Source organism: Cyprinodon tularosa, unplaced genomic scaffold (assembly GCF_016077235.1).
Source record: "Cyprinodon tularosa strain WSP-4 unplaced genomic scaffold, ASM1607723v1 ctg78, whole genome shotgun sequence".
NCBI classification, from domain to species: domain Eukaryota; kingdom Metazoa; phylum Chordata; class Actinopteri; order Cyprinodontiformes; family Cyprinodontidae; genus Cyprinodon; species Cyprinodon tularosa.
The window spans coordinates 2224085-2368263 of NW_024039540.1; the positions used below are offsets into that span (position 1 = coordinate 2224085).

Here is a 144179-nt window from a genome sequence, read left to right on the forward strand (position 1 = left end):
TGGTTACATATTAAATTACAAACAATTCTGTACAAAATATCAGTTCCTTCCTCCAAAAGATGAATTTACAAGATTACTTAACGCCTTGCCAAAACAATTTATTAATCAGATTCAAAATAAAATTATACCCCCAAACTACCCGATTTATCTATTAATGGAATATCAATCACTGATCAAAAATTCAATAACCACACAATTAGAAACTGTCTAAATGAAACTTTGTTCCCTGGGAAAATAAATAAAAATAACATTCTTTGCAAATTTGAACAAAAATCAATTGAAATACTAAGAACTTTTTTTTAAACTTCCCATACAACCAAAAGCTAAAGAAACTCACTTTAAAATTTTAAATGCCACCTACCCCTCAAAAGAACTACTAAGAATTCGTTTTAATATTGATGACAATAAATGCTCATTCTGTGAAAGCGATGTAGAAACTATAGACCATGTCTTCTATTAATTGAAGTCTGACTAAAACATTTTGGAATTGCTTAGAAAGATGGATCAAATCAAAAATTGCACTCCCTAACTCTTTGGAATACTATTGAAAGACAAAACAATAGAACTCTGTTGTAACCTAATTTTATGTTTAGCAAAATTCTTTATTCATAAACAGAGAGTCTTGAGATCATCCCCAATCTTTAGTATTTTTTTATCTGAATTTAATTTATATTTGACATCTCTTGAATGTATCGAATCTTACAAATACCTGACTGACATACTAATGGAACTGCCCACTGATGTGCATTAATCCTAACATATGAATCCCCTTGTCTTTATATTAATTATTGTATCATTAGCATTACTCACTCAGTCTTTATTTTTCTCATCAATGTTACTTTGTATTTCCATTCTGAAATCTGCCTCTACTATGCCTTCCATAGTATTTGAATGTTCTTATTGCCTAACTTGTTTGTACTCACTTTGTTTAAATAAAGTTCATATATAGAAAAAAAAAGTTTCTTCCTCCTATTGTACATGAGTTTGTAGCTCTATAGTTCCACCTACTAAATATTACTTTTTTGTGTTATGTATAAATAAAAACAATGCTTTATTAATAACCAAATTATCCTATCTCCACCTGTCCCTAAAATTCTTTTAATACTCCATTATCTCCCCTTTTCCATTATTTCCCTCATCCTCTCTCTTTCATTGCATATTTAATGCAATCCATCAAAACATGATCCCCATTTATTTTTTCTTTCACAACCCTCACATAAATCATTATTTCTCTTCCCTTTTACAAACAAAAACTCATTTAAGTAGGTATGTCCAGTTCTTAATCTAGTATAAATGATCTCTTCCCTTCTGCTTCTTTCTCTGTAATTTTTAACAATTACAGATTTTTGAACCCATATAATCTTCTTCCTTTCTCATCTTCATCCATGTTTTTTGCCATAATTCTGTTTCTTTCTTTTTTATTATTGATTTACCTTCCCCTTTCCCAAATGGAATCTGATCTATATTGTGCTTTCCTAAAGCCTCTTTAGCTATCTTGTCTGCTATTTCATTTCCTCTCATCCCTTCGTTTGCTGGAATCCAACAGAACTGAATGAATTCTTTCCATTGCAGCTTTATAATCTGTGCAAATCACCACCCTGTCTGGTCTAACCTCCTCCACCCTGCGAACTAATAATAATTGACACAATTTCTGCTGTGTATATAGATAAAAGGTCTGTTAATCTTTTAATATTTCTAATAGAATGTCCATCCTACTATCTGACACACGGGTTTCAGATCGATTTATAAGTCTTGTACCAAAGATAAAATTCATGAGGGCTGGTGATTATTATTATGATTATTTTTTTACTATATATATATATATATATATATATATATATATATATATATATATATATATATATATATATATATATATATATATATATATATATATATATATATATATATATATATATATATATATATATATATATATATATATATATATATATATATAAATAAAATATATAAATAAATAAATAAATATATATATATATATATATATTTATTTATTTATTTTTTTTGTGTGGAAAGTTGTATTGCAGGGGTCTTCAATGTTTTTCCAGGTGAAGGACCCCTGATTACAAGGGCGTAGGTTTGATTTGAACTTTGGTAGGGACACTATTGGTCTGGTGTCATTGGTGCTATGCAATATGCCCTTTTTTATGTTCGATGTGAGCATCTCTACTGATAAGAGGAATTCATTGTTAAAAGAGAAAAGCAACATTTGGCTCCATTAATAAAAATGTTATAAGCGCTACACTCATTAGATGCTGTTTATTAATGTTTGAAGTATCACCGGCTCTGATGAATGTGGAATTAGGACTGTTTTCCACTTTAAAAATTGTTTCATTTGAACGACTAAGAGAGGAGGTAAATACAGTATTTTCTTTTGAAGATATAGAATTGTGCAGAGTTAAACCCCACTCTAATATTTGTACCTACTATGCTCTCTCTGTATCAAGCAAAATAATACATTATATTAACTTCACTATAAAAGTTGAACATCTGGGCTGTAGTTACTCTGTGTAGCCCATTTCAGGTATTTTATCTGGGGCTGAAAAAAATGAATCATATTAATTGATTATTTCAATAATCATCAACTAATTTAGTAAGTGATTCATCATTAACTGGAGTATAGAGACTTTGAAACATACAGTAATATAAATGTAAAATGTGCCTTTCCCCGACAGAGCAACCCACTTAGATCAGTTATTATATCAAAATTGTAAAAATAAAAACAAAAAAATGAAAACAGTAATAGCAACTAAATATCGATAAAAAGGAAACCCTCACATTTCCTTTTTCAGTTGGCTGTGGCTAAGAATCAGAAATGTTGATGCTTACAGCCTTTATTTGCCCATTTTTCCAGCAGTCTTCAGAACTCCTGGCTGACTCAGAATATTTCGTTTTATAAAAGAAAAAAAAAAAGGTTTTTGTTTTTTAGTGCACATTATATTAATTTTTTTAATTATTGGGACTAGTTTTGTAGCCTAACATTAATTGTACTAACCGCTGCATTCTAGTGTGAATACATTTTCAATGTTGTGCTCCAAGAACGCACGGACTAGAAAACAGCCAATCAGAAAGAGAGAAGGCGGAACCTAAGGCAGAACAACCAATGAGAGTGGAGTTAAACAGCGCAGCACAGTTCCATGCGCTGCTACGTGAAAGGGACAGGAGAGACAAGGCAGAGGAGCTGCGAGAGGGCAACAACTACTGCTGTAAATTATAAACATGTTGCTCACATCCAATTATTGGTAGGGACAATTAGGTCGGTTGCAAACCTATGCAAACCTACGCCCATGCCTGATTATATATATTGTATGAAATTGTGTTAAATCAAACTGGTCCTATAGTCACTCTATTACAGATGGAGTAGTGTAATAAAAGTAATTTCTCACTGGGAATATTATGACTTTGAATCTCATAATTATGACTTTCTAGCTCATAATTATGACTTTCTAGCTCATATTTATGACTTTGAAAGTCGAAATTATGACGTTGTATGTCATAATTATGTCTTTCTATTAGTCAGTTGTTTTTACTTTCATGTGATGGAAACGGCTTCCATAGAGTATAGATCTCAGCAGGTTTTATACAGTTTTTCGGCGTAAAGAAAACAATCGGCTGAGAGGTTTCTATCAGCTGGAGTTGTGCGCATGCCCAGTGTTCTGATTGTTCCAGTGTTCTGCGTTCTGATTGGCCCAGTGTTCTGATTGTCCCAGTGTCCTGTGTTCTGATTGGCCCAGTGTTCTGTGTTCTGATTGGCCCAGGCGCTGACCGGGATATTTTGAAAGAATCAGGCTGGGCGCTGCTGCCTGACAGTGAAACAGAACCAGTCCGAACAGTTTTTCACACAGACCCCGGTGTTTGCTTGTTGTTTTTAGCGCACCAATGGAGCAGGACGTAGCGTGTGTAATCAGTGACATGTCGGACATGGTGGTGGTGGATTTACAGTCCGCCGTTAAAGCCGAGGAAGCAGAGGAAGAGCTGCTAGGATTGGGGCGAAACCTGCTGAATATAAACCAGGGTATGTGGGAAACTTTATACCTTCTGCTTTAGAGCCACCAAAGTGGCTAAAACCACACAGCTACAAGCACAGGGCCAAACAATCCCAGCTGTCAAAACGGTCCATCACTAAGCTAACTAAAGCTACATGGATTCAGTTATGCTAGCTGCGTTTTTCCAGTGTAGCCAAACCTCTGTCTGTTATTTCTCTTAAAGTTAATAATAATAAAAAAAAGGTAAAAAGTTAATTGAAAAGTTAATAAGTAAAGTTAAAAAGATAATAAGTGCCAGTATTAGCATTAATGCCTGTAAGGTTATGTTGGACCAAAAAATTAGTTTCTTTCTCTGAGTGTTTTTCATGTATTTTTCATAGAAGCACTTTTATATATATATATATATATATATATATATATATATATATATATATATATATATATATATATATATATATATATATATATATATATATATATATATATTCGGGCAAGTTGGTATTTCTTGTTATTACATTGACATTAATTTCTGCCATCAAAATATCCATAATTTTGAATGTGGCTTGAAATTTGGATTTTCAAAGGATTTCACTGAGGGCCCTATAAAGGGTTAATGGAATAATTCATTAATTTAGTTCTATTGAATTATCTGCACTTTCTTTCCCTCTTTTATTTGAAACCTGTTTATGGATAATTTAACTAACTATTTTTGAAGAAAAAAATGCGAGCCAGTAATAAAACTTTGGTAAAATTTCTTAAACAGAAAAAGAGAGTAACTGCTGTTTTTTCAGCTTTAAATTTTTTTTTTGAATTAACGTTCTTAATTTCTTTAATTTTATTTAGTAATTTTTTTTTTCGTAAACTTTATTCTTCCGTTTTTATTATTACAGATTTTATTTGTTCTAATGTTTACTTTTTCACACTGAGTTTTACAAATTAAAATCTTGCCACATCATGTTGTCTTCATTTCCAGACCAATACAGATGCTCATTATTGACCAATAGAAACATTGTTGCTAACGTCCAGCAGACCAATAAGGTATTCGGGACTTGGCTGCAGCCTGTCAACAGTAAAGATGATGAAGGGATTTGCTGTGTTATATATATATAGATAGATGGATGGATAGATGGATAGATAGATAGATAGATAGATAGATAGATAGATAGATAGATAGATATATTTTGGCCTCCTTTTCCATTAAATTAGCTTCTTTCTTTTTTTCCTCAGTCTGACAGAGAGGAAAACATTTCTCAGGTCTTCCATTGAGCTTCTAGGATCTATTTTGGACCAGTCAACATTTCTAGAACAATTATTTATCTTCTTTTCATTAAAAAGCAATGTTGTTTTTTTTTGTACCACTCTAGATGTTCTGTGCATGTTTTTTTCTTTTTGGAAAAAATTATCTTTTTGATTTGAAAGTTGTAGCTAAGAGCTTTAGAAGAACATCCCATGATCATAGTGGCGTGATTAGATCTGGAATGATTCATCTGATTTAATCAATCATTAAAATTAGGGCTGAATCGATTAATCAGATTAATCAATTATTGAAATAATCGACTAGTTTAGTAAATGATTAATCATTAACTGGAGTATAGAGACTGTAAACCATGCCTTTAGCTGACAGAAGAACCCATTTAGAGCAGTAATTATACTAAAATTGTAAAGAAATGTATAGACAGCTTGAATTTAAGATTAAAATAAATTTTGTAAGTCTATATTCTCTATCCAGAACTTCTCAAGAGGAAAAGTTTTAGTTTCCCCTGTTTAATTTGGTAAAAAATGGTCTTTAAGGTACCTTTGGCTATCTGATTATAAACAGATTAATCTAAATAATAATCCCCAGATTAATCAATTTACAAAATAATCCTTAGTTGTAGCTCTAATTAAAATAACTGTCAGCTGATTTTGTAAGGGAATGGATTTGTTACCCATAGTCATGGCTCAGAGACTAAAACATGACATTTGCTGAAATAAATGGTTTCTTTTCTTTATCACAAATTGTTTAGATATGGTAAATTACCAAAAGCATCTCCTTTCAGGTGATTAAAAATTAATTGATAGAATAAATGATTACTAAAAGAATCAATGGTTGCAGATCTAGACTTGATTCAGAGGTGAAGTCTTTACCCCCCTCCCCCCCTGCAGCCCTGTTTGAGAATGAAGACGATGAGAGCGGAGAGGACAGCGATGATGACAGTGGAACGGATCACGGCAGCGGTGAGAGTTCAGGAACTCGGCTTCAGAGATGCCAGCGGCTCGGAGATGAAGGCTGGAATCTACCCGACACCTTCCAGACCAGCAACCTGCTGTTCTACGAGAGGTTCAAGGCGTACCAGGACTACATGCTGGGTAACTCTGCTGAGATTTGGACGTATAGCTGCTGCCTTTCTGGAAAACGCTGACGTGTTTGTTTTCTCAGGAGACTGTAAGCCCTCGGAGGTGAAGGCGTTCACGGCCGACTACCTAGAAAAGGCGCTGGAGCCGTGCGACTGGTCGGCCGTGTGGAGCACCAACATCTTCGACGTCGTGGTGGAGGTAAGAGCAGCTTATGGACGTGGCAGGACTTCTAATGTAAGCGGTGGAACGTAACGAGACTCTCTTGGTCGAGTTCAGGTGGAAGATCTGGACCTGAATGAGCTGAAGGCGTGTGTGAAGCTGGCTCTGCCTCTGCAGAGCCAAACCAGAGGCTGTGAGATCACAGAGGACGCCTTTAACTCCCTGCTGGAGGCGACTCAGCATAAAGTGCCCCTGCTGGAGCTGCAGGTGGTTTATAAGGAGTCGGGGGAATTCGATCAGACCGCTCTCGCTCTGGAGCACCTTAGGTAGGAAGCTGCTGATCAGTAGCTCTGACCGTATGCGGGGAATGTTGCAAACAGAACGTTTTATAAATGGGGTTAAAATTAAATCAAGAAATGAAACTTGGAAATATAGCTTTTATCAAAAAAAGATTTGAGAGAAACTTTTATTGTTCAATGTTATTATAATTTTTTTCCCAAATTTTCTTTTTTCAAGGTTTTCTTTTTCTTTAAAGTCGCAGGGAAGCGCCTGTTCCAAACGTTGCATTTCAAAATTCTCCCGAGTGGTGCACGACTTTATACGAGTGAATAAAGTGAACGTAAATGGTCGTTTATCAAGGGGGCGGGATTGTTGTGGTTCGTAAACAAAATTGGTTGTGGTCGGTTTCTTGGAAGCATCTTGCTAACCGGTTAGCAACTTAGTGCTAGTAGGTTCCCAATGGGAAATTACATTAAGACCAAGTAGCACTAAATTGGTGACTTAGAAACGACACTGTCAAGGAACGCTATGGACAGAGGAAACATGCAAGAGGAGGAGAGTTTAGTGTTGGAGGTCATAATGAGTCTCCTCCGTCATCCATTTTTTTAAAGGAGGAAAGCGGGGACGAAGATGTTGTGGAAGAGGACACCAGGGCGGCAGAAGCTTGGTTTGGTGTAGAAGGCTTACAGCTGTACATGCTTGAGCCCTTGCCTCGCAACGCTGCCAGATCTGTTAGCTCTACGCCTGCTGAAGACACAGACGTCCATCCCCGTGAACACTGCGTATATTAGCTGCCACATATGAATCAAGATGCTATGACCGAAAACATTTGATTGACAGATGATCGTTGATATATGATTGGCCAACGTTAGGTGTTCAGGCTGACGTATAACTAACTGGCCTGCACAAAAAAAACAAAAAAAACAAAAAAAAAACATCTTTTAATAAAGATGGTTTTTTTTTATAGAAATGTTCTAAATTTTGGGATAATATGGTCTGATAAAGAGTACATTTATATGCATGTTTAAGCCAGAATGATTTGACAACTTTAAGCTGAGCGTAGACTGTATACGATTTTTGTTCTGCCCTTTTTCGATTGGGCTGAGTTTCAGCCCCCTCCTCCATCCTGCATTGTGTAGTATACAGGAGGTAACAAGGGGCGATAAGCCTCTCACCGCCAACTCCTGATCAGTAATCGCGAGGTCGGGAGAAAATCAAACATGTGGACAAATCTTGCTGTTGAAGCAGAACTACTAGCCGATTTACCAGAACCTCAAGTGCTGCGCATGTGCAATCTTCCAGATTGACGAGTCCGACCAGCGCCTCCTCTCAGCGCTGAGTCCGTTCTGTTTTTTAGACGTACAGTGAAGGTAGATCGCATCAGAGCGTCGGGCTGCACAGTGAACATCGTGAGCTGTGAATCTTTAAACCCTGCAGTTTCTTCGTACAGTTTGAGCTGTAGCTGCGTGCAACGATTGAAAATATCACACGGGTTTTATGAAAAAGTGAAATTTGTCTTTGCTCCTCAGTTCAGAGGAAATCCGGCCCAGAAGGGAAGAGAGTATGATCTGGAAAACTCAATCTGAAAATGAGACATTTAAAAAAAATACAAAACTATTTTAAGGTTTATGAAATATTTGGCTTTTTCTACGTTTTTTTGGCCGAATTGAAATGAATGTGGAATTCTCAGATTTCAGCAAAATTTTGCTAAAATTTTACCATCTTTCAACTTGAAGTACTTCAGCTAGAAAAACCGTTAAAAATGTTCTTCAAACATTCAGCTATTTCCGTTTAAGTCAGCTTTTTGATATCTTTTACAGTTTAAGTAAATGAAAAGATGAGGATGTATATTTTAAATGTTTTAGGGGGGGAACACAAACTTAGAAAACTCTATTCAGTTTATTTCTATAGCGCCAATTCACAACACATGTCATCTGAAGGCACTTTACAGTTCACCAGATCATACAGTCAGATTGATTCAAAGTTTTCTATCTAAGGAAAACCAGTTGATTCCAAAATGATTTCCAAAATGTGTTTTTTGCTGCAGCAGTAAAGGACCAACATTCACTTCCTCTCCTCCTTTCTGCAGATTTTTCTACAAGCACATCTGGAGGCAGTGGGACGAGGAAGACGAGGACGATGACTTTGATTACTTTGTCCGCTGTGTGGAGCCTCGTCTCAGACTGTGAGCACCATTCCAATCTCTGTAACGCCAAAGCTTTGCTTCCTGCTGCCGGTTCACGTTCCTGAATGCCTCCTTTCAGCTTCTACGACGTCCTGGAGGACAGACTCCCTGCTGGGCTGGTGGCAGAGTACCAGTCTCTGCTGCAGAGCTGCTCCCAGTGCTTCCAGCAGTTCTCCGAGTTGCGTAGCGGCCTCAGCGCTGACTCAGACTCGGAGCTGGACAACGTGTCCATGGTGGAGGGCCTGAAGCTCTACGACCAGCTGGAGATGTTTAAACGTAGATTACACATCATAGAGAACCCCCTGCTTAGGTGCGTCCCTCTGCAGGTAGAAGTCATTCTACGCCACAGAACCCCCTGACCCCCCCATCCCTCCCCTGTCCAGGTATGTGCTCGCCTACAAGGGAAGCTCCAGGCGGCAGTGCGTGGAGAGCCGGGGGCTCAGAGAGTCGGGGATGAAGATGGTTCACGTGGTAACGGGGGTCTGCAGCAGCATCCAGCTCCAGGCTCTGCTCACTGCACGGCTCACTCCACTCAGCGCCTCAGAGAACACAGAGATCCAGGTGGGTCGCTCCCGCGTGCTCACAGCAGAACCGCGGTCAGATTCTGGAGCTAAAACAGGAGTTCAGTCCAGATGGTTTTAATGGAGGCGCTCGGCTCACTCAGGCTGTCTCGCTTTCTCCGTTTTTGTTCTGTTCTGGCTCCCAAACCGCCAGTCTTCATTCCAGGCCTCATGTGACTTTAGCTCCGTACAGGTTAGGGTTAGTGTTTGGCGATTGTTTGTCAAACCAAACATCCAATAAAGTTCCAATCAGCCACTATAGGCACTGGGGTCACGCTTTTTTGACGCAGGCAAAAGAAGTTAAAGTCCAAACTTGTAGATGTTCAGTTGATTTATTTCCTATATTTTTGCAACATTACAGAGTTCAAACATTCCTTGCTCCGTCACCTCTCTTGCACTGGTAAAAACCCATAGGCCCCTAACCTAAATGCCTGCTGGTCCTTACCAGGCTCCTACATTTATAGAAAGTGGACCGCCCACATTTCTTCCTGTTTTACATAATAAAGAAAGAAAAAATGATAAAACATCAAAAAATAAATACACAAAATTCAACAATTAACCTATAAATAAAGTCTGTAAGTAATGCAAAAAAATATATAAGTTTAGGAATTAACACAATTCAAATGGATAAAGAAATAAAGAGTTAATAGCTCCAACAGTTAGGTCCCAGGCTTTAACTGTTGCTGTTAGTGATTTACTATTTTCTTTTTTTTTTGAATCCAGAAAATCATAAAACAAATATGTTGCCCTTCATGTTATGGAAAGATCCTTTTGATACAAGAGAAACCACGATTTCTAAGAAAATGGATGCTAATCGATTAATCCCTGCTCAATCCCCTGTCTGTTAAACAGGAAATGTTCTCCATGACAGGAGAACAGTCGGAAATCCAAAATATATTGCTTTTTTTTTATATTTTCATGGGCGGCACCAAAATGAATCAGTGGAATCCTGCTCCTCTCAACAAAACTCTAGCCTTGTGAAACCATCCTGATCTCGCGAGCTTTCAAGGTTTCACTCGCAGATCAGTCTGGAGACTCTCCGTTAAAGAAAATTTGGAGCCGTTCACCAAACGAACATCCAATCAGCGTTGGCTTTGAGTCGGGTTGAGGTGTGACGAGAAGCGCGACAGTTCAGTCTAAAGAACATGGCGGCTTCAGCCGATGAAACTAGCGTTAGCGGGGCTATCGAGCAAGTTTTATCGGAATTACAGAGTATTTCTTCACTGAAAGAAGAGCAAAACACTGCTCTGGAGGCTTTTCTCAGAGGAAAAGATGTTTTTGCTCTTCTCCCGACTGGTTTCGGCAAGAGTTTGATCAATCAATTGGCTCCTCTTCCCCGTCGCTCTGTTAGTACGTCATATGCTTCGTTGATCTGATTGGTTTATTTGGCACGTCTATCACCAACATAGGCTAATCAGCTAACCAGTATTTTCGCCCCTTCCCAAAATTACTTCAACCGAAGGTTTCCAGATGGATATGCGGAGCAAATCCATCTGGCGGAGTCAGGTTAACAAAACTCTCTACCTTATAAAAGTTGTTCTGGTTCTATTTTGCAAATAATTTTCTTTATGTCAGTAGGTCAACAGACAGAGTGTAGAAACGTTACATTAATTAGATACAAATGGAAAAAAAATAAATAAATAATGCACCCAAATAAATGGAACGAACAAAGATTGGTGAAAATAATTTTAGTGAACCTTTAGTTCTTAGTTCCTGAGAAACAATCAAACCTCTGTGTTTGTCTGCCTGCTCCAACTAACAGTGTTTTCTATCCTAAAGGATAAATACGTACAGTAAAAATTAGGCTAAATGTTCGTTTGTGGTTTCCATGGATACTGCTATAAATTCTGAATTAATAAGTAATTTTTCTGGCTGATAGTTTCTGTTATTAATCGTCTCAGTGGATCTTTAGAAAATCCTGGAAAAGGATTCCCTCAGGTTTATCTTCCCCATCAGATCTCCAGCAGCAGCTGCGTTCCTATTGGCTGATTAGAAGCTGTAGGTCATGGCCAACATCACACCGTGAGATCAACATCTTAAAAATCCGACACTAGAACCCGCCTGACAGCGTGAAGTAGGTCGCGCAGATTTATGCTACGTTCACATCGCTAGCAAAAACGCGTTTGCTGCTTCATTTTTGATGCTTGTACAAGTTTAGTTCTGACGCGCGGCTCAAGCATCTCTGCTTCTCCAGCTGCGCGGTGGGAAAAGGTAGGTCTGATGCGCGTTGGGCAGAGCTACCCTATCCTTTCCTTGCCTGTAACAATGGCAGCTATATTTGCTGTGATCAGTGGGTAAAAAGTTGTTTTAATATGTTCTTAAATGAGAAAGTCCACCTAAAAACCTCATCAGTGCAGTCAGTTCATCTAGATTACCATCCTGCCTTCAAATATTATTTCTCTCTATTTTCTCCGCCGCTCAGAGCCTAACATACCAGTGATGCCCTGCCAGCTCCCAGATCAGCTTCTCTGATTGGTTGATGTCGCGTCTCGAGCAGCAACATTTTTCCAACTCCAGCAGCTGCTGTGTTTGCAGCGTGTTCTGCGCGTCAGAAGCTCATGACGCGCTACTTCTGCTGCTCAAAACACACACGGGACGTTTTGCTGCGCCTTGATGCGCGTCCACCGTTGACTTTGCATGTAAACCAGCTGCCTCTACTTCTTTAGGTGTGAACGTAGCATTAGAGCCATTTATTCCTTCATATTATTCCAACAGCCCTCGTATTTTCTGCCACGGCCGATAATGCCACAGTATATACCTGACATTAAGCAGACTGTCATGTAGCATGTTTTTTTTTTTTCAGGCTACCAACCTGAACCAATTATTAGGAAGTATCTAAAGTTCTCTGTCCTCCATTGTATGAATGAACGATGCGTCTCATTCCCATAGTTCCACAAAGATCCGGTGGCAGCAGTGGGCGCCTGTCATCAGGGTGACGTGGTCATCATCCTTCCAGGGACATACACCGTCAGCAGCTCCATCTTCATACCAGACTCCATCACTATTGAAGGTAACATGCAGAGATTGACTGATGCTTGTTTTTTAATGGAGGAAGGTGATTATTTCATCTTCTGGTCAAACTGATTCCCATATGTCCTGCCAACGTTTTAGGCTCAGTTCTAAAGCCGATATTATTTCTCTTTGTCCATTTTATAATGATGACACAGTAATAACATGTCTCACAAGTATCAATGCAAACAAAACAACAAAAAACTTTTAATCAGCCAAATCAAGCAAATATATATTAGGTTAAAATATTTAGTTCACAAACCTTAAGTTAAGGTTTCCTCCAAAACTTTAGATCTTCTCAACTTTTTCTTTTGTTTGGGTTTGACAAAACATTGACAAAAATATGGACCAAGGAGGTTTAAACATCTCTACAGCTGAAATTTAAGCATGAAGAAAATAAAAATTTGAGAAAAAATTCGTAGCAGCATGTTTTAATTTATCCTCAAGGTCCTTTTTGTCCCCCAGGCTGTTTTCTTTCAATAGTGAGGATTTCAGAATGAATTTCATCTATAAGTAATTAAAAAATTCTGTGTCATTGAGGCTATACTTTTTTTTTTTAAATAACTAAAGAAAATGACCTGGTTTCTGAGTATAAATCCGCCTCAACACATGACGAAAGTTGCTGTGGCTGGCCAGGTGAGGTACGCTGCCCTGACATTAAATGAGGCGCATACAGTGCTGTTCTCTGTTTTACACTGTTAATGCCTGATTTGATTTGTTTATAAATGTTTTTTCTGGTTGAAATGAAACATTCTGAAACATTTTTGTTGAGGCATAAAAAACTATCGGGTAAAGAATTGGATCCCCTATAATTGGCAGTCGTTATCGAGGATCACTTAAAGCTGATGTCAAAACAATCAGAATCAGCCTTAAAGAATCCATCTTTAGTCGGGTGCCTCTGCAGTCATGTCGCCCAGATGAATGGGTCCAAGCAGAGCTCTGTGAGGATTTCAGGATGTTACTGTAGAACAAAATCCTGTCTTTAAGCTTATTCTCAACCTCCTTCCTGATCTCTCTGCTGCTCTCACGTGGTCTTTCAGATGCTAGTTTTTCTCCCAGAGGTCAGAAGTGAACCTTTTTGCTCCCACTTCACGATAATGTTCTACTTTGGGGTTTCTATTTTACTCCCAACCATTCAAAACTGGTTTGTGTTCAAAGGCTCCTGAGATTTACCGCAGTTGGATTGGTGTGAACAGATCCCTCTCTGTTTGTGTTCACCAGGCTTTGGATTTCCTGATGAGGTGGTGATTGAAAACCGTCACAAAGGCGACTCGTTTGTGGAGTCGACGGGGGCCGACGTCCAAGTGTCCAACATCAAGTTCATCCAACACGACGCTGTGGAAGGCATTCTGTGTGAGTTGATCATACTCTCCATATTCCTGTTCGGCGTTTGGTCAATCTGGTTGAACTTAGAAAACAAAGCAGAGTGTGTATTAAGTCGTCCGCGTGCGCCGGCTACCATTCCTTCATCCTGTCCGCTGAACTGTAGCTAGTTTTACTTACTTGCCCAAACTCGATCTATTGTTTCCTAAAGGATAATTTACTAGTTTTATCATGTCTCCTTCTGCAAATTACTTAGCTAGCGTAGCCGCCTGTGGCCCGGGCTGTCTGTCACAACTCTAGTCCGGCGCATGGATGACCTCATACACACTCAGCTTTGTTTTATATAAATATAAATATAAAATATATAACCGCGGATGTCTGGGGGACAGTGATTGGCCTACATTTTATGAATGCTGGCGTACCATAAAGAATAAATTATGAACAGTTCAGTTTGTGCCTTCAAGTCGTTGCCCATAGGAAGATGTTACTTAGATATAACCTAACTGAATATCTTCAGAACGGCTCCAAATCACACAAGACTCATATGGGTGAGTAGACCATGATGTAATAACGTAAAATCGAGGGCCCAATGTAAAAAAAAAAAAACTGCATTCCCCGCTAAGACATTTTCGCTAATTTCTTTTCTTTCAGGTGAGCATAGCTATAGTCAATACGCAAGATGTCCGATTTGCATTTATCACTTCAGTTTTGTATGAAAAATAGACTTTAAACTACCTCAACGGCCGTGTATCCTTTTAATCAAGTACAAAAAAACAATTTAAGGTCAGATCGCCATACACTTCAAAAAAACACCTAAAAGTAAGTAACTAAATAGTTGTTGTTTTTTTTTTTTTTTTTTGTACAAGTGTATTTTTTATTCTAAAATAAAGGGATAAATTAAATTGATAAATGGGTTTTGATTATTGGTATGCTGGTCTGACCGGGTATGCTTATTTGACAGAACACCGGTCTCCCTTGGTGTTCTGGTATCAGTGTGATGTTGCCAGGGGCCTTTAGAGGGCGCCAAACCAGGCAGTTACAGCTAAAAGTTACACAGAGCTGCTTTAAAACTGCGAAGTGTTTGATGTATTTTAGTGTGTAAATCAATCAAGTGTTACAGTTAGTATCTTTATTGCTTTAATGATTATTGTTCTTAAATGTTGTAGCAAAATGATTTTTTTTGCCTTCAAACCTGAGAAATGATCGTTAAAGTATTAAACTATTTTGATGTGTTCAGCACAGGAATCGGTTGGCGCTGTTTATCAGTTTTCCTACCTGATGTTTTCCTGTAGAGAAAACTTTATAAAATGTTTCTGCCATCCATCGTTTCAACCTGCTGCACAGTTGGGAGAGCTGAACCTTTTCTGGTTGGTTGTTTACCAGGCGTTCGTCAGGGGACCCTGAACATGGAGAACTGCGTGCTGCAATGTGAGACCACCGGCGTGGTTGTGCGAACTTCCGCCCGCCTCACCATGAACATGTGCGACCTGTACGGCTCCAAGGTTGGGGACTGCACCGCACCCATCGCACTGGAGACCTCAGAGACTGAGCCTCTTCATGAATGGCTGATCTCTATGCTGTGTTTCTGTGCAGGGAGCGGGTTTGGAGATTTATCCCGGCAGCATTTGCAGTCTGGTCAACAACGAGATCCATCACTGTAAGGATGGAGTCCTGATCAAGGTGAAACGCTGCTTGTGGCTCATTCACACTGAAAGAAAAACGATTTGCTCCATTGGATTAACTCATAACATCCACCTAGGGTCAAACTCGAGGCCCGGGGCCTAATCAGGGCCATCATAGCTATTTTTCTGGCCCTCAATGTTCTAAAAACAGGACATTGTGTCATTTGTTCACTTAATATTAACAAAGTAGCTAAAACTGTTAAAATAAATAGATTTAAAGTTCTAACAGCAGAGCAATGGTCAGCTAGGCTCTAGGAAATCATATTTAAATGTCAAATCATTCTGGCTTAAACATGTATATAAATGTGCTATTTATTAGACCATATTGTCCAAAGAATTGTTCATGAAATAAGAATCATTTCCTTTTCCATTGAGTTCTGTCCCAGTGTTCACGGGGATGGACGTCTGTTTCTTCGGCAGGCGTAGAGCTAACAGAACTGGCAGCGTTGCGAGGCAAGGGCTCAAACATGTACGGCTGTAAGCCTTCTACACCAAACCAAGCTTCTGCCGCCCTGGCATCCTCTTCCACAACATCTTCGTCCCGCTCTCCTCCTCTAAATAAAAATGGATGACGGAGGAGAATCATTCACGACCTCCGATACTAAACTCTCCTCCTCTTGCATGTTTCCTCTGTCCATAGCGTTCCTTGACAGTGTCGTTTCTAAGTCACCAATTTAGCGCTACTTGTTCCCAATGGAATTTCCCATAGGGAACCTACTAGCACTAAGTTGCTAACTGGTTAGCAACGATGCTTCCGAGAAACCGGCCACAACCAAACTTGCTTGTGAACCTTCCGCCACAAAAATCCCGCCCCCTTGATAAACGATCAATCACATTCACTTTATTCACTCGTGTAAAGTCGTGCACCACTGGGAGAATTCAGAAATGCAACGGTTGGAACAGCTGCTTCCCTACAACTTTAACTAGAGGCATCAACACTTCCTGACCTTCCTTTTTTGCTGGTTTGGCTTCCGGATAGACGAGTCCGAGTAGCGCCATCTCACTGCGGAGCTGAGTCCGACGTAGTTTTTAGACATACAGTGTGAGCGGGTAGATCGCATCAGAGCGTTGGGCCGCAGTGTGAGAACTTACATCGTGAGCTGTGAACTTTTAAACCCTGCAAACCTTTCGTTGTACAGTTTGAGCTGTAGCTGCATGCAAAGATTAAATCAATCGTAGTGTTGGCCCGGCTTTAGCCGGCAGTGCGATAAAGGTTTGTCATTGTGCTTGAAGGACTTTGCCAATGAGCTGGATGGGATGCCGTCCATCACCATGGAGAAAAACGTCATCCACAACAACGAGTGTTACGGGGTGATTCTGGTGAAACCAGGAGAGGAGCAGAACGTCCACGAGACGGAAGGTGAGCAGATCCCGATCCCGTGACACAACTCAATGCAGAACCGATACGGTAAATTAATAATCTATAAATATTTTTTACTCTAGCCGACCCAGCTGGACAAACCGAAGACACGCAGCCGGAGGCATCATCATCATCAAAGCCAGAAGCTCATCCCAGCAGCATCTCTGCAGCCTCTCCTGTTGAGGCAGCAGGGACCGGCTGCACAGACGGCGACGTGGCCTCTGCTAGCGGCAGGAAGTGGCAGTTTGGCCGTCAGCTGAGCCGGAACAAGGAGGTGTCCTGCAGCCGACCGGTCCAGGATCTGATGCAGCACCAGATCTTTGTTTCTGTTCAGGGGAACCAGTTCAAACGTAATGGGAAGGGCGACTTTGGCGTCTTTTTCTACTGACCTTCACTCCGACTGATTGAGTCTGACCTTCTTAAAGAACAGTCCTCCAATGTTTGGACTTTGCACACATTGTTTCATCCTGGTTAGTCCTTCTGGGCTCCTGATGCTGCTTTTTACTAATGGGTTTAATATGTTTTAATTTTTAAATTCACTTGTTCACTTTGTTTTTTTGGTGTTTTGACCATTAATAAAAAAAAAAGATTTAGATCTTGGTGAATGGTAGGAAGTTCTTAGTTTTTTCACCTGATGCCTTCAGAAACTAACAAGGTTTTTATGCTTTGATTCTACGAGCCGATGGTTCGTAGTGGGTAGGGCGAGTGGACGATCACGCCATTAAAGGAAAAGTCCGCTCAGCAAGGAATAATCAATGGGTCATTATTTATACCTAAAACTAAAACATTCAAGGTGATTTAATGAATTTATTGTTCATCGGTAAAAACATAAAATAATTTTCGTCATGAGTCTGGGAGCGGCCATTTTTGCCCAAATATAGTAACCCCTCCCTCCTGCCATAAGCCTAGCACCATTCTCCCCGCTTTACAAGCAAATGGGAACTACTAGACACATCTGCAATCAACAACAATTATTGAAGATTTCCAGAGGACTTCACCATTGAAATTCACCAGAGCTATAGTGAAACTGACAATGCCCACGTGCATGGCAGCTGGATGTTGGAATACATTGGATAAAAGTGAAAAAAATAGTTATTTCTCCTTTCTGATTCCTGATCCTCCACTGACGGGTTTGTCATTGGATTGCCAACTTGAAGAGGGAGGATTTGCCATCAAACTTTTGGCCAGAGATTAAAAGCACGTAATATGGAGCCAATATTTTGAAGAATAATGTTTTCAAGATGACTTGGATAATAACTCGTTGTGACAAACACCAGATACAGCACTGGGACTTGATCAACAGCCGATACCGCACTGTGACGTCACAAACCAGTAGGTGGCAGTAGTGTTCTTTGACAAACATGGATTCCTCCAGTAAAGCACATTCAAATAAAAATTACTCTTAATTAAAAACACTTATTTATTGAACAGTATAGAATAATTTTATATTTAAAGTACTTTCAGAAGTTTGAGTTCTCATACTTTTCCTTTAAACAGTGAGGCGGCATCAGTACAGGCTGCTGGAATTTGGCAGCAGGTGTAACCGCGGCCTGGTAGCGGTGGAAACACGTTCCTCCAAATGTATGTTCTGCTTTTATCTCTGCATCTTTGTCACACTGACAGAAAATAAATATTAGTTCATGAGAAAAACTTAATTCCAAAATTGAGGGTCCTCTTTGAAATAGTTTTATTTGACCATATGCATTTGTTGTATGAAAGGGGCAAATGTTTAATATGTTAACATGCGTCACAGAGCCACAGCCCCGCACACTGGGAATGAGAAGGCTTCTTTTCACCAACGTCAAAGGAAAGCAGTCGTTGCTATGACAACCCAGTGATACCCCAAGGTTTCCATCTAAGGAAAACCAGTTGAATGCATTGACTCATTGACTTGAATGCAATCCCTCACACTAAGCATGCTTGTAGCGACAGTGGAGAGGAAAAACTCCCGTTTAACAGGAAGAATCCTCCAGCAGAACCAGGCTCAGTGTGAGCGGCCATCTGCTGAGGCCGACTGGGGTTCAAGGAGACAGAAGCAGACATAGAAAAAGCAAATGTAAAAGACGGCCCAATCCAGGAAACACACAGCCAAGCAGACGAGCTCCGAGCCAGCTCCCATGTCAGAGGATGAAGAGAGCACATCCAGCCAGAGTCAGAGAAACAGGACGGCACTGAAAAACAGGCTGATCTCCAAAATCTATAAACAAAGATGTTGATGGCAGCAACACAGCTGATATTTCTCTCCAGGACGGAGATGTATAACTATATTTAGAAAAATATATTGATGAGTAATATATTGAATGAAAAAATTTAGTAATTTAGTTTCAAAACAGATGAGTGAAAAAAAAAAAAAAATATATATATATATATATGTGTGTAAACATACACGCTATGCATGTACATATTGTACATGCATAGGGGGCAAAATAAGTAATGAACACAGCACCATTTCTTTTAGTAAAAATGTTTTAAAAATGTGCTATTGACATGACGTTTACAACAGATGTCAGTAACAATCCATGCGATCCACACATACAAAGAAATGAAGCTATAGAGTTCCAGAAATTAAATTGTGTACAATAATGGCACAGGGAAAAAGTATTGAACACACTTATCGAAATACTTTGTACAAAAGATTTTGTTGGCAATGACTGCTTTAAGATGCCTCATGTATGGAGAAATACATTGCATGCAATGCTTAGGTGTGATATATTTTGTATCTCTGCTTCTGTCTCCTTGAACCCCAGTCAGCCTCAGCAGATGGCCGCTCACACTGAGCCTGGTACTTCTGGAGGTTTCTTCCTGTTAAAAGGGAGTTTTTCCTCTCCACTGTCGCTACAAGCATGCTTAGTGTGAGGGACAGTCAGAAAAGAAAGTTATAAAAACACTAAATCAGGTTATCCTGTCAGTATTATCAGATTAACTTCAGATTATTTCTATAGCACCAATTCACAGCACAAGTCATCTCAAGGCACTTTACAGTTCCACCAGATCATCCAGTCAGATTCATTCAAAGTTTCCGTCACACTAAGCATGCATGTAGCGATAGTGGAGAGGAAAAACTCCCTTTGTTGTGAATTGGCACTATAGAAATAAACTGAATTGAATTCACTTTAAACCAGAGCCCAAGTAGAAATCACGAGGATATGAAGATAAGGAATGGGAGGGGAGACTTGGCTGAAGAAGCTGGTGTTTGTTTGGCTGCTGCTAGGAGATGCTAACCCAGAGCTCCAGTTTCTAACTCAGGCTGTTAGCGGTTAGCATGAGGATCAAACATTTTCTCAGATAAATCAGAACGATGAGTTAAAACGACTGAGAGATGCTTCACTGTCACTTTAAACAGTCTTTCATTTTCTTCCACTCTGATTTTATGTTAGCTTCCGCTAATGGTGCTAGCACTAGCTAATATAGGAAACAGTAGATCACAAACCAATCACATTTATTGGTTTCAGCTGATTTCTCATGTATAACGACTCATAAAACTTTGAAGAAATGCAATATGATAAAAAACAGCTCTACTAATGTTAGCCTTCCTGTATTTAATCTGTTCTAGTCCTGTCTGACCTAAACAGCTACCCAGCATGCATTGCACAGGGAGAAAAAATGGAGACTTCCATAGGTGAAGAATATAACAAAGGATTTATGATTTTTGAAGATATTTTATGTATCACAAACAGCTAATTTTAAGTAAATAGGCCAACATGTTCAACTAGTCATGGATCCCTTTAAAAGATCTGTATAATATACAAAAATAAAAGTTCACTTTTGTATTGGCAAAAAAAAAAAAAAATACACAATTTTTTTTTTTTTGTTACTTCTGCAAATTAGAAAAAGCCCTTTAGATGTATTTAATGAAATGACAGACCTAGGATAGTTAGCTGCCTGCTAATTTATAAAATACTCTTATTGATCTTTTGTTTTCTTGTTCACCATGAGCAATAAGATCCTTTTAATTTAGAACACATGGCAAACTGATATAAAACGACAGCAAAACATATCTGATTAGGTTACACATTATTTAGATTTAAACAAAATGGATTAAGTATATTCATATCATGTATTTTTTACACTTAAAATGTTCCTTATATGGTTATATTAGCAGATTACAGCAGCGCTGGAAAATAAAGTTCTTCACTGTCACAGAAGATTGATTCCGATCTTCATTTAGATAAAACCAATATTTCTTTATATTCATTAAGGTAGAGTTTAGGTATCAGTTCTCTGTCAAATGTATTATTATTATAGCACCAGTATTTAAAAAGACAAACACTCCCACACAACGTCAGCATTAAAATAAACCTAAAATCTACTAAGACAGTTTAAAAAGGTGGATCAAGTCTTCTTTTGTTGTTTTTGTTTATCTATAGAGAATGGAGTACCACCTCTACCATATTTAAAATTTAAAACAGAAATAAATAAATGCTCAATAAATAAATAAGCATAATTAATTGCCCCCAAAAAAAAAATAAAAAAAATAAATGTAGGTAGAAATTAAATTATGAATTGAGACATAAATGTATATATCTCTTTTAATTAACTTCTTTATTTATTCACCTTTGTAATATAATCTTCAACCTTTTTTTTAATTACCTATGTTTTTAAGTATTCATTTATGTACATATTATAATAATTGTGTCTGTTTTATTCTTCCTTTGTATTTTTTTTTTTACTCTAATTATTTCTTCAATGCTATTTATTTCTGCCTGTCGATTTTACATTTCTGTTTCCATTTCTGCCTCATTATGCAGATGAGGAGGGGGAGTGTCTTAGAGGGTCACCTTCTGCCCATTTATTTATTGAGCATTTATTTATTTCTGTATTCATTTTTACATATGGTAGAACTGGTCCTCCATAACAGAGCAGTTTAAGTGGAAATTGAATCCATGGAACAGAAGAATCGCTTCAAATTCCAGATTTCTGATTAGTTTAACCATAGAAACGTTTTTCACATTGTGGTTTAATGCAGTGGTTCCCAAACTGTTCTTGATGCCCCCCCAATTAAAGAACATTTTTGATAACCCCCCTTTGGACACCTGTCAACGTCAACTGCAGTAATATGTAGTAAAAGCCTTTTCTTCTTTTCTTTTCAAATTTATTTATATTTTATATCCTAATTTTTTTTTTTACTGATTTTTCTCAAATTTTGTATTTTCTGTTTTTATTTTATTTAAAGATTTAATATTTTAATTCTCTTTAAATTTCTTTTTTTCAGTTCAAGTTTCATGAATTCCTCATAAATGCATTTTTCCAGATCTCGTTCTATTCACTTCTGGGGGCGGGCTTTCCCCTGGAGGAGGAAAGACGCATCTGGATTGGTCTGCTGATCGTTAGTAACAGAATTTTTATTGGTCAAGAGGGAACAGTTTTGGGCTCTGTGGTCTGAAAAACTCACTAGGAAAAACAGAAATTAAAATTAAAAAGAGAATCATTCTAATTAGAAAATCTTTTAACCCTTTATAGGGCAAGTTAGCATTTTTGATCTTTTGCCAACCTCTTACAAATGGAGTGCCCCCCCAGCAACTTCTAGAAGCACTAGATCTATATCCAGCCATTCAGTAAAGAACCTACATGGCTGTACATCTTATTTTGGCATTTGACCAATTAAATGAGCCCTTAAACGATATATTACCTACTGTAAATTAAGTAAGAAAAAAAAGTTAAGTCAAGAAAAAAAGGTAAAAAGCTAATTGAAAAGTTCAAAACTTAATAAGCCTACTTAACAATTATATTTAGGTTTACAAACTAAAACATATAAGTGCCAGTATCAACATTAATGCCTCTAAGGTTATATTGCTATTGCACCAAAACATTTTTATTTTTTTTTACTCAGAGTGTTTTTCATGAATTTCTTTTGTTTTTTTTTCTTAATATATTCAGGAAAGTTGGTGTTTTTTGTTATTACATTGACATAAATTGTTGCCATCCTAATATCCATATTTTTTAATGTTCCAAATGTAATAAGGTCTTGTCCTGGATTCCAATACTTTTGACTTGAAATTTAGATTTTCAAAGTATTTCACTGAGTGCTCTATAAAGGGTTAAACATAAAAAAATATAAAATCTATAAAAAAAAATAAAATAAATAAAAAAATTTGAAGAATAAAATATAAAATATCAAGTTGAGATTGATAGATTGATTTTCCTTTTTTCAAATTTCCATCCAGTTTAGGTCTACCTTGACCTCCCCAAACCCCTGTAATTACACTAAGCCCCCCATAGGAGGCGCCTCCTTTTTGGGAACCACTGCTTTAATGTTAAACACTTACTATAAGGAAACCAAAAATTAAAAGCTATGAAGGGGGGAGGGACTGGCCCCCTGTTGGTCCTTTTCACTCCCAAACAGAGAGAAGCTGACTCCATACAAGCAGCTGCTGAGAAACGTTCTTCTCTTCTCCTCAATCAGCTGTGGGGCTGCAGAGCAAAACCAGCTTATCCAATCAGCTTTCCTTCAGGCATCTGTTGGTTTTAGATCAGAAACACCAAAATGAAAAGCAAAGCTAACTGAGCCACAGGAAGCTAACGAGCTCAGAAACATTCAAGCTACAGATCAGAGGAATCTGGATCACATCTACAGTATGGCGTCAGAATTCTGCCAAAAATCCACATGTCTAATAAATACTCTTGTACTCTTCTTCCTATTAGCAAAGCAACTTCAAGCTAACTGCAAAGTCCTCATTAGATATAACATTGGCTGTTTCTCAATTCACAAGAACGTGAGTACGGACTCGTGTTCTCGCCAAGTATGTTCTTGAGAAGCATTTAAAACCTTAAACATGCGCATGAGCAGTTTATGGGCGACTGTATGAAGTAAAGCTGCTTGAAGTATTTAGTATTTATTGCATGTTTTGACTTTTGCCTGAATCCTGACGCCATACAAATCACCTTTATTGAAGCAATATTCCCGGAAACAGGATCGGTAAATCGGCGGCCTCAAAATTAACGGACAGCTGTCTCCATGACGACCGGTGTCCTTGTGCATACACTGCACCACTCGTGATTGCAGACCTTTTCCACATGTAGATGAACACTGAAATAACAGGAGAGAGTTATTCATTATGTCCAACATACGGCTATCTGTAGAAAAGCTGCAGGAAGGAAAAACTCCCTAAAGGTTGGTCAACAAACCAACCTGCAACAAACCACTGCACCACAGATGGAAAAAATACTGAAAAACAGAGTTTCCCTCAGGTGACACATTTTATTTTGTATATTTGCTCTATTTTCATTTAATTTGTTGTGAACATTATAATCATACATTTAACTGGAAAACTCCTCAGAGACTAAGCAAGGATTTAATATTGAATTGAAGGTAAGTATTATCCTGGGGGACATGGAGACAAAGAACAAAAAAGGTCAAGTATTGCTAATAAATGGAAGGATTAAATGTACATAGTCAATTTATACGAATATCCTTTGATCATGATAAAATAAGGTTATATACACTCAGCTGTCCTGCTAGTGTTTAGCTAGAATTCCAGGACCAGGTACAATGAGCAGACATAAACAGAAGTGACGCCATCTGCTGGCACTAAAAGAAGAAGGCCAGATGATGATTATTAAAGCCCAACCGCCCAGCAATGCCTCGTAAAGCTAATTGTTTTCAAACACCAACCAATATTGATTAAATAAATTGATCTACAAAAACTCCAATAAAGAAAAACCTCTTTGCGTACATATTGAGTTACTAGTAAATAAATAAAAAAACTAATTTTCTCAATGAACCGATTCTTGGCAGACTAATACGGGTTCCATCCTAAGCTCAGCTTTAACCGTACAGTAACCAAGGTGTTACATTGATTCATACCTTGGACCAGTCTCCAAATCTCCACTGGTAGCATCCAGACTCGTTCTCACAAGGCTCTTCCTGACTTGGCTCAGAGGAAGGATCACAGCCCCCTTCTGGGTTTTTGCACCGCACTGTCCTTCTGCGAACACCCTGACCGCACTCTGATGAACACTGGAAAATATCAGGGGAGTAATGTTCAGGAATGTAACATTACTGTTATGTAAAATAGATTTTGTTTACAAGAATGTATATTTACATGCCATATTTCTTTCTTGTGGTTAGTGTAGAAGAAAATCCAAATAATGTTAAAGTCGTAGGGAAGCAGCTATTCCAACCGTTGCATTTCCTAATTCTCCCGAGTGGTGCACGACTTTACACGAGTGAATAAAGTGAATGGGATTGGTCATTTATCAAGGGGGTAGTTGTGCCGGAAGGTTTACAAGCAAGTTTGGTTGTGGCCGGTTTGTCGGAAGCATCTTGCTAACCAGTTAGTAACTTAATTCAATTTCAATTCAATTTAGTTTATTTCTATAGCCACAATTCACAACACATGTCATCTCAAGGCACTTTACAGTTCACCAGATCATCCAGTTAAATTGATTCAAAGTTTTCTATCTAAAGAAAAACCAGTTGATTGCATCGACTCATTGACTCAAAAGAAACAAAAAGCAGCTGTAAAAGGCAGCACCATCCAGGAAACAAACAGCCAGGCAGACGAGCACCGAGTCGGCTCCCATGTCAGAGGATAAAGAGAGCACATCCACTTAGTCTCGGTCAGAGAAACAGGACTACACTGGAAAACAGGCCGATCTCCAACATCTATAAGCAAAGGTGTTGATGGAAGCAGCACAGCTGATATTTAACTCCAGGATGGAGTCACAGCCAAACGGGAGCAGATGAGGCAAAGCTACTATGAAAAAAAGCAGAAAGAGCAGAACGTTAGAGATTGAACTAACAGATTCTGCAGAGTGGGAGAATAGAGATAGAATGAAGCAGAATGATGAAAAAGGGGTCCCTATGTCCTCCAGCAGTCTAAGCCTATAGCAGCATAACTATAGAGATAGCTCAGGATAACCTGAGCCACTCTAACTAGAAGCTTTATTAAAAAGGAAAGTTTTAAGCCTAGTCTTAAAAGTAGCCAGGGTGTCTGCCTCACGGACTAAAACTGGTAGTTGGTTCCACAGGAGAGGAGCCTGATAACTAAAAGATCTGCCTCCCATTCTATTTTTAGAAATTCTAGGAACCACTAGTAAACCTGCAGATTCAGAGTAAAGTTGTCTGTTAGGAACATAAGGAACAATCAGATCTCTGATATCAGATGGAGCTTGGCCATTAAAGGCTTCAATAAACTTAGTGCTAGTAGGTCCCAAAGGGAAATTCCATTGGGACCAAGTAGCACTAAATTGGTGACTTAGAAACGACGCTGTCAAGGAACGCTATGGACAGAGGAAACATGCAAGAAGAGGAGAGTTTAGTGTCGGAGGTCGTGGATGAGTCTCCTCCATCATCCATTTTTCATTTAGATGAGGAAAGCTGGGACAAAGATGTTCTGGAGCTTGGTTTGGTGTAGAAGGCTTACAGCCGTACATGTTTGAGCCCTTGCCTCGCAACGCTGCCAGTTCTGTTAGCTCTTTGCCTGCTGAAGACACAGACGTCCATCCCCGCGAACACTGGGACGGAACTCAATGGGAAAGGAAATTATTCTTATTTCAACCGTTGCGTATATTAGCTGTGACACATGAATCAAGATGCAACAACCAAAAACATTTGGTTGACAGATGACCGTTAATATAAGATTGATAAAGATAAAGAGTACATTTGACTTTTAAATATGACTTCCCTACGACTTTAAGAAAATGGTTAAGCCTAACCTCTGACCACTCGGAAGCCTCCCACGTCGAAGGGCAGGGGTCGACCTCACAGCCCCGTTGGACCTTAGGTTTTTCTCCATTGCAGTACGAGTCCTTGGTGTGCATGAGTGAGCCATTTAGTGAGGGGTAAACACAAGACACCTCTCTCTGCTGCAGACCCCGACCACAGGACACAGAGCAGGGTCCCCACTCACCTGTCATCCACCTGTGGAAAATGTCAGGTAAAGCAGTTTTAGTGTGAAATAAAGTTCCTTTAATGGGGACAAAAACATTCAACATTGCCGCTAATAATCCGATGCAAGACCCGTCTGTCACCTATGCTCCTGGGTAAGCTTCCTCAATTAAAACACAAAATCATCGAGTTTTTCCAAGTAAAACTAATAAAATGGAACATGACAATTTAGAAATCAACACCAGAGAATAAAACATAAACGTTTACAAATGTTTATTTTACTCTGAAACTACAAAAGCAGATCTGTGGAATATATGATTTACTAACGCAACACAACCCTGTAAATGACCAGAGCTGTTTGCTGCACAGAGATTATGCAAACGAAAAGAGTTTAAAGGAAACTGGAGGAAATGTTGGTACAGAAGGAGGAGCAGAAGCCAAAGACAGCAAAACCATTAAACACATAACTTTATAGAGAGCATGCAGATAAAGTTACATATTAGTATTGATGAAATGACACAAATATACCGATAACTGATATCCATTTATTCCAATAACCAATATTTACCAATGTTTTATATTAGTAAAGCGGCAGCTTTGGTGCTGATCTGTCAATTTTTTTAGATTAATCAATTAATAATTAGAAAGCAAAAGACGCTTTAAATGAGATGTATGCAGAACTTAAACCATGTGAAGCTAAAACTATGCCACCTAATATTCACAAACCACATTATCTTTTTAGATTAAATAAAGCAGTTGAATATAACTTTATGGTTTAAGGAAAATTACTACTCGGAACAGGTTGCTCGTTCAGCTAATTGCATGTCTGTCTACTCCACTTAACGATTGATCAATTACTGAATTAGGTGATGATTATGTCAATAACTAATTAATCAAATTAATTGTTTCAGCCCCATATATTAATTCTTCTCTAACCATTGGGCACCATAGAAAACCAAACCAAAGTCAATGGAAGTCAATAGACGCGCAATGGAAGTCAATGGTAAGTCTATGAAACAGAGGTCTGAATATGAACGTGTTTCTGAAAGTGGGCGTGTCTCTGGGAGGCTTACCTGTATTGGCAGGGCAGAGTGTTGCAGTGCTGCACCTTGGGCCGGGGCCGGGTCTCGGAGCGACAATAGTCATTACTGACGACTTCCATGCTGCCATTGACTATCTGCATACAGGAAACCACTGTGCTCCTCTCACCTGTGCACACAAACACAAACATTTAAGGCTCCTTTCCTCCTAAAATCTAGAAAACATTCAGTGATTCTATCGACTCCATCTTAGCATTTAGGCTCATTCCTGCTCTTGTTTGTATCAATCAAAATTATCCATTAATTGACAGTAAAACCAGGGACATTAGTATCAGAACAGACTAGAATACATTTAACCTTTATTGCTTTTATTGAGGAAATCTAGGGTGCCAGCAGCTAGGTGAAAAAATGCACTATATATTACCTAAACTACTTGCTAACTCAGGAGTCTTTAGGTCCAGGTCTTGAGGGCTGGTATCCTGGTCATTTGACTCAGATGCGTTAAAGCTGAGAAACATCTAAAAGGTGCAGGAGACTGGACCCTGAGATCTGGAGATAAGGACCCCTGCACTAGCTCATCAATACAGTTAAAATGGAGTTCAATCACTTCCAAGGCCACGGGTTTAAAAAAGTTAAATAAAATAAATACAATAAAATAAACCTCCTAAGAAAAGGTTAGAGTTGATTGTGTCCTGTGAATTGGTGCTTTATAAAGGGTTCAAGAATGGCCTGTTTTTCAATGTAGTCCTGTTTCTCTGACTGTGACTGGCTAGATGTGCTTTCTTCATCCTCTGATATGGGAGCTGGCTCGGAGCTCGTCTGCCTGGCTGTGTGTTTCCTGGACGGGAACGCCTTTTACAGTTGCTTTTTGTATCTCTGCTTCTGTCTCCTTGAACCCCAGTCGGCCTCAGCAGATGGCCGCTCACACTGAGTCTGGTTCCGCTGGAGGTTTGTTTCTGTTGAAAGGGAGTTTTTCCTCTCCACTGTCGCTACAAGCATGCCTAGTGTGAGGGATTGCCTTCCAGTCAGTGAGTCGATGCAATCAACTGGTTTTCCTTAGATAGAAAACTTTGAGTCAATCTGACTGGATGATCTGGTGAACTGTAAAGTTCCTTGAGATGACATGCGTTGTGAATTGGTGCTATAGAAATAAACTGAATTGAATTGACCTCCTCAGGAACTCAGTTAATGCTAGCAGGGAAGTGTGGGAGGATGTTACTTGTGAAACTTGTGGAAGTCGAGCCGTAAATGTTCCTCTCTCCTGACATCATCTGTTAATGGTGTTATAACAAACTGGAGGTTTTAGAAAACTGATGGATAGAAATGCACATTTTGAGCGCTTGCCAGCTTTCTGAAGGAACGATCGCTAACGGCCTGCAAACTTCATGTTTTTTCTGATTAGCTTGAAAGAGCTTTTTGGAATAACTTTCCATGGCAGACCTGTTGCATCCAACCCATACATCACCAAGGGTAATGCAGAGCATCGTATGCAGTGGTATAAAGTAGACCAGTCAATAATTGTCTAATTATGTTTTTGGCCCTTCATTTCCAACCAAAGGAGCCTGAATGCTTGAGCAGACCCAGAGATGTTTATCAGTCCAGGCTTCTGATGATCTCGGTTTGTTTTATGATCAAGTGGGAAATAATTTCACAGGATGTGGTTATTTTTGCGCGGCTGTGTTTAGCATGTGGATCTCTTACCTCCTCCACAATGGACAGTACAGTTCTGCCAGCTGCTGTGAGCCCAGATATAGAGGCTCTGTGGCTCCGTCTGTTTCTCATTGACCCGGTCCTGGCTTGTGTTCAGAGGTATGGTGTACTCATAGTGGATTCCATAGCTCTGGTCATGAAACAGCAGAACCTAAGGGGACAGCAAAGAGAACCACAGTGAGGTCAAAGCTTGTGAAGGCTTGATAAGGCGGATGATGTTCAGTTCAACCTGGAGAGACTCACAGTCAGAACATTATTGAACTGAATGGAAATATTGTTCTGGAGCTCAGACCCCAGCAGAAGACCAAGAGCTCGATCTGCTTATTGTGGCAGATTTAATGAGTATCGAGAGGTCGCCCCCCTGTGGCTGGATGGAGTCATAGAAAGGATGGGCTCTAAAAAGGGCAAAGTGGAGTTACAGCTCGTCCTGAAGGAGGAGGGAACCACGGCGACTTAAAAATGATGCAGTGGAACCACGCAGAGCAGAAGAAGATTTACAGAGGTAGATCTAGGTAATGTGACAGCCGGGACATGCATGTAAGGCTTGAAAGAGTTTTCAGGTTAAAAATGATGCCTTGGCTCCAGTAAGGCTGATTTATACTTCGAAATTAGGCTGTCTGTGTAGGTGTCACGATGAATGCAGAGATGTCCCCGCCCCTTTTGCAGACACTCTGCTGCACATGCTTGTCCACAGTTAGCTATGTTTTTCTGTGCCTGCGCACTTTCAGGTGTATATCTATGGTGAGCTACGGTTTCAGGCAGTCATTGAAGCTCACCTTTCACACCACGGTTCTTTGAAAATGGCCGCGGGTCATGAGCTCTAACCAGTGGTGAGACCATTTCAGCGTTTCCCGAGTGATTCTGATTTCCTGATCCCGTTCCCTCTCACCCTAGCCTGGGTGCCATTCTGAACATAGTCCCGCCCACAACGTTTGAGGTCGGGAAGTTCGGTCTGGCATTGTTCAACAGTAGCGTGAGTATGCTCGCCCAATATCTGGTCGGGCCAATCAAATTGTCAGGGCGGGCTTTATACGATGATGGACAGATGATCAACAGGAACATAATCAACCACATCACCAAAGCGCGCTTGGGTGACAACAACAATGGCTGCCGCTGGAGAGTTGAGGTATATAGATTCTGCTATTAGGTCTGTTCTAGAAGATATCGACAGCAAATTAATTTTAAAAGAGGAACAGAGAAACGCGATCACGGCATTTGTTGAAAAGAAAGATGTTTTTGGCGTCCTTCATACGGGATTCGGCAAAAGTTTAATTTATCAGCTGGCTCCCTTGGTTGCTTAACATACGTCACGCACTCCTTTGCTCTTATTGGTTGTAGGTCTATCCAATTGAGTGCAGAGGCATTTTTTTTCCTGGCTCGTTCGAAACACACCCCATAATCACAGCTCTATGGAGCAGTGTCAGACTCATATTCTGTCTAGAATTGAGTAGGACTATGTCAGGCTACTCTCACCCACTCGCCTGAACCATCCTTGGACACCTACTGGATTCTGCCTGTCTGTGTCTGTGTGTGTCCGTCTTGGTACGCTTCTGGACTCGTATGAATCCGAACCTTCCTTCACGCTCTAAGGATTCCTGGAAGCCTGGATCCCTTTGGATCAAGGCTTTGGATCCCTCTGTTTGGGTTAGAACCTCTGATCGAGCGCAGGTTTCCTGGATTCCTGAACTGTTCCTTTCTGCTCCATCTTCCCTTTGCTGGATCGGCTTCCTGCAAGTCCTCTGGAGCTTCAGCATCAGGGACACTCTGGGCGACGCACGCCGCGTCTGGTTGGCAGCTCATTGGCTGAACTTTCCTACTGACTGTCTCACCTTGAATACTGGGTCCATCTGTCCGTTTCATGACAATAACGGTCTCTGGAGCTGATCTTGCAAATATTATTTATATTTGAGTCATCCTGTTTAGGTTACTGCAGGTAAAAGGAAAAAGTTTCATTTCATGCCTCCAAGTTATTCATTTCTTACTGAATCCAGTAAATTCTCCCATAGCCTGTGAGTATATTCTATGTTTTAACTTATTGTGATTTTTTTTGTTTAGCAGTTACTGAAAGGTGCTTCATGAATAACTTTTTGCTTCCTTAATAACCCTATGTTTCACATTAGCTTCCCACCCCAATGTTTGGATAAATACAGACAGAGGACATCTTTGATTCATGTGGAAGGACCCGCTGGCTGCTTACCATCAGGTGTAAGGGAGTTTTAGTCGGTCCTTTGGCAGAGATTTTCTCCCACAGTCCTCTTCTCACATAACGCACCGTGGTCCCAGCCAGCTCAAAGTCTCCAGGAAGTTCAATCTTCCAATCACTGTTGATGGATCTCTTGCTGGAGTCTTTCAGAGCTATAAGGAAATCAGTGATTGGATTAGGTCAGTCAGATTTATTTATAATTTATTCCCCTTTGGGAAAGTGGTGGCCTAGTGGTTAGGGCATCGCGCTTGGAATCCTGAGGTTCTGAGTTCGAGCCCCACTCCCACGGCCCCCCACAGCTACTCTGGGTCCCTGAGCAAAGAACCTTAACCCTTGCACTGCTCCCCGGGCGCCACACAATAGCATCACACTGCTCCCCAAGGGGATGGGTTAGATGCAGAGACTTAAATTCGTTGCTCTGTACTTGTGAAACTGTGATGACAATAAAAACACTGGAACAATATATATATAATAAAATCAGTATTTGTCATTCATTTCATCTCTAAGACATGAGAAAGGATGTGCATCCCTCTGTTAAAGTTCAGACATTTCAAAGATTAACTGTAGGTCACTTTTGCTTCCTTGTAAATAATCTAAATAAAACACAATTTAGAACAACTTAGAATAAATTGAGTCATTGTGCTCCTGTTCTCCCTAACTCCACACTTTCCTCTGTTCTTCTCAAGAACATAAATGGTGAGGTCTGTACTTGTGTTCTTGTGAATTGAGAAACGGTCAGTTGGGAAACAAAGAATGGGAATAATTTCTGTGCTGCTGCCATCAACAACTTAGATCAGGGGTCTTCAACGTTTTCCAGGCCAAGGACCCCCAAACCGATGGCAAAATGGAGCAGGGACCCCCTAATTATATATATATTATATGAAAGTGTGTTCTATCAAACTGGTCATATAGTCAATCTATTACAGATGGAGTAATGTAATGAAAGTAATTTCTCCCTGGGATTATTAAAGTATTTCTGATTCTGATTTCTGGTTGATGGGACAGGTGCTGTGAATGAAACGGTGCCCAGCTTGAAAGAGCTCCTGTGTGTCTCTGAATGTGTGCATTGATGACTGAAAGACATCTTCTGCCTCCATTTATCTGTTTACTACAGTGTGTTGAATTCATGTTACTGTTTATTTAAAGACATTTCAATAAAATGCCAGGGGGGAATATAATAAAAAAAGTCTAATCAACCAAAACTTTAGCGACCCTCGTGCAGTACCTCTGTGGACTCCCTAGAGGTCGCCAACCTCCTGTTGAAGACCTCTACCTTAGATTACAGATGATAGAGTTTTTATAGATGATATAGATGAAGTCAACTGATTCAGTCTTGTTTCTCTACTAGCCATAGCTATCGGCTTCACTTTACTGTGACTAACTGGATGTTTTCTATTTCATCTCGCGAGATACAAACTGGGACAGAGCTCGTCTGACTAACCGTTTTGTTTCCCAGACAGAGACACCTGTGGAGCTAGTTTACTGTTAGCTTTTCTAACATAGAAAGTGTTTTTAGATCAGTGCTTCTATGTTGCTTTTGTATCTCTGCTTCTGTCTCCTTGAACCCAGGTCGACCTCAGCAGATGGCCGCTCACACTGAGCTTGGTTCTGGTTCAGCTGGAGGTTTCTTCCTGTTAGGAGAATTTTTTTCTCTACTTCCGCTGCTGCTGGATGAATGACGGACTACCGTAGAGTCAAAGACGGAATGCATGTAAATATCTCTACCTGCTCATCCAGGGGGAAATGCCTGGATGCAATCAGCTGGTTTGCCTCAGATAGAGACTTTTCATCTATTAGACTACATAACTGATTGAATTGTGTCTGTAAAGAGTCTTGAGACAATATTTGTTTTAAATTGATACTATAAAATTAATCTTAATTAAAATTGATCTACCTCCTATAACATATTATTTGAACAAACACTTTTCAAGAGCTTAATTATACCCTGTTATAGACATTACCCAGAAAGCTTTGCAGAGGTTTGTCCTCCATGACTTTGATTCTCCATGCTCCTGCAGGAATCACCACAGCCTCAATGTAGCCTGATAGAAGAAGAAGAAGAGAAAACAGTCAGGAACAGAGACCGGTGGAGGGGAACGGCTCAGTGATGTCAACACTGACTGTGTTATCATCACTGAGTTCTGGAAACCAAATCAAAAGAAAGGCAGCAGGTCAGAAACTTCAAATAGTCCTAAAAAGGATATCGACACATTATTTTGCTGCCACGCCGCATTTCCTGGTATTCTGCACAACGGCAAATATAATCTACTTATTTTGTCTTTGAAGTTGTTTAGTGTTTAATGTTATTTTAAACACATAAATATCAAATAAATAAAAATTTTAAACTTTAAATATTTGCAAACTATAAATGCAATTCTTGCTAAAATTAAAGAAGAAGTCTGAGCCGCCTCTGCAGACTCTGTAATGTAAAGGAGAAGCATTTCTACTCTGAGCCTCTCCTGATAGCTGGGCTTTTCATCTCATCTCTAAGGGTTTGTTCAGACCAATGCGTTTGGACGTGCTCCCAGGGGCATCAAGAGGTCTTACAGAAAGTTTTAACCAGTCTTGAGGCACTCATAGGGACAAGGGCAAGATTTCAGCTTTGAAATCTGGGTGACAGTTACTGCATCAAAGCTGTGATCTCTATTCCTGCAGAGCTGTCAGCATCCATCCATCTATTTTCCATCACGCTTATCCCAAGCAGGGTCACAAGGGGTGCTAGTGCCTATCTCCAGCTGTGCACATGCGAGAGGTGGGGTACACCATGGACAGGTCTCCAGTCCATCGCAGGGGAACACAGAGACAATTAAGACAAACAACAATTTACACACACACTGACAACTTAGGAATTTGGAGAAGCCTAAGAGTCATGATTTTGGACTGTTTAAGGAAGCCAGAGTACCCAGAGAGAACCCACGCCTGCTCAAGAAGAACATGCAAACTCCATGCAGAAAGACCAGGAATTGAACCCAGAACCCTTCTGCTGCAAGGTAGCAGTGTTACCCACTGCGCCACTAAGCAACCCGCTGTCAGCATTAAACCATAAAAAAAAAACCAAGAATGAAAATATATTCCTTTTGTGAACTGTGGCGAAACAGTTCAGAATTACTACCTTCATTTACTACTGCACTACTGCCACCTACTGGTTTGGGACGTCACGGTGCGGTATCGGCTGTTGATCAAGTCCCAGTGCTGTATCTGGTGTTTGTCACAACGCGCTATTATCCAAGTCATCTTGAAAACATTCTTCTTCCAAATGTTGGCTACATATTACGTGTTTTTTCTCTGTTCAGAAGTTCGATGGCAAATCCTTCCTCTTCAAGTTGGCAATCCAACGACCAACTCGTCCGTGGAGGATCAGGAATCAGAAAGGTGGAATAACTCTTTTTTTTTTTTTCAGTTTTACCCGATATATTTCAACATCCAACTGCCATGCACGTGGGCATTGTCAGTTTCACTATAGCTCTGGTGAATTTCAATGGTGAAGTCCTCTGGAAATCTTCAATAATTGTTGTTGATTGCAGATGTGTCTAGTAGTTCCCATGGATTTTGCTTGCAAAGCGGGGAGAATGGCGCTAGGCTTACCGCACCGTGACGTCACTGCCGGGAGATTTCAGGAGTGAGATGTTACTATATTTGGGCAAAAATGGCCGCTCCCGGACTCAGTGATCGCAACAAAAAATATTGTTTTTATTTCTTTACTGGTAAACGGTAAATTCATTAAATCACCACCAACGTATTAGTTTTAGGTTTAAATAATAATAATATATTATTCCTTACTGACCGGACTTTTCCTTTAAAAATGTTGGATATATTGTTCTTGGCAGTTAGCACATATTTGTCAAATACTAGAACGTTTCTATGTCTTTCCTTAAAAATATATAATATTTTATCACTGCTGCATGAACTCAGCAGTTTTCGGGCAGGACTGATTAACTGTTGTCTAAGGAAAGATAAATAAATAAAAAAGACATTCCTACCCATTCCCTTGGTGTAGTTGAAGTCTCCTTTTACAATTTTACAAGAGTCTCCATTTCCATTGCAAACACCACAAGCATCTTCCTTTGCTGAGGAGCCAATGATGCCATCACAGCCGATTTTCTGCAAACGGGAACAAACAGGTTGAACTTGGGGTCCATCAATCATGCATGACGTCAGCCATGTTGCCAGGGACAAGTAAATGACAAAAGACGATATAAAGAGGGAATATTCATTCGTTGCAAAATCATATTATAAAGACATACAGGTTGTACACATCATTGCGCATCATATAGGTCTCTGAGTATACAACATATTTGTATTGGGAAAACGTCCCTTTTTCGTTCAACATACAAACTCTTACATCTGACTTTATCGGTCAAGAGAGATCGCTTGTATTGGGAATGAATTTGAAAATAATGCAATTTGTAAAACTAATTAAAAAAAGAAAGAAAGAGAAAACAATATTTGAAAATATTCAATCTGTTAAAAAGATTTTTTTTTTTATTGAATAAAAAGTTGAAGAAATGAAATCAGAGAAAACAACACAGTTTCTCTTAAAACCTTTTTTTTATTAAGAAGTTTTTTTAAGCTACATGTCCGGATTGCATTTTCTAAAATTTTCATTTACAAAACATGTTCTTTGCTTCTATAGCTCCACAGTAATGGAAGAACCTCCAATCCACACATCATCCTCTGAAACAAAAGAGTTGTTTCAGTCACTCTGTAGAAAACAGGGAATGTTGAGTACTTAAAGGTGCTGTAGGAGATCTTGGAAAAACGGTTCCAGCAAGCTATATTTTTGAACATACACAACCATGCCTCTCCCTTCAGACCACCCCTCTAAACCACATGCTGTCTGCAGCGCGTCTAGAGCAGCAGGAACAGCGGTGTCTGAGCAGCTGAAGCAGCGTGTCGCTGATCTGGGAGCTGGAAGGGAGACAGGCAGCACTGCTGATGCACATCGCTATGATCACTCCTCAGAAACAGTTTATTAAAGCCTAAATTAACTGAAAATGCCGAAATATGCTGTTTGCTTTTATTATCCTGGTGCCTGCAGTTTGGATTGCATGCATAAAAAACTAATATTATAGGCCAAAGGGTTGAAACCAATGAACTAATCAGTGAATTTCATCATTCTGCTTCATTCCATCTCTATTCTCCCACTCTGCAGAATCTGTTAGTTCAATCTCTAACGTTCTGCTCTCTCTGCTTTTTCTCATAGTAGCTTCATCTGGTCTGTTCCTGTTTGGCTGTGACTCCATCCTGGAGAGAAATATCAGCTGTGCTGCTGCCATCAACACCTTTGTTTATAGATGTTGGAGATTGGCCTGTATTCCAGTGTAGTCCTGTTTCTCTGACTGAGTGGCTGGATGTGCTCTCTTCACCCTCTGACATGGGAGCTGGCTCAGAGCTCGTCTGTTTGCCTGTTTCCTGGATGGGGACGCCTTTTACAGCTGCTTTTTGTATCTCTGCTTCTGTCTCCTTGAACCCCAGTCGGCCTCAGCAGATGGCCGCTCACACTGAGCCTGGTTCTGCTGGAGGTTTCTTCCTGTTAAAAGGGAGTTTTTCCTCTTCACTGTCGCTACAAGCATGCTTAGTGTCAGGGATTGTATTCAAGTCAATGAGTCGATGCAATCAACTGGTTTTCCTTAGATATAAAACTTTGAATCAATCTTGCTGGATGATCTGGTGAATTGTAAAGTACCTTGGGATGAAGTGTGTTGTGAATTGGCGCTATAGAAATAAACTGAATTGAATTAATAAACTTAGATCTTTACATTAACTCTACAATCAGCTCAGTCTGTCACTAATTGGAAAAGGTGGTGGGCCTGAAATGTACAGAGGATCTGCTTTTGACATGCAAAAAAAAAAATTATTTGATAATTTTTTTTTTATAATAATTATAATAATACTTTGGACTTGTATGCACTTTATAGTTAAACAAATCCTAAAGTGCTACATTGTAAAACAGGTAAGTGCTAAATTAAAATACATGGAGAGCATGAGAGATAAAAAGTAAAAGAAAAGATAAAATAATCAAAGACAATAAAAAAAAGGGGGGAAGAGTTCAATTAAAAGCTCTCCTAAAAAGGTGGGTTTTAAGGCCACGTTTAAAAGCATCCACAGTCTGTGGGGTCCTCAGGTGGCAAGGGAGAGCATTCCACAGCCTGCGAGCAGCTGAAAAAAAAGCCTAATGCGAGTCCATTTTAACACCTAGACAGATGTTGAAAGGGGAAGAGTTTGTCCAGAGAAGCTGATTCTGCTGATGTCATATGAACAAACCTGGTGCCGACTAAAATGGCTTCTTGGAGCTGTTTAACTGAAGGAAGTTGTGCTTCAACCAAACCTTTACCTCCTCCAGGCAGGTGGTCAAAGTTGATGGTGGCAGAGGAGCAGAAATTGTTGGGTTTGTCCTGAGGTACAGCTGAGTGTCATCAGCATAGCAATGGAATGAAACCCCATGGTGAGTGATGACATGGCCAAGAGGGAGCATGTACAGATTAAACAAGGTGGGACCGAGCACTGAGCCTTGAGGGACACCACAGGTGACCTTGTGAGCCAAGGATTTAGCCTTTCCCAAGGTGACATACTCAGTTCTTCCAGAGAGGTATGATGAAAACCATTGATAGACAGACTCAGAGACTTGTTGCAGTCAAGTCCAGGAGGATAAGAAGAGATGGGGAGCCAGCGTCTGCTGTCCTCAACAGGCCATTTGTGACCCTGACCAGGGCTGTTTCTGTGCTCTGGCCCTTGTGGAAACCTTACTGAAATTTTTCCAACAGGTCATTTTGTTTTAGAATGTCCTGAAGCTGAGCAGAAACTACGTTTTTCAGCACCTTTGAAAGGAATGGAAGATTGGAGATAGGCCTGTAGTTGGCTAAGACTTCTGGGTCAAGGGTGGGTTTTTGAGAATTGGCCTAATTTTTTGTATATATATATATATATATATATATATATATATATATATATATTGCTAAACATTTAGATTTTTGATGCCTTAATTTTTTTTTCATAATATAACTATCCTTTGCTCTAAAGTGTAAATAACAATTGTATTTATTATCCAAGAAACTCACTTAATGTAATTAATTAAAGACTATAATTGGTTTGGTTAAACATTTTGCGTACGTACCTTACAACTCCCTTTAATACAGAGATCAGACTCATAAGGTCCACAGGGTGTCCCATCAATAACTTTATCGGCCATCAGGACTGGGACGCTATGATCCACAGGGCTGCAGAACAACATACATGGCTTATCTGCTCATCCACACACACAGACACACACACAGCCCAAATTCAGAGGGAGAAATCAAAGATCATCAAGCAATTCATGGTGTTAAACTACCATTCTATGAATGAATATTGAAATAAAACATGAAAATGTTAATAAATGAAAACTAACAGACAGTAATCAAACCTGACTGTATGTGTGCTCAGAAAAAATAAAAATTCAGGAGGCCACTTTTAATTGTAACATCTATGCGAGTCATATCTATCATGTTTAGGGACCACAGCCTAGAAGACAAAGGCGTTTTTGCCTATTTTCGGGGTGCTGAAGCAACCCGAATTTGAATCAAATCCTAAAAGATTAGTTGTTTTTTTAATACTGTATGCTCTTTTTTACAATAAAACACAAACAAAACAAAAAACTTGTAAAAGATAAACAGTATTTTTTTATTTAGTAACTAAGTAAGTCATGTATTTATATAGCACCTTTCACAGACATAGAGGTCACAAAGTGCTTCACAAAATTAAAATACATTTACAGTCACAAAAGACACGGTCATAAAACAACCCTTAATCTACTGGAATTAAAATGCATTCTTAAACAACTAGGTTTTCATTTCACTCTTAAAAACATCAAGAGAATCAAGTAACCGCAAGAAACGTGGGAGATCGTTCCAGAGCGTCGGAGCGAACGCCTGAAAGGAGCGATCTCTGCTGGTCCTGTAGCGAGCACGAGGGCCCATGAGCAGGTTCAGGTTCTGAGACCTTAGCCTCCTAGAGGGGGTATAAGGACGCAACAAGTCCCTAATGTTGGAGGGAGCCTGACTGAGGAAGGCCCTAAAGGTCAGCATCAGGATTTTAAAATGGAAACGAAAAGAGACTGGGAGCCAGTTTTTAGAATCGGCGTGATATGAGCCCTGCTGTTTGTACCTGTCAGTAACCTCGCCAGAGAGTTATGAACTGTTCTGGACCCCCTGTTTCCAGCTAAAGCTGCCTCCAGGAATGTCCCGAATTTACCGTTTTATGAATGAGGGTGAAATGTTGCACGTGAACTGTTATTATGGTAGAAAGAGCGCATGAGCACACTGTGCACAGAAACAGCTGTTAACGTATAGCTGAGGAACAGAGTGCACCAGTTTTAAAACAGACAAGGAAGTTCATTATCACAGCCGGCTGGACGCAGCTATGCTGTGTTACCCTTAAACAGTGTTGAGCACGTTACTTTGAAAAAGCAATTAGTTATAGTTACTTAAATATAGTCTACTTTTAAGGCTAGGCTTAAAACTTTCCTTTTTGATAACGCTTATAGTTAGAGTGGCTCAGGTTATCCTGAGCTATCTCTATAGTTATGCTGCTATAGGCTTAGACTTTTGGAGGACATAGGGACCCCCATTTCATCATTCTGCTTCATTCTCTCTCTGTTCTCCTATTCTGCAGAATCTGTTAGTTCAATCTCTAACCTTCTGCTCTCTCTGCTTTTCCTCAGAGTAGCTTTGCCTCGTCTGTTCCTGTTTGGCTGTGACTCCATCCTGGAAAGAAACATCAGCTGTGCTGCTTCCATCAACACCCTTGTTTATAGATATTGGAGATCGGCCTGTTTTCCAGTGTGGTCCTGTTTCTCTGACCGTGACTGAGTGGATGTGCTCTCTTCGTCCTCTGGCATGGGAGCTGCCTTGGAGCTCGTCTGCCTGGCTGTGTGTTTCCTGGACAGGGCCGCCTTTTACAGCTGCTTTTTGTATCTCTGCTTCTGTCTCATTGAACCCCAGTCGGCCTCGGCAGATGGCCGCTCACACTGAGCCTGGTTCTGCTGGAGGTTTCTTCCTGTTAAAAGGGAGTTTTTCCTCTCCACTGTCGCTACAAGCTTGCTTAGTGTGAGGGATTGTATTTGAGTCAATGAGTCAATGCAATCAACTGGTTTTCCTTAGATAGAAAACTTTGTATCAATTTGACTGTATGATCTGGTTGAACTGTAAAGTGCCTTGAGATGACATGTGTTGTGAATTTGGCGCTATATAAATAAACTGAATTGAAATTGAATTGAATTAAAATAAATTGAACATTATTGTTCTCACATTTATCTCTGCATTTAACCCGTCCCCTTGGGGAGCAGTGGGCTGCCATTGTGCAGCGCCAGGGGAGCAGTGTGGGGTTAAGGGTCTTACTCAGGGACCCAGAGGTGCAGTCTGGGGGAGTGGGGGATCAAACTCCCAATCTCAGGGTTCAAAGCCCTATGCCCTAACCACTAGGCTGCCACTTCTCTCAAAACGTAACTGAGTTAGTAACTGAGTTACTCCACAATAAAAGTAACTAGTTAGTAGTAAAAGTAACTATTGCGTTACTTTTGCGAGTGTATGAAATTAATAACTGGGGATGTCTAATTCTGAAATCCTGCAACATTTAGCTATATCCATCCATCCATCCATCCATCCATCCATCCATCCATCCATCCATCCATCCATCTTTCTCTCTTTCTCCATATACGCTAATGATCGTTCACACTCTCCATAGTTCTCCTGTGGCGCGAGCACAGGGCGGCTGTTACGCGCCTTTAGCGAGCATGAGTGTTTCCTGTCGCTTGCGCAGTGAATCGTGCCGCCTGCACTGTGCGGAGATGCAGGGGAAACCGTATCTGATGGGGAAACGCAGCTCGACGTAACACCGGTATTTCCATCTGGAAAGGGCTGTTTTGCCGCTGGAGTCCTCCGCACTCTCCATCCTCTCCTCTCTCATGACGCGCGCACGAGTCCTATCATAAAAAAGGTTAATTGTGTGACCTGAGTAACGTGCAGTAACGGGGTGTCGGCAATTGTAACTGCGTTATAGTTACAGTAAGAGTAATCATTTTGATTACTCGTTACTAAAAAAAGGTAGCGGTGTTAGTAACGCCGTTACTTTCAACGCCGTTACTCCCATCACTGCCCTTAAATCCCACATCCTCTGTTACCGCCCCGCTGCCCTCCAGACCAGCCTCTGCTGTTCCTCCCGTCTTGCTCCTCTCCAACTTCCTCTGAGCTCGAGGAGAGCATGCGCAATATTATTATTAAATTTATAGGATCAAAATATGCGGAAATTAAGCGCTTAATTCAATATGACATTAAAAAAAAATCCCCACCAGCATCCAGCATATGTGTTGCTTCTGCCCAGATATTTTCTTTTTGTTGTGGATTTTTATAACAGGGATAACTAGGATGATATAATCTTCACATTTACATCCAATCAAAATAATAACAGTGTATTTAAAACAAAAAGCACAGCTGTATCTATGAACACATGAATGGAAAACAGGTTTATAATTGTGAAAATATATCCCTATTAGGTTTCATTATAACTTTATTAAAGGACACATTATTTTTATGCTCTGAGAGATTATTTTTCATCCATTTATACATGTAATGGCTGTATTGTTGTATTTTTGGTGTGGCTGCTTCAATCTGCTCATGAGAATGATCCAGATTTATAGATGAGTTTTAATGGTTGTAATTTAATCTGAATATAAAAATCTAAAGTAACTTTTTTATTAGTGACACAGATTTTAATCCAGGCTGCTGGAGGCGACCCAATGCACTGCAGCTGTCCAGGACACAGCATAAACAACTGGAGGCCATTTTTATTTTATAGTTATCATGTAGAAAAAAAAAATCTGTTTTTCAATTTGTATATATATAAAAAAGTTACTTTTTTTGGGTAGAAAAAGAAGAAAATTCCCACAGACTCTGTATTGATGCAAACTGGCCTGTTCCTGAATACAATGTTATGTTGCTCTATAGGGAAGATGACAGAGAAGATTGAATGACCAGATGGCACTAATAAACACTATTGATTGATTAATATTATCTATCTTAGGAAATTGAAGAGGTACAATCCTGGATCCCACACTTGCTTTTTGTTTAAATATTAATAAATATGTAAAAATGAATGAAAGCATCACTGTCCCTGTTTCCTATTTGGATTTTTTTTTATGTATTTATTTTGATCTATGAGCTGGAAAAGTCCCCAAATTAGATTGCAGAAATCTGGTCACCTTATGAATGGAGGATCAGTGAGGTTTACCCAGGCAGAAAACAGCGGAGCTGGGGAGAGACGGCATCCATCTGCTCTGGAGGTAGGACGACGAAACAGTCCTTCTAGGGCTAAATTAAATATGGCTTTTTTAAAAGCCCCCTTAAATCCTCTCTAGAGCATTCCTACTTCATCATTTGTCAGCATTATTTTCTTCATATTCCACTTTTGATTTAAAAAAAATCTTGCCTTCGCTGCGCACCTTCACAGTAGCTCAAAGCCACATCTAGTCCATGACTGGATTTCACAATACGAAAGTCAACAAAAGTTCAGATTCTTCGACTTCATTCACAGGCAAAGCGGTGATCAAATGTCGCCAATTTTGCGCAAAATCATGCCATTCGTCTCCCCAAATTTGTCACTTTCACTTTGTTTCACTCAGGATCCACCCTCTACAAAGAAATAAGAAGAGAACCCTTGGCTCCAGCTGTGAAATTCACACTTGGTGTGAATGTACCTTTATGATTTTGGACAGCGATCATGAGGATCCGCATTGATGATTTAAGAGGTGTTTGTCTGCTTGTGTCTCACCATCATCAATAAAAGCAGTCAGCAGTCCGCCCTTCATCTTGCTGCCATGTTGGTCATATGAAAGACACTGCAGGTCTCTGAAACTCGGGGCCCCTTTGGGACAAGGCTGGCCTTGACAAGCCTTGTGCTCCACACTGGCTTCTGGACAGTGCCGCCCATCTGGGCCAGGCCTGTGGAAACATGCCGACACACAGAAGAAGGTACAACTTATTTAAAGGCCTAAAAAACAAGTTTAATTCCTCTTAACTCCCTCACAAAAGTGACCTACGGGGGGTTGTCACACTTCCTCTGTCTGAACTGGACCCCGGTGCCACAGGTGCGACTACACATGCTCCACTGACTCCAAGGACCCCAATCTCCATCCACATGTTGAGGAATGGGTGCCTTACTCACACACTGTCCTCCTCTGCACCACTAATAAACACAAAGGGTAAAAATGGACACATATGTTTTAGTCGGTAATTACAGAACATTAGATATCCTGAGAGAAATCATTGTTGCCGTGGCAGCAAATCATACCTTGTCTGTTCCACACTCTGTTCCTTCCAGAGGAGGATCTAGTTTTGTCTTACATGATGGATCCCCATCTACTAAACACCACAGGCCAGCACACATAAGATGCTGGAAAACCACCGGAGACAAACAGGAGACAGAAAGGGGGGTCAAGCATTGCAATCTGATCCGCTTTTACTTTATGTTTTTCCTTTTTTACAGCAATGTTTCATACAGATATTAGCTTATATATATATATATATATATATATATATATATATATATATATATATATAGTGCCAATTCAAAACACATGTCATCTCAAGGCACTTTACAGTCACAAGATCATACAGTCAAATTGATTCAAAATTTTCCAAGGAAAACCAGTTGATTGCAGCGACTCATTCAATCAAAGACAATCCCTCACACTAAGCATGCTTGTAGCGACAGTGGAGAGAAACCACAGCCAAACAGGAACACACGAGGCAAAGCTACTATGAGAAAAAGCAGAGAGAGCAGAACGTTAGAGATTGAACTAACAGATTCTGCAGAGTGGGAGAATAGATATAGAATGAAGCAGAATGATGAAAAAGGGTCCCTATGCCCTCCAGCAGTCTAAGCCTATAGCAGCAAAACTATATAGATAGCTCAAGATAACCTGAGCCACTCTAACTATATTTTATCTATACTTAATCATAAACTGCAATCTCTCTTACAATCATGTTTTTGGACTATGGGAGGAAATTGTAGTACTGGAAAAGTAATCAGATGGCAGAAAACGCAAGTTGAACCTTGGCAGCAATTCTACCAACCACAGCACCAATAAAACCTTAAATAATGAAGGAGTGAGCTGCACGCGTACCTCCATGTCGGTGCAGAAAGTAGCATTGGTTCCAAACAGGATCTGGCACTGTTCGTCTGCGCTGTAGTGCATCCCTGGAAGCTTGGAAGACAGGCGGATCGAGTGACGGCTCCTGGGGTCCGTGTAACGTAGGCACATGCTAGCTCCAGATCTGTTTTAGAGGAAAAACATTATCATATAAAGAATAATGAATCAAATACACCTACATTATACTTTAAATGCATTTCTGATTATATTTTTTTTATAAAAGAGGTCTAGAAATGTGTTCAGCTAATTATGTTAAATTAATTATAACAATTCATAGTTCAGTTCATTTCAGTCACGTTCAGTCATTTAATTATGTTAGTTATATAAAAGAATTTAAAAAAGTGAGACAAAGCTGTTCTTACCTGAGAAAGTTCTGTAGGTCGTTGCGGCTGCAGGACGACCATGACAGATTGCTCGGGTTTCTTCCTTTCACCCATTCACCAGACATGATGTGGGAGTGGCTAGTGCAGTTGGCATGGTCGTCATCATGGGTCATCCCCATGCTGGGTGTGTGCGTGTGGAGGGGAGGAGTTAATAAGTGACATTCTCAAAGTTTAAAAACCTGACTTGAACTATAGGCACCTATATTAAGACTGTGTATCTATTGAACCAGGTGGTAGCTGAATTTGGGATATATTCAGGGATATTTCAGGTCAATATGCAGAACTTCAGAAACCTTCCTATGCAACTTTATAGGGTCGCTTTCATCATTAAAGGAGTCATTAGATCCAGATAGACTCTTTTTCTTTAACCCAAGTCTGAGCTCCCACTGCGAACCGGTGTTCTGTCAGCTCAGCATACCGTATCAGGCCAGCATACCCTTAGCAATATGCATGCACACATGCTCGTTATTAGTAGTTATCAGTCCTATAGAATGCCTTCAGATTGTGCCAGTAGGCTCAGTAGGCTCTTATCACTAAGTGAATCCTTATCCTAACCCTAAAGTAATTCTGTTTCCCTCCTGCGAATTAATTAATCTATTTAAAGGGGAACACCGTTTTTTTTACATTGGGCCCTTGATTTTATGTTATTACATGATGTTCTACTCACCCATATGAGTTTTGTGTCATTTGGAGCTGTTCTGAAGAAATTCCTTTAGGTTATTTCCAAGCACTGTCTTCCTATAGGGAACGACTTGAAGGCACAAACCAAACTGTTCATAATTTATCATTTATGATACGCCAACATTCATAACATGTAAGAGAATCACTGTCCCTCAGACATCTGCGGCTATATTCTTTATATTTATATCTTTTAAAAACAAAGTGGAGTGTGTATGACGTATCCATTTCTTTCATTAAAGTCCTCAACATTTTCTAGATGATGTCGTTTAGCATTCTTTTATGTTCTAAGTCTATAAATAGGAATTTTCAGTATCGCTATTACATAGTTTTCGGCGACCCAAATCTTGTTATTTTGTTCGGGCATGTGCAGGAAGGATTGTGCTCCCGGGACGGATCGGGTAGTGACAGCTACGACGTGCCACGTTTAGAAACTAAATTCTGCTTAAAGTCATAAGGAAAAGGCCGTCCCAACTGTCCCATTTCCGAATTCTCCCGAGTGGTGCACGACTTTACATGAGTGAATAAAGTGAATTATTGGTCGCTTATCAAGGGGGCCGGATTGTTGTGGCGGAAGGTTTGTAAGCATGTTTGGTTGTGGCCGGTTTGTCTGAAGCATCTTGCTAACCAGTTAGCAACTTAGTGCTAACTGGTTTTCCCAATGGGAAATTCCATTGGGACCAAGTAGTGCTAAATTGGTGACTCAGAAACGACACTGTCAGGTAACACTATAGACAGTGGAAAAATGCAAGAAGAGGAGAGTTTAGTGTCGGAGGTCGTGGATGAGTCTCCTCCGTCATCCATTTTTTATTTAGAGGAGGAAAGGAAGAGGACACCAGGGCGGCAGAAGCTTGGTTTGGTGTAGAAGGCTTACAGCCGTACATGTTTGAGCCCTTGCCTCGCAACGCTGCCAGTTCTGTTAGCTCTACGCCTGCTGAAGACACAGACACAGAACTCAATATTAAAGTAAACAATTTTTATTTCTTATTTAAACCGTTGCGTACATTAGCTGCAACATGTGAATCAAGATGCTACGACCGAAAAAATTTGATTGACAGATGACCATTGATATATGATTGGCCGAATGTAGGTGTTCAGGCTGACATATAACTAACTGGCCTGGATAAGATAACGAAAAAACCCCCCACAGATTTTAAGACAGGATGTTAAAAAATAGAAATGTTCTAAATTTCGGGACAATATCGTTTGATAAAGAGTAAATTTTTATACAAGTTTAAGCCAGAATGATTTGACATTTAAATATGACTTCCTTACAACTTTGAATTTAGTTGCGTAAAGCAACCAACTTCTTAACTAACTGAAAGTAAATTTGTTTGTCCTTCTCACCATTAGTCAAATATTTACCCTGGTTGATTTCTTTACTAAGCTTCTTTTCTTAGTTTTTATCCTGGTTCTCTTTTCCTTCATGGCTAAGCTGCATTCCTGTGAGTTTTCCCACTAACCTAATTGTTTCACTGAACCACGTCTGACTGTGTCATCAGTGAGAAATGTGAATCTTTTGTTTGCCTGTTTGGGAGTGAATGTTTGGCGCCAAAGTTTAACAGCAGAAATCAGTGATAGCATCCCATATTCATACTGTATGTCGCTACAAGCTAAATATGCTAAATTCCCATAGTGTGTAATTGGTATTCTGCATTTCTCTATCAATATGTCTGATGTGGTAAATGGAATGTTTGTGACATCAACTGAGCTAATGAAAGGTCCAGTATATCAGCTCAAAATGTGCTGAAATATAAATTTAATCTGATGCAAAATGTGAATTTTGACCTGGTTCGATCCCCACAGCCTGCAGTCTGGGTCCCTGAGTAAGACCCTTAACCCCAGATTGCTCCCCAGGCGCCGCACAATGGCAGCCCACTGCTTCCCAAGGGGATGGGTTAAATGCAGAGAGTGAATTTCTCCAATGCGAGGTCAATAAAGTTCAATTATTATTATTATAAAAATCTGTGTTTGATTACTTTGTGGCCAAAGAGCCTGATTTTCTGACACAATCAAACTGAATTATACAGCTGTAAGTAAAAACAGACAAATAGATATTTTTTCAATGCAACAAAATGCGTTTTCTTTGCTTTTCAAGGTAACGCATTCAATTTCCAATTAAACGAATACAGACTCAGTCCAATTACATGGATACGGATGAAAAGGGTGAAAAATTAGCATCTGATGGCCCAGATTTCTGCTCATTACATTTAAACTAAATGAATAACATGAATCTGACAGAAAACTTACTTGTGCCCAAGCTCGTGAGCAATGGTGAAGGCCAAATTAAGGCCATTGTCCTCCGCTAATACGCACTTCCTCTTAGCACTGCAAGCACCACCCAGATAAGCTATACCTGAAACACAAATGAGTCATTAGGTTTTAAAGCAGACTTATGTCAACAGATTTTAAAAAAACCACTTAGCAGATCTAAAATATAATTGAAAACAGAACTACCAGAGACAGCCTGTGTATCTTTTTAACATAGTTTGGACAGTTTGGAATTTTGCAAAAAAAATATTTTCTGTAGAACTTGGGAAATTAGCATTTCTAATAATGACTGAATTTATATCACTAAACCCTTGATGCAGGGTTCTTAAAGTTGGGGTCAGGAACCCCAGGGGGGTCTAGATACACATAACAATAAGTGAATGTTAAATATTTTTATTTGTTTATTTATCAAATGTATAGGGGTTAACGAACACTTGTTTCCTCTAACTGCCCAAAAAACAATAATGCCACAGACTGGTGAAGCTAGAGGAGGTTGCTCAGGTTTTGATCTGCAATAACATGCATTTAAAAGGATTGTTAAAATGCTTTTTTTTAAGACACCCACAAGCTTTAAAGAGCATTCCCTTCTTTATTTTATCTTTTTTCTTTTTATTTATACATTTTTCTGTCTTCCATTTTGTTGTAAAAAAATTGGTCTACACTGCACTATTTTTCTTAACTATTTATTATATATATATTTTTTTTATGTAGACATGCAGAACTATAGACCCATCTAAACCCTCCCCTTGATCAGTATTGAGAAAGTTGTGTTTCAAGTTAAACACCTTCTTAACAATAACCAGCTGATTTGATGTCTTCCAGTCAGGTTTCCATGCCAACCACCGCCCATAGACTGCCTTTATAAAGATGTTCAATGACATCTGTATAAATTCAGGCTATGGAAGAAACACAGCGATGGTTTTATTGGAATGTCTGATACTGTTGATGGCTTGATTTTTTTTGGAGCGTCTTGAAAACTGGGTCGACCTTTCTGATACCGCTCTGGACTGGTTTAAAACCTAGCTGACAGACAAAAAGGTTCTGTGCTTCACTTATCTGGAACAATCATCCAGAAGACTGTAAAAATGCTGCAAGCCTAAATTCTTTGAAATCAAAGTAAAAAAAACCCATCTTTTTAGAGCTGCTTTTAACTGTTGAAGTTAAACTGTTAATTGAGGAATCGTTAGTTTAAGGTTGTGATCGAACTGTTTGATTTGTTTTATAACCTGATTTTATCATGTTTTTATATTTATTTGCTTTCATTCTGCTTTTATTTTGATTCTGTTTTACATCAAACTGTTATGGTGCGTTCACACCGAACACATTCTGGACATCAACAGCTCGTGCGGCGGGTCTGAGCATCAGGAGTGGAGCGTCCGAATGCGGAGCATTGAGTGTCAGAGCATCACAGCGTTTGGTGATGGAGTTCAGAAATCGGAACTTTTGCAGCCTTAACCGGAGCGTCAACCCATCAGAAAAGCTAAGCCAGGAGTTTTCTGGGAGACCGACACCACATACAAGCTGTGATCGTTTATACAGAGCTATCTGCCTATGTCTGCTTATGACAATCCATCCTTCTGGCTTTAAAAAAAGAAGAGTGGATTGTAATGTAGAATACATTAAAATCAATATTCTGATGTGGGATTTTATTTGAGATAAGATTATAGAAGCATAAGGAAAAAACAGGACCTAGAACTTAACTCACCGACTGTATCACAGGGTTCATCTTTATAAACACAGAAATCAGTCCTGAAAGAGAAACCAAAGAAAAATGGTGTTGGATCATTGCAAAAACACAAAGATTTTAGATAAAATGTGAAGTCATTCTATGCCAAGATTTATTTAGATTATTCATTCTAATTATTTATTTTTTATATTTTAAGAGGAGAATGATAGAAGATCTACAATAATTAAGACAGTTAACCGAAAAAATGTGATTGACAGATGACCGTTGATATTTGATTGGACAAATTTAGGTGTTCGGGCTGACATATAACTAACTGGCCTGCATAAGATAACGAAAAAAACAACACAGATTTTAAGACAGGATGTTAAAAAATAGAAATGTTCTAAATTTCGGGACAATATCGTTTGATAAAGAGTAAATTTTTATACAAGTTTAAGCCAGAATGATTTGACATTTAAATATGACTTCCTTACAACTTTGAATTTAGTTGCGTAAAGCAACCAACTTCTTAACTAACTGAAAGTAAATTTGTTTGTCCTTCTCACCATTAGTCAAATATTTACCCTGGTTGATTTCTTTACTAAGCTTCTTTTCTTAGTTTTTATCCTGGTTCTCTTTTCCTTCATGGCTAAGCTGCATTCCTGTGAGTTTTCCCACTAACCTAATTGTTTCACTGAACCACGTCTGACTGTGTCATCAGTGAGAAATGTGAATCTTTTGTTTGCCTGTTTGGGAGTGAATGTTTGGCGCCAAAGTTTAACAGCAGAAATCAGTGATAGCATCCCATATTCATACTGTATGTCGCTACAAGCTAAATATGGATACAGGATTTTTTTTTTAAATAGAAATTTTCTAACTTTTGGGAGAATATTGTCTGATAAAGAGAACATTTATATACAAGTTTAAGCCAGAATGATTTGACATTTAAATATGATTTCCCTACGACTTGAAAAGCTTCCTAGAGGGAACCTTGTAATGAATTTAAATCATCTGGAGCAGGTTGCATACCTGGTGACCAGCACAGCAGTGTCCACCGGTGCGACGCCGTACCTTCCACCTGTAATGCGGTTGGTACCAAGGTACCGAGGGATTCCAAACTCCCGCTGTTGCCACAGACAAAAGCTCTCCAGAGACCTTTGCCCATGGTGGCTTATCTTCAAACTTTCCTAAATGACACAAATATATAAATTGATCCTCACACTATGCCATAGTCATAATCCATAAAATTAGAAGCTAACATTTCTATGTAAAAAAAAAACTGTAATAGTGTTTAAATTTTAAGAAACTAAAGCATTTGGGGAAATTTGTCCTGCAAATATTCACTAATTGTAGTTCTTTCCCCCTTTAAATATATTTTAAAAATATTTTTTCTAATAAAAAATGTTTTTCAAACATCTATGTCCTTCATAACATGCAGGAACATGCAGGAAGGGATGGAAGCCAAACTTACCGGGCGGCTGTGAAGCAACACCAGTTTACTGACTCTTATGTTGATCTTAACGCCCAGACTCTTGTGCTGAAACATGCTGTCAACCTGATCACAATAAGAGAGACATCTAAATGGTTGGAAATCTTCTCTAGAACCAGAGCTGTAAGGCTGAACATGCATCATTTCACATTGTTTCAAAAATCCAATCAGAAGGAAAAGTACGGTCAGCATCCAGCTGCCACGCACGTGGGCATTGTCAGTTTCACTATAGCTCTGGTGAATTTCAATGGCGAAGTCCTCTGGAAATCTTCAATAATTGTTGTTGATTGCAGATGTGTCTAGTAGTTCCCATTGATTTTGCTTGTAAAGCGGGGAGAATGGCGCTAGGCTTACAGCACCGTGACGTCACTGCCATGATGTCAAAAGTGAGGTGTTACTATATTTGGGCAAAAATGGCCGCTCCCAGACTCTTTATTACTCAGGCTTATTATTTATATTTTTTTTACTGATTAATGCTAAATTCATTAAATCAACGTGAATGTATTAGTTTTAGGTCCTTGCTGACCAGACTTTTCCTTAAACAAGTTCATTCATTTAAATATCAACAAACACCCAGTGATAAACCCCAACATTTTAAACTGGGAACTTGCCGGGGTTAATCATTATTAACCAACATGTAGATGAACATTCAATGTTACATGATTAACCTTAATTAAAATGAAACAATTCTCTAGACAAGTTTTGCAATTATGAGTTCACAGAATTATTCATTATATCCAAAAATACAGTTGGTATTGCCCTAACTTTGCCTGCAAACTGCATTCTTGTGGTATTTGTCCGTTCACAAACACAATCCATCCTGTAGCTTCGAGCCTGTTGCAAAATGAGTTGGCCAATCACGTTGCAATATTAAGGTGGGTTCACACCAAACAGGATTCTGTTTGACATGTTATCCCTATGCAGAGCGTGGCTCAAGAGCTGTGTATGCCAGAGCAGGGCAAAGGTTTGGGATTCAAGGGATGCGGAAGTTGCATTTTTGGTGAAAACAGCAACGGTACTCCTGCAAGGTGCCATTTTAATTTAGACCTAGTGTCAGGAATCCAGTTTGTGTGGTCTGTTTTTGTGTTTCCTTTCCTCCTCCACCAGGTGGTGCCCCGTCCTCATTGGGCCTCCCTGCACACCTGCAGCTCGTTGCCTCATTACCTGTGGAGTGCTCTAAGTTGCTAACTGCCACTACCTCGACGCCAGTGTGTTTGCCAGTTTGGGGTACTCTAGCCATGCTTAGTTTAGCAGAGTCTAACCTGAGTTTTTGTTTTGCTAGTTTTGGGTACTCTAGCCAAGCTGAGTTTTGCTGAGTCAAACTGAGTTATTGTCTAATTGAGTTTTAACCCCGCTGTTTTTGTCTTTGCCTCTCGGCAGGAAGTCATCCTGCAAACTGGATGTTTTGTACCTTCTCTCCCCTGGAAGGATCTTCTGAGAACCAAACTGAGCTGAGGATTCAAGTTTGTGGTTTGGATCAACCTTTCCCCCCAAGGATTTTCTGGTGCTTCTCTCTGAGCAGGGGATTCATCTCCACAATAACCTGTTCAAGTACCGCAGTAAATCTAAGTGGCAGTCAGCTTCTCCGTTCACCAAGGAACAACCGCAGTCTGGGAAAACCCTGTCCGCCCTCCATCAAACAAGACAATCACTGGAACATCCCACACAGACTGGATTTAATAAAAAAAAAACTTTTTTCTGAACACGTGAGTCTGCAACCTATTCCTCCTCTTCAAGTCAAAAAATCAAATTTCCCACTGAACCTGAACTAACCACAGTGTCTTCCCCTCACTTTCCAGTTCCGGTTTAACAGTGTTCAGAGCAGCACTGGACTCATCTAATTTTACTAAATAAACTTGTTAAACTTTTCCCTGGTCTGTTTGGTTTTCTGCATTTGGGTCAGATCTTTAATTAAATCATGACACCTAGAAGGGTTGAGAGTGTCTTCAAACTTGGAAACAAAGTCCAATGGAGTGGTTTTTAATCTTTTTTTGGAACCAATATGCATCATATGGTCAATGCACCATTTGGGTTTACTGCAGGGCATATAGCTGTAATGAAAACAAGACCTACTGAGTATACGACCACACATGGCAGGTCAGGAGAAAATGCAGCTGCTGCTATTTATCATGATACACGTCATCTTAGAGGAGCAGCAAGTGCATAAAAGTGGGAGTTGTTGTAGTTTCTAATGGAATCTGGTGCTTTATTCATGTGTTAAAATGATTGGCTAAAACCAAACTTTGTTAGGTGGCCACTAGGTGTCACTTCACCCAATCAGCTTAAAAGGTTCTATCGAATGTCCCTCCTTTCCCTGAACACCCTATTCACATTTGGTGTAAACGCACCTTAAGATCCTGATTGACTAAAGGTTTGTAAAATCATATGGAAAAAGTGATAAAGCTGATGCACTAACTGATTAAACATGGAGTATACGTCAGGACACCATCTTAGTGCATCCACATCAACATGCCCACAAACTGCACCAGCAAGTTTTTATCTGTAGTGATGCAGCACTTCTTGTTTGGAAGAGTAAATAAAACTGTGAACATGGAATTCAGAACAACTGCCAAATCTACTGCTAAATGTGGAAAGAGAGGCACAACTACATTTCTAGAGGGGAGAAAAAATTTCTTACCACCAAAGCATATTGAGAGTGCCTTTTTTAAAAATGTTTTCTCAACACCTGGGACTTAAACACATCCTTAAAAAGAATTTTAAGCCCCAGAATCGCTGTTCCTATTCAACGTAAGGTTCCTCCAGGGAGTCTCACCATGTTCATGATAGTGAGCAGGAATCTTTTTGCCACTTCAGCACCATGATACTGCACCATGTTAAAGTCTGCCACCACCACCGTCTCTAAGGTCAATGTTTTGTCCAAGTTCATTGTGTTCCTCTTCCTGCGAACGTCTTCACCTCGTTTTGGTTTCTTCTTCGGTTTATCTCCTGCAACAAGCAGGGAGAAAAACAACCCTTAGATTATGGTCTTAAATAGGCCAAAAAATTGGTATGCAAGATAGAATGGCAAAAAACAGCAGATCTAAGGAGCTAAAATGAGGCCGTAGAGTTTGTTCTAAAATGTTTTTTAAAGTCGTAGGGAAGTCATATTTAAATATGAAATCATTCTGGCTTACTCTTCCTCTTTATCAAACCATATTGTCCCAAAAGTTAGAAAATTTATATTTGTAAAAAATCCTGTCTTATAATCAATTTAGTGCTACTTGGTCCCAATGTAATTTCCCATTGGGGACCTACTAGCACTAAGTTGCTAACTGGTTAGCAAGATGCTCTCGACAAACCGGCCACAACCAAGCGGGCTTGGAAACTTCGAACAACGATCCCGCCCTCTCAATAAACAACCAATCACAACCGCTTCCCTGCGACTTTAAAAATAGTTTAAAGTGAACATTTTTTTTAAACAATTTTTATTTATTTGTACAGCTCATGTGCCCATGACCGTTATTAGCGATTATCAGTCCCACAGAATGGCTTCAGATTGTGCCAGTAGGGTCATTGGGTTGTTATCGTGTGAAACCTAATCCTATACCTAAAGTAATTTCTTTTCCCCCATGGAATTAATTAATCTATTTACGTGTAATCTGAAAATAGTTCATGTGCTGTAAACATAAATAAAAATGATCCACATGTCTTTCATGTTAAACAAACTAAAAGCAAATAAATCTCCTTTCCTGTCACTGGGTTGTAGAATCCTCTCCCTATAAATATTAAATCCTCAGTGAAAAATTGCAGATTATTCTTTAATAAGATCCATAGACATGCAATTTTTTTTTAAACTAATGTGTGTGGTGGTGGACCTTTTTTGTTGTTTTATGCACAAAACTAAGACAAAAATCGGACTAAATCGGGAAATAAAACAGCGTAATTGGCGGTAGAGAGTGGAGACAGAGGACACTCTATGTAACGCATATTACTATGGGTATGCTGGCCTGACGCGGTATGCTAAGCTGTCAGAACACAGGCACCTGGAGGTAGTTGAAAGCTGATAGTTGATTGAGTTCGATAAGGTTAAAGGCCCGGGGGAACATTAACCACATGGTTTACTGTTTGTTACTACCATTGATCATTGCTGCTGTTGTACACAGACGTACCACACTACATATAGAATCTCTATGCAGTCTCCAACAGGGCCTCTTACCTTCGATGGTCCCACAGTTGACGGGCCGGCCAGCACATTGCCCAGGGTTGTTCTTTGGTGAGCAGCGATGTCGGATCAGCTGGTGTTTGATTCCAGAGAACGAATGTGACGGATCATGTTCACCCAGCGGCTGGATGAACAGGCTGTCTTCCCCAATCTGAATTAGCCCAGTCTGTGCAAAAATATTTATCAGGTGAAACGTCTATGACAAGGAGATGCTTCTAGAGTCAAAAGAAAAAGAAAAAAAAGTCCTGGAGCTGTAGGTCAGCTTCTTGTGTCTAACTTTTAATGGCAGCGGTTTGTGCATAGAATGGACTGAAAGGGGAGCAAATGTATTTCCTGGGTTGTGTATACAGTTTGCATGCTCTCCACTTGTTTCTCCTTAACGTCTAGAAACATGGATGTTAGGTTAATGGGTTGTTCTAAACCTCCCTCAGGTGTCTGTATGCTTCCATTTGTTGTCGGTCCTGTGTGTCTCTGTGTTGCCCTGTGATGGAAGACGAGACTGTTAAGGGTGGACCATGTCTTCAAGTAGGGACCAACCACTCAGCAACTAAGCAACAGTTATTTATAAAGTTAAGAGAATTAATGGATGGATGGAACTAGAACTACAAAAGGACATTTTTGAAAGTAAGCTTTACCTCACCTTTCAATGTTTTTGGTCTTCGAGTCCATCCATCCATCCATCCCTCCATCCATCATCCGTCCATCCCTCCATCATCGTTCATCCATCCATCCATCCATCCATCCATCCATCCATCCATCCATCCATCCATCCATCCATCCATCCATCCATCCATCCATCCATCCATCCATCCATCCTCTCCTGCTTATTCCATCAGGGTCATCGTAGGGCCAGTGCCTATCTCTAGTAGCTCTGCAATGGTCGCCACTCCATCGCAGTGCAACATAGAGACATACAACCATACACATTCACACTTTCTTTCTTGTCCTGCTATATTCGCTACATGTGTGCAGTGAGCACCATTTACTCCCATTGATATTCGGTCATCGTCAGTCATTTCTATCCCCTAAAGGGCTGTGTACATTCCCGCAGCAGTGTGTCGCAGTTAGCTTGTCGCAGGTATGACGCAGATATTTTTGATTTAAGCCAAATTTTGAAGCCTAGTTTGAGCTATGTTATTCCACACCACAACACAAGAGGGACAATCATGAACTAGCTAGCATCGTGGATGTCTGTGCGTTGGTTTGACGAGCCTTTTGCAGTCTACAACCCCTCATCCAACGCCAGACCACACATAGTTCACCCATGGGTGTTGCTGAAAGACTGGCTGTGGTGCTGCATGTTTTGGCTTCGGTCTCGCAAACCAACAGACCGTCACACAGAGCTACAAACTAGCATCCTGCACAGTGCCTGGGATAGTGTCCGAGGTGTGCCAGGCATTGTCGGCGGCATTATTGCCAGAGTTTCTGCCATTTTTTTTTTACATGAGAAGTTTTAAATATTTCTTTTGAGTTTCAAATGGTTTTCTAGTTTCCAGATTCATTTTGAAGACATTCACAAGAAAAAAATGAAACGAAACAGAAAAGAATTAGAAACTAGAAAAAACTATTTTAATCTGAAAGTAAATTTTGAAAGTGAAAAAAAGGGAAACAAAATAAATATTTTTTTTGGCAAAGAGATTAAAATTGCTGGCCCCTCAGTGAGTGAAGGCAGGGACATGGGGTGTGGAGAGTTGACTGCCTTTGTTTGAATCTGAGAAGAAATGTAAACATTTATTTTCTGCTTCAATCCTTTTTTTTTGTTTCCAAATATTTAAATTTTTCTTTGGTTTATATCAAATATTTCTGATTAATTTCATGGTCCCACTTAATCTCCATAGAAAACATTTAACTCCCAATCAGTAACAACAACAACAACAAAAAAACAAAAAAAATGGGGGGATTAGAGAAATCAATCCTTTAAAGGCAGAAAACATTTTCTAAATTTTTCTACATTTCCTGATATTTAGAAGATTTACTTTTGGTGAGGGTCAAAGGACATGCTTGGCTAAATAATATCTGTACAAAAACTCTCTATCAGACTCAAGCCAGGACTCGGACTGTGACGCTCCAAATGTTAATGAAACTCCCAGACAGAAGACACATATTGGTAAATGAAAATGATAGAAATATTAAGGGCTTTAACTGTGTGTCATGCTTCTACCATGCTGCTTAGTGTAATATTCTCTCCAGATCCCTTTGTCTGATTCACGATGGAATTAAATTAAAACTATATCAGTTAACCAAAAACAAAAGATAGATTTACCAAACCGCCACAGGTGCTCAGTGATGCCAGAGAGTCTGTATGGTTGATGATAAAGCCAGAGTACAAACAGAGCTGCTTCATGGAAAAAGGTCTGACTACTACAGTTTGGTTCCTGAGCCTTTCCTCTACAACAAAGTCTCTGGAAAGAATTTTGAGGTCTCTCGTTAAGTTAAGATATAGACTCCTTCCAAAAGCCGACAGCGACACAATAAGGTTCTCTGCCACAGAATGTTGTTTACTCGAGAAATCCAGGGGCCATTGGTGATGGCGTCGTAGCCTGTAGATAGGATCCTCTGACAGGTACACCTCCTGCCTGGATAGCAGCTTGGGAACCACCTCGTCTGTTTCCAGATCCACCTGAGCTGTTGGTAGAAACAACATCCAGTTAAAGTGAACGTTCACGCTGGTCCCTATGTTGAGTTTCCTGTGAGGCAGAATGTGCCATGATCTTGGCACCGATTCACCAAATTCTGCCCCTCATCACTGATCCACCTGCTCCTGCCTCTATTTAAGAAGCTTGCATCCAGTCATCAGGACCAGATTATTTTTGTTCTGTCTAGCCAATGGGGAGTGTGTTTTTAGAGTGCCTTGGTGTTTCTGATGTCATGATCCTGACCTTTTCTGCCTCTCAACCACTGAGCGTGCCTGTTCCTGTCTGATCTCGTGAAATTTCATCGTTCTGTTACAAACTCTTGTGATATTTTTCAAATTCTTGTGAGATTTTGTTAGTAAAATAGATCGATACCGCGTCAATATATTAACATATAAAAATATGGCAAAATTTCGTGAGTTTTCGGGGGATTTCGTAGCATAACGATGACATATAGCAATATTTCATTAGTAAAAGAGATTGATATGGTGTTTTTAAATGGCAATATATCAGCATATGAAGATATTGCGATATTTTAATGTATCAATATTTTTTCCCTCGTCTTTAGAAGTTTTTAAGTCTGTAAAAAAGAAGTTTTTGGGGAAAAAGAAGAAGTAGTATTTTTTTAGACTTTAGAAACTCAGAAGCTGATCAAATATCGGGTTAAATATCGGTGGGGTGGCCGATGTCCGATATTCAGTTTTAAGGCCGATGCAGGCCGATACCGATAGGGGTCGATTATATCGTGCATCACTAGTTTGAACGGTTTGCCTGAACTGTCTTTGGACTCCTGAGCCTGCCTGTTCTGATTTGTTTGCCTGATCTGGCTTCGGACTCCTGCTCGGTCGCCAGGACAGCACTGTGGACACTCTGGGCAGCGCCCGTCGTACCTTGTTGGTAGCCCACCAGCTGAATCCTACCTCCTTCTCTGGCTGACTGAACTTGTAAACCAGGTTAGTCACTCACGTTCATAATCTTCCTCTGTTAGATTTACGTGGTCAATAACCTGAGTTTCCTCTCTACAGGTTCTCCCGCCTTGGCTGCTGCTACTACAGAACCGCAGCCCGATGTTTCTAAATAAATGCTTTTTGAGTAATCCCATTGTCTGTCTTGACTGAATACTGGGCCCTCAGTTCTGTGCTGTGACAAGTGGCCCTCAGAAAAGAGAAAACAAGAAGACATGCCGGAAGTCTGTTTAAAAAATATAAATAATAAATGCATATAAATGCCATTGAAGGGTAAACGGTACTAATTAATACAATAAGTATTTGGTGGCAACAAAATCTTCTTAATCCGTTTATAGTTGCAGACATCATTGCAGTTGGAGTTTACCATCTGCTGGCTCTGCAGGCGTGTACTGCTTCATTTTTGATGCTTGTAAAAGTTTAATTCTGACGCGCTGCTGAAGCATCTTTGCTGCTCCAGCTGCGTGGTGGAAAGTGGGTCTGATGCGTGTTGCGTGGAGCTACCCTATCCTTTCTTTGTCTGTAACAATGGCAGCTATTTTGCTGTGATCAGTGGGAAAAAAAGTAGTTTTGATATGTTTTTAAGTGAGAAATTCTACATGAAAACTTCATCTGTGCAGTCAGTTCAAGATTACCATCCTGCATTCAAATATTATTTCGCTGTCGGAGCCGCTCAGACCCCCACATACCAGCGGTGCTCTGTCATTGTAAATCCCATTCAACAGCAGCTTCTGACCCGGTCGCCTCTTGGCGGTTTGCCGCGGTGGCTGGAAGGTGTTTTTCACGTACATAATCCAAGCTGCAGGCACCAGAATAACAAAAGTGAACATGTTTTGCCAGGTGATTTCAGCATTCTAAGTTAATTTAGACGTTAGTAAACACTTTCAGAGGAGTGATCATAGTGATCTGTATCATCAGTGATGTGTCTTTCTCCCTGCCAGCTCCCAGATCAGCTTCTCTGATTGGTTGATGCGGCGCTTCCAGCAGCAAAAGTTTAATTTTTCCAACTCCAGCAGCAGCTGTATTTGCTCCTTCAGCTGCTCAGACGCACTGCACCTGCTGCTCAAAACGCGCTGAGGACCTTTTGCTGCACCAGGATGTGCGTCAACCATTATCTTTGAATGTAAACTAGCTGCTCCTGCTGCTTTGCTGCTTGCAGTCTGATGTAGCATTATGAGCAGTAGCACCTCCAGAAATGTTTCGTAGGGGTGGCCAGATGGGGCCACTAAAAATCTTCGGGTGGCACAATGAAAGTAAAAGCCATAATTTCAGGGTTTTAATCTACTATTGTGGTAAACCTGCCTGTAGAAATCCTAAAGACTTTAAAGTCGTAGGGAAGTGGTTGTTCCAACCGTTGCATTTCTGAATTCTCCTGAGTGGTGCACAACTTTACACGAGTGAATAAAGTGAATGTGATTGGTTGTTTATCAAGGGGGCGGGATTGTTGTGGTGGAAGGTTCGCAAACCAGTTTGGTTGCGGCCGGTTTGTCGGAAGCATCTTGCTAACCAGTTAGCAACTTAGTGCTAGTAGGTTCCCAATTGGAAATTATATTTTGACCAAGTAGCACTAAATTGGTGACTTAGAAACGACACTGTCAAGAAACGCTATGGACAGAGGAAACATGCAAGAGGAGGAAGGGCGGCAGAAGCTTGGTTTGGTGTAGAAGGCTTCCAGCCGTACATGTTTGAGCCCTTGCCTCGCAACGCTGCCAGTTCTGTTAGCTCTACGCCTGCTGAAGACACAGACGTCCATCCCCGTGAACACTGGGACGGAACTCAATGGGAAAGGAAATTATTCGTACTTCTTATTTCAACCGTTGTGTATATTAGCTGCGACATATGAATCAAGATGCTACGACCAAAAAAATTGAATGACAGATGACCATTGATATATGATTGGCCAAATTTAGGTGTTTAGGCTGATGTATGACTTACTGGGCTGCATAAAATAACGAAAAAAACACAGATTGACAGGATTTTTTTTTTTTTTATAGAAATTTTCTACATTTTGGGACAATATTGTCTGATAAAGAGTACATTTATATACATGTTTAAGCCAGAATGATTTGACTTTTAAATATGACTTCCCTACGACTTTAAGTAAACACCTACTCATATCTTGGTTTATTGTGTGATTTTTAATGTTACGTCGCTGGATGTGCATAATGGGATGAAATGCTAAACTGATGCTACTACAATTTACACTGGCCAGTGAGGTGGCCAGTAGAGGTGTAGCCAGAAAATCCTAATAGGGGTGGCCAGTAAATAACCAATGTACATTGATGGCTGGCCGAAAGGCGCCAGAACCTCAGGCTCAATCTACACTATTCCAACAGGAACAAGCACAACATCTATATTTTCAAAAAAAAAGACAATCTATACTTTCATACAGCCTTTGCTAACACAAAGATGCATATATTTAAACATCCATGGCATCTAGATAAAAGGTATAGTGGACAAAATTCTTTCAGGTTTGAGTTCTGCATGAAAAAATGTAAACATTTAATTAGTTTGAACATTCCCCTTAAGAGTATTAGTGCTGGCAGGGTTGGCCAATGATGGGCTAAGAGTGGCCGAGGCCACCCACTTGAGCAGCCATTTTACCAAGTACTTTCCTATCCTTGTTGTACTCTAGGAAGGAGGTCTTCAACAGGGGGTCTGCGACTCCTAGGGGGTCCACAGAGGTACTGCATGGGGGTCACGAAAGTTTTGGCCTTTTTTTTTAGATTCCCCCTGCAATTTTTCCCACTAATTGAAATGTCTTTAAATCCACATTAACATGAATGCAACACACTGAAGTAAACAGATAAATGGAGGCAGAAGATGTCTTTCAGTCATCAATGCACACATTCAGCGACACACAGGAGCTCTTTCAAGCTGGGCACCGTTTCATTCACAACACCTGTCCCATCAACCAGGAATCAGAAATACTTTAATAATCCCAGGGAGAAATTACTTTCATTACATTAATCCATCTGTAATATAGTGACTATAGGACCAGTTTGATAGAACACTATTTCATACAATATATATAATTATGGGGTCCCTGCTCCATCTCTCCAGCAGGGGCGGAGCTAGATGGGGGGCCAGAGGTGGCCATGGCCACCCTTAGCCAATCATTGGCCACCCTTACCCTTTTTCCCTCTAATACAGATGGTGGCAGCAGTAATACTCTCAAGTGGAATGTTCTAACTTATTTAAAGTTTCATTTTCTATATGTAAACAATTACCTGACAACAAAAACCCTGTGGTTAATCATGCATATCAATATAGCTTCTAACATTAAAGATAAATACAGAATTCACATTCTTTTCAGAACTAGATTTAGTCTTATAATGGTTAAAGAGAAAATTTTGCCTCTGTAAGTTATCCAGGAATCTTCACTGAAATTAGAGATAAATAACTACTTAAATAATAATTAATAAGTAATTTAATGTAGATAGATTGGTACATGTAAATATTAATTTTATGCTGAATGATTATTAATAAAAGTAGGTTAGTAATGACAATGAATAACTCAAAACTGAAAGAACTTTGTCCACTCCACCTTTAATTTAGACAGCATGGATGTTTAAACATATGCGTATATTTGTTAGCGAAGGCTGTAGAAAACTATAGTTTGTGTTTATTTAGAAAATACAGATGGTGTGATTCTTCATTTTCCTGTTGGAACACTGTAGATAGACTCTCGGGTTCTGCCACCTATCCAATGTACACTATCCTTCAGTGTACACTGGTTATTGCCTGGCCACCCTGACTAAAGTTTTCTGGCTACGCCTCTGCTCTCCAACAGTTTGGGGGTCCTTGGCCTGGAAAACGTTGAAGACCCTGCTCCAGGGGACTAAGCCCCCCCCGGCTTTACTCCTGGAGGCGCCCCTGCTTGACAGGAGAAAAAAAGCTGGCTCTGATCCAACTGGAAGTCCGGCCGGCATCTTCTGAAAGTGTTGCCTAAACATCGAGCTGACAGACCCGGTGGACCTGAAAAGGTCCAAAGTTAGAGTCCAAGCGGTCCGATCAGTGGCCCAAACCCAAACGGTCCGGTTCGACGCACAGGGTTCTAGGATTTTTGGGCTAAAACCAAAAACCGGCGCTTTGCAGAAAAAAAGTGCAGCTATATGTTTCCAGTGAAACTGCAGACAGATTTAAGTGTCTTTCTGTTCAAACTGCGGATCAGATCAGATCTGGACCGACAGGACAATCACCGAACCTTTACAGCACATTCACTTTTTAACCTCTAAAATCCCAGGGAGCCAAACTTACCCGTCAGTCCGGTGCAGAGCAGACAGAGGAGCAGCTGAAGAACATGGCTGTTGCACATGATAAAAAAGAAATAGATAAAAAGCGGCTCTGCAGCGTGGATCAGGCGGCTGGGTTTACTGTAAAGGACGCGTGAACCGTGGACGGTCACGACTTAACGGGACAGATTTCCTGCAGTTGAGGAAAACGGTTTAGTAACCAGACTGGACCCGCCTACAGAGCAGGGAACTGTCTCGGTACTGCCTCCCCAGACAAATCACCAGCTTTAAACCTGCAGAAGATGTGTGTGGGACCACTGCAGAACATAACCAGAGGAGCAAAACCTGAAGCAAGGAGTTATTTTCTCCTGGAGGACGTTGGAGGGCTGGCTGGTAAAGTTCAATCTGTAATCTGATTGGTCTTTATGTTCTCAGTCTGCAGATTAACCTGCTGTTCCCACACTTTCTAAGAGTAAAATGGGATTGAGGCTATTAGTTATCAAGTTAATATAATTTGCAACCAACCAACCAGTTTTCCTCTGAGAGACAGACACCCTGTCTATCTGATAATGCTTTTCATTAGAGTGCTTCAAGTTATGTGGCTATAGGGTTAAGCTGCTGGAGGACATGGGGACCACTTTTCCTCTCTGCTCCATGGCATAAATATCATTAAGCAGAGACTGCAGCTGCTTACGGGCCCACGACTTCTTAGGGGCCCCATCACTGACACTTCGTGGGCCCTGTTCGCAATTGTAGACTAGGACGTCTCTTTGCAGACGTCCTTTCAAACCCACCTGATACTGAAGAGACTGACCAGACCATATTTATACTGCAACACATGCCAGATCAACATGATGGTGAGACAGTTGGTAATAAATACACTCATATAATATGTTTCAAACCGCAATAAAGATCTTAAAAGAGGTATTTGAATATGTTATTTTTTACACTACGACTTGGAATTATGGGTAATCCAGAGCGTAGATTTAACCATTACCGTTAGGCACAATGTGTTAGCAACGATGGATACCAAAATGAGGTACTTGAGCAGATTCCAGAAAAGAAAAAGCAAAGAAGAGCTGCTGGAAGAATGGGAAAAAAAATCCCCAAATAAACACGTTCTTTCAAAGAACCGAAGAGGGAGAGGTGAACGTTGCTGCTACAGTGAGTAAAGATGGCGACCAGGAGGTGAATGGAGAGAGCGTGGGTGAGGAGGGGGGCTGTGAAGCTGAAGGTAGCCCGATGGCTTCTTGTGCTAACATGTGGGGGTGCGCTGTCACCAATGGTTCCATTCAAGGTGCACAGTCACTATTTTTCCGTGTGTGATGTGTGATCATATACTACTGAGAATTGCATAATTGTTTCTTCTTGGCCGATTTATGGAACTGTCGCCGTATCCTGAACCTTTTTCGCGTGTTGTACTTTATATGGGGCCCACCCAGATAATGTTGCTAAAAGCCTAAACTCCATGTTTCTCAGCAACAGCCCAGAAACCTGTCCGATCTAGAGTAGATCTGTGTGGAGGAATGGGCCAAAATCCCTCCTGCAGTGTGTGCAAACTTGATGAAAAACTATAGGAATTGTTAGACCTCTGGAATTGCAAACAAATACTACTGTACCAAATATTAACATTGATTTTCTCAGGTGTTCAAACACTTCTTTGCAGCTGTATCATACTAATAGATAGTTATAAAATCATACATTGTGATTTCTGGATTTATTTATATTTTTAGATTATGTTCCGGACAGTGGACAACATGCACCTACGATGACAATTTCAGACCCCTCCATAATTTCTAAGTGGGAAAACTTGCAAAATAGCAGGCTGTTCAAATACTTATTTTCCTCACTGTATGTAGGCCATTTATTAAACGCGTAGTCCTTTCTGTTGTTACATTTGTAGATTACTAAAATAGGATTCACCCTGGTCAAATTCTCTTTCCTAGTCAGAACTGCAATACTAGATTTCCAAATTTGCAATTGTGAAGCAGAAATGGAATTTCAAAATGTCAAAATTGTACTAGTAAGAATGAAGTTTACACTTCTTAACTGGCTTTTTTGACATTTAGCCATTGACTGAATATTTACATCTGAAATACATTTCTTCCTATTTAAAATACTGCTAATTCTGACTAGTAACAATAGGAATGTGGAGATGTGCAATTCATTACTAGGCATCCAGATAGATTGTTTTAGATACGAAGAATATCATTGTGTTTGAAATTTTCATTTTGATAAGGAAAAAATGTATTTCATATATCAGAAATACATTTCAGTCAAACTAATACATATCATAAAGGCCTGCCATAGCCTAAGGAGGTCAGTCATAGACATCATTGATGAAATTTTGATTTCAGAAGTGTGTGTGTGTGTGTGTGTGTGTGTGGGCGCAAGTATTTTTTATTATAACTAACTTCAGCGTGTTCGACCATCTAATCACTGACCCAATTCAGTGGCAAATCAGATTTTTGTAAAGTGAGCATGGTTCAAGTAAAAAAAAAAAAAACATAAGTTAATGATAGACACGATAACATTAAGGTGAAAAGCTAGTTTACAAGTTGAATGTAGAAGATCATTGTATCCATTTAGGTGCAATCACCTGTCAGCAGGTGAAGATAAACTGTAAAAACATTGTTCTAACAGGTGGGACTTGTGCATCATCTTATGGGGTTCCTCCTCATTTTAACCCTGTCTTCGATTACAGTAAATACTGAGCAGCTGTCTGACTGCAGTTTTTTTTTTATAATGCTGTTATCACACATCAGTGTTCTCTCACTGACATCAGGTTCTTTTAAGTCTCTGTAAATAAAGTCTGTAATGCAGATGATGTGAAGATGAATAAGTTCTGAATGTCTATGATGGATTGTAAGGAAACAGTTGGGTAAAGATAAATTCTATACGCATCTATTTTTCTGTGAATTAATGCCGTTCATTCTTTAATTGTGTTTTTACTCCTAATGTCTCTAACAGACTTTGTGATTGATTTTATTTTTATTTGAACAAAACTATGACAAAACTTTTCTGACTAAATCAGGAAATAAGACGACATGATTGGCTTTAAGAAGAGCGTAGACAAACAGAGGAGTTTGTTGATGTAAATCTGCTCCCGACCAGGTTAGCTCTGGGTTTAGTGAACTATTTTTGTGAAACAGAAAACTCAGGGTTTCCCTGATTTCATAGTTAACAATCTTAGTTTTCAGTAAACCTGCCGGCCTCAGTTATGTCTGAACATGTTGTAGGGTTTAAAATGTCCTTGTATGTTATGTTTAGAGAAAATCTTTCAGTTTTTATATATATATATATATATATATATATATATATATATATATATATATATATATATATATATATATATATATATATATATATATATATATATATATATATATATATATGTTGTATTTTTAAAATTTTGATATAATTACTGATCTAAGTGGGTTGCTCTGTTGGAGAAAGGCATATTTTACATTTTTATTATGTTTTAGAGTCTCTATTCTCCAGTTAATGATGAATCACTCACTAAATTAGTTGACGATTATTGAAATAATCAATTAATACGATTCATTTTTTCAGTCCCAGATAAAATACATGAAATGGGCTACACAGAGTAACTACAGCCCGGATGTTCCACTTTTATAGTGAAGTTAATATTTTAATGAATGTATTATTTTGCTTGATACAGAGAGAGAATAGTAGGTACAAATATAAGAGTGGGGTTTAACTCTGCACAATTCTATGTCTTCAGAAGAAAATACTGTATTTACCTTCTCTCTTAGTCGTTCAAATTAAACCATTTTCAAAGTGGAAAACAGTCCTAATTCCACATTAATCAGAGCCGGTGATACTTCAAACATTAATAAACAGCATCTAATGAATGTAGTGCTTATACAAATTTTATTAATGTAGCAAAATGATGCTTTTCTCTTTTAACAATGAATTAGTCTTATTAGTACGGATCCTCACACCGTGCATAAAAAAGGACATGCATATTGCATAGCACCAATGACAACCGACTGATAGTGTCCCTACCAAAGTTCAAATCAAACCTACGCCCTTGCATACATGTCTGGTTTACTGTTCCCGTGGGGACTTCCTATTCACATCCATTCATTTGTTGGTGAGTCCTACAGCCTAACCATGACCCTTACCCTAAACCTAACCATTACAAGTTCATACCTAACCCTGATCCTAACCTAAACTCTACTCTCACCTTAGTCCTAAACCTAACACCTAAGCCTAAAACAGCATTTGTACCATTGGGGACCAGCCATTGGTCCCCACTAGAGCACTGGGTCCCCTCAGTGTGCTGTGATTTAAGGAAAATGGTCCCCACGATGTCAGAAATACACACCCACATACATACATCATTGTTAAAGTTTCATATTTTATTGAATAATCTAAAGTATTATAGCAGCCCTTCATTAAAAAAATTGTCTTAATCCTCCAATAAGCCTGAGAGTAGCTCAAAATAGAATATCTATCACAGAGAAACATAGAACAAGGTGGAAGTTATCAGATGATTTAATAGAGACTGGAAGGCTTGTTTAGCTCAATTTCAAAGTTTTTGCTTGTAAATCTGAGAGAATCTTAACCAAGGGTTCCCAAAGCACGGGTCAGGACCCTCCAGGAGCGTCACAAGACACCAAGCAGGGGTCAATTGACGGTTTCCACAATTATCATGAGGTGATCTCTGAGGTATATGAAAGCCCACAATACATCATTGAATAATAATAAAAAAATCATTCAATAACTAAATGTAACATTTATTTATTTATCTAATACATAATTGAAATATAGAAAAATACAATAAAGTACTAAAATGCACAATTCAATAGTGAAATGTTGCATTAAATAATAAAATATAATTTTAAAATAATATTTTTACTTCACTCTAGATTTTGTAAACAAATATAAAGTGAAATAACTAAATGTATTTTTTTTTAGCAGGCTTCCAGTCTGTGTCTCTGTTATTTTTTGGGTCAGAGGCTGACTTTTTTTTTTTGGGAACCCCTGATCTATGATGATGGTTCTGGAAATTCTGCAGATCTACTGAAAAAGATCAGTAATATTGTTGACACAGAGGGAGGCATTGGATGCAAAGTTTATATTCACATCCTCTTTTTGCTTTTTGTCTTTTTTTCCAAACACTAACATATTTTTGATGTGTTTCTCTCCTAAAATCATCTTTACTTCATTGTATGGACTGAATTATGTTACATTATTGTTATAAGCAAAGAAAACGTTGATTTGAAAAAGAAAAAAGAAACTCCAGAAATGAAACATTAAAAATTTCTTATACAACCATAGGCCACATCCAATGAGAGCAATAGAATTGTGATGATGATCAAATAACAATTAAAAATTAAATTTATAAAAGAAAAATATTTGTTTTATAAAAAAGTAAAAGCTTAGAAAACAGTAATGTTATTCTCAAAAAAATTTTTTTGAACAAAAAGCTTTACAGTTTTATTTCTGGATTCATTCATCTTTACATTTTTTACATGTTTTTACGAATTCATTTTTTTATTATTTCTGTTTACAAAATGCCTTCTTTGCTTGCAACAATAATGAAGCCTGAAAAAAATCCCTTCATGTTATCCTCTCTTGTAGTAAAACGCTCTGAAAATGTATTTCTCATGTAATATATATTTTTTCCACATGATGGCGCTGTTTTACCGTGTGTAGGAAGAACTGGGCTCACACTTGGACAATTTCCCTGACAATATATCTGATTAAAGCAAATGTACTCTCATGTCTGATTCATGTGTTTAATAGTTTAGCTGGTTATAAAATGACAATTCTAGATTTTTAGGCCAAAAGTTGGAATTAAACTGAAATAAAAATGAAAATATGGCATAAATTTTAATAAGAGTTGTATTGCTTGGGTTTATTAAACAATAGGACAGATCAGAAAATAACAAATGTGACAATAATGATTCAGGAATTTGGTTTTTAGGTTTTAAAGTTTTTAGGTTTTAAAGATTACATTAACTTTATATTAATGTGCAACCAAACCCCTCTTTTCTTATAAAATGTCAGCTTCTAGTGGAAGCAACCTTTCCATATATTGTTTGATTTTAGCCCTTTCATAAATTTGAAAATTTAGATATTTGCTAACTAGTTTAATATGTATGAAACAGAGTCTCAGAAAATTTTGTTTTAACCATCAAGAGTCAACTGGCTCAGCCAGGGTTCAGTGCTACAGTCACTGGACATCTCATCCTCAGGTTATTGCTTAAAAGTTACAAAAATGTTCATCTCGCATAAAAAATAAACCGATCAGCAATGGTTCAGAACATGCGTACCCAATTAGGAAGAGACAAATGGTAGTATTAGCCTACTGACTGGGATTATAAAAAGGGGAACTGGCCCTGCTTCATCTAAACCAGTATGTCAGCACCACAGACCAGATCTACATAAATGTTCTAGGTCCACTGCACGTCATATGTGTAGTTGTGAAATGTATTAACCTAAAAAAAAAATAAAGAGGAAAATTAATAGAAACGTTATCCTTACTAATCCGTGTTTTGGTTCAGCATCTGTAAAAATGATAAATATACATTTAAAATCTTTTTTTGTCCTGCAGCAAACCCTCTTTCTCACATTTTAATGCTCAACTGTTATACTGAACCAAAATCATCCAAAATCATGACATTGTCTTTGATAGAGCATTCCCTGGTGGAGACAAACCAAAGCAGCCATTTTTCTCGTTTGCTGCATCACTTGTCAGTCCGTTGAAGGCTTTGTGTTGTCGAATATCGTCATCCTCAGTTGGGCTGGTCTCTTGTCCTTCTTCCTCCTCATTGTCACTTCTCACATCTCCTGTTAGCTTTGTCATAGAAAAGTTGATAAAAAAAATTATTTATTCAAAGAAAGTTTACTGTTTTTCAGACATCATAATTAGTGTTGCACCGATACCAGAATCAGACGGGGCCCCGATCCAGCACTAAAATGTTGGTATCGGTATCGGCGAGTACCAACAAATAGGGCACCGATACCATTTTGTGAGCCGAAAGTTTAATTACTTTTACTATTGTCACTCATTCCAGGTAGGCAACAAAAAGTTCTACTGGATTCTCTTTGTTTTAGTCTTTTTTTTCTGCTTCACAAAGGTAGCTTGACAAAACCATGATGGCAATTATTTTATATCCAAGTAGTATGCAGTTCTTCATATATACACACACATCAATCACAGCCAGGTATTGGGGCCAAAAGATGGCATTGGCGCAAACCTAATGATATTGAAACAGACCAGTGACAAAAGTTGAATTGGACCACCCGTTTACCTGAATTAAATTTAGTTTACTGTTTAACTCCAGTTCACAATACGTCATCTCAAGGCTCTTTACATAGATGATTTAGTCCAATCATCCAAACAGATTGGTTTTCTTAGCAAACCTAAATGATTGTTTCCTGTTATTGAAACAATCCCTCATTCGGAGCATGCGTGCAGTGACAGTGGAGAGTAAAACTCCCTTTTAACAGGAAGAAACCTCCAACAGAACCAAAACCAGCAGCCTTTTGCTGAGGCCAAATGAGGGTTTGAGCCAGATATTGACTCAAACAAAAAAAGAAGCATTACTTGTATTTAACTGGTGACATTCATCTGGATTTATAGACAAATATAGCTTAGTATCATCAGCATAACTGGAAATTCATCCCATGCTGAGTAAAAATTCTATCAATTGGAGCATATATTTACAGTCATATGAAAAAGTTTAATCCATATTATCCTAATTATTTTTATTTCTAAATATTTGGGTGTTTGAAACGGCTATTCCAGTTTGATATATCTAATAACTGATGGACACGGTAATATTTCAGTATTGAATTGAGGTTTGCTGGACTAACAGAAAATCTGCAATATGCATTAAAACAAAACTTGGCGGATGCAAAAATACGTGTACCCCAATCATTTTATTGATTTTAATACCCATAACTACTTTTCACTAACTTACTGAAACACAAAATTGGTTTGTTGACTTCATTAAGATTTGAACTTCATAGTCAGGTGTATCCAATCATGAGAAAATGTAATTAAGGTGGCCATTTGCAAGTTGTTCTCCTGTTCTCTGAAGATTTATCATGGGCTCCTCAAAACAACTCTCAAATGATCTGAAAACAAAGTTTGCTCAACATAGTTGTTCAGGGGAAGGATACAGAAAGTTGTCTCAGAGATTGAAAAAGTGTCAATTTCCACTGTGAGGAACATAGTAAGGAAATGGACCACAGTGACAGTTCTTGTTAAGCCCAGAAGTGGCAGGCCAAGAAAAATATCAGAGAGGCAGTGAAGAAGAATGGTGAGAATGGTCAAGGACAACCCACAGACCACCTCCAACCCACGGACCACCTCTAACCCACGGACCACCTCTAACCCACGGACCACCTCTAAGCCACGGACCACCTCCAAAGACCTGCAGCATCATCTTGCTGCAGATGGTGACACTGTGCATCATTGAACAATTCAGAGCACTTTGAACCAGGAGAAGCTGTATGGGAGAGTGATGTATGGGACAGAAGCCTTTTTCTGAAAGCATGCCACAAACATAATAGCTTCAGGTATGCAAAAACAAATTTGGACAAGCCAGCTTGGGTTGTTAATAAAGTTAGTAATTAGGCTGGTTTGGTAATAAAAAAGGCGTTATGCATGGTTGCAAAAACACAGCGTTCCAAGAAAAACACTTACTACCCACTGCAAAATTTGGCGGAGGTTCCATCATGCTGAATGATCAGCACTGAAATATATCAGTGTCCATCAGTTATTAGATATATCAAACTGAAATAGCTGTTGCAAACACCCAAATATTTAGAAATAAAAATGATTAAGAATAATAGGGGTGCCCAAACTTTTTCATATGACTGTATATTAGAGAATTTGCCCTAGCATTGATCCCTGTGGTACTCCACAGGTAACCCTGGAGCAGCCTGGTACACTTCTCTTAATTCCTAAAAAATATTGTAGGAATTGTAAACTTTTGGGTGAATGCTGTGAAGTTAAAGAATGATCTTGTGTTATTGGATTATTGCTACATCAAGCATGTTTATGTGCTTAACTAGATTACAATAGAACCCCCCCCCCCCCCCCCCCCCCCCAATAATTACTCTATAGTTACGGTAAACTATGCAAGTATAAGAGGGAAGTTTTTCAATATTATGCTGATAATAATTGACTATATTTGGCCTTAAATCCTTATGGATCCATGCCTCTATTTTCATTCTGTGTGTCTACTTTAGTCTTCTTAAATAAACTCAGAGCTGGCCTCGGCAGAAAGCTGTTCACACTGAACCTGGTTCTCCTGGAGGTTAAAAGGAGGTTTTCACCCGAAAAATACTGATGGAAAAAAAAATAGGAATTTACGGGGACTTCATGAGTCTATTTAGGTAGGATTTAAACGTCTGATTGTTAATATAACACCCCTAGCTACCAGGGATGTAAATCAAAAGCTTTATCACAATGAGGTATTGTACCGATATGTTGTGGTGAAAATACAATGTTTGTTAAATCAAAAATTCTGTCACAACATAATTTACTTCGGATAAAATTTGCAAAACTGTGTTAAATATGATGCAGCATCATCTGATTAACTTATACAGTTTTTTACACTGATATTAACTATCCAATAAAACAACTCTTATGATTTGACTATTTTATTTCTTAACTCTAACAGGCATCAAACATTAAAATAAAATGACAATCGAAATAGATATTTTCATTTTGTATCGATAGAATGGATTAGTAAACATAATTAATGTTTTGATGCGGACCAACACAGCTACCAGCTGCCACATAGACACATGACTCAAGACACATATACTTATCAAAGGATTCTCTTTGAATCTATTCACCTAACTTTTATTGTAGATGTCCAAAACACTGGTTAGAGGAGATAAAATGAACTGTCGTAAAAAAAAAAAAAAAAAATATGTTGAAAGTTTATTAAATATTTACAGTAACTTATCTTTGTCAACATCTGGGAACCTAAAAAAATATCTCTAAAATTCAGCCATAAGATAACTGAGTAATAAAATCAGTTTTTTGATTTGGATTCATCCAAGTCTGCATCTTACTGCACTAAAGAGATCCATAGATTTTCTTAACAATTCTGCCTATGGTTATTTATCACTGAGATTAGGTTTACTGTAAACGCAATACACTTTAAAACGTAGTAAAATTCAATTCAAGAAATTAATTTGTTGCTTTTTTGGACATTTTCCTTTTCTGTTGTGGGACGCTTTCCAGCTACAAAAGGTATCAGATCCTAATGGATACCTTTTTACTTTTGGACATTTTTTATCATGCATGATCATTGCAAGAAGATGCATTTTCACAGACTGGAACAGCTGAACCTAGATTAGTTGAAAAGGAGGTTCTGAGGACGAGGAGCAGGAGTAACGGAGGAGGAAAAAATTTAACTGTCTGTTTTATCAGTTATCATGGAAAATTTAAGATATTTGGAAAACAAGTCGAATGAACTCAAAGTAGCAACAAGGACTTAATCAGAATTAAACATATTGATTTATAGGATTTCATTTAATGTGCTATTTTTAAATGAATAGGACTAAAATAGATACATCTTTCAGTAGGGAACATGACTTCTTTATAGGTGAAATTATGGATGAAAAGACATTCTCACAGAAACTGTGACTGAACACTTACTGTGCCAAAGAGAAACTTCCTGATCATGCGTAAGATGAGGTAGGCCCAAAATATGTGGAGGAAGAGAAGAACCACCAGCATTGCATTGAAGAAGTAGTACCCAAAAAAGGCTGGGTAGTAGTAAACAGGGTAGACCCAGGTACAGTGGATCAACCTGAAGAACAAGAGAAAGAAAACTTGCATAAGAGTTTCCCCCCCTAAAAGAAGGATTTTTAAAACTGCAAAGAGGCAGCTGTCTTATATTCCTGGATGTAAAAGATGGAGTATATCGACACTTGTAAACATATTATTCATTGCAAAGAGGCTCAATCATAAACATCATGCTATTTACGGCACATACAGCAATGAATGGTGGGTAAAATAGTCCAGGAATGTCCAGCTTAGATGTGCGCTTAGCAAAAGCTTTGGCAAGTGTTAATGTTAGGATAGGGGAATAATCTCCTTTACTATCTTTTTTATGTCTTCAGTAAGGGTCTGGACCAATATTAGTCAATGATCGTCTCCCTCGTCTGGTCTGGAGGTCTTCTGTTTTGAATTGATATTTTGTATCTTCATGTATTTGCAGTCTAGTTGCACTTTTGCTTTCCTTTTGCATTTTTTTCCTCTTTGTTTGACTAATATGTCTTTAATATGCTACCCATTTATGTATTTGAAACATGTTTTCACCTCTCTTCAACCAAAAGACCAACTTTCACTGATTCTGATTGCCTAAAATCTGACCATGTGGTCTCTGTGCTGAGAATAAGTAGAAAAGGCAGGAACAAAATCAAGAAATTCCATAATTTATTTAGATTTAATGAAAGCAAAAAGAAAAAAAGGCTTACCAAAACGGAAAGATGATCAGGCGTGTCACGAAAAACACTATGGCAAACACAATGAAAAGACCATGGCTGGTTTTCTCCCATTTTGCATAGTTGAATAATTTGGCAGACTGAAAAAAAAAAAAAGATTTGGAAATATGTATCAGTTTGGAATAACATTAGCAATTAACTAATAGTTGTTTATTTGTCTGATAAAAGCCAAAATGACATACTGGTATGTGGCACCAGGTGTAAAAATCTATCATTTAGGGGAAAAACTTAACAAGTAGATGTTAGACCTAAATACTATATTAATAATAATAACTGCTTTTTAGATTTTAGTAATAATTCTAATAATTCTAACTAATTAATTTTAACAATTTAATCCTATCAAACAGTAAAGCATGTTGTAATTCATGCATTGCTGCTTTTTTGGACGATATTTGTCTGATTGCTGTTGGATGCTATGAAGCTGGAAGGATTTTTTGTTCCATATTTTTTTTACATTTAGCCATTTATTATAATGCGTTGTCATAGCAACATGATGTTTATTTATAATCTGTGGCAGCTGATTAAAATCTTACTGATCAAAGAAGCAATGAGAAGTGGGAGAAGGAGAAAATTGAAGCTGTGTCTTTAACGATTATTTAAGGCAATGTGAGATCTTTGGAAAACAAGTGGAATCTAGATTTTAGATTGAAATATTATATTCAGATTTGTATGATAAATAAATTTTTACATCCTATATTATATAAAGAATGTTATATTTACATATAAATCTTAAATTTAGATCTAAATCAATATTATATATCTTAAAGGTATAGAGGACAAGCCTTTATTTCCAGGTGGATCATCTTAATAAGTGGTCCTCCTAATTGTCAATCATTCTGGTGATATGTTTACGTACAGTAAGGCCGTCCTATGTGTTTATCCCGTTAGCTATCTTATTCTGTGCATGCGCACTTTCAGGTGTATATCTGTGGTGAGCTATGGTTTCAGACAGTCATTAAAGCTCACCTTTCTCATCGCCGTTCTTTTAAAATGGCCGAGGGTCGTAAGAGAAAAAGTGTTTACAAAGTGTATGAGAAGAAAACAAAGGCCACAGAAGAGGCAGTTATATCCCAGAATGCTTTGCGCGAGGAGCTCGCCTCACAAAGCATTATGGGATTTGCTGTCACAGCACCCCGCTGTCGCCATAGGCCATCGCTACCCGACAGCGGCGCCTAATAACAAAGAAGGAGGAGGAGTTACCTGACCAACGGGGAGAAAAAAGCAGGGATCATCTATCTGAACGGTCAGTTAACTGAGTTCCCTATATAGTCCCGGTTATAAATAGTGATTGAGGAATTTAGGGGTTAGGGCAGACGTTGGGGCAGTAAGCTTGTATGAGCTATGAGAAAGGCATGCACGAGGAGAAATGGACCCGTGCACGCTCTCGCTCATGCATTTTTTTAAAGTGGAGAGGGCTTTTAACAAATTCACCAAAATCCTCCACAATACCTTTAAGTGCTATATCCAAATATATATCTTAATATTTAGTCTTTATATTACCCATACCCTACATCAGAGGTCACGGATTAGCAGATTGAGGTCTGGATCCAGACCCACCTGCTGGCTAATCCGGACCCAACCTAATTTAAAACTGTTATAAATTACAGCATGTTGTCCGACGACAGTGTCTAACTTCATTTGCGGCACTTCTCCTGTTAATACGGTAAAGCCCTCCAGAGCATCCGGCACCAGGCTGCACGTGCTGCCAATTAGCCAATGAGCTGCTGTAAATCTGGGTTGCTGCTGTTAAATACTTTTAGACACAGCAGGCAAACCTGTTAAGCCGGGCGATGGGAAAGAAGGAGAAGATGATGAGAAAAAGAGAGCAGAGAAAGTGTGGACTGCTGGAAGAACTGTGGTGAACTGGTGAAACGCATGAAAACTAGCTTTGTAGTTATAATCCGGCATATTTACATTTGTCTTTATACTGATGTTCATTAATGTGCATTGTCCCTATTCAAATAAATTAATAAATAAAGAAAAGTGAAATGTTGTGCTCAAAGATGACCCTGCACATTTAGAGGATGTTTGCCTCAACCTGCTGCTGTGAAGCAGGATTCTCCACCATGAACAGAATCAAAGTAAATAAGTATCCAGGCTCAAAATGAGCTCCTTGATATGTGCTTTAGAATGGCTTAGTCTCCATTCAAACCAGGTTTAAAGCCTTGCAGGGCAGCATAAAGCCCACTGCGAACATTAAGACAGAAAAAAGAAAGAAAAAAATAACACACAGTAAGTTCAGGTGTTTTTATAAAATATGTGAATCAAGAAATTGTCTATATACCAAACTGAACAATTGTTGTTCTCTACTTCAAAAAATACTTTAGATTTGAAATGGAAAAATTTTCTATTTTACTTTTCTATCTTTTTTATTTCAAAATTCAATGTATAACATGTATGCATAAACATTTCATTTTATTTCAGTGGTAAATTCTGTTTATAGTAACAGATTATAATTAAAAATGTCTCCAAACCTTTACTGGTTGATGATTTTCTTTATTCGGAACCCAATGATTTTTTATTGATTCCCCCTGACCTACATGAAATCCTGAGATGCACAGTTTATAAAAAGGACTTCTGTGCTTCTTTAGCTGATGCACTGGGGAAGGGAACAGTCTGGAGTTTCTTATTTTAGTTCTTATTCCTGTTTTCAGATCATCGACCTATCGGATACAGCTTATAGGTCAAACTTGCTCACACAAACAGAGAATTTGATGCAGTTCTTCTATTTGTCTGTCAGTGTTTCCATTAAAAAAAGAGTAAATGCAACTCATTTAGCATAACCTTCTGATTAGGAAATATGAAACACAAACATTTAGGATTTCATGAGTGCAAGATTTCACTGGATGGTAAAAGAATATGTAATCATTAATAAACTTAGCTGCAGTCCTTATTTCTTACTGACCTCCAGTAAAACATCAGAAGCATCATGGATCAACATGACCAGCGTTCCTATGCGGATGAAATTTGAACACCAGGAAAATGACAGAAGGACAAGTGTGGCCAAATGGTGGATGATCTGCTCCTTAAAGTCCTGAAAAAAAACGATGAAACAAAAATCCTCAAATTAAAACAGTTAGTACTCAAAGGAATGTTTAGTTGAATATTTTTTTTTTGTGTTCAAACAGAGCTGGGTACATACAGTTAGCCTCGTGAGACCATCCTGATCTCGCGAGCTTTCAAGATTTCACTCGCTAATCAGTCTGGAGACTCTCCGTTGAAGAAAATTTGGAGCCGTTCACCAAACAACAGTTCAGTCTAAAGAACATGGCGGCTTCAGCCGATGAAACTAGCGTTAGCGTGGCTATCGAGCAAGTTTTATCGGAATTACAGAGCATTTCTTCACTGAAAGAAGAGCAAAACACTGCTCTGGAGATTAGACTGCGCTAGAGATTTTATTTCTTCTATTTCGGGAATAAAGTCGTAACATTATGAGATTAAAGTCATAACAACACTACAATAAAGTCGTAAAATTACGAGAATAAAGTCGAAACATTGAGAGAATAAAGTCGTAATATTATGAGAAAAAAGTCACAACAAGAAGTTTTAAAATTATGTGAATAAGGTTGTATTATTAAGAGAATAAACTCCAAAAATTACGAAAAACAAGTTGCATTTTATGACAACTCTTTAAAGAAGCACTGTCTTCCCTAAAATGAGGAATGTGGAGCATCATGTGAAGTTATACTTTGGCTCTGGTTTGACAAATAAGAAAATCTTTTAGTGCAACAGCGTCAAATCAGGCAGGATGTCAAAGTGGACTCTGGTTGCTGATTGGTGAAGCTGGTCGTCCATCATCTGCTGGTCAGAGCTCAAAGCTTTCTTTCTGAAACGGGTTTTTGTATGATGACTTCATTCTCGTAATATTACAACCCTATTCTCATTATGATTTTATTCGTATAATATTATGACTTTATTCTCAAAAAAAAAAAATATATATATAAATCTCTAGCCTGGCCCTAATACTCCGTCATATAAAATTGTGGTATTTTGTCATTAGCAGAACAAGTCAGTGAGTGAGAGAACTTGCAAATTTTTGTCACTGTATATGTAACATCATAATGTTTTATTGATGTTTTTATATATCAAGCATTTTTTGTGTTAAAAATGTAGAATAACCATATCTTACTGTATAATTTATTTAGAAATGATTCAGGTTTTGGACTTTCAGGATCACTAGCCTGGGCAGCCAGACAGGAACGTAATTCAGTCTGGTAAACTGAAGTAGACTGCACAGGAGGCAGGGCTATTAGATGCATGACTCGTAACACCATCATTACCCATAATGCAACACTGCTTTCTGCTGATATAACAATAAGCTGGTAACTGCAATGGAGTAATGTTGCAATGAAAATTAAGATCACCTTTTATCCTCTGATCTTTTAGTTTCTTTCATGGCTTGTTCCATGTTTCATGGACAACAAAATTAGAAAAACAGATTGTGTCTCTTGGAGTTTTTGTGTCACAATCGTAGTATCTGATTGTAGTATCTAACCTGATGAGGCTGACCCTGTTGGTCCTTTGAAGTCGAGCTCTACCAGCTCTTTGGCAGACTGATGCAGACTAAGGAGCACAACCCACCTTTCTCTTGACATCGAAGGCAACACTGCAGAGAAGGCAGCAATAGAAGCTCATCTCCAGGATGTAATACCAGTACTGAGACTCCAGCATGGACTGTGGACAGAGGAGCAAAATGTGGCGGGAAGACACTTGGTTACACAGGCAAAAGGTTTATGCTTTAAAGGCTTAAATCTTTATTTCAACAACATCTTTATTCATCCAACCTTGGGGTGCGTTTGGGGATTGGTGGGAGACACACTGACCACTATCACTTTTATTCAATTGAATACAACTACAATTTACACTTCACCTCAAAGCTGTTCGTAGAGACAGTTCAGTCCGATCTCTATGGAGTGAATTTTGTTCCATTATTGTTGCAAACGGAGAATACAAAATTTGAAAAGAGAAAAAAAGCAGTTTAGAAAAAAACTCATAATAAAAAAAACCTAAAGTAACTGCTTTCTTACGTTTTACTTTTTTTAAAAATCCTTCTGTTAATCTTTTTTATCTCTTCAAACCTTATTTTATTCTATTTTATTACACATTGTATATTCTTAAATTATTTAGTTTAGAGGCCCATCTAAAATCCCCCTTACATTGGTAAAATTATTGAAAGAGTTGTGTTTCTACAGTTAAACACCTTCTTAACAATGACCAGCTGCTTTAATGTCTTCCAGTCAGGTTTCCGTGCCAACCACCATCCAGAGACTGCCCTGAATAAAGGGGTCATAGAATGATTATTTTAGGGTATTGGGTCCTTAAGGTCTCTGAATAGGGTGTGTAACATTGTTTGGGCTGAAAATGGCATATTTGCTGTTCTATGAGCCCTAATGTAAGCCTGGTTAAAAGCCCCAGAATGAAACAACAGGTTTTCTTCCTTTTATGGTATTTTCATGAATATTAAGATGAGCTGTGCACTGATTGGTTGGTTTACAATTAGTTAAGCTGCTGATCAAAGATGCATCATAGCAACAAGCACTCATTCACTGAAACATCAAATTGTTGATATGGTAGGGTGGCCAGATGTCCTCTTTTTCCCAGACATGTCCTACTTTTCATACCTAAAAAAATGTCCAGGGGGAATTTCAAGATCGCGGATTTTGGTCGACTACAGTGCAGCAGAATCGAGCCGTGAGCTCCGGGGCTGGTCAGAGCTGGGGATTGATCGCTCCGTCCCCAGCCACTGGTTTCCCCGGACCAGTCCCAGAGCTCATGGCTTGGTTCGAATGCCCGGTCCAGTGTAGTCAGCAGCCCAGCAGTCCTCTTTGCAGACCGTATATTTACTGCATACATCATTTAGGTAGTTAACATTGTATTAATTCTTGAGCTCCCTGAGTAATTTACTCTCATTATTAACTCCCACAGGTACGAGCTTCGGCTGGAGAGTAAGATTAAGATAATAAAGAAGTCAGAATTTAAGATTATATTATATTAAATGAATGAATTGTTTCATTATATAAGTTCAATTCAAATATTAAGTCCACAGCAGCACATTGTGAAGCTATTCAGTGTTGCTTTAAGTACAAATACGATGAATTAGTGCAATTCTTACTACAGTAAGAGCTTGCAATTTTTGTGTACACTGGAAAAATCTAAATCTAGATAAGTCATTTTTTCCTTAAAATAAGTGCATTTGTTCTTAGATCGAGAAGGAAAAAGAGAAATATTGCCAATGGAACAAGACAATTTAGATTTAAACTAAGAAAACACAATTAAAGTGTCTTTTTTCAAGTGCATGTTATCTAATTATCTTATTTTAAGAGTAAAAATACTCATTCCATTGGCAAACTATCTCATTTACCTACTGAAATTAAGGGTAAATACACTTAATTTAAGACATTTTTTTTTACTTATTTATAGATCATTTTTCAGGTGTAATCCATGCACTTCTGCATACGTTTCCTTGATAATGCCTGAACTATATTTGATGTCAAATCTTGGTTCCCTATCTGCTGAATAACAGGAGATGCTACCTTTTTGATAATAAAAAAAAAAAATGAAACAAACCTGTTTTGGATAACCAGTCCATACTTCTCTAGTGTTATACAGCCACTCTTTCTGCAAAATATTAACCAAAGAAAATCATACAATTTGATGAAAATAATTAGTTTATGCAGTAAAAGCTGAGTGTCTCCATCTTCTAAGGCAAGGTTGTGTTTTAATGTGCTTTGTACTTACATCATAAAGTGCAATGATCCCTCCTATAAATGCAGACAGGTAAAAGACAAACCTCCAACTGTAGATAGAAGACACGAAAAACCACATGCAAATAATTAATTTAATTAATTTATATATTTTTAAGATATTATCAGAAAGAGATGGACAAAAGCGCTCATTATAAGAAAGATAACATAAAGGTGAGTCTCATCGTTCTGGGTTAATTTAACTCTATCATTTTTCTATTGTTCATAGGCCAAATAATACCAGTTTGATCTATTTGGGTTTAAGTTAGTTCACTCATTGCTGAAATCAATCAATTATATTTGTATAGCCCTTTACAATTGCCAAATGGTACCCTAAGTGCTTTACAACAAAGCCATAAAACAACACATAACACATACAAAACATACAGATACAATTAAAAGTGCAGTAGCGGTGCAGCGCTACAGGACATTAAAAGCCTTCCAGAAGAGCATAGAGAGGAGCACACAGAAGGAGGACACCTATGAGACAGTATTACCCTAGTCAGAATAAAGTGCTAATTTAAAAAAGTGGGCAGAAATGACTTCTGCAGTTGCATCTCATTGATTTATTTCAGTAATTCAGCTCTTAAAGTAAATATATTTTATTGTAATCAATAAATGAAATATTTCAAGCATATGATTATTTTATTTTTATGATTATTTTATCGTGCCCTGTGATAGACTGGGCGACCTGTCCAGGGTGTACCCTGCCTCTCGCCCATTTGCAGCTGGAGATAGGAACCAACAACACTCGCGACCCCAGCAGGGATAAGCGTGATGGAAAATGGGTGAAAGGATGGATTATTATATCGCATAAAATAAAAAATATCATTTTCAGATGTAGACATGATAAACTTCTGGAAAGTAGAATCATTTGTCATACAGTGTTTCAACTTAGACCCTTGAACCCTACGGACCCACCGGCGGGTCCAGCTGCTACATGACCTCGTAGTTTTAACAAACCCCCAGTATTGATGTAAAAAACATATTTGGCACAGTTTGGTGACATTTATGGATAAATGTGCCAAAATGGCCTCTCCGCCAAAGAAATTTCTCACTAATACCATTCTAAAATAAATATGATTCATCTGATTGAGTCCAAATTTGGTATATTTTTACACAACATTTAGATTTGAAAGTCTGTACTACTTTTTTGTGCTATAAATAATATTTTGGTAGTGTTTTGCAATGTTTATTTCAAAGAAAATTTTGGCGAGGTTCAAAAAATGCAAAATATTTTGTATTTTGTCCCTAATATTTCAGGCAGGGTCAAAGCTACAATGGTGCTGACACCAGAAAACCATTCTATGACATCTTATCTTTACAGACGTACCAAAAGTTTCTTCTTAAATCTAATAGCTTTGAGGCTATAAGTTATTTACTTTTGTGTGTTTTTGTCAGGCAGAAATTTATTTATACCCCCTTAGGGTGTAAGAGGTTAGTACTCGATTGGGGCTTCATGTGCATGAATTGCTGTATAAATGTGGCCCAGATTTTTGCACCTCCCATTAAGGGAGTCACCCCTCTGACCTTAGCCATTCTGGGTTCCTCTGCTATATTTACTCTGAATTCAATTATATAATAAAATGTATATCTGCATTTTATGGTCAGGTTAAATATTAATACATACTCTTACATGCTGTTTATTTCAGATATAGTGGTTTAAGCCTTTTGTTTATATATAAATGTACTTATGTTGTGTAGTTATTGTTTTATTTACTTATAAATGCATTTATTTTGTATTTCTATTTAATTTTGTGCACTTTCGTCCCAAATAGAAACCCTTTGGTGTGCTTTGGTGGTGCAGTGGTTGGTGCACACGACCCTACAGTATGTACAGAGGCCTTAGTCCTCAATGTGGGCAACCCAGGTTTGAATCTGGCCTGTGGTCCTTTGCCGCATGTGTCTCCCCCTCTCATACCCCCTTTCCTGTCAGCCTACTGTCCAAAAAATTTTTTTTTGAGTTTGATAAACTTATTAATGCTATTTTTTTTATTGTTAGGAGTAGTATCTATAAATCTTAAACAATATCCTTTTTTAGTTCACCAAAAAGACCTGTAAACCCTCACAATGTAGCATAGTCCTGAGGATAATAATGGGAAACCAGTCAACACATCTACACACTGTTGAAGAAAAATGATAATTTTTAGTCTTTAATACAGTTAATCTTATGGCATGTGTAAAAGGTATGTTGTATACTCTCCTTGTGAACATATTTCTTGAATTTGAACAAGTTTGTGAAGATAACCTTTCCTTGAACCAGATTACTGAATTTAAGTTTGTTCCTGAGAATTTATGGTGAGGCCCCCGCATTCCACAAGCTGTCTGTGAAAGCTTATCTTGTGTTTTATGACCCTAAGAATTCTAGATGCCAGGACAAGCTTTCCGCCTTTTCTTGTTAAAACAAAGAAGCAAATGACCCCAGATGTTTGCAGTAATTTAGGTGAAGCTCTAGGCAGTGTCAGAGATGGCTTCTGGTTGGAGGACCAAGGGCCAGCCTTATGTGAATAAATTAAATACAAGAGGATAAAGCTTTCTATATAGAACTAAAAAAATCAGATTTGCCCTTGCAACTCTCCAAAGATGTCTTTGTACGTCTTTGCTTTATTTTCTTCTCTCCATTTATGTCAGGTAAATTGAATGTATGTCTCCGTTGTTCTGCAGTTTCTGGTGTAAGTTTGTGCATTGTTTTATTTCTAAGTGTATGCATTGTCTTATATTGGATTAAACTCTGTAATTCTGTGATGTCAACACGCCTTGCTGATTTTCATAGTGACCACACGCAGCTCGCCGAGTGGACCTGGGAAGGGAAGAATGAAAAGCCAACCTTTTTCCAAAGTTAACTATGTTAGAATATTTTCTTCCTTAACAACACATATACTTAACTGTTTTGCTATATGTAGTGAGCTGTCCTCTCACTTCCATTGATTTTATAGCCCTGCTACTAACCATTACTAGCTAAACCTAAACTAGCCTTAGTCCTAACCTAACAATGAGGGCAAACTTTCCTCAGGAAAAGGACCAAAGTGAGGACATTTTGCAAACAGTAAACACACAAAAACCATGAAAGAATTGCTGAGTAGTGACCTGGCCTCTCTGAATTTCTTTAGGACTCCAGGATGGTCCTGCCTCCGTCTTCTTCGGAACCAGCGTTCAATCTGTCTGACCGGCAAACTGCTTTTCTTCGACAACCCAATAATGTCAGCCTAAAAGTAAACAAAAACATGCAAGTTTAAGAAATTAGATTCAAGGTGACATTTTACAACTCATTTTGTGTTAAGATTCTGGGTTTGGAAATTAACACAAACTGTAGATAACCTTTGTCTAGACTTGTTTTAATAGATTTTAGTGATAAAATTTATCCTTTTTACAAATTTACATTGACAAAGGTTGAACATGGCTACAAAACCTACTAAACTTGTGGATTAGATTGTCTAGATTTTCTAGGACTATGTTTTAAAAGTTGTATTTTGAAAATTAATGTGATAAATTTTTTTTTCATTTTCAGCTTGAGTTTTAAGAATTCAATTATCTTAAAGTTGCCTTTAAGAGATCACAGGCTGAATCCCAAACCCCCCCTTAAGGGCTAACCCTTCACTATCAAGTGTCACTATCAATTAAAGGGCTGGTTATCCTCCCCCAGCAGTGTGTCACAGTGAACTGGTCGCAGATATTTTTGATTTATGCCCAATAATGAAGCATGGTCTGCTCTATTTTATTCCCCGCCACAACGCAAGAGGGACATCAGGAACTAGCTGTGGGTCTAGATAAAAAAAGAGCGGAGATCCAGGTGGAAAAAGGGTCCCAGCGTTTTCGCGCACCTCGCTCTTCTAGCTGGTCCATCTTCATGAGTTGTTTCTACAATGGCGGTTAGACAAACAAAACAAGCCGGTAAAGTACCAAACATTAAATATGGATAGTGTAGAGAGGATGTAGATTTGACCAATCAGGGGCCTCATGTCTGCGGCACTCTCTGCAGTAACCTACAATTTCGGAGAGGTGCAGCAGAGTGACTGCCTCACTCACAGCTGTGGAAGGTGCCTTGATTAAAGGTGGGGGGTATAAACGAGAATGGGACAGCCTCTTCCATCCAAAGAAAAGAAAAGCAGTTGTTGCTATGGCCACACAGGGATTTGCGGGGCTGTAGCAGGGTGGCATAAAATCAAACATTTCATAAAGAAAGTATACAGTCAGATAAATATATTTAAAAGAAGTTGCAGACTCGCTATTTAAGGGCTGGGGAGTGAGGAGTGTAGATGCATTTCTATTGGTTTGCTGGACGTTCGCTACAACATTCTTATTGGTCAAGATGAGCGTTTGGATTGGGCCTCTAAGTGAAAGGATTATGATGTGTGAAACACAATTTGAAAAGAACACAATTTATTAAATTCAATCTGAAGAAGGGAAATCTTGAAAAAACCTAAAACACTAGTAAACAAAATATAAAAAAAATAAAAGCAAAAATGTACTTTGAAAAAATACAATCTGAGAAAGAAGGAAGGTTACCATTAAAATCTTTAATATCTGGATTGCATTGCTTTTCAATTTTCCATTTACGAAACATATTCTTTGCTTGCGACAATAATAGACTAAAATTCACTCCTTAAGAAAACAACCTGGAGGACCTGTTATACTGTAAATGTTTCTTTGTTTTGACCAACGCAACAATTAGAAAACCAGCTGCCAGTCTGGCCTCCTTCTAGTTGAAGGATTGGACAGCCCCCGACGTGGCAGCTTGTCTGTAGGCAAAACAATGACGCGTTCTTCAGAATAAAGGGCTGCATCTGCATATAAACAGCAATGAGAAAACTATCAAAGCAGAATCTCATAAACCACAGACAATTCTCAACGGGTCCTAGAGTGGCAGTCTGTGGGAGTGGGGCTCAAACTCAGAGCACAAGCACAATGCCCTAACCACTAGGCAACCACTTCCCAAAGCAGGCATTAAGGCCAGATTTGACTTCTACAACTGCACACATTAAATGTTGCTTTGATCTGGTTGTGAACCAGTTTTGCTGTTATGTCGGTCTGGAATTTCTAGGGATGCACAGCTGGAAAGGCCTACCGAGGACCAATCACAGCTGGTTTTTGTCTGCACACTTCCGCTTGAGGTCTGCGTGGGTTTACGACTGTCTGACGTGTAGTCGGGATTTTTTTGGAGTTTTTTTTTTATCTCCATGGTATCAATATAGCGTTGAATGTATTTCTTAGTATTTATATCTATCAAAATTTATTCAGAAAAACCAGTTATGGCAGATTCTGCTGGATAAACTCGTCCAGTTTTTAATTGATGTTTTTTACCTGAAGTGGGTTTCTGCTCTGGGTCGTGTAATAGAGCTCCAGAATGGGGATGTGTTCTGCTCTTAGTTGGACCCGATGTCTGATTCCAGCCCAGACTGCGAGAGGCGTCGCTATCCACCTGAGTTTCATCAAACACACATTCAGTAACACAAATGGAGGGATTTGAAAACAAAACAATGAAATAGAATTTTATCCATTAGAAAGTGTTCCTGGCTCAGAGTATCAGAGTCTATATGTAGTTTACTCTGAGATAATGTGCTCTAATTATCTTGTGTTTCTTTTATTTTTTTAATTAACCTTTATTTAAGTATTTCTCCGGGTACTTCATCTCCCTCCCATACTCCAAAAAGCATCACTGTTACAGTAAGTTTAGGCAGCACTTAATTTTCCTTAGGTGTAAGTGTTGTGCATGGTTGTATGTCTCTCTGTTGCCCTGCGATAGATCAGTGACCATTCGAGGGTGGACCCCGCCTTACGCCCGTAGACTGCCACAGACAGTGGTGGACCCTCACAGTTGAAGCAGATGGATAATATATTTAATTCTTTTACACAGTAAAACAAATTAACTGAAAATAAATCAACTTAAAAGCAGGTTAGCTTGTTTTATTTTAATGTGTAATTTCTTTACATTTGGGTTTTCCTTGTTCAGTTGTTGAAAAGTTTTAGGTTGTGTGAGTCTGCAGATCTGAAAGAGAATCCTGGATAGATGTGGAATTGTTTTCAGAAAAAAAAAAGCAATTCCAGATTAGCCTGCTTTCTGGTCCAGTTGATGCAAGATTGATTGATGCCGGTTTGTTGAAAACATCTTGCTAACCAGTTAGCAAATGAGTGATAGTAGGTTCCTAATGGTAAATTCCATTGGGACCAAGTAGCACTAAATTGGTGACTTAGAAACGACACTGTCAACAAACGCTATAGACAGAGGAAACATGCAAGAGGAGGAGAGTTTAGTGTCAGAGGTCGTGGATGAGTCTCCTCCGTCAGACATTTTTTATTTACAGGAGGAAAGCGGGACGAAGATGTTGTGGAAGAGGACGCCAGGGCGGCAGAAGCTTGGTTTGGTGTAGAAGGCTTCCAGCCGTACATGTTTGAGCCCTTGCCTCGCAACGCTGCCAGTTCTGTTAGCTCTATGCCTGCTGAAGACACAGACGTCTATCCCAGTGAACACTGGGACGCAACTCAATGGGAAAGGAAATGATTCTGATTTCAACTGTTGTGTATATTAGCTGCGACATATGAATCAAGATGCTATGAACGAAAAAAATTGATCGACAGATTACTGTTGATATATGATTGGCCAAATTTATGTGTTCAGGCTGACGTAGAACTAACTGGCCTGCATAGGATAACGACAATAAAACCCACAGATTTTAAGACAGGAATTTTTTTTTTTATAGAATTTTCTAAACTTTGGTACAATATCATCTGATAAAGAGTACATTTATGTACATGTTAAAGCCAGAATGATTTGACATTTAAATATGACTTCCCTACGACTTTAAGGCTGAGATCAAAGGAAAATATATACATTTAAATGATGAGATGGAAAAGGAGTTATGCTTATAAGGTTCCAAGCTCCACATGACCACCTAGACAAAACATAATGCAACACTACATATAATCACACTGACAATCAACACAAACAAAGACAACAACAGGCCCAAACACACATTGATCCATCCAGAACGTATAGATCAGAAACCAGTCATAGAGCACCTTAAGCTAAAGCAAAGTCTGTAGTATTTTGGGTCCTGACTTTAGGTATTACCCAAAATCAAACAAGCTACTCCGTTTATTTGTGAGTAGCAGCTGCTGACCCATTAGCTATTTCAGTATAAAGTCAGAGTACATTGTGACTACAAAGTATATTTGTTGAATGCAAAATGCTACACAATATTTATCTAAAGTAACAGAGCCCATTCATTGATTGACTGGACCCTGTGAAGTTACATAGGTGGGTTATGAGAAGAGCCGCCCACTTATAGAGTGAATTTCATTCTGTTTTGTTGCAGAAACGAATACATTTAGTAAATGGAAATTTGAAAAAAATAATTTAAAAAATGTTTTATCAAATACCGTATTTTCACGACCATAAGGCGCACCGTACTAAAAGGCGCAGTCTCAGTTATGTGTCCCATTTCTGTATTTAACACACACATAAGGCGCACCGGACCATAGGGCGCGTTTTTTATATACAGGTACATGTCCTCTACTGCCTTTAAATACCTCTACTGCGTATTTAAAAATACAGCGGGGGCAAAACTGAGTATGACTGTGCTTTATTCATGTATTTATTACAAAGTATTAATCAAACCTGGGAGCTGGCTGTGAGACAGACACATCGCAGATGACAGAGCTGTGATCACTCCTAAATTAACTTAAAATCCTGAAACCTGCCGACGGAATTTGTTCGCTTTTATTACCGGTATCCTGGTGCCTGCAGCTAAAATTATTTAGATGAAAAACACCTGCCAGCAGCCGCCGGTGAACCTGGAGGCTGCCCGGCCGAGAGGCTGCTGATGAAGGGATTTCTCCTGTCGGTGCACCGCTGGTATGTGGGGGTCTGAGCGGCTCCGACAGAAATAGATAATCATGATGAACCGACTGCAATTAAGTTTTCAGGTGGCCTTTCTCACTTAAAAACATATTAAAACTACTTTATTCCCACTGATAACAGCAAATATAGCTGCAAGATTTAGATTATTTAGATGAAAAAACACCTGCCAGCCGCCGCGGTGAAGAGGAGGAGACCCGCCCAGAGGCTGCTGTTGAATTAAGTGTTCAGGTAGAAAAATAGAGCGGGAGCAAAACTGAGTATGATTGTGCTTTATTAATGTATTTATTACAAAGTATTAATCAAACCCATCAAAGTCATCATCCTCTGTTTCTGAATTAAACAGCTGCGCTAAATCAGACATGCCAGTTTCCTAGGGTGGCCATTTCTATACAACCAAAAAGGAGGACATTGTGCGGCATATCAATAAATTACTAAGGTGTACATAAGAATCGGGTAAAGTCACATTTATAGCACAATTCTTAGTAGTTTAAAGAGGATGCTTGTGTAGCTGAATAGAACTAAATATTAAAGAAATGTAAAAAAGAATTGGTTCCCAGCATTTGTATTTATTTAATACATTGTGGTGTTTAAAAAGTGACCATTTTTTTAACACAATTAATTTGCGCAGAACTGCTGCAATTGATCATAAAGCAGTTGTTTGGAAAAGAAGCTTGAGAAAGAGCTAGAGAATAGGACGATGCAAACTGCAAAAAGTGGCTGGAAAAGAGGAATTCATGACATGGCTGCAGCCTGTCGAGAGTAAAGATGATTTCACCATGTTCTCTATCTATCTATCTATCTATCTATCTATCTATCTATCTATCTATCTATCTATCTATCTATCTATCTATCTATCTATCTATCTATCTATCTATCTATCTATCTATCTATCTATCTATATATATATATATATATAAACTTGAGTCATGGAACTGTGCTTACAGCTCCTTATTTCATGTAAACTAATAACTTGTGTACATGATACTTGTTGATGGCATTAAAATTATTTCTAATAGCATTAAAAGAGCATTAAATTAGAGCTCCTCATTCCTGTATAAAACCTGTGAACGCTTAATTGAATCTGACATATTAAAAAAATCCCCATCATCATCCAGCAGATGTTCAGTTTCTGCCCAAATATTTTCTTTCTGTTGCCGATTTTTGTAACAGGGATAACTAGGATCATACATAGTTTGTATGAACTCTGTTTATTCTCTGCTTCCAAACTCATCATCTCTTCATCCATTCCTGCAATAAGAATTTTCTTTTAAAGTTGTGAGATTCACTCTAGAATCTCACAACTTCTTCCTGGTCTGTTGAAGCACCAATAGTCTGCATCCAATTATTTAATTAATTGCTCTTAGTTTTTGGGAATATATACAAACTATGCTCTAATTTCTAGATACCGATCTGTTTTTACTATAATTTAATTTGACAAACCGGGTCTTCTCTACATTCTTTTTTCTGTTTGGTGCGATTGCAATAGCGGGTCTTGATCTGGACGGACCGGAGGGGAGCAAAAAATAGCTCAGCTCCGTATTTTGACGGTGAAGGACGGAGAAGACGTACGTGGGCGGTGACGAGCGGAGGATGTGGAACAGCTCTCATTGATTTACATGACAGACAAGTACTCTGCATGACGTACGTGAGCGGGGCGGAGCGCTGACGGAGTATGTGGAATCTGGGGGTAAAGGAGGACAAATACACGTCCGGCTGGGTGCAGCGCCGGACGCCGGACAGTGCAATGAAAATCCGGACTGTCCGCCCTAAAGCCGGACATCTGGCCACCCTACAGTTTCCCCTTCTTCGCTGTCAGAGTCACTTTCCGTGCAGCGCGGCTCCTCAGAAATATAATGCCTGCTTTTGCGAAAGCTTGAACAACAGAGCCAGCAGACACGTTAGTCCAAGCATCTACAATCCTTCCGCAAACTGTGGCGTAACTTGCCCGGCGCTGCCTTCCACTTATCCTGAAACTGTGGTCTCCGTCTGTCATCCATCGCTCCCACGCCGCTCGCAGCCTTACTTTGAACGGCCGCTTCACACCGATGTCGAGCGGTTGAAGTTCCTTTGTCAGACCCCCGAGATAACGGCGAGCACAGCGTTTATTTTTTGTCACCATGTTTTTCACATCAGCTGTGAGATGGGCAAGCATTGAGTCACATATTAAAAGCGATGGTGATGCGTGGAAAAAAACCACCTGGTCTCCTCACATAGCCTACACCTCCCTCAGCCACGCTTTCATCATCTCCTCATCCATCCAGCCCTTTCATTTGCTTTAAAATCATATGTCATCAGAGCGCTGTGTCTGTCTCGCTGTCAGCTCCCAGATCAGCTTCTCTGATTCGTTGATGCGGCGCTTCCAGCAGCAAAACTTCAATTTTTTCCATCTCGAGCAGCAGCAGCGCGTTGGCGGTACGCTCCCGACTCGCTGCGCCTGCTGCACCTGCTGCGCTGCGGGACCTTTTGCTGCGTCTATACGCTCGTCAACCGTTGACTTTGCATGTAAACTCGCTGCTTCTGCTGCACCTGCTGCGTCCGGTTCACAGCGAGCACAGCATTAATTTGTTTCACCATGTTTTTCACATCAGCTGTGAGATGGGCACGCATGGAGTCAGATTAACAGCGATGGTGATGAGTGGAAAAAAAAACCACCTGGTCTCCTTACATTCAGCCACTCTTTCATCATCTCCTCAATGAGGTGGTCTCAAAAGTCGCAGTTGCAACACACATAGGGCGCACCGCACCAAAGGGCGCACCGCACCATAGGGCGCACCGCACCAAAGGGCGCACCGCACATTTTGAGGGGAAAAAAAGACGTTTATGTGCGCCTTATAGTCGTGAAAATACGGTAAAGATTTTCAAAGTAGCATTTTTATATTACTTCCAATTTCATTTTTTCAAGCTTTTTTTTTCCCATTTTCTATATATTTTCAAATTGTATTTTTGCTAATTTTCCTTTTTCAGACTGAGTTTTATGAAATGCATTTTCTGGAAATTATGTTGTCCAGATCACATTCTGTTTACTTTAAGGCCAATATAAACTCTTGCTCCTAACCGTGAACATCCAATAGACCAGTAGAAATGCATCTTCACTCCTCACTGCAGAGGAAAGCCCCCAGTGGTGAATAAAATCACCTGGAAAATGCTGTTTGAAAAGAAAATGTATAAAACTCAGTCTGAAAAACTGAAATTTGCTAAAACTTTTTTTTTTTTTTTTAGTATGATGGAAGAAAATTCCCTCCAAACCTTCAAAGACCATCAATACACACAAAATGATAAATTTTAACTCTTAAAGATAATATATATGAAATATAGCTCAAATGTGGCTTGTGACTTATACAGTGTTTTTGTAAAGAGGATTTCTGTCAGTCTTTCTGAAGCAAACTTTTTTTTTCTTTAGCTGTGTGCAACACGTGGCACTCAGGCTGGCGTGTCAGCTCTCTGACGGTTCTTACCTTTCAAACAGATATCTGACGAGTAAAAAGCCGAAGGCGTAAGGGACTGTGACGTAAAGATGTGACGCTTTGGCGTAGACCCGACCCTCCTTGTCCTCCAGGTCAGCCCACGACAGCTCGGCAGGCAGCCAGAGTTTGTCCCACCAGAACCACTCGTACAGAGTGTCCAACATCTCGGCTCCAAAACCAGGCTGAAGAGGAATGAAAAGATAATTGGTTAAAAGAACAGACAACAAAAAAAGGAGGATGCTATCGTTATTCAGTGACGCTCACTTGCTCCAAACCTAATATGACTTTATTATACAATGGAAGGAATTTACCTACATGAGCCTGTAATTTATAATATTGGTACATTTGTTCCTCCATACATCAAAGTTCAGTCCTGACAGATCCACAAAGGCGTTGATAAGAGTCAAAGGAGAACCACCAGCAAGCAGACTGTGCTTACAGATGTGACAGTTGCCCTGTACATACAGCCATATTTCCTAAACAAATATTGACCTATTAACCCCTCCCTTTGCTCCAAATCCACGCCTTCCTAAACAGTCGTCCCTCCCTTCCTCTCAGAGACTCATCCCACCGCAGGCAGAGGGAGCGAGCCGGGGGGGAGAGGAGAAAAACAAACACTGCAAATGCTGACAATGAGAGCCTGGCTTGAAAGTAACATGAAACAGGTGCAGTCAGATGATAAGGGCGAGCCCACGCCGTCTGAACACCAAGTGTTCTCCCACTCATTCCTGGGATGGCAGCTAAAGCTGGGGAACAGGAATGCCAGTATTCCTTTCCTGCTCCATGGATAATAATTAAACTTCTTCAAAGTAAAGGCCTGTTTGCTATCTAGTAATGGATTCCAAGTATCTGCTGCGGCTCTCATTCCTCTACACAAATACAAAACCCACCAATTCACCTTCGCTGTTCGACTCACAGATGTTTTTATCTGCACCACTGTGGCTCATTTTAGAGGAATATAAAGAAGCCTTCTAACAATATTATAAAATCACAAAGAATGAACCAACCAAACGATCGTTTCTGTTTTTTTCCTGCTAGTTGAGGTCAAAATAAAGCTAATGTCACTATTCTGGTGTTTCTGAAACCAAGGTGAAGACAGATAAGGTGAGTTTGAACATATAATGGGCATATGAAGGTAGATTAACAGGAAAACTGATGGGAAACCTAAAGAGAAACCGAGAACGAGATAAAATCTGCAAGAAATAAATTAACAGAACAAATCTCATAATACAGAAGTAATGACCAGAGTAAATAAAGACAAAACCAACTAAAAACGCTAAGAAATAAGTAAGAAAAATTGACTAGAAAACAGCTAGATACCTAAATACCTAAGTATCTAAATCAATTCCTGAAAGGTTAGTTAAATAGGAAATATTTGCATTTACTAAGCAGTGCATTTGTATGATCGTATTAGTCATATTGTGTTGGAATATAGGGAAATTCTTATAAAACCAATATTGATCCAATAGTCAAGCTTAAAAAAAGAACTATAAGAATTATTTGTAAAATTCTTTACTTTTTAGTTTTATGACATTGTAGATTCATAAATATGGGGACAGTGGGAAAAGGTCCTTTACAAAAAATACTGAGTTTCACATGTGATTCCATCTCCCACATGTAAAATTTTACACCTATGATCAAGCATGTTGTTCATGTATTCCATGTTCCATTCAACTTTTGATCACAAGGGATAGATTGTACTTCCTAAGGAAGCCTCCAGTGTCTGCAGCAAGATGCTACATATCTTCTATCAGTCTGTAGTAGAGAGTATGATCTATTCCTCCATCATCTGCTGAGGTAACAGCATCAGAACTAATGCTGATAGGAGATAAGGAGTTCTAGGAGCTCCTGTAGAACCTCTGGAAAGGATTTCACAAAGAAAAATTCTTCATGAAGTGAAGAAAATTATGGACAACAGTGAGCATCTTCCCCATCATCAGACTTCAGACAAAAACAGTGTCTTCAGTCAGAGGCCTCTTCAGAATCAGTGCAGACAGACCGCTACAGAACATCCTTTCCTACAGACAGCATGAACACCTACAACACCTGGATAAAAAATAACCTCTGAGTTACCTGAGCGTCTTATTTACCTTTGGGATTAATAAAGCATTTTTGACTTGAAATTAAGGTGGCAAAAAGGGATGAGACATTTCTCACATGTGCAGCACAAATATGTTTTCTTAATGGGAATATGATTAGATTTTGCTCTGTGTTGCATTTGCCAAATTACCGTATTTTCAAATAAATGTAAATGAATTTGTCAGAAAGGGACAGATGCTCATTTTTATGCAGCTCACAGTAAAGAGGAGGATTAGCAGGTGGAAATAAATCTATAAAGCTCATTGTTGGGCAAACAGTGCCATGTTAACATCCCCATATTTAACCTATTTTTAGACTCTATCTACTGCAAATAAAGAAGCCTTTTTTTCTTCTTCAGAATTTTGATGTTTTTCTGGTTGAAACAGGGAGGGTACATGAAAAATAAACCATTTTTTGTTGAAGCCATGTTAGAGCCCACTGTCTCCCCTAATTTTTGGCAACTATCAGTTTGTTGTTATTCCAACTTTACAAATAAAATACTGGCCATCTAATCTGTAAGAAGTAATTTCAAAGGATTTCAGGAAGAGAAATCATTATCATCATGAGGAAATTGCCCCATAACATATGTTTTATGACATCAGAAAAGTTAGCTAATCATAGCTAATGCTTAGCATCTTGCTACCGGTAGTCAAATTATTTCTGTGTATGTGTTACTGTATATTTTTATTTATTTCTATGTTTTTATGTAAACATCCTATGATGCACTTTGAATATACATTAAAAAAATATTTCAAAAATTGTATAAGAGTTTAGAAATTAAACATAAAAATGTCAAGCATTTAGAGAAAAATCCCAGGAATTTCACATGTAAAAATCACATGTGAAACGCATGATCCACGTACAAAATGACAATGAAAGTTGTCTAAGTCAAATTATAAATAAACATGTGGTAAATATATGATTCACATGCTAAATGTATACATGTCTACATGTGGATTAAGAACGTTTCATGTTAAAAGCAATGTGAATTAAAATAAAAACATGAGAATCAAATGTGCTTTTGAAATCAGTTCCAGATCCACACGTATATGTGTGTTTTGAATCCCATGTGTACCATGTGGTTTTCATATTAAGGGTTGCACAAGCTAATTTTACAAGAATGACAAGATTTCAACATTTTAAAATCACATCTGTCCTCTACACACCCATAAAATTGCAATATTTAATGGCTTCACCTAAAGCAAATGAGAGTTGAACAGGGTTTGTAATGTTTTGCAACTGTTCTCATATATGGGGATAGTTGACAAACCAAATAAGGAATGAATAAATCTAATTTTTACATCACGCATTATTTTTCAGATGATTAGCTTTTTCAACTATTTAGTTTAAAAGCCTTAAAAATATTATTTTAGACTCAGAATCCCCTAAAAATATATACCAATTAAAACAATTATATTGAACTTAAAATAAAGTTTATTTTTGAATGACTTTTTGATATTTTATTATATTTGAAAAGTATTTAAATTTATCTAAAGGGCGATTTGATTCCATCCATCCATCCATCCATCCATCCATCCATCCATCCATCCATCCATCCATCCATCCATCCATCCATCCATCCATCCATTAACCATCCATCCATCCATCCATCCATCCATCCATTAACCATCCATCCATCCATCCATCCATCCATCCATCCATCCATCCATCCATCCATCCATCCATCCATCCATCCATCCATCTTCTGTCAGGCCAAGCGGGGTCGGAGGATTGCTGGTGCCCATCTCCAGCTGTCTACACCCTAGACAGGTCACCAGTCCATCGCAGGGCGGGGACATATCATTACTTAAATTAATTACAATGTGAATTAGAGTAGAAAAATGACTAAATAATTAACTGTTACATCTGCTGATTTTATGGTCCTTTTTTTATTTCATTGGTCCTACATATACCTCAGGGATCACATCACAATGATTGTGTAAACCATTTCATGACCCCCTATTTGGTGGCTATCTTGTGAACACCCAGTCTCGGGACATACTGTAAAAAAAAAATCCAAAAACAAAGCTGAAGGATGCTCTGCAACTTTGGTTCAGCCAAAGATAACCAAACTAGTTTAATGTAATCCTGACACTTTCAACATAAAGGTATTTATCCAAATTAAATATTGTTATTAGATGTTAATAGGACTGAATTACTTTTTTTTTAGGCTTAGCGGCATGTCATTAAGATGGAAGTCTCTTATATCCAGATTCTTCTTCCACTGCTGCTGAAATTAGCTTTAGTCATTATAGATCCTGGGTTCTGTGTTGTTCTTTAATTGAACTTTGTTGTTAAGTTTGCTTGAATTTGTTTCTATATTTGTTTAATTAATATAAAGAAACACACAAAAATGTAATCATGACAACTACTTTACCTAGTTAAATCAACTAGTTCCACTTAACGTGCTTAATTGCAACATTACTTTATTAAATTCTATTGATAAAATACTATTTTGTTAATTCAGCTCAATAATATTAATTAAACTGAACCAAACTGGCATAGCGGGCATTTAATAGCATCTTCTGAATTGAACTTCACAGCAGTAAGATACAAAAAAGTCAACAATGCTGGCTTTGATGATCTGATCATTTGGTTTCCCTTAATTATTATGCTTTAATGAAACATTTTATACTCTGCTACATGAACTACCTCTACCCCTACCTGAACCTCAATGAAACCAGTTGACCTGTAGCCTAGACAGAAGTTCATCCGCCTACGACACAACCAGTAAGCCTCAAACCACACCTCCTTGAAAGCCAACCAGCATCCAAGGTTTATCTTAAAAGGCCTCTGATCTGCACTTGTCTGGTCCTGTGCGCAGGTGGTGCATGTGCTGTGACTTCATTCAGATTACCCCGTTTCAACCCACTTCCAGCCCCTCCTCCACCGTTGTAGCTAGGGTTGGGAATTGAAAAGATTTTCACGATTCCGATTCCCTTTTCGATTCTATGAAACGATTCGATTCTTTATCGATTCTTTTTTCGATTCCAATTTGGGGGAAAAAGGAGAACAAACAGTTTGATTATCAGAATCAACTTTGTTTACTTAACTATTGCACAATCTTACAAACTCAACAAGATCAAGATGTCCACAGGAAATGTGAAACTGGAGTAACATCTGTGTTTAAATGAAAAATGAATACAAGAACAAACTTAATAACCAACAATGTCTAATAACAAATGATGGGATAAAAACCTATTTTAAATAACAAAAAATACTAATTATAAAACAGTAGTAGGGAAAATTAACAGTTCTTTTGCAGAAAGATGAGCATATCTGCTTTTTCTGGAAGGATACGGGATCTTTCAGGGCTTATGGTGTCTCCAGCCATGGAGAACACCCTCTCAGATGGGGTGGAGGAAGCCTGCACACAGAGGTAGTTTTCAGCCAGTCCAGATAGCAAGGGCAGCGTATCTTGCTTGTTCCACCACCACAGTGTGGCGCTATCCCTGCAGGGGATGGAGGGCAAGCTTTTATAGAGCTGGATTTCCTGATCTACCCTCTGGGCTAAGGAAAGACGGAGCTTTGATTCACAAAGTGACCGCAGCTAGTTGTCTTCCTCCTCGAATAGTTCTTCCAACTTGCGTAACTTGCGTAAGTTGCGTAACTTACGTAAAAAACGTGACGTAAGTCGTGCTCCCCAGAGCCGGCGCTCTAGGCTCTGGTGCTGCGGGAATCGAAAAAAGAATCATTCAGCGAGCTGCCAAACGATGCCATGGAATCGGAAAATACGGAACCGGTTCTTAACAGGAACCGGTTTTCGATTCCCATCCCTAGTTGTAGCTAAAACTTTATCAGAGTTTCATTCTTCCCGAACTCTTACTGCATTTCAACCGGTCCGGCAAAAGACCACCATGTTGAACCTGGTTCTGCCAGAGGTTTCCTTCCCATCGGCGAGTTTTTCCTCTCCACTGTTTCTTCATGCTTGCTCATCATGGACAAGTTCTCTAAACCTGTGTTATCTAACTGGACTTCCATCTTCCAGGTCCCTGAGTGAAGCTCTAGTATCAGCTCATGCAGTCCACTGGATCTCCCCATAAAGCTCAGCATACCGTCTCACTAACCAGCAGTCTACAGACTGACCAACTTCATCTATCTCCACTCCACCACCAGTTTCAGGCATGGGGGGGAAACAGCCCTATTCTTTACACCTGTTCATGCATATCTATCAAAATGCAGCGCTATGTTTCCTGCCAAGGTCTGAGCGCCAAAGACAAAGTAATTGTGTCAATACATTTCTCCTAATTGTATTTTCTCTCTGTGTGAGTTTTTCAGATTGAAACAGCTTCAAAAAATTGTAAATATTAATAAAAAAAATGCTGATTAATGCTATATAGCTGTTAGATTCTTCATAGACAGTGTGTAAATAATGGTTAAACATTTTTTGATTACCTGTAAGAACTGTTATTGTCCAGTAATATAATCTCAGTTATTCCTATTTCAATGGGGTGGACATTAACAATCTGTGTGTTTTAGCTTTTCTTTTTTTAGATAGTGACTGTAAAATTCTTTGTCTAAAATGAAAGTCTGTTTTTCAGAGATGTTTTTCCATATGCATCTGAAATAAAGACCCTTCATTCATTTGTTCATTCATTCAGTTAATATGGTAAACCCCTAAACGGCAAAAAAAACAAAACAAAAAAATACATAGTATGGCAAACCATCCATCCATCCATCCATCCATCCATCCATCCATCCATCCATCCATCCATCCATCCATCCATCCATCCATCCATCCATCCATCCATCCATCCATCCATCCATCCATCCATCCATCCATCCATCCATCCATCCATTTTTCGTCACGGAATAGGCGAGAGGCGGGGTCCACCCTGGACAGGTCTCCAGTCCATCGCAGGGCAACACAGAGACGAACAGGACAAACAACCATTCACACACACAGTCACACCTAAGGGGACTTTAGAGAAGCCAATTAAACTTTGGCAAACCATCATGAACAAAAATTACAACCATGAGACCATGTGAAGTTCATGGGATTATTTTGTAAGGGGTACGTCTGGACAGTTCAGCATTCCTAAAGAAGAGCCTAATCCTGATATCTCTCGCTTACGTGGATACAGGAGGGGTCACAATAAAGGGAGCTGTTTGTCTTCCATGTTGGAAGATAACACCAATAAATAATCCATCTTTACATATTTGCTGATAGTAGACTTTAGACGGCCTAATAAAGCAGATATAGGATCATTAAAGTGATCAATAAATGTCAGGTCCAGAATGGATTATTGCAGCACTGTTTAATCCATCTCTCCCAGTCATCTCTTTGTCTCCTCAGACTCGCTCAGGGACCAGCAGCTCGCCGTGACCTCACACTCCCAAATGGAAACCAATATCACACATTTTCTTTTCACTACATCCGCTAGTGTAGCCGTTTTACAATCCTTTTTGCCCCCTTTTATTTGTCAGATATTGTTATTTGCGCCAGGCCCTTGGAGTCAGATGGTCAATGTTTAATCTCTCCATCGGGCCAACAAAGTACTCTAGTTTTGGGTGACCGCGGTTCTTCTGTGCCCAACCTGGACTCTGGACTCCTTTTATAATCAAAGCTCCATACTGTTCCATTAAGGCAGGCTATTAATAAATAAAAATAGGATGGTGCTATCTTGATACCTTGTTTTATCTAACCTGTATTTAACCTGTTTTTATGTTTTTGTTTTTTCTTGTTATGCACTGATCTTCTTGAGCACTTTGATCCCCATTACTGTGGTTGTGGAAAAGGTTAGACAAACAAATGACTGAACATGATTAAATACTGCAGACTAGTTCTGCTGATCTCACCAACTGACTCTCCTTTAAACTAGAGAATAAAAATGATCCTGGTTGACTGAAGCCTCATTTTGATTTATTTTCATGTTTCAGAAATTTACAGAGAAAAGATTGTATTTAAAATAGAAATTTCTGAATGAGCTGTATCTAAAAACATATTTTAAATATAAAATTTAGATTTTAAATATGGCTAGTTTTTAAATGTAGTTATTTAAATATATATTTATATATAGTACCGGTATATAACGAAATATGTATCGAAATATATAAATATGTATTAACATTTTATTACATTTTATAACAATTACATTCTTATAATATATATAAATAAATTTAGTCATTAAATATCAATATTTTAAATATCTATTTAAATAAAATGCTTGATTTGAGGTATTGAAATATATTTGTATTGATCTACCTTTATATAAGACTTTCATTTACACTCACCGGCCACTTTATTAGGTACCCCATGCTAGTAACGGGTTGGACCCCCTTTTGCCTTCAGAACTGCCTCAATTCTTGGTGGCATAGATTCAACAAGGTGCTGGAAGCATTCCTCAGGGAGTTTGGTCCATATTGACATGATGGCATCACACAGTTGCCGCAGATTTGTCGGCTGCACATCCATGATGCGAATCTCCCGTTCCACCACATCCCAAAGATGCTCTATTGGATTGAGATCTGGTGACTGTGGAGGCCATTTGAGTACAGTGAACTCATTGTCATGTTCAAGAAACCAGTCTGAGATGATTCCAGCTTTATGACATGGCGCATTATCCTGCTGAAAGTAGCCATCAGAAGTTGGGTACATTGTGGTCATAAAAGGGATGGACATGGTCAGCAACAATACTCAGGTAGGCTGTGGCGTTGCAACGATGCTCAATTGGTACCAAGGGGCCCAAAGAGTGCCAAGAAAATATTCCCCACACCATGACACCACCACCACCAGCCTGAACCGTTGATACAAGGCAGGATGGATCCATGCTTTCATGTTGTAGACGCCAACTTCTAACCCTACCATCCGAATGTCGCAGCAGAAATCGAGACTCATCAGACCAGGCAACGTTTTTCCAATCTTCTATTGTCCAATTTCGATGAGCTTGTGCAAATTGTAGCCTCAGTTTCCTGTTCTTAGCTGAAAGGAGTGGCACCCGGTGTGGTCTTCTGCTGCTGTAGCCCATCTGCCTCAAAGTTCGACGTACTGTGCGTTCAGAGATGCTCTTCTGCCCACCTTGGTTGTAACGGGTGGTTATTTGAGTCACTGTTGCCCTTCTATCAGCTCGAACCAGTCTGGCCATTCTCCTCTGACCTCTGGCATCAACAAGGCATTTCCGCCCACAGAACTGCCGCTCACTGGATGTTTTTTCTTTTTCGGACCATTCTCTGTAAACCCTAGAGATGGTTGTGCGTGCAAATCCCAGTAGATCAGCAGTTTCTGAAATACTCAGACCAGCCCTTCTGGCACCAACAATCATGCCACGTTCAAAGTCACTCAAATCACCTTTCTTCCCCATACTGATGCTCGGTTTGAACTGCAGGAGATTGTCTTGACCATGTCTACATGCCTAAATGCACTGAGTTGCCGCCATGTGATTGGCTGCTTAGAAATTAAGTGTTAACGAGCAGTTGGACAGGTGTACCTAATAAAGTGGCCGGTGAGTGTGTATTTATGTGCTCGTTAAAAAAAGACCCCAAATTCAAAGTGTCTTGAGACGGGACTTCAGTTTAAACACTAAAGTCAAATTTGAGACCCCGAAAACATTGACTGGAAGAAATCTAAATCTAGATAAGTCATTTTTTCTTCAAATAAGTGCATTTGTTCTTGGATTGAGGAGGTAAAATACACATTTTGCCAATGGAACAAGACAATTTACATTTAAAATAAGAAAATACAATTGTATTCTCTTATTTAAAGTGCATTTTACCTAAATATTTTATTTTGAGAGCAAAAATACTCATTCCATTTGCATAATCTTATTTACCTGATCAATTTAAGGGTAAATAAACTTGATTTAAGAATTTTCTTTTACCTATTTCTAGATCGTTTTTCCAGAGTTGACTTAGTCTCACCTCAACATCTAATTATTATTTTAATTCTTTTTGATTTAGAAATAAAAATAAACTCATTTAGGCAAAAAAGTTTTGTCTGAAAGAAAGAGAAAACAAAAAAATGGAGGAAGTAAATTATACTCAGAAGTAAATTAATTCTTTTTTACTCATATTCTTTTTACGATTTATGTTGAAAATATTGACTTTTCCTAATATTCAACAGCAAAATCTAACATTGCACAAATCAAACCTACTATATAGTGTCTTAGCAGCTTTTTCTATAGGGGTTTATTTTTTGATCATTTAGTTTTAATGTTAATGATTCCTGTCCAGGAACAAATCTTTAACTTCTTCTGCAAATTCTGTTTCAGATTCAAGTCCGCACTCTTATGACTAATTCTAGTCTAAGAAAAATGTGATAAACATGTTTAGATTACCTTAATCTTTAATCTGCTAGCAATGTTAGAGCCTTTGTGATTAATAGTGAAGTTCGAAAGCAACTGATTGGACTGTATTTTTATTTAGAGGTATCAAAAGATAAAAGGAAAGTTCAAAAACATTTCATTAAAAAACAAAACGAACATTGTTTTGGAACTGAAACATATATTTTGAATTTGGAAAAAAAGAAAACTGAAACAAAAAAATTCTTAAGACAGTGAGAAGAAAATAATTAAATCAGAAATATTTTTGAAACAAAAAGAAAACAGACAAAAAAGATTTCAAACAGCTTTTCAGGTAAATTTTTTTAAACTGCTGTCCTATTAGCGAGGGGTGGGGCTTAGATGACATGAGGCATGGATGGATGACTGTCCGTTTAGGAGCCTTGGCATAATATTCCCAGGTGTGGCATTAAGTAAACATAGGAAATAGAAAAGTCTTTAAAGAATAATTTATTAACTATATGTATGTGACTAGATTTTATCAGTTAAACTGTTTCTTTTCAATCTGAGGTGTTTTAATCTTTCATTTTCAGTTTCAAATCATTTTAATTTTGGTTTAAAAATGTCTTTTAGTTTCTTTTTTTTTTAGTTTCCAAATAATGTTTTGGTTTCTTCTTTTTCAATTTTTATTTTTATATAGTTTTTATATTTATTTTTCTGTTGTTTTTTTTTTAGATGGCTCTACTTTCGCACCATACACCAGCATATAAGGATTCATCAAGATGAGAACAGGAATAAAACCCAATAATAGGTGAAACGACTGCCAGGTTAAGAGAGACCGCAGCCAGGCAACCCATATTATTGATTTGCCTTTTGAGCAGGCAAACAAAGCTAAACACACAGTCGGGGAGTGGGACATCACTCAGACTGATTTCTAACAGGGACAACTCAACCTAAAGGGGATAAAAATAAAGCTTTAATAAGTCATTAATGCAACATATGTAACACATACAGTGCTCCATACATAGTTATAGGTTATTCAGCTGGTGCAACATAGTGAAGCTTCATTCAGTTAAGCTTCATGGTATTAATAGGTCTGCAATAAATGCAGCTTGTCTTACTGATCAGACATCATTTCCTGTTGGAACCCCACCCGCTATAAATGAGGCCAATCAGGGAGCAATAATTCAACCGTATCATGCAGGTGTTGTGCTACAGGGACACTTTTAGGACAGCGTTGCAACATGAGAGGGCCTCCTGTCAGGTGTGATTTCAGCTCTGATCTCAAATACTTAGATCCTGTTTGTCTCATATAAACAGGATCTTATTCATTTCAAATGAAAAGCTTTTTAAAGATAGTATCAGAACAAACTTCTCTAACAAAAGTTACTCCCCCCCCTCCCCATCTGCACTCCAGAAACAGGTTTCTACAACCAGCATACTGTAGATCCTTTACGCCAAAAACTTCAATAAATAATACATTTCAGATGTAAATCTCCACATCAAGGTCAAAGTAAAGCTGAGACTTACCCTTCCACTAACGGCCATCAGACACCTAGGCTAAGGGCAGCTGTTTCCACTCCAGCCGGCTGTTTATGTTTGCCGTGGGAAAGGAGGGCAGGCAGAGCAGTCCTCTATGCCAACCCCCCACCCATTACCAGCAGCTAACTCTCTTTATATAACATTCTTCAGGTAACGCCCAGTTCAGCTACAATTACCTGGGAAGGACTTTTTTTTTCTCCCCTCCAGGAAGTAAAGGCAGGCTGACAAACTGCATCTATAAACACACAGGTTACTCTGCCCTGAAGAGATGTAATAACGCTCTCTGTGATTAAGAACCACAGGCAAAGTACGGAGTGAGTTTTGCTCCAGTATTGTAGCAGCAAAAAAACCCAAAAAACTTTTGTTTCAAATTGATATTTGGAAAAAATAACAACCAACAAACAAAAATGAATCCAGAAATGAAACTTTGAAAAATCTTCATAATGAAAACAAAAGATTTGAAGGTAATTTGAATTATTTCTGTTATTATTATTATTATTATTATTATTATTATTATTATTATTATTATTATTATTATTATTATTATTATTATTATTTTATTTGTGCTACATAAAAGTGGGACATGTAGCATCAAAGGTTTGACACCATTTCTGTTGGATTTAAAGGGAGGGTGGCTCCCTCAGGTCTTGACCCCCACACATGCATCCTGAAACCTGCATTTTCCAGGCATTTTACACCACTTTGTTCACTAATTCACCGGCGAGAAGATGCATGTTCTCTTACGCACATGTTGGTTACGAACAGGAAACGAAGAATCTAGGACCTCACAGAGAAAGAACAGGGACACTGTCAGCGGAGAGCAAATGTGGGAAATTTAAAACTTCAATCAAGACTTCAAGGTTGGATGTCTTTTTATGTAAGCTTTCACAAACTTTCTACACCTTGAACTCTTTTTCTTCAATTAAAAAAACTTTCCTGGATTTCAAGGACCTGTAGGAATTCTCTAAATAAGACAGTACAAATGAAGCAGCAAATTACTGACCATATTTCTGGCCATAAACTCCCCTCCCTCACTGAGCACCTTCTTCTTCCCATACTCCTCTCTCTTTATCCAGGTACTTTGACTCAGCCCTTGAAAAATGCAATTGAATATACTATCTGACATCCTTGCCTTTCAGATACTTACACCACAAAAACAAATCAATACACTCCTCTTAAGTAGAGCATATACATAAAAAATGTAGTAGTATTATCTTTAAAGTTGTCTATAATTAGTCTAAATGATGTACATATCACTAATATGAGGCATGTTCACCCAGTCACAGGAAGCTTGATGTCAGGGTGAGCATTAGCAATATTACTTTTTTATAAAATAGTTTACAGTGGACAATAAACACATGTAAATTTTTATTAAAATCATTTCATTTAAACACTTTTTACAGATGCATCTTGACAAAAGTATCTACATCCAATGAAAGGAAACAGTGCAAAATTAAACAAAAATACCTTAAATTACTTATTTTTGTATTTTTATGATGACTGAGTGATTCTAAGACTTAAATGACTCAATTACCCAAATATAAACCAGAACTGGTCCACTTACAACAAACGCTTAGTGTGAGGGATTGCCTTCGAGTCATTGACTCGAAGGCAATCAGCTGGTTTTCCTTAGATAGAAAACGGAATTAATCTGACTGGATGATCTGGTTGAACTGTAAAGTGCCTTGAAATGGCATGTGTTGTGAATTGGTTCCATAGAAATAAACTTGAATTGAATTAAATTAAAGGACAACTGCAGGATAAGGTCACTTAGCAGAATGAGGGGCATTTTTAGAAAACTGTTTCCAAAATTTCTTTAGTTCCTTTTTTAAACCACCATGAGTCAAACAATCTGTTAAATGAAGCTTAAGCAAAAATTCAATCTGGAATAATCTGATTATCCTCTCCTGCATCACCTACTGAAGCTCCAGCCTGTCATCGAAGGAGAGCTCCTCTTCATGAAGCCAATCATCTTCCAAGACGTCCTTCATTAAGTTTCCATCAAGATTCTCCCCAGCTCACCAGCCAAACTTCACCCACTGCCTCAACTGTTGCCACATCTATGCCCAGCTCGTCCCTCCTCTCATTCCTATGGAGCTATGGCACAGCTACCCAACCTGGGTTGTTGGATCTCCGAACCTATTGGGTAACACCTCATATGGTAACCCTGTGAGATCCACCTGGCCAGGCAAATAGAATACGTAGACGTGCTAGCTGTCTTCTCACAGACAGCCTTTGTGTACTTTACAGGTTTTAACTCCTTTACAGGTTTTAGCTTCAACCTTTAGGAGGTTTACAGACATTATTCTCAAGCTGGACCAGACATTAGCAGTAGAGTCACACCAATAAACTTTTATAATCACACTTTTTTTTGCCTGTGTGAGTCTCTCCAGGTTGAAATACTGCAGACACACCAACAGACAGAGTGAGGCTGAGCTCTGATGGTGAAAACCAACCAAAATGGTTGGTTGTTAGGAGTCCCAGGGCATCACTCCCCCTGATGGCATGATTTATATAGGAAGAAGCTAAATTTGACTTGCCCATAGTGAATCCAATTCTAAACTTATTCATTCTGGAGAGGTGGCGAAACGTCTTCAAATCTTGGGAACCAAGTCCAGTGGATATTTTTTGGAATTTTTATGGCATGGATGATAACTACTTTTACTACGTATTTTGGGAAATTTTGAGTCCACCACTTTTTCCTCCACTAGACGTTCGGACACGCATCTAAAAGAGCCTTACCACTTTATAGTGCTCGGTGTAATGGTTGGGGCATGTACTGCTTCAAGAAAATCATGTGGCCGATACAAGAGCTGTTCTGAACTGACTCTGATGCGCCCAAATGCATTTATAAAGGAAAGTATCTGTCAATGAGATGGTCTGCCAAAATAATCTAAATTAATCAAGAATTATGAAGCAGTTTTTAGATTTCAGATGCGATTTTGATCTCAAATCAGAAAGTGCAAGAGGTAGGAAACAAACACGAAGCTGGTGCAGAACTGGACAGCTCCTTCACTGACAGACTGCTGCACCCTAAATGCACCAGGGAGCGTTATCACAGATCCTTCCTCCCAGCAGCAGGAAGACTAGAACCACCACTGTTCCCAACAACCTCAATAAGTTGTTACATTCATGCCGATTTTTCAGTTTCCATCTTAGTCAGTTAAATAAGATGCTGCTACCATTTTGCACATCTCTGATGGTGCTGCTATTTTCAAATATCAATTACTGTATACTATATTGGTTATTTATTCTCCAGTTGCATAGTTTTATATAGTTTTATTGTTTATCTTTTAACTCTTCACTATTATATTATTCTTATACATTTTTGTAAGGTCCACCATTGTGTGACAGTTTTTTCTGTAATCGTTCTGCTGCTGTAAATGACAGAATTTTCCCATTGTGAGACAATAAAGGGATTTTCTATTCTATTCTAAAAAGAGGTATTTGTTTTAATTTCCTTGTTGTGTCATCCTGTTCCTATCAATTTTCACATGTTTTATCTGAATTTAAATTCAGTCAAATTTACTCTGATCTTAATTATCTTGATGTGCTTATTTATTTATTTATTTTTTTTAATAAAAATTGTATTTTAAAAAAATCCTAGTCGACAAGCATCCTCATTCACATGTTCATTTAAATTTTTTTGTTATGATTCATTTTCACATTAGTTATTGACTGAATCTAAAAATATCAAAGATATTTTGAATTTAAACAAAAATATTAAATTATACAATATGACATAAAATCAATTATATTATGTAAAACGTCAGTGAAATAGTCTGCCTGTCGAGATTTCAAAGATCCAGCAGGTGTCAGTATTCAGTAACAATGAAGAAATTCTTCTCGAAGCCTCATCTAATCGAAACATTTGACACAATGGCGCCATCTGCTGGATAACTATGAGAACTACCTTTGAGTTCGTGTACCCTGATGTCCACAATACTGTAAGTAGTTTGTTCCATCAGTGCCGGCTCGAGCCTCCTTGACATCATTGACAGAATGTCACACTTTATAATATGCACTATAACACTATAATGTTATAGCGAATATTATGTGGGAATACAGTGAGGCTGTGTGTTAATACAAAATATATAAATGATACTTAAGATACTTAATTATTTTATTAAAACTTCTGAGTACAAACGGTCACAAAACATATTTAATAAATTATTTGAAAATGTGTATTAAATGTGCAATTAGTTAAATGAAACAGGCTATCCTGAGAGCCAACCGAGGATTGGGGTAAAGCTCACACATCTCATGTTGTGATAGATTTTTGAGATGCTCAAAGGCAGTCTTCATACTTTGGTCAATAGCTTTGGTCAATAGTTTTTGGGCCCCGCCTGCTTGGGGCCCCCGGGTCACCAGGGGGCCCAATCAGTTAGTTCCCTGTTAATGGTAGTTCCACATCAACTGTAATAAAACTGATAATATAAAGAATTTATTAAAAAATGTCTGACTTTGAGGTGCGTGCAGCAGCCACCACAGCCTCCTAGACACTGTTCAGAGAGCTGGACTGTTTTCCCTCCCTGTAGATCTCATATTTAATGAAGGACCACAGGTTCTCAATGGGGTTCAGATCAGGTGAACAAGGGGCCCATGTCATTATTTTTTCTCCTTTTAGACTTTTTCTGGCCAGCCAAGCTGTGTTGTATTTTGATCCGTGTGACGGAGCATTGTCCTGCATGAATATAATGTTTTTCGTGAATGATGGCGACTTCTTCTTGTACCACTGTTTGAAGAAGGTGTCTTCCAGAAACTGGCAGTGGGTCTGGCAGTTGATCTTGACTCCATCATCAATCCCAAAAAGGTCCCACAAGCTCATCTTTGATGATACCAGCCCATACCATTACCCCACCTCCACCTTGCTGGCGTCTGAGTGGATAACGAACTTGCTGCCCTTTACTGATCAAGCCTGGTGCCCATCCATCCATCTGGCCCATCAAGACTCACTCTCATTTCATGAGACCAAAACACCTTGGAGAAATCAGTCTTCAGATATTTCTTGGCCTAATCTTGACGTTTTGTCTTTTGTGTCTTGTTCAAAGGTGGCCTTTTTTCGGCTTTCGTTACCTTGGCCAGGTCCCTGAATATTGAGCACCTTGTGCTTCTCGGCACTCCAGACATGTTGCAGTTCTGAAATATTGCACAACTGGTGGCTAATGGCTTCCTGGCAGCTTCATGATTGATCCTTCTTAATTGATGGGGAGTTATTTTGCATCTTCTTTTTTCAACACGCTTCCTGCACCCCTGTTGGCTATTTGCCAAGAACCACTTGATTGTGCGATGATCCCGCTTCAAAAGCTTGGCAATTTCAAAACTGCTGCACCCCTCTTAAAAAACATCTGATAATTTTTTACTTTTCAGAGTCTGTCAAATCTCTTTTCTGACCCTTTTTGCCAAAGGAGAAGTAGTTGCCTAAGATTTAAGTACACCTTATAGAGGTTGTAGATTTCATTAGGCCACACCCCTTCTCATACAGCTTGGAGTAGGACAACATGTATGAAAAGGATGATGCGGTCGAAATACTCATTTGACTAATAATTCTGCAAACAGTGTATGGATGGAAGGCTTTTGAGCATAACGGTGATGAAAGGTGGCTATATTGGTCACTGATTTGTTTTTTTTGTTTGTTTTTTTTTTTGATTGTCGCAAAGGTTTTTTTCTGAATTTTGAGTTGTTATATTGGTTTACCTGGTGAAAATAAACAAGTGATATGGGTATGTGAGTATATTCATATATTTTTTTTTATTATGTTGCCTAATAATTCTGCACAGTAATATTTACCTGCACACACAGACATCCTCATCAAATGACCAAATCTAGAGAAAACCCCATCAAGCAGCAGAAACAATTTGCTTCTTATTTTAAAATGATGCTCAGTTAGATTTAATAATGTGATAAACTCCGGACACTTTGTTTGATTGTGTTTAATCAGCCTCAGAAATAAAACCCAAAAAACTATCAAGTAATTCTCCAAAATGGGCTTCATTTATATCTCACTACAGTCTGTAATTCTCAGATTTGTCCTCAAGAGGTCAGCATGACACTGAAGGGCCGATTTTCTTTGAAACCTGATGAGTGTTGGGTCAGCATGACCCACCCTGTCAGACCGTGAAGCTTCTCCTGGATTCTAATCACACTATTTGCTTGAAATTTTAATTTCCAAAATGCTTCATTTAGTGCCCTATAAAGAGTTAACTTCAGAACCAACAGAGACAAGAATCATTAGAGGAAACCTTACTCTGAGTAAACAAGGCATGGAGAAACAGAAATGTATTTTCCTTTGGAATTCCAATGACTTAAAAAGAAAGTTTTAAAAAAGCTTAAAAAGGAAACACATAAGACCTCCCTCATCCTTGGCCCTATCTCATTTTTTTCCTGAAATAGTCGAAAAATTGAGTTTTCAATTTATATACTGTAGTGGCCTCTGGCTGTTTTTTTAAAGGTTACTTTTTACTTTTATACTAAGTAGTTTTTGGAGCACATACTTTTTCACTTTTACTTTAATAAAGAGGTCAAGTTGATACTTCAACTTTTACCAGAGTGTTTTTAAACTGCAGTATCTATACTTCTACTTAAGTAACAAATGTGGGTACTTCTGACACCACTGTCCAGGTCATAGTCTTTCCAAAAAAATTGAAACAATTCACTGGACTTGGTTTTCGAGTTTGAAGACGTTTTGCTTCCCATCCAGGAAGCTTTTTTCAAATAGAGTAATACAGTAGCCCAACAAAGGCTTGTTTTTTGAGCATCCCTGTTTGGAGAAAATCCAATTTTCTCCAAACACAAAATACCAGTACATTTCAAACCTAACAAGACCCTTAGACAGAGGCTAGTGCATCCTAAGAACAAAACCCCAAACCAAACATGAGCAGAGTGGTGTATGCAGTACAGTGCAGTGAGGAATGCTCTGATCTTTATAGTGGAGAAACCAAATATTCTCTCCACAGGAGCATGTCTCAACTCAGAAGAGCTACCTCCTCTGGACAAGACTACATCTACACCTTGTGGACAAAGGACATTCTTTTGAGGACCAGAATGTTCACATTCTGGACAAAGAAAATAGGTGGTTTGAGAGAGGCATGAAGGAAGCCATCTATGTTAAGAAGGAAAAAAACAACCTTAAACAGAGGGGATGGACTCAGGTTCCAGCTTCCTAAAACTTACAATACAGCGATTGAGTTAATCCGTTCCCGTTACCATGGCAGCCCCAATCCCTGCACAGGAGAGTGGAGGACCTCTTCTATTCAGGCAGTCCAACAATCCTCTATAGCACTCTATAACACCTCAAACTCAACGCTATTCCTGTCATTTTGAATTGAAAAAACTTCCTGGATGGGAAGTGAAACGTCTTCAAACTCGGAAACCTATTCCAGTGGATTGCTTTTAATCTTTTTGGTATGTCTATTCATCTTTATATGTTAGATAAAAACTAAATATTGAACATTATTTCACTTTTGTCTTTACAACAATGGGAATACTGTTTTGTTTGTATTATATTTCACTGTAACAATACTTATAGACAGGAAAAAAACACAAAGGAGAGAAACAATCTTCTCAAACATAGATGACTGACTCCTATATTTCAGCTAGGTTTATACTTATAATTTATATGTATAATAGGTCCCAAATATGCTTTGCTTTAGATATTAATCAGCCTTTCTGGTATTAGGTAGGATAACAAGTTAGTGTGAAGTTGAGGAGGAAGCTGAGACTCTTGCAAGAGAATGTTCAAATTTATTTAACGTCCTCAGACGGAGAGATAGAGCTCCGATTGAGGTAACCTCAGTACATACATTTATACCTTACAAAATCCCAACACACATAGGGCCGGATCTATCAAAGGTTTGCGTGTATAAAAACGTGAGCTATTTCACTGCGCACGCTAAAAAATGTACAAACTGATCTATCAACAGCGTGCTAAAAGGATTTGGTCTTTAAGACGTGCTAAATAGCGCCTCTTATCCATTTAGTACTTTTTCTGCAATGAATATGCAATATGGGGCGTTTACACGCAAAAGTGCGTCTTGTGGGAGGAGAACATGTAAATATATTAATTTAGCACTCGCAAAGTGATTTATCAAACCTGAACGCAATTTTGCTAACGGTATCTGACTCTATATTTAACACGTTTCAAAAGAAGGTGCAAATGGTCTGTATGCGTAATTGCGCACACATGGCAGCGGTTATTGTCGCAAGAAGGAGACATGGAAATAAAGCAAGGAGACGCAGAGAACGCATTTTTTCACTCCGTGTGAATATTTTTGCAATGAACGAGGAAACGATCATCAAAACATATCGTTTATCCAGCATTGCCATTTTGGAGCTGTTGGGGGAACTCCGAATGGATTTGGAGCCAGCCACAAGGAGGACCCACGCAATACCAGATATCACAAAACTCCTTGCAACATTGCACTTTTTTGCATCTGGGTCATTCCAGCGTACGGTTGCAGCGAGAGCTGGGATCTCCCAATCTCGTTTTTTTCAGAAGTGCTGTCCGACGGGGTCGGGGTTCTCCCCCTGCGCCTGTGGAGCAACGTACCAAATGCTGCGGGGATCTCATCCACAGTCACAGGCCAATACAAAACACCTGTTTTTTTTTGTTTTTTTTACTGCAGCACATACCACCTTAGGGAATAAAGGTTGCCAATTTATATACATATATATATATATATATATATATATATATATATATATATTTACTTATTTATTTTTTTTTGTTGGGGGTCACTGTAAGATTTAAATTTCTTAATGCACTAGTTTGTACAGACTACAAACTACTTTGCCGCAAACCACAAAACGCGCAAAACCATCATTTAAATAGGGCGTCTCCAACAGTTTTGCACCTTCCACCAGTTACGCAATCGCTCTTGTTAAATCACCCGCAAACCATGGTTCAGCCCCTCGCGCAAAATTCCAGTTTGCGAGCGCAAATTACTGCACGCAAAATTGGATCTTGATAAATCCAGCCCATAGTCTCCCTTGGAACTATCCCACCCCTACACAAAGAACTTTCTCACATTTGGTTATTTACAAGTAAAAAACACTTCAATTAATCAAGGACAAAAATTATAGCTTGATAAACACTCAGAATAGGTCTCCCATGAAGGAGGCTGTGTGACCTCATTCTTATCTCTCATGAATCTTCCCTTCACCCTTGTCTAGAGTAGGGAGGAAAGTGCTTTCTGTCATCCCCACTCTTGACTTCATAACTTAACTCCAGCACACAGACTGGTACAAAACTTCTAAACAATCACCCTTATTTAGGCAGAGGAAAGACACACTCAAAATATTCTATTTCACAAATAGGCCAAGGAAAAATATGCTTCCACATTTGCTAAAGATTTTTTTTTCCCCGAGTCTGTTTATTGTCTTTTACATATCAGAGACATACAGACAGATAACTCACAAGTGCACAAAACACCTAACAAAACCAAAAGAAAACACATTAACAAATTAAACATTCAAGGCAACAAGCATTTGTAAATTACAGTGAGACAAAATATTTTAAGTTTGTTATCTTAGGGGTGTATTTTGAGACTTAGTCCAAGAGATTTAACCACAGTCCACAAGCTAGGTATGAAGTGATGGCATCGTCCTCCCTGGTTTTAGGCATCCGGACATCAGTGTTTTAGTTTCATAAATTTTTTAAACAAGTGAGTACATTTGGAATTAACATGAAGATAACAAACTTACAGCCACTATAAGAATAAAGACATAAGCAAAATTAGCCAGAGTACATTCAGTCAATCCTCATGAGTATTCAACTTTTCCAAGAATAGCAAAAACTTTTCCCATATCTTTTTGAACACATAGGGCCGGATTTATCAAGATCCAATTTTGCGTGCAGTAATTTGCGCTCGCAAAGTGGAATTTTGCGCGAGGGGCTGAACCATGGTTTGCGGGTGATTTAACAAGAGCGATTGCGTAACTGGTGGCAGGCGCAAAACTGTTGGAGACGCCCTATTTAAATGATGGTTTTGCGCGTTTTGTGGTTTGCGGCAAAGTAGTTTGTAGTTTGTGCAAACTAGTGCATTGAGAAATTTAAATCTTACAGTGACACCACCCCCTCCAAAAAAAGAAATATATATATATATATATATATATATAAACTTTGGCAACCTTTATTCCCTAAGGTGGTATGTGGCTGAATTTCTACTTCACCGCAGTAAGAAAAAAACACACAAACAAAAATAAAACAGGTGTTTTTTATCGGCCTGTAGAAAAATGCACATACCAAATGGCTCACAAGAAGTGACTGTGGATAAGATGACTGCATTGGCATGTTGCTCCACAGGCGCAGGGTGTCGGGGTTCTCCGGTAGGGCGTCAGGGCGACATGGCATTTAGAACGTCGGACAGCACTTCTGAAAAACGAGATTGGGAGATCCCAGATGCAAAAAAGTGCAATGTTGCAAGGAGTTTCGTGATATCTGGTATTGCGTGGGTCCTCCTTGTGCCTGGCTCCAAATCCATTCGGAGTTCCCCCAACAGCTCCAAAATGGCAATGCTGGATAAACGATATGTTTTGATGATCGTTTCCTCGTTCATTCCAAAAATATTCACACGGAGTGAAAAAATGCGTTCTCTGCGTCTCCTTGCTTCATTTCCATGTCTCCTTCTTGCGACAGTAACCGCTGCCATGTGTGCGCAATTACGCATACAGACCATTTGCACCTTCTTTTGAAAGGTGTTAAATATAGAGTCAGATACCGTTAGCAAAATTGCTTTCAGGTTTGATAAATCACTTTGCGAGTGCTAAATTAATATATTTACATGTTCTCCTCCCACAAGACGCACTTTTGCGTGTAAACGCCCCATATTGAATATTCATTGCAGAAAAAGTACTAAATGGATAAGAGACGCTATTTAGCACGTTTTAAAGACCAAATCCTTTTAGCACGCTGTTGATAGATCAGTTTGTACATTTTTTTGCGTGCGCAGTGAAATAGCTCACGTTTTAATACACGCAAACCTTTGATAAATCCGGCCCATATAGTATTTATCCTTATTCATAAAGGTGAGTTTCTCCAGGGCTAGAGAGCTTGATAGTGTAGACATCCAAGTCTGGTTACAGATTTCCAGGACCTGGCTATACTATATTTAGCCTGCACCAAACAATAAATTATGGACTTTTGATCAACCGTGCTTATTTAAGTTTGAGTGGGAAAAATTCCTAAGACACACAACCTAGGACAGAGATTAGTTAAAGATTTTTTGGTTGTAAAATTCAGTCTGATTTATTGTCAGAAAATAAGGAAGTACACATTGACCTGCCAAACAATTCAAAAAAAACTATTTTGTATTATTTCCATAAAATATTTAGCAAATTTGGTTTTTAAGCAAAGGTAGAATAAGATGTTAAAGGTGGTCTACAGTAAGAGTGTCTGATTGAGGTAAGTAGTTTTATCGCAGTTGAATTCAGCCAGACAAATTATATACAGCAATAAAATGAACTACCGATACATCCAATGTGATTCAATTTGCCTGTTAGCCTTTCAATTATGTTATCGCCTGGGATCTGAGAAGTAGACCTTGTCCACTTATTTAAAATGCACAGCTTTATGATTGAATCCCTAGAAATTTTTCTCTTAATTACACATTTTAAAAACATTCAGCTTAGCTGTGCATTTCCAGCACAGCTAAGCTGATTGCATGTGCAGCAAAAGTTTTAGGTAGGACGTCATTTGCCTTTTCTAGCTTTGTACTGAGGAAATATTATCCTTTCTTGGAGTGCCCTGTCATATGATTCTGGCTACAGCAATGAGTGACAGGCTGTGAAAGCACAAGTATTATTGATATATAAAGTTTGTTTTCCCTAACCTATGTACTCAGAGTTTAATGATTAAAATAACAAAGAATAAAATGAAAATTGCAATTTCATTAAACATGTCATATATATATATATATATATATATATATATATATATATATATATATATATATATATATATATATATATACACACACACACACTATATCAATGTTATATCAATTCTAAGCTGGACAGAAAGTTGCCTATGTGGATTTGTCCCAGATATAGAAACCTGGGTAAAGTGGTACAGAGAATCGTTTCTCAAAGGTGTGCAGATGGGTCAAAGAGTTAGAAGACACTTGGTAGAAGGACAGCGTGCCGCCTGGCCAATCTAGATAAACCCCAATTCTGTTGCATCCAGAAGGACGAGTAGAGGACCATATCTTTTTACTATTGTGCCATACACAATAACTATTGCTGTAAACACCAAAATACCAGGAGATATCATTATATCCAAACCCAGTGTGCAGGCCATTTCCGTTTCTTGGAACGCCTTCATATGCAAGACCAACGCCAATACCTTTAGTAGTTTCATTGCTCCACATAACTTCAAAGTAATGACAGCCTTTAAGACCCTCTCAGCAGAGAACCTGGGGGTATCGATTAAACCTCTTCTCTGTTTTAGGATATTGCTGCCAGGGTCCACATGTTGCAGAACGAGGTTCCCATTCACAGTTTCTGGGTCCAATGTGAGATCACAGTAGTCTGTTAGATAAAAATAACACATAAATAAATAACAAACTTATTTCCAAAATCAAAACTGGAAAATTCTTATACAATTGAAACTTATCTTTATGAGTCTTTGGCAAAAAATCAACTGCTCCTGTCTGAGTTCAGGTAGGATTACACAAATGATTAATGTTTGATAAACTGCATGACTATACAATAGGGGCTATTGCTTTTAAAACTGCTGCAGTTTATAATGTCTTGAGTGCTGTACTGAATGAAATTTCTTTTTTCATACAGTCTGTGTGTACAAAATGAGAATAAAGTCTGTCTAGGTTTAAGTCTAAAAGTCTCATCGTCAAGTTTTGATTACAATACCTAACATTGTAGTTTAGTCTTTAAACTTCAATTTAAAAACAAAACGCCTTCAAATCAGAACTTCCTGGGTTTGACTTTCTAAATAACCTTCAGAGTGGCTGGGACTGTAATTTTATTCTACCAGCAACTTGTATCACACCAACTGCTAACTAGCACTTGGATAGAATATTTGTGTAAAGCGTGAAAAAGATGCATGTAAATATGGACTTACACCACATTAAGTCTTTTTTCTCCATAACATTTTTTACTCTATGAATAACAGGCTTTGAGAAGTCTTCGGTTTGCTTGACACCTTCCCTGTAATGGTAGATGGTTGCTCCATTGAACTCCTTGTTTGGCAGCGCTGCTACGAGGAAGCAATATCTGCTGTTGCTTTTCAAGTTTTTAGCAGTTTCTGAGATCATGTTGGCTTTCTGTTTCATGTTTTCCAAGACCTTATCTGAGAAGAACCACTGGTCCTTGGATGGTGGAGTCACACTGGATGGAGTTTCTTTAAAGTAATTGACCATCTGGTCCATGTAGGAATCATGAGTTTCAATGGAGGTGAAGACAAAGCAAAGGGCATCTTCTACACCAAGAACATTTCTATCCAAGTCAGACTTCTCTGGGATCATCTTAATTCCCTTCATAATGTCTAAACAGGATGCAATGACATTGATCTCTCTGTCTAAATAATCGAGCCACTTGTCTAAGTTCATCTGGCTGAATGGAGACTTATCCTGCTCATCAAGGAAGCTTTGTAGGGATTCTTCTTCTTCCTCACCCTCCCGAATGAGGGGAATTTTCTCCTGCATGATCTGTTGGACTTTTTTCTTGTAGTCTTCAGTGAGATGTTGGAAACATTTCAGCTTTTTGTGCATCTGTGGAAAAGTCTTCACCAGACCTTTTTCCAGTGTCTCATTGCATCTCAGCTGAATTTCTCTGATACTTTTCAGAACATTATCGACTTTTCTGATCAAACCATCAGAAAGGTTTCCCTTTAGCTCAGCTGCAGCGGGATCCAGATTCTTCAGGGGAGTCAGCCAAGCTTTAACAGGAACTGATTTCTCTCCATTGTTTCCAAGAAGCTCTGGGAGCTTTCTGTAGGTATCTACCGCCTCCTCAAAGGTTGTAGGATTCTTCTCCAGAATGAAATCTCCAAAGAATTTGCAGGTGAAATTTCCAATAATTTTTTTATCTGCTTCTCTCAAATGTCTGTCCAGTTTTAGTTGAGGACACAATTTTGGGATCTTCTTTATTGAACTTCGCATGCTTGTCTCCATGCTGTGCACAGTGCTGCTGTCTAACTTCTCGCTGTCAAACACAAAGAAAGCATTGGCCCCATAAAGGATGCCTGTGACAACATGTGTTGCATTGCTGTTCCGGATGACCTCTTCTATTTGCAGTTTCTTGGCGTCCTGATGATTTAGTTCCAGTCGTTCATAAGCAGTTGTGGCTCTGTACTGATGTATAACTCTGCTCTGGTTCTTGAACTCCTTATCATCAAGCAAGTAGTTGGCAGCTCCTCCAACTTCAACCAGACCACTAAGAAAACTGACTATGAGAGACGCATCAGCCTTCAGCAGAGAAGCCTTTTCGTCAATGGAGTCTGAGACAGTAGTTTCACAGAAAGTGCCATTTTGAGTTTTTTTTATCTTGTACTTTTGAATAGTTTCTCTGTCCCATAGAGAAAAATCTGTATGAAATGAAATAAATGAGTTAATTTCCAAAAAATATTTCTTATATTTCTACTTTTATGAATGAGAAGTAAGTGAACAGATTTAGTTTGTTTAACGAAGTTGTGGCCAATACGGATTTATTCTCAGCAATATCTAGAATATTAAATAAAATCCACTCCTAAAGTGAAAAATCTCCACCAAAATGAAAATATATTGCAGTATAAGTTTTTGAACCTTCACTTTTCACTTTGGGACACTTCAATTAAAAAAAGGCAGTTATGGGAATAAAATAAACAACTTCATAATGCCTTTTTTTTGGTAAGAACTAACAAAGCAATTAATTTGTCCATTGTTACAAAATCATTACTAGCTCCTGTTTCTACCCTCCTTAGGTTGTGGTCAGACCATGGGATAAGGTGGCTTAAACCAATGCAGGGCTGCTGAGTGGCTGGGGAAGAGTAAAGTAGCAGTTATAAAATATATAGAGGAGGACTTGGATAGGTGTTCACAAATAAGCACATCTGTACAGTACGCACAGTTATTGGGACCACAGATAACCAAAGGTTTTATTTTAGTAGGCAGGGGTAAAGATTAGGGGTGGAACGGTTCACAAAATCCACGGTTCGGTTAACGGTTTCGTGGTCACGGTTTTCGGTTTGGTATATATATGTTGATTGTTAGCCTGACATGTTGGTCGTGTTGCTGTTAGCATAAACAAAACGTGTTGCATAATGCTTGCACACTGTTTTTATCCACAACTTTCCTACCCTGTGTTTCCTCTTGCCAGAATAACCTGCCTCAGACTCCCTAGCCACTGCTGCTGTAGATCTGCAAACCATTAGCCGTAGCTTTAATAAATGCTTTTAAGTTATCCCACTGTTATCAGAAGACATGTCTACAACAATTAAGTTCCTGTGTGCATGTGCAGAGTTTATGCTCCTTTGATCTAGAATTGATTATTTTAACAGTGTCTTCACATGTCTGCTAAAAAAAGATTAATCAAACCACTGCAGTTAAACCAAAATGCTGCTGCTTGAGTTGTCACTTGGAACAAAAAGAGCACATCACCCTGTTTTTAAAGTCCTTCCACTGGCTCTTTGTAGCTCATAGAATAGACTTTGAACTTCTTCTATTAGTTTATAAATCGCTGAATGCTTTTGCACCACAATACATTGATAATTAACTATCTTGGTAGCAACCTTCCATACCATTCAGGTCTTCTGGTTCTGTTCTGGTCTACTCTACATCCCCAGAACCAAACATGGAGAAGCAGCTTTCATTATGTATGCTCTATCAATAGGAACAAATTCCCAGAAACTCAAGCTCGAAATTCCTTAAGACAAGGCTGAAGAAGTTATTTGAAAAATTCTGTATTGAATTTGACCACCTAAAAAATTTATACTTTTGGATGATTTAAATGATTTTACTTCATATTTGTTTGTTTTTTTATGAAGTAAAGCACTTTTAATTTTCTCGCCGCTGAAATGTATACATTTTGATTTATTTACTTAGCTAATATGTCCCAATTAAACAAGGGTTAGGTCCTTTATAATAACAAACCAAAAGGAATCCTCCTTACATCTGAAATGTTGGTTAACTGAATATATAAACTGATTTATTCTCATCTTACCAGTTATTAGCTTATCTCTGTAAGCGTCATATAGCATCCCCAATGCGAAAGGTCTACCAAGGGCGGCCACCTCCATTTGATCTGAGGCCATGTCTTCAACCTGAAAGGACACATTCATGAATCAAAAGTGAAGATGTCATATACAAAAATAATAATAATAATAATAAAAAAAAAAAAAAAAAAAAAAAATATATATATATATATATATATATATGACAGAACATTTTGACAGAAAAGGAATTAAGCATTGTTTCTTTTATTACCTGAGGATAGTTTCTTTAGTTGGGCTTATTTAAGTCTTGACTTCTGTGATTTTCAGATTCCACAGCTGTCTTGTTTATATACATAGACGCTCTTCCCACTTACATACCTGTAACTCAGAGGTGGGATCAAGTTGAATACGTTGAAGGCATGCAGGTTCTAATATAGGTTGAATACCTGACACTAGACCATTCACTCCATGAGACTGTTATACAACATAAATTAAAGGTTTTTCTTAGGATCACTGTAATACCGATTGCTAAACAAGATGCATTCAGATTGTAGCCATTAGACTACACAACTCTTTTGGAATCAATTAAGAATTTTTTTTATTGAATTTGACTGCCTAAAGAATAGTAAAGTAGTCATCTTAGACCAACCAGAGACTGACAGTGGTGTACCTAGTGACAAGAAAAACAATGACACCTGGAATGTGAACTGACCTGTCAAAAGTACTAAAAGCAGCACATAGCAGGAAATGATAAGGATCAAGGCACATTCCACCTTCTAACAGACCTTGTAGGCAGTATATGTTTGGAGATATCCTCTCAAAATTTAACCTGCTGTAGACGTGACATACAGTAACACTGAAAACATAACCAGGACTGCATTTGAATGGTTACAATACCCGAAGTTTCCACAGTTCAAAAAGACACGATCGAATCCTTCTGTTTCATGATACGATTTTAAACTAATAAGAAATAATCAACACAAAATCTATATCTAAATGGGTATTGCTATTGCTGCTTATGATGATTGCTGTTGGGATGATAAAAAAGTTTTAGATGATTCCTCATCTTTGTTGCTCTGTCTATAGTGCATTGCAGAAGTATTGCTACACCAAGAACTTTGTTTATAAAATTAGAGAAATGAGTGGACATTGACACTCAGACAATAGTTATTGTGGAGTGTGTGTTGTGTACACAATAATGTGGTCTAAACCCATTAGTGCCACATGTTGTCAGGATCACAGCCCTGGTTGCTGATGTAATAACTCATTGCATTCACCAGCCATTCCCTCTCTATGTTCTAATTATAATTCATCTTATCAACCTGTTTGGTCTGCTTTATTTAGCCCAGGTATCGTGGCCAGATCATTATGTGTGTTTTGTACTTGTGTTAGTTGTTCATGTTTGTTTGGTTTAGAGTTTAGTTAAGTCCCTGGTTATGTCTTGACTCTTAGGGGCCTGTGTGTTGAGAGGGTGTTAGTGTTTGTCCCCTGTATCCTCCTCCTCTCCGTGGAGGCTTCAGGGTTTTAGCTCGGAGTGTGGGGGAGGCCAGTTTTAATTACCATAATCCTGGCTCCTTAGAGGAGTACTTTAAAGTTCTGCAGTTATCCTGGTACCATGTCTTGTCTCTGTACCTCTCAACCACTGAGCCTGCCTGTCTCCATCTGAGCGTGTCTGTCTGAGCCTGCTGCTGGACTCATAGAACTCTGAACCTGCCTGAATGCTCAGTGGATTCCTGGAACCTGTGATCTGTCTGTTCCTGTATGGTTTAGAACCCCTTGGTCAGGCTACGGACTCACTTAAATACTGGGTCCATCTGTCCATATGTGTTGTATTGTTAAAACTAAGAATGGTCTCCCTTATGAAAAGTAAGTAACTTTTATCAACAGGTAATGACCAGAAGCAAGGACCCTGCAACAAAATATAGGCTCATTGCTCTAAGCACTTGCTTGGAGACTCGGGGAGTCTTGTTAAGTCAGGTTTTTTTTTTCCACGTTATGGTATGATAATAGCCCAATCTAGTGATATTTTTGTTCAATTTGATTTCAATACTTTGCAATAAAAATACAAAATAAAAATACAAACAACTTTAAGTAAATTCAGTTTTGTGGCATCTCTGAGATCAAAATGTTCAAATTATTAGTGTATCTTTCTCTAATTGTTAAATCCAACAACTTAATCACCACTGGAATTCAATAGACCAAAATAGGAAAAATAATTAACTAGAGTAAATTCAGTAAAACGTTGTATTTTTAGTTGTGATTTAGTCCTAAGAACAGACTTAAAAGTGTTGATCACTTTTAAGTCATAAAAATTTATACCAAGGAAGGAAGCAGGAAAAGTTGGACTAGATCCGAAACTGTGCTGCGCTCAAGGCTATGATGGTGCCGGCGATATGGAAAGGAGAGTCAATGGTTGTGCTGCTAATTTTTGCAAAGAATCCCCAAGAGTTAAATACTTCCACTGTGTGAGTCTCCAATTAAACTTTTCATTATTAAAGTCATATGCTGTTCTAGAAGTAAAATGTAGGCTTAGGTAGGTATTTTCTTCAAGTATTCACAGAAGAAGCAGCAAAAGTATGAATCTTCAATGTCAGAGATTAACCAGGAGAGGCTTGCAGAACAACTATTGGCAAAGAATAAGATAAAACTAATGTGTGAGACTTGTTAGGTTGAGCGCAACACAAGCCTTGAAGACTGTCATAAACTTTATGAGGCTCTTCTCCATTGTCTTATTGTGATCTCAGAGAATGCAGATTCTGTGTGGCATGCCAAAGCAATAGTTGAAGCCTCTGAACCTCTGCCAACTTCATTGCTGCTTTGCAGTGTAATAGGTACTTCTTTGGAAATCCTCAGGATATCTTTAATGCATATGAAGAGGTCAAACCGGTAACAGACAATGTCCTTCAGCCAACATACAGGCTTCTGTTAAAACAACAAGTTCAGGAGTCTGGGCTGAAAAGGGTTTTGGCAAAGACCCAGAAACAAGAATTCCATGAAGAGAACAAACAGCAAACGCAACCTGATAAACACCAGTTTCAGAGTTGTGAGAATCTGACCTTCAACAGACAACAACAACTCAGGATTTTTCGAAAATACACCAGACAAGGCAGGCCTAGGTGTGCAAACTTCATCTATCACACCTACACAATTGTGAGCTCCTCCATCCTCCATAGCAGGAAGAGGGGTGGCTAATTTAGCACAGTACACCTTTTCACTGTAATATTCAACATCTTATAAAGAGTTTTGCAGCCATCGAGCCGCAGACAATTTACAAGTTAATTTACAAATTACAAGTTCTACAAGATTTCCTGATTGCAGGACAAGATTTGCCCTAGCTATCGGACTCCAAAACTCTTTGAAGAACCAGGATAAAATGCGTTATAATGAGGTTTTATTTCTATTATGTTCAATTAAGAATTTTAAATTGAACTTGACTGCCTATAGAACAGTAAAGTATTCGTCCCAGACTAATCAGAGGCTGAGATGGGTAGGTGTTAACACACAGGCACATACCCACAGCGCTTTAACTAAGGAATGTGAACTTACATGTCAAAAAGATAAGGATCGAGACACATTCCACTTTTCAACAGACCATGCAGAAAGTAGTCTTTTGGAGACATCTCAAAATTTCCATGCTTCAAAATGACACAACTGAATTACTCTGTTTACTGATGTGATTTTTAAAAATAGTAAGAAGTAATCAACTTACACACGCATCAATATTTAACTGGGCATTGCTGTTGCTGCTTATGATAAATGCTGTTGTGATGATAAAATGATTAAGATGATTCCTCATCTTTGTTGCTTTGTGTATAGTGCATTACAGAAGTATTGCTACACCCAGAACTTTTCAACACCTTGTCATGTTACAACCACAGTCTTAAAATGACAAATCAGATGAAGTCATTTTCTCCCCAAAATGTGATGAAAGATATCTTGAATTGTTATTTTTCCCTGGACACAATATAAATATATAAAACATCATTAAGGGCAGTCAAAATTTAGTAAATAATGTTTGTCTATTTTATCATAATTTCTGTAGTTCTATAATGAGTCTGTTTAATGAATTGTCTTCTCAATTCAGAGGGCCCTAAGCCTGTCTTTGCCTAGGGCCCCAAATTTCCTAAATATGCCCCTGCTTCGATTATCTCCTCCGGGTTTCATCTGTTGTGCCGAGAATTACCTACCCAGTCTCGGGAGGGCATCGCCCTAAAATAAGAAAACGGATTGAAATTAGGGTGGCCAGATGTCCGGCCTTAGGGCGGACAGTCCGGTTTTTCATTGCACTGTCCGGCGTCCGGCGCTGCACCCAGCCGGACGTGTATTTGTCCTCCTTTACCCCCAGATTCCACATAGTCCGTCAGCGCTCCGCCCCGCTCACGTACGGAGTACTTGTCTGTCATGTAAATCAATGAGAGCTGTTCCACATCCTCCGCTCGTCACCGCCCACGTACGTCTTCTCCATCCTTCACCGTCAAAATACGGAGCTGAGCTATTTTTTGCTCCCCTCCGGTCCGTCCAGATCAAGACCCGCTATCGGTCTCCGCCAGGTGACGTCAATTGTTTACCTCGGGCGCGGTGCATCGTGGGAAAACCACCATATTAGGCGTAAAGTCGAGATAAGCCACACGCGGCTGTTCTTTCGGCACAATTATTTACCAGAAATGACACGATCGTGTTGTGTGAGAGGCTGCCAGTCCCGGTGTCTTGCCAAGGTAGTTATCCCTGCGAAAATTTGTATCCCCTCGTCGGGAGCGCGCACGGAGTAGGAAGAACAACCCGAGTTAACTCCACTTCAATTCCAACGTGCCGAACTTGAAATTTGAAAGGTTTTACGTGCATGAAAGTTGAGCTTTACTGTTTTATTCTTTACTTCACATGTTATAGCAGAATATCGCCAGTGATATTGATCTAAAACTAATAATAAAACACAAACGTTGGCTTGAAAGCTGGTCGCTGACAGCAGTGTCTACTCCTCCCTCTGAAAGCAAACAGATCCTTGTTCTTTTCCACACGTTCATTAAAAAAATCTCTCATTGTTTCACAGTGTCCAAATGTTCTCATCCCATTGAAAACTGTTGTAAACCGTATACTTGCAATAAAAATGAAATAGAAAATGGAGTGCACGTGTAATCATTAAAGACCATATGCCAGAACTGGCAATATGGGATAAAATAAAACCTGCTGTAATCTGTTCCCCCTGTCTAAATCAGGCAAAAAAGGCCCCAGCTTTTTTTTAATTTTGGCTTATAAACATCTTTTATGATGACAACTAACCCCTGACACTTTGGAGTTGATTGACCTTTATTTCTTAAAGTTATAAGGGGGGAACAAATTTTAGCAGGCCACCTGCTATAATCTGTTCCCCCTGTATAAATCAGACAAAAAAGGTCCCAGCTTTTTCATTTTTGGCTATAAGTATCTTTTATGATGACAACTAACCCCTGAAACTTTGGAGTTGATTGACCTTTATTTCTTAAAGTTACAAGGGGGGGACAGATTATAGCAGACCACCTGCTATAATCTGTTCCCCCTGTCTAAATCAGACAAAAAAGGCCCCAGCTTTTTTTTTATTTTGGCTTATAAACATCTTTTATGATGACAACTAACCCCTGACACTTTGGAGTTGATTGACCTTTATTTCTTAAAGTTATAAGGGGGGAACAAATTATAGCAGGCCACCTGCTATAATCTGTTCCCCCTGTATAAATCAGACAAAAAAGGTCCCAGCTTTTTCATTTTTGGCTATAAGTATCTTTTATGATGACAACTAACCCCTGAAACTTTGGAGTTGATTGACCTTTATTTCTTAAAGTTACAAGGGGGGAACAGATTATAGCAGACCACCTGCTATAATCTGTTCCCCCTGTCTAAATCAGGCAAAAAAGGTCCCAGATTTGTCATTTTTGGCTTATAAGCATCTTTTATGATGCCAAAAATGAAAAAGCTGGGGCCTTTTTTGTCTGATTTAGACAGGGGGAACAGATTACAGCAGGTGGCCTGCTATAATTTGTTCCCTCCTTGTAACTTTAAGAAATAAAGGTCCATCACATCCAAAGTTTCAGGAATAAATTGTCATCATAAAAGATACTTATAAGCCAAAAATGAAAAAGCTGGGGCCTTTTTTGCCTGATTTAGACAGGGGGAACAGATTACAGCAGGTTTTATTTCATCCCATATTGCCAGTTCTGGCAAAATGGGATGAAATAAAATGGCTGATGTTAGAACACAAACTGTTTATTAAGGATAGTACAACATAGATAAATTGCAAGTTACTATAAACACAAATATAGATTTAAGTACCAAATTTCAACGAGGAAAAAATTATTTCCTTCTGCATATACAGTAGTTTTTAATGATTACACGTGCACTCCATTTTCTATTTCATTTTTATTACAAGTATATGGTTTACAACAGTTTTCAATGGGATGAGAACATTTGGACACTGTGAAACAATGAGAGATTTTTTTAATGAACGTGTGGAAAAGAACAAGGATCTGTTTGCTTTCAGAGGGAGGAGTAGACACTGCTGTCAGTGACCAGCTTTCAAGCAAACGTTTGTGTTTTATTATTAGTTTTAGATCAATATCACTGGCGATATTCTGCTATAACATGTGAAGTAAAGAATAAAACAGTAAAGCTCAACTTTCATGTACGTAAAACCTTTCAAATTTCAAGTTCTGCACGTTGGAATCGAAGCGGAGTTAACTCGGGTTGTTCTTCCTACTCCGTGCGCGCGCCCGACGAGGGGATACAAATTTTCGCAGGGATAACTACCTTGGCACGACACCGTAGCCTACGGTAATTTCACATTCTGCTTACTTTTTTCCATATAGTCAGAGAGACAAACTCAATCCTTTAGTCCTTCGTTTAGCTATACTGCGGTTGTTTACACTACGCCTTTACGCCAAAAATGGCGTCTTAGCAACAAATGTCACGTGACTGACGGAGACCGATTGCAATCGCAACAAACAGAAAAAAGAATGTAGAGAAGACCCGGTTTGTCAAATTAAATTATAGTAAAAACAGATCGGTATCTAGAAATTAGAGCATAGTTTGTATATATTCCCCAAAACTAAGAGCAATTAATTAAATAATTGGATGCAGACTATTGGTGCTTCAACAGACCAGGAAGAAGTTGTGAGATTCTAGAGTGAATCTCACAACTTTAAAAGAAAATTCTTATTGCAGGAATGGATGAAGAGATGATGAGTTTGGAAGCAGAGAATAAACAGAGTTCATACAAACTATGTATGATCCTAGTTATCCCTGTTACAAAAATCCACAACAGAAAGAAAATATTTGGGCAGAAACTGAGCATCTGCTGGATGATGATGGGGATTTTTTTAATATGTCAGATTAAATTAAGCGTTCACAGGTTTTATACAGGAATGAGGAGCTCTAATTTAATGCTCTTTTAATGCTATTAGAAATAATTTTAATGCCATCAACAAGTATCATGTACACAAGTTATTAGTTTACATGAAATAAGGAGCTGTAAGCACAGTTCCATGACTCAAGTATATATATTATATATATATATAGATATATAGATAGATAGATAGATAGATAGATAGATAGATAGATAGATATATATAGATAGATAGATAGATAGATAGATAGATAGATAGATAGATAGATAGATAGATAGATAGATAGATAGATAGATAGATAGATAGATAGATAGATAGATAGATAGATAGATAGATAGATAGATAGATAGAGAACATGGTGAAATCATCTTTACTCTCGACAGGCTGCAGCCATGTCATGAATTCCTCTTTTCCAGCCACTTTTTGCAGTTTGCATCGTCCTATTCTCTAGCTCTTTCTCGAGCTTCTTTTCCAAACAACTCCTTTATGATCAATTGCAGCAATTCTGCGCAAATTAATTGTGTTAAAAAATGGTCACTTTTTAAACACCACAATGTATTAAATAAATACAAATGCTGGGAACCAATTCTTTTTTACATTTCTTTAATATTTTGTTCTATTCAGCTACACAAGCATCCTCTTTAAACTACTAAGAATTGTGCTATATATGTGACTTTACCCGATTCTTATGTACACCTTAGTAATTTATTGATACGCCGCACAATGTCCTCCTTTTTGGTTCTATAGAAATGGCCACCCTAATTGAAATATGATCGAAAAGGGACATTTAAAACATGTTCTTAATGTTTTCACATTTCTTATACACTGATGCCTTAAAATTTATAGTTTTGGTGGACAGATAATTTCAAATTAATAGGATTTTACTTAGTGCTACAGTCAGTGTGCGATGAATAAATTCTCTACTCAGTTGATGCTAATTCTCCATTTTACTATCAACACTATTCTAGATCATTTCTGACACTTTATCTGTTAAACTTAGAACCTGGGATCTGCCGAAGATTCCCTCCTTATTTTCGCATTTATTTTCCTAGACTTATTAAATTTGTACCACAATCACAGAGAGCAGGTATGATTATGTGGATAAACTTGAATAATTGTAAACACATTATGTCTCAAACTAAGCAGGGGAGGGAGATCTTGGCAACTTAGAACCTGGAACCTGCGGAAGATTCCCTCCCCTCCTTATTTTCACATTCCCTCAAATTGTCTTTGCCGCTCAGCCGCGATGCTATTCAGAACAGAGCAGGCTGTGCGCTAATCATAAGCGCACACCCTGCCAAATGTTGATAGGACAATATTATTGTCATAACTGTTAAAATATAATAGAAATGTACACATTCAGTGATAAAATGTAACAGGAAATGATATGGGGGGATGGTCAGTTAAGAAGGGGATAATTTTTAACCTATTTTTTAAGAAGGGGGATTGCCATCCTTCCTCAATTCGAGTACTGGTAATACTGTAATTCGATACTGGTGAGAAGTCCATAGAATGTAGTTTTGAAGCCTTCAGCAGATGCAAAATGCTGCAGCCAGAGTTCTGATGAAAACTAAAAACAGAGATCATATCTCAAGAATCTTAGCTTCTCTTCAATGGCTTCCTGTTAAATCCAGAGAAGAATTAAAAATCCTCCTTCTCACATATAAAGCCTTAAATGGCCAAGCTCCATCTGATATCAGAGATCTGATTGTTCCTTATGTTCCTAACAGAGCACTTCACTCTCAATCTGCAGGTTTACTAGTGGTTCCTAGAATTTCTAAAAGTAGAATGGGAGGCAGATCTTTTAGTTATCAGGCTCCTCTCCTGTGGAACCTACTACTAGTTTTAGTCTGTGAGGCAGACACCCTGTCTACTTTTAAGGCTAGGCTTAAAACTTTCCTTTTTGATAAAGCTTATAGTTAGAGTGGCTCAGTTTATCCTGAGCTATCTCTATAGTTATGCTGCTATAGGATTAGACTGCTGGAGGACATGGGTATCCCTTTTTTTAATCATTCTGCTTCATTCTATCTCTATTCTCCCAGTCTGCAGAATTTGTTAGTTAAATCTATAACGTTAAGCTCTCTGCTTTTTCTCATAGTAGCTTCATATGGTCTGTTTCTGTTTGGCTGTGACTCCATCCTAGAGAGAAATACACTATATTGCCAAAAGTATTTGCTCACCCATCCAAATTATTGGAATCAGGTGTTCCAATCACTTCCATGGCCACAGGTGTATAAATTCAAGCACCTAGGCATGCAGACTGTTTTTACAAACATTTGTGAAAGAATGGGTCGCTCTCAGGAGCTTAGTGAATTCCAGCGTGGAACTGTGATAGGATGCCACCTGTGCAACAAATCCAGTCGTGAAATTTCCTCGCTCCTAAATATTCCACAGTCAACTGTCAGCTGTATTATAAGAAAATGGAAGTGTTTGGGAACGACAGCAACTCAGCCACGAAGTGGTAGGCCACGTAAACTGACGGAGCGGGGTCAGCGGATGCTGACGCGCATAGTGCGAAGAGGTCGCCAACTTTCTGCAGAGTCAATCACTACAGACCTCCAAACTTCATGTGGCCTTCAGATTAGCTCAAGAACAGTGCGCAGAGAGCTTCATGGAATGGGTTTCCATGGTCGAGCAGCTGCATCCAAGCCATACATCACCAAGTGCAATGCAAAGCGTCGGATGCGGTGGTGTAAAGCACGCCGCCACTGGACTCTAGAGCAGTGGAGACGCGTTCTCTGGAGTGACGAATCGCGCTTCTCCATCTGGCAATCTGATGGACGGGTCTGGGTTTGGCGGTTGCCAGGAGAACGGTACTTGTCTGACTGCATTGTGCCAAGTGTAAAGTTTGGTGGAGGGGGGATTATGGTGTGAGGTTGTTTTTCAGGAGCTGGGCTTGGCCCCTTAGTTCCAGTGAAAGGAACTCTGAATGCTTCAGCATACCAAGACATTTTGGACAATTCCATGCTCCCAACTTTGTGGGAACAGTTTGGAGCTGGCCCCTTCCTCTTCCAACATGACTGTGCACCAGTGCACAAAGCAAGGTCCATAAAGACATGGATGACAGAGTCTGGTGTGGATGAACTTGACTGGCCTGCACAGAGTCCTGACCTCAACCCGATAGAACACCTTTGGGATGAATTAGAGCGGAGACTGAGAGCCAGGCCTTCTCGTCCAACATCAGTGTGCGACCTCACAAATGCGCTTCTGGAAGAATGGTCAAAAATTCCCATAAACACACTCCTAAACCTTGTGGACAGCCTTCCCAGAAGAGTTGAAGCTGTTCTAGCTGCAAAGGGTGGACCGACGTCATATTGAACCCTATGGATTAGGAACGGGATGTCACTTAAGCTCATATGTGAGTCAAGGCAGGTGAGCAAATACTTTTGGCAATATAGTGTATCAGCTGTACTGCTGCCATCAACACCTTTGTTTATTGATGTTTGAGCTCTGCGTATTTCTAGTCCTGTTTCTCTAATTGTGACTATCTGGATGTGCTGGATGTTTCCTGAACCCTGTGGAGCTGGTTAAGAGTTGCCTTTATGTATCTCTGCTTCTGTCTCCTTGAACCCCATTCGGCCTCGCCAGATCGCCGCTCACACTAAGCCTGGTTTAGCTGCTAAAAGGCAGTTTTTTCCTCTCTACTGTCGCTACAAGCATGCTTAGTGTGAGGGATTGCCTTCAAGTCAATGAGTCGATGCAATCAACTGGTTTTCCGTAGATAGAAAACTTTGAATCAATCTCAGTGTATGATCTAGTTGAATTGTAAAGTGCCCTTGAGATGACATGTGTTGTGAATTGGCGCTATAGAAATAAAACAATTTGAATATAACCTGCTCACTGATTCGCCTACCTATACCTGCCTCTGCCTACTCATCTCTGCCAGAACGTCTCACTGTCTTCACATGTTATTTGCCTTTGCTTCACTAGCACATGTGTGCTCTGCAAGCTAGACTCTCCTGCTAAGGTAGCCTGTGCCTGCATACTCCAGTCCACCCTGTTTCCTTCTATACCGGATCCTGTGGGCCCTGCCAGGTAAACTGTCCGAGTTGAGGTTGCCTAAGTCCTGTTCCTCTGTGAGTCTCAGGTGCTTGCTTGCCCGTTCTGTGGGGTTTTCCGCTCCACAAGGCCTGTTGGTTCTGTCAACACCTACATATCCTGGTTCTCTGCTCATCCCTGCAAACCAGCAATTTCAAACATAATTCTTCTGCCAAGACTGTGGCTGTTTGCCTTTTTCATCTGCCATTATTCACCCCTACAATAAACCCTTTAAACATAACTCTGTGTCTGGCTGAATATCGGGTTCACCTGACAATAGTGTTCCTTCACCGAGTCCCTGTAAAATCCAGATTATAATTTCAGCTTCCTACATGTGAAGCCATTAACAATCAAACTCAATTATAAATCAGAGATCTGATTGTTCCAGATTAACCTAATGGAGGACTTTGCTGTCAGATTAGAGGTTTATTGGTGATTTGTAGAAAAGTGGATTCGGAGGCTGATGATTTAATTATCAAGCTCCTCTCCTGTGAAAACAGCCCCGACTTAACTGATGCAGACACCCCGTCTACTTTCTAGACCAGGCTTAAACCTTCCCTTTATGATAAAACTGATAGTTAGACTGGCTTAGATTATCATGAAGTATTTGTGTAGCTATGCTGCCATGGCTTAGGTTACTGGAGGACTAACTGACCAATTTTACAACTAATATACTAGTAATAATTTTGTAATTAAATGTAATGGTGTGATCAGATTTGCCATCTCTGTTACAAAAACGATTTTAAACAGCTATGCTGCCAGCAGACTAATCAGCCTATAATCGATCTGTGCATAGAAATGAGCATTCTGCATCACTGATGTCTGCACATTTTATAATGTGCAACAGCGCATTCTCCTTTCTCTTGTCAGAATGGTGATTTCTTCCTCTCATTCAGCACAGTTCACTGAAAAGTGCAACAATAAGTTTTTTTTTTCTTTCTTTTTCATCCGATTTTCAAGATTTCAAATGTGGAGCTTAGCTAATGTCCAAAATAAGAACAAAAGTATATGCAACTCAAAATCATCTCTGCAAAGCCAAAGCTTCTCTTTTTTATCTATTTATATCTCTCAGACAGCAGCAATACAATCTCACTGCAGTCAAGTTTATTTTGAGTTGAGTATGCAAGGTCTGAGGGTAATCAGCACAGCAGTGCTTGTATATCTAACATTCAACATAAAACTGAGTTCCCACTCTGCATTTTACGTGGATAAAATGATTAAATTGGACTTTTTTAGTGTAAATATAATTTATTTTGAGAATGTGTAACCCTCAGTGTTAAGGACACAGTTACCAATTGAAGACAAGAGACCCAATTGAAAGATAATTTTTTTCCATATTTTAGGTCATTATTTCAAGATGTGGTCACTGCAATTTTTCCCCTGGTTACGGACACTATTAAGGCCTCCTGAATGATTATAAAGTTTATTTATAAAAAAAAAAAGTCCTTAAATGTCCCCCACACTTATTCTATAATTTCAAAAGTAAAAATGATATAAGATCTAAAGTTTTTGCAGTTTCAAAGTCTGAGGTCCATCAATTCATGAAAGCATTGTGTCATGTGCAGAACAATAGGATCCAGTATTTAGGCAGACAGACATATTTTTCAAAACTTTTATTAGAAACGGATCTTTAGTGAACAGTAAGGGCATCTAACCACCAGATTCCACATCCTCTGTCAATACTCCACCCCGCTCACGTATGTTGTGCTGAGCACATGTGCAGTCATGTTAATCAATGATAACTGTTCCACATCCATGTACATCTTCTCCTTCCTTTAGCATCACAATATTTTTTACAGTATTTTTTTCTAGTTATTACACTGTCACAATTACAGTGTAACGAAATTCACTCTCTGCATTTAACCCATCTCCTTGGGGAGCAGTGGGCTCCCATTCGTGGCGCCCAGGGAGCAGTGTGGGGTTAAAGTCGCTGTTGTTTGTGATGCAGACAGCAGCTGCTGCAACTCCGACATCCTCATCAATGGAAAGGTTCTGTATCTCGGGCATTACTAAATCCCACTCGTGGCAACAGTAGCATCCACCTCTGTCTGCATTAATTCGCACTTGAAACAAGTGCACCATGATTTGTCGGCCACCCTGGATATCGCAGCTCCAGCTGAGGCTCCTGCGGCTCCGGCTTCAGCTTCCATCACTTCTCTGTCCACCCTCTCTCTTTCTGCCCGATCTAACTCCATTTGTCGAAGTTCATCGTCAGTGTACTCGGGTTCATAAAGATATCCCTTTGGCTCTAAGTGGAAGTCGATGTTTTCCTCGTCGCTCTCGTAGTCAGACATCTTCCCCAGTAGTAAACAATCGCGAATCAAACAGGTAGGCCCTTAACCTGACAACAGCCAGATGCATGTCTCGCTCCGCCCAGCTAGGAGCTAGGCGGAGCGAGACATGCATCTGGCTGTTGTCAGGTTAGTAGGCCCTAGCTGTCAGGTCATGGTGTCGCGCGCACTGATACGAACAGAGAGAAAATAGGACCAAGTGATAACGACTTGTGACTTTTTCCACTACAATGTTTTTGGGATGCAAAAATATCACTCTTTTGAACACATAATGTTTTGGGAAGAGAAACGTTTTATTTCGCTGGGTCTAGCAAACCTGCCGGACTACTTTCGGCTTGACCAAAGCTGGACGAGAACTCTGCTCACAGGATGCTGCCAGGGGTAAGTCAGTGTGATTGCATGACACTGGTGATGGGGATGCCATACAGATTCATGTCAAAAATCCCGAACTATCCCTTTAAGGGTCTTTATGGGGTTAAGGGTGCCAAGCAAGTTTTTTCTCCGCTCCGATCCGTAGGAAGCCGGCCAGCTCAAGATCCGCAATTGCATCACACTAATAAGGAAAAAGAACATCAAGAAGATCTGGTTTGTCAGAATAAAACATGGTAACCAAATGTCAGTAACTACAATTCAGAGTATAATTCGTATATATAGCAACAAGCTTTGTCATCTTGATCGAAATATTGATTTTATACAGAAAGGCTTAAAGGTTTCATCAAATCCAGTCACAACAACTTCCAAGAGTGGTATCTTTGCTGTCACTATATGAACAAAGGAGAGTGCCACCCAATGCTCACGATTGTTGACCACAAATTTGAAAACATTGTCATGAGAAAAATTGGATTTGCTGATAGAATGGTGCCAGTTAACTCACACTTACAGAGATGTAGTTATTTAATAACTCAAATTTATAAAAAAAAATGTCAATGTTTGATTTTGTTGATAAATGTAAAGGCAATATATAACTTAGAGATTTTTAACTAGATGTATTAAAATTTACAAGAGAGTAACTGAGCATACATTTACTTAGAGATAAAAAAAATATATGATCTGACTTTTGATAAAAAATATTTTTATGCAACTGAGCTTCTGATGTGTCGTATAGATGTACAATAACGCAATAGAAAATATCAGCTTATGAACAAAGGCCATCTTTATGTCTCTTTCATGATAAATATCTTGGTTAAATAATTAATATGATTACTGAATGTCCTATAACCCATTATGTTTAGTAACAGTCAGAGATAAACTCGCCTGACTTCCTGTAAATGAGGATGGGAGGGGCTGAGTGCTTCCTGGTTCTCATGTTTACCTGAAGCAGGTAAAGAAGAAGACACAAGCTCAGGTTTTATTTGGTCTCTGAAGAACAGGTGGATTAAAACAGTCTGAAATTAAAGGTAAACTCATATATTGTAACTTTACTTTTAGTGAGTTTTTCTCTCTGTGAGGAGAGAGAGACGTGAACTCTGACTGGTTATCTGCTCACAGAGAGGGTTACTTTGTCTCTGGGTCTGCCGCTCTGTTTGGCATCAACACCAATAAATGTGTTGATGATGATTGGATCTATGGAGGAACAAAGCTTCTCTGATATCTGTTAAAACAAAGGTTGCTGTGGTGGTTTCTTTTATAACATTTGCTCTCACTGTGAACTTCTTGTTATCGGAACAGACCTATTTGTTCTGGTTCTTCAGCCCTCACTGCAGAACTTAAGGTCAGAGGTCACGATTCAACAATGATGTTGTTAACTGAGTGTCTCCGTTTCCCTTTCAGAAAGGTTTCAAACTAGAAAAGACAGAGGAACATTTATTGGAAAACAGGAGAGCAGAGCAGCACCTCCAGCTCCCAGCTGTGTTTCTATAAATAGTGACAAAGACCAAAGATCATCTCCATTCCATTCTTCAGTGATGATCCTGGACAAGCAGATCTAAGGTCAGTCAGCTATCAATAACTGCTGGAATTAGAGCTGGATGACAAAACCTAGATCACCATATATTTATCAAATTTGACGGATATGTTACAATTCTGATATTGACATGGGAAAGCCTAAAAAAAAAATAACTAACACATTTATTTATATTTGGAGCTACAAGCTTAACCAATAAAATGGACATTTCAATTTCATCAGGGGACCATCGATCCCTTCTCTCAACTTCTCTCATTATCAGTTCGTATGAAATCGTACGAAAAGTTATGCACACTATTTTGTACGTTTTGGACGTTTTTCCTCAAAAAACCAGATTAGTGCGCATGCGCAGGCAGACAGACAAAAAAAGCAGATCCGCGGACGGACGTAAAACTGGGAAAAACAGTGCAATAATCACTTCTTCATGTCTCTAACTACGTTGCTTGCTGTTTTATAGGGTCAGGGTTAATTGTATGTCAAATTCTATGTTCTTGAATGGTGCGTAAAATGTGCATGCGCATACGACAAAAAAAACGTCCAAAACGTACGAAATTAGGGTGCATAACTTTTTGTACGATTTCATACGAACTCATAATGAGAATACACTGCTCCTCTTGTTTCCGTCCATGGGTTCTTTCCTCTTGCAGTTTGCCTCTCACTTCATCTTAGCTTTTCCTCATGCTGAAGATGACAAACACAACTCAACCAGATCAGTATAATACATTAGCAAAACAATTCCTAATTAGCTCTGATATATATAGACTAAAAATTATTAGTCAATTATAAAACATCAATCATCAGATAAACCCTTATTGAAAATTTACAAGCTTTTCTGTTTAAAGGATGGTAGGCCTATTAAGATTTCTCAACTTCTCTCTCTACCTGCAAATCATGGTGACAACTTTTGCTGCCACAGGTCCTCCAAAATAGGGACATTTGGATCTGAAACACTGGGAACTGACTGGTTCTGGTTTCTCTCTTAGACTGACTGAAGTCCAGAAGATGGAAGACTGGGATCTAAAGGACGACAGAGCAGAAACTTCGAGATCCACGGGTCCGTCTATGAGGAGCGACAGGTCCAAAGAAAACATTTTAGACTTCAGTGCAGAATCTGGACCCTCAGATCCAAGGTAAAGAACCAGTCTCTAACTGATTGATGTGACTCTGCAGAGATAGAACCTCTATAATCTAAAATGGTTGATCTTAAGTGTCTCTCTGGTTTGGACTTTGTTCTGGTGCTCTCTTATCAACATCCAACCGAACAATAAAAGGTCCAAAGTCATTTTCTCTCCTTCCTGCTTGATAAATCCCAGAAGTTGTTCAGTTCTGAATCTAAATCAGCAATGATAAGAAGGGTGTTCCCGTCCGGTCAGTATGACACACAGTGGCCTTTCACCAGGCATCAGTATTTGGATAGCTGGGAGTTAGAATGTGTTGGTAGAGTAAATGCCCCATTTGCCAAGGCTATTTTCCCTGATCAAATTGTCTTGGGCTTGGTTCCTGTTGTAGCTCCATTAGCTAAATCCTTCCTGTTCTTTCCACCCTCATACCTGTCAGATTCAAGGTTGTGTCAGAGCTGAGCTGCTGGAAGATAGAACACAGCAGTGATGGTAGAGACACACTAAAAGCTAATTAGCAGTTCCCAGTTTGAACTGGTTTCAGTGGTAAAGACTGACTGTGCTCCAGCTCACAGGCTGAACTCCTCCTCCTTCCACAGTCAATCTCATCTAGAATGAGCTTAATCTGCAAGTTAATAGGATGATCTCAGAACAAGGCTGGAATGATATATCAGGTTAGAGATCTATATATAACAGCTGTTGAGTTAAATCAGTTCCTTCTAACTGGGGAGCCCCATATTCCAGTTTGGATCAAGAATAGAAAGAAAATAGAAAGCAAAGAAACGGTCCTCACCAAGCTGTCCTCTGTTTGTGGTTGACTTTCCTGACCATCTTCAGCTTCAGTAGGACAGCCCCACACTGTTGGTAGTTAACCATTTTAGTGATGAAGAAATGTTTTCACAGAGAGAGGAAGAGCACACCCCAGTGTGGAGAGAAATCCAGAACCGGAGCTGGACCGCTGACAGCCAGTCAGAGCAGTTATGCAGCAGGTAAGACTGAACATCTCAAATCAGAGCTTCCTTCTACCCACTCTGTTGAACAAATTCCATTTCTTTAGTTGGATTTTAAGATTTAAGTTTTTTTGAAGTCTTTCTGGGATCAATTATTCCAACCAAGTCTCTTTTTTTAGAAAATCTATTGGGTTTTCTAAATTGGTTTTGTTTCAGCCCTTTGAACTGAATCAATTAAAACTGGACAGCTCCTTAAGTCGAGGTCTGTACAATGAAGCAGGATTAGTGGATTAGTGTGACGACTTCTGGTTTTTCCCTGACTTTCTGGTGCCACAAGACTGGATTCATTCTTAGTTATGCTGGTTACCATGGTAACGTTCTCTGAACAGTAGACCTCATGAAGAATATTTTAAGGGCCTAACATTTTACTAATTAAAAGTAAATATTGATCATCATCAGTGTTGGTAGGGACAACACTATCCTCTGGATTTTATGGTTTTAAAAATGTTAGCTATGATCCCAAAGAAAGATAAGAGGGAAACATAAAAATTTAAAAATAATATCACACTTTTATTTGACATGTATTGTACTTTATAATTTGAGTTCTCGGTTATTATTATTGTTGTTTTTGTTCGTACTAATATTGGACTGACTTCCTCTGTTGAGCTGTTTTATGCATGTGGTGACTAAAGAGTGTGTACGTCAGCTGTATGATAATTATCTTATTTTTATGACAATTATGCCCTCTGTGCGAAATGCGATATTTTGACCATTCCGTTAATGCCAAGTTGTAGTCGGATGTCATCAGCATGTCAGAACTTTGAGTCTGAGTTTTTTGTGAACCCTTAATGCATCATTATCAGGATTCGGAAAAAAAACAACACCACTGGCTGAAAATTCCAGCTAGGCGTGGTTTTCCAAATGTGACTGCTGTGTCACGTTTATGCTTTTATCTCAAAACCAAAGCCATGATTGAAATAGTCTGCTGCGCCTGCCCCATGAGTGAGGAAAAGAAATAAAGAGAAGAAGAATAAGCATAGCTGGTCTGGAAGAAGAAGTGGTGAAAATGAGTGAACAAACAGAAGTAGGAGAGGAAAGAAAGGTTCAGAAGATGGCAGGGCCAAGGCAGAGTAAGCAGCACCACCAACAGAGCTATCAAAGTTTTCTGTCGGTGCTGAAGCACAGAGCTGGTAGCAGAACTAATAAGATAAAACAAACCCACAAACGCCAACAAAAAACACAGTAATTAAAAAAATCTAAACTGCAAAACAAAAATCCATATTATTCTCATTTAACTGTCTCAGCCTGTCAAAAGCGAGCTACCTCCGAAGTTTAATATATGTGTGTGTAAGCATTCAGACGTGAAGGAAGAGACCTTTTAATGATAACACCTAATGTTTAAGATGGTTTGGTTCCAATTTCATCTTCCAATCTTTATTTTCAGTCATATTTTATTCTGTGTTTCAGCAGATTTTGGTCTGCAGGAGGTTCTAGAGGAACATAAGATCAGTCTAAAGAGAAGATGTGAATGTGTGGCTGAAGGAAGTGATGCAAGAAGTAGAACCCTATTCAACAATATTTACACCGATCTCTACATCATAGAGGGGCAGAGTGAAGAGGTTAATACCCAACATGAGGTGAAGAAGCTGGAGACAGCTTCCAAGATCCAGAACCTCCATGGTTCTCCAATAAGGTGCCATGACATCTTCAAAGCCTTTCCTGATCAACATGCAGCCATCAGAGTGGTTTTGACCAACGGCGTTGCTGGTGTTGGTAAAACCTTCTCAGTGCAGAAGTTCACTCTGGACTGGGCAGAGGGCTTGGAGAACCAAGATGTCAGTGCTGTGGTTCTGTTTTCTTTCAGGGAACTGAACCTGATCAGAGATCAGCAGCACAGTCTTCTCACGCTGCTCCATGTTTTCCATCCAAACCTCCAGAAGCTCCCAGCAGAGAAGCTGGCTGTCTGGAAGCTTCTCTTCATCTTTGATGGCCTGGATGAAAGCAGACCTTTTCTGGACTTCAGCAACAGTCGGCTTGTTTCTGACATCACACAGAAGTCATCAATCAACGTTCTGCTGATTAACCTAATCAAGGGGAACCTGCTCCCCTCTGCTCTTGTCTGGATAACTTCCCGACCTGCAGCAGCCAATCAGATCCCTCCGTCCTGTGTTTCCAGGGTAACAGAAGTACGAGGCTTCACTGACGTCCAGAAGGAGAAGTACTTCAGGATAAGGTTCAGGAATGAAGAGGAGAAGGCCAGCAGGATTATTTCCCACATCAAGACCTCCAAGAGCCTCTTCATCATGTGTGGGATCCCAGTGTCCTGCTGGATCACTGCCACAGTTCTGGAGAACTTGTTGACCACAGAGCAGAGAGGAGAGCTGCCCAAGACCATGACTGACATGTACTCACATTTCCTGCTGGTGCAGACTAAGCGGAAGAGGAACAAGTACCATGAAGGGCATGAGACAAATCCACAGGAGCTAATAGAGGCTGACAGGGAAGTTCTTCTAAAGCTGGGGAGGCTGGCCTTGGAACACCTGGAGAAAGGAAACATCATGTTCTACCAAGAAGACCTGGAGCAGTGTGGTGTGGATGTCACAGAGGCCTCAGTCTTCTCGGGGGTTTGTACAGAGATCTTCAAAAGAGAGCGCGTGATCTTCCAGAAATCTGTCTACTGCTTTATCCACCTGAGCATCCAGGAGTTTCTGGCTGCAGTCTACATGCTCCACTGTTTGATAGGCAGGAACACAGAAGGGGAGGAGAACCTTCAGGTAGTTGAGGAGAAGAATGAGGCCAGTTATGAAGATGACAGTGATGAAGAAGAACATCCCTCTGATATCTTAAAGCATCGTTTTTCCTCTCTACCTCATATTCTGCACAAAGTCATGAAAACATCCCTCGGGAGTCCAAATGGCCACCTGGACCTGTTTGCTCGCTTCCTTCATGGTCTCTTTGTGAAGTCCAGCCACAGCCTCTTAGGAGGGCTGCTGGGTAAGATAGAGAACAGTCCAGGGACCATCAAAAAAGCCATCAGCAATCTGAAGGAGATGAGCACTCGTAGAATCTCTCCTGATAGAAGCATCAACATCTTCCATTGTCTGATGGAGATGAAAGATCTTTCAGTTTATCAAGAGATCCAAGAGTTCCTGAAATTAGGAAACAGATCAGAGAAGGAGCTCACAGGGATTCAGTGCTCAGCTCTGGCCTACATGCTGCAGATGTCAGAGGAAATTCTGGAGGAGTTAGATCTGCAGAAGTACAAAACATCAGAGAATGGACGACATAGACTGGTCCCAGCTGTGAGGAACTGCAGAAAAGCTCGGTGAGTCCAGATGTCCTCATGGTGTGATGCTGATTCACATCTATTGTCCTCCTGGTTGTTTTTCATTGTTCTAGTTGCTTCTGGATGTTTTTGCTCTTTTTTTATTTTTTATTTATCCTTTATTTAACCAGGTAATACCCATTGAGATTAAAAATCTCTTTAACTTCTTCCTTCATCCCTGGGCCGATTAAGCTATTCAAACATCCAAATACTCAGCTTCTTAAGGACAGCTCTGCCAGAGGTTTTGGTATTTAGAAATTTGGATAATTTTTCCAAATATTTTGCTTTTCATAATTTCTCACCTTCCACTGACATGAAAAGCAGACCTTCAGAATGTTGAAAATCTCTGTTCTCCACAAAGATCCTATCAGCCAGAGACATTAAAACCTTTAAAATTTGGATTCCCAGAAATACAACACTACTAGAACTCCCACTGGCAGTCAATATGATGAGTGACACTTTGCCCATGGGAATGCAAGAGCTTTGACAATAAATTAAATTATTATTTCCCCTCGAAAACAATAAATAGCACCTTTTCACATTTGAGACAAACATAATTTCAGTTTTTTTTTTGTGTGTGCAGGGCTGACACTGATTCTTTTACCTCACCAAAGCTCACCTCACAAAATTCTCTGGCGAAGTTGTTGGTAACCTGAGGCTCTCTGTTTTGCCTGTTCAAGTATAAAGTCCCTTTGTATGATGGTGACATTCAAAAAGCTCCTTAACAAAACCAATTTGTTTTTAGCAGCTATTTCCAGGAGATTGTAAAATACAGCCACAGGCCGCCTTCGCTTTAGCGCTTTCAAAGAATACTTACTAATCCTCTGATCAAACACATCCATGCTAACCTTTGTGTGATTGTAGTAGACCACAGGCTCTGGTTTTGCTTTTGGGTGCTGAATGTACGTACTGGCTGAGTTGTGGGTAGCGCCAAGAATGCATGCATTATTTTTGCACTTTGAATTAATATACCATAAGTGTCATGGCATTGTTTTTTTTTTTTTAGCAAATTAGTGCTGTAGGCCGCCTTTTTTTCTTTGACACAGGGAACTATAATGCTCTTATTCATTGTGCCAACAAGACTTTTCTTCTTGGTCTGCAGTTTTTGGTAAAAGGTAAATGGCATGTACTTTTTTTCAAGTCAGGTAACTTGACCAAAGCGCTTCACACTACATTCATTCACCCATTCACGCACACACTCACACACTGATGGTGGTGAGCTACATTGTAGTCATAGCTGCCCTGGGGCTCACTGACAGAATCAGGGCTGCCGTACACTGGCGCCACCGGGCCTTCTGACCACCATCAGTAGACAATGCAGGTGAAGTGTCTTGCCCAAGGACACAACAACAATGAAAGTCAGAGCAGGGGCTTGAACCCGTCAATCCTTCGATCTCAGGGCAAACTCCTACATCCAACGCCACCGTCAGTTTCAAGTGTGTCAGAGAAAAGAAAAGTTATCGGATGTTACGTTTCTCCTCTTTCTACATAGCTACAGAGATAATTGATACTATACTACCATACCTTTAATTAAAAAATATTTTCAAAATCAATTAATCATTTGTCCATTGAAGCATAAAATGATTGTCAGCTCCTCCTTGCCCCCATCCACCTCGCACTCAAAGTGATGGACAGTCATTGACTTTTCGTCAAGGCTGAAAAAAGTGAATTTCATAAATTCTCCATCACCTTTCTGTGTTAAATTTTTTAGTTGACAGAATCAGTCAGACCTCAAAAAGATAGGGCTGTACTGGAATCAATTTCAGAATTGTGTAAGCAGCAACAAAGATTTCTTGGCTTCGCTAGTTTATACCAATGTTTCATCAAGAACTACAGCCAATTAGTCTCCCAATTATCTGCCTTAACATCCACTAAACTGCAGTTTACTTGGATCACTTAAGCAACATCAGAATTCACAGCTTTAAAAGAGAAGTTTGCCCCAAGCCTCCATTTTGATCCGGTCTGATCCCTCCAAACAGTTTCTGATGGGGATTGATGCTTGAAACTTACACCATTGGGATTTTTACTGGCAGATTGTCCTCTGCAGAAAGAAAATCTGATGTCTGAGATTATGAAATTTCTGCAAAAAAGCAGCCTCTTCATTAGTGGCTTCAGTTCCTTTGAACATCTAATGCTACAGCTCCATTAGATGCTGCAGAGAAAACTGAACTTTCCTTCACATACTGGTAGATCTGCAGCATCTGACTGCAGCTGAAGGTCCAAGGTTTTCTTAGGAAGGAGAGTCTGATGACTGTTTAGTGTCAGGAGGTCATCTGGAT

At 38.9% G+C, this 144179-nt stretch overlaps 5 protein-coding genes and 1 long non-coding RNA gene across 7 annotated transcripts in view; 3 read left to right on the forward strand and 3 right to left on the reverse strand.

Annotated features, from left to right (window-relative positions):
• The first annotated feature begins 3815 nt into the window (after positions 1-3815).
• Positions 3816-17518, forward strand: shcbp1 (SHC SH2-domain binding protein 1). The gene is made up of 13 exons (XM_038270824.1): positions 3816-4036; positions 6153-6356; positions 6427-6542; positions 6621-6829; positions 8872-8967; positions 9047-9277; positions 9351-9528; positions 12417-12537; positions 13758-13889; positions 15243-15361; positions 15453-15539; positions 16775-16901; positions 16985-17518. The coding sequence occupies exons 1-13, from the start codon at positions 3901-3903 to the stop codon at positions 17287-17289; spliced, it is 2061 nt and encodes a 686-aa protein (XP_038126752.1). The 5' UTR covers positions 3816-3900; the 3' UTR covers positions 17290-17518.
• A 5687-nt stretch (positions 17519-23205) lies between these two features.
• adamts17 (ADAM metallopeptidase with thrombospondin type 1 motif, 17) lies at positions 23206-63606 on the reverse strand. Its single transcript, XM_038270837.1, has 23 exons — positions 63374-63606; positions 57779-58140; positions 55510-55681; positions 54127-54299; positions 51336-51419; positions 50894-51051; positions 49904-49947; positions 48178-48283; positions 45229-45369; positions 44840-44990; positions 44005-44106; positions 43754-43899; positions 43486-43655; positions 38798-38925; positions 35664-35784; positions 33645-33725; positions 31678-31835; positions 29472-29631; positions 27804-27939; positions 26559-26763; positions 24706-24858; positions 23784-23928; positions 23206-23357 (listed from the first exon to the last, which is right to left on the reverse strand). Exons 1-23 carry the CDS (start codon positions 63429-63431, stop codon positions 23350-23352), a joined length of 3162 nt encoding a protein of 1053 aa, XP_038126765.1. The 5' UTR covers positions 63432-63606; the 3' UTR covers positions 23206-23349.
• Positions 63607-68473: 4867 nt separating this feature from the next.
• On the reverse strand, positions 68474-104893 carry cers3a (ceramide synthase 3a). 2 transcript variants are annotated; one of them, XM_038270827.1, is made up of 11 exons: positions 104747-104893; positions 92913-93103; positions 86901-87018; positions 84687-84805; positions 81595-81652; positions 81424-81474; positions 79438-79530; positions 77762-77890; positions 74830-74936; positions 74006-74159; positions 68474-70177 (listed from the first exon to the last, which is right to left on the reverse strand). In XM_038270827.1, the coding sequence occupies exons 1-11, from the start codon at positions 104762-104764 to the stop codon at positions 69995-69997; spliced, it is 1221 nt and encodes a 406-aa protein (XP_038126755.1). In that variant the 5' UTR covers positions 104765-104893; the 3' UTR covers positions 68474-69994. The 2 variants fall into 2 exon arrangements, with proteins under 2 accessions (XP_038126755.1, XP_038126753.1); XM_038270825.1 differs by lacking the exon at positions 104747-104893 and adding an exon at positions 93237-93389.
• Positions 104894-116725: 11832 nt separating this feature from the next.
• On the reverse strand, positions 116726-121266 carry LOC119773712 (stonustoxin subunit beta-like). The gene is made up of 5 exons (XM_038270830.1): positions 121174-121266; positions 120911-121010; positions 117834-119297; positions 117225-117283; positions 116726-117153 (listed from the first exon to the last, which is right to left on the reverse strand). The coding sequence occupies exons 2-5, from the start codon at positions 120999-121001 to the stop codon at positions 116782-116784; spliced, it is 1986 nt and encodes a 661-aa protein (XP_038126758.1). The 5' UTR covers positions 121002-121010; positions 121174-121266; the 3' UTR covers positions 116726-116781.
• Positions 121267-136378: 15112 nt separating this feature from the next.
• Positions 136379-138614, forward strand: LOC119773707. The gene is made up of 3 exons (XR_005279448.1): positions 136379-136533; positions 137491-137637; positions 138529-138614. It is a non-coding gene; the product is annotated as an uncharacterized LOC119773707 (long non-coding RNA).
• Positions 138615-139978: 1364 nt separating this feature from the next.
• LOC119773713 (NLR family CARD domain-containing protein 3-like) overlaps positions 139979-144179 on the forward strand; it is a 10725-nt gene continuing 6524 nt past the window's right edge. The window contains exon 1 of the mRNA XM_038270831.1: positions 139979-141900. Within this exon, the coding sequence (XP_038126759.1) occupies positions 139979-141900 (1922 nt within the window). The remainder of the gene's footprint in view (positions 141901-144179) is intronic.

Coding starts and splice junctions, on each gene's coding strand:
- shcbp1 (XM_038270824.1), top strand. CDS start 3,901: ATGGAGCAGGACGTAGCGTGTGTAATCAGTGACATGTCGGACATGGTG. Junction 6,830..8,871: donor CTCGCTCTGGAGCACCTTAG/GTAGGAAGCTGC, acceptor TCCTTTCTGCAG/ATTTTTCTACAAGCACATCT. Junction 16,902..16,984: donor GAACGTCCACGAGACGGAAG/GTGAGCAGATCC, acceptor TTTTTACTCTAG/CCGACCCAGCTGGACAAACC.
- adamts17 (XM_038270837.1), bottom strand. CDS start 63,431: ATGTGCAACAGCCATGTTCTTCAGCTGCTCCTCTGTCTGCTCTGCACC. Junction 48,284..49,903: donor TGAACCCTGTGATACAGTCG/GTGAGTTAAGTT, acceptor TTTGTGTTTCAG/GTATAGCTTATCTGGGTGGT. Junction 43,900..44,004: donor CAGAGTGTGGAACAGACAAG/GTATGATTTGCT, acceptor TGTGTTTATTAG/TGGTGCAGAGGAGGACAGTG.
- cers3a (XM_038270825.1), bottom strand. CDS start 93,278: ATGGAGGAACAAATGTACCAATATTATAAATTACAGGCTCAT. Junction 74,937..77,761: donor CTTCTGATGTTTTACTGGAG/GTCAGTAAGAAA, acceptor TTTTTTTTTCAG/TCTGCCAAATTATTCAACTA. Junction 74,160..74,829: donor CTGATCATCTTTCCGTTTTG/GTAAGCCTTTTT, acceptor CTTGTTCTTCAG/GTTGATCCACTGTACCTGGG.
- LOC119773712 (XM_038270830.1), bottom strand. CDS start 121,001: ATGGCCTCAGATCAAATGGAGGTGGCCGCCCTTGGTAGACCTTTCGCA. Junction 119,298..120,910: donor CAGAGATAAGCTAATAACTG/GTAAGATGAGAA, acceptor CATTTCATACAG/ATTTTTCTCTATGGGACAGA. Junction 117,154..117,224: donor GGAACCTCGTTCTGCAACAT/GTGGACCCTGGC, acceptor CTCTGCTGAGAG/GGTCTTAAAGGCTGTCATTA.